Source organism: Pseudonaja textilis, chromosome 1, assembly GCF_049901715.1.
Source record: "Pseudonaja textilis isolate UNSWEBS1 chromosome 1, rPseTex1.2, whole genome shotgun sequence".
Taxonomy (NCBI): domain Eukaryota; kingdom Metazoa; phylum Chordata; class Lepidosauria; order Squamata; family Elapidae; genus Pseudonaja; species Pseudonaja textilis.
The window spans coordinates 260,166,247-260,299,875 of NC_141990.1; the positions used below are offsets into that span (position 1 = coordinate 260,166,247).

The 133,629-nt window shown below is 36.3% G+C and overlaps 1 long non-coding RNA gene across 1 annotated transcript; it reads left to right on the forward strand.

Annotated features, from left to right (window-relative positions):
* Window positions 1-7,685: 7,685 nt before the first annotated feature.
* On the forward strand, window positions 7,686-114,425 carry LOC148128169 (uncharacterized). Its single transcript, XR_015740946.1, has 11 exons — window positions 7,686-7,952; window positions 15,145-15,243; window positions 88,033-88,101; window positions 89,728-89,838; window positions 90,450-90,558; window positions 99,011-99,077; window positions 104,774-104,914; window positions 106,957-107,046; window positions 107,946-108,004; window positions 109,850-109,987; window positions 111,426-114,425. It is a non-coding gene; the product is annotated as an uncharacterized LOC148128169 (long non-coding RNA).
* Window positions 114,426-133,629: the final 19,204 nt, after the last annotated feature.

Here is a 133,629-nt window from a genome sequence, read left to right on the forward strand (position 1 = left end):
AATAATGGACAACAAACATAGTAACTGTATAAACCACAAAATTATTACCATAATAAAATGTAAGCAGATGTACTGAGAGGCAACCGTGGAGCAAAAAGAAGAAAAAAAAATAACCCCAAAAACCCCCCACCTTGTGTAGGCCATGGTAGTTGAATTGTTCCTTTCTTGTGAGTTTTCAATCTCATTTCATTTTTCCTCTGTTTGCCCTTTGTTTCAAATATTTTTGTAATATGGTCAATTTCCAAGAAATACTATTTTGCAAATGCATCACTTGCAGCTTAAATGTCAGTACGTAAGAACAGAGTCTTATCTGGCCACCATCCCATTTTCATAGTAGCCAGTCAGCTACAGAGGGCAAAAGAACAATAGCTTTTGTTTCCCAAATCACCTTTTTCTTTTGATGAACAGAAATGCACTCTTAACATTGACCCTCGCTTTTATTTGCTAAGTAAAACAAAAATTCATTATGTATCTTAAGTCCCACTCTGAAACGTTGGAAGAAAAATATTTGTATTATTGGTCTGGCTGAACTATGTTCTGCTGAGCGTGCTTATAATGAAGGTGCTAAATAAACAATCTGCCAGTAAGGAAAATTCACAGATATTTTGTCTACAACTGAGACGGGGTCTTTCTGTTTTGTGAGGAACAAAGGGGCCTTAATGTTGTAGTGTTCCCATGCATAGGATATTGCTACTGCTGAATAAATCATATACAGGTAGTTCTCAACTTACAACAGTTCATTTAGTGACCGAAAACCATTTTTCACACTGATGACTGTCATCCCCATGATCACTTGATTAAAATTCTGGCTTTTGGCAACTGATTCATATTTATGAAGGTTGCAATGTCCCGAGGTCAGGTGATAACCTTTTGCGACCTTCTGATAAGCAAAGTCTATGGGGAAGCCAGATTTACTTTACAACCTTGTTACTAACCTAGCAACTGCAGTGATTCACTTAACAACTGTGGCAACCATGATTGTACAATGGAACAAAACTCACTTTACTATGCTACTTAGCAGCATAAAATATGGGCTCAATTGTGGTCGTACGTCAGTAAGTAAGGACTATCCGTATATCAGCAGTTAATATTTAGAATCCAATGGGCTCTAAACATTTTAAATTGTCTTTCCGTCATTTACTGACAAAAGAAATAACACCCCAGGTTTTAATCAACTAACTGAACTCAATTAGGTTTGATGTTATGTGTTTATTTCTACAAATTTTCTGGTTAATAATTAGAAATATTTGCCTATGTTGGAAGTATCGACTCACATCTTATTCTAAGAACTATGAAAAAAATGAATTGCAACACAAGCATTTCTAAGGTGGTTAAGCCAGATGCGTTCTCACAGTCCTTTTTTCACTCTTCAGAACTTCCTTTAATGAACTTCTATCCTTCTTTCATTCTTGCCTTCTTGTCATTTCTTTTTCTTTTTTTTTCTGATTACTATAATGTTCTTTAATTTGGCAGAGTGATGAGAGTTCAAATCCAAAATACCCGAAAGACCAGTAAGTTGGGGAAGGAGACAAAATTATATCGATCCTTAAGTATAACTTCATTATTTCTGATCTTAAATATTTTGTGCAGCCTATTTGATTGCTTATTTAATTATTGTTCTCTTTCAGTGATATTTACATATTTCTTTAGTCAGAGTCAATGGATGTTTTCAGTTAACTATTGCCTTTTTTTTTTTTTGCTCCAAAGAATCTACAAGTCTACAATCCTTTTCTTTTATATATATTTTTATACTGACATCATTTATTATTTTCTCAAAAATGACCTGAAATTCTTAAACAGAACTTTTTATCTGTCAATTATCACTGATAATTATTATGCCTTATATAAATTAAAAAGCAAAATGAATTTTCTAATAAAATGTTAGAAATATAAGGATGTTTTAGTAAAAGTGGTGCGACCTTATGAAAGAATATACTCTCTTTGTAATTTCATTATGTTGATAATATCTAAATCACTCTTTATTTCCATGCAACTTCATTAAAGGCTTAGACTTAGATAAATTGAGCCTCAGTTTACTGTAGATCAGTCTGAACTGGTTGATCTAAATGCCTGGACTCATGTCAGAAAAATGTCTTAATGAAACAAAGACACAATTAATCTATATAAAATGTCTCTCAATACTGATTGAAAATTATAATTCTTCTATACTGGAATTAAAGATCAATTTCCCTTGTAATCAGTAGTTGGATTGTTTGTCCTCTTTCTTTATTGTTTTCTCTGTCCAGCAGTGGCTCTCCAAAATCTTAGTTTCATCTAGTAAAGTTAGTCAGAATTGGATTTTGTATTGTGCACATTCAAAACATGTGTTGAACCAATGAGATCTGAGCCTTATGAACCAAAGATATGCTACAAACATCTCTTGTCACATATTTTTAACATAAGAATAATAAAATTGATACGGATACAGCATATTAGAAGTGGCGTGACGAGTTTGCATTCACAATTTAAATTAATGATAACATTTTTATGAAATACAAGCCCTCTTTATATGTGCAATGTGTAACATGCAAAGACATTTATGTCAATGACATAATCTTGGACAGAAGGCTTCAAGTTGCAGAACCAACTAATATCTATATGCACTGATGATAACTATATATCATTAGGCTAGTTGGCCTATGGATGTTGTCCACACAGTTTTAACACGTCTAAATTCTTTCAAATTCAAAGACCAGATGATTCTCTAATATCTTTAATGGCAAAAACTGGGGTTTTTTTTTTTTAGTGATAGATATTTATACTTGAAGTAATCACTTCTCAGCTGGGATTGCTAATGGTAACTTCTTTTTACCAAAGTAAATATAAGTAACAGAAGGACATAATACAAACTCTTGGTGATCCATACCTGTAAGCTACATTATATCAAAGCTAGCTTCTTAAAATTACAAACAACAAATCAATAGTTGATGTTTAAATTAAATGGTGGAAAATAAATAGTGACAACTTTGGAATCATTCAAATGAAAAATGATTTGGAATTATTTTAAACAAACATTTCAGTGTTAAATATTGCTGGATGAAAAACAAACATTCAGAAAGGGCTAAATATGCTACTACCAGTACCAGTGGGGGGAAAAAGACACATGTATTGTGATAGTATGAATCTGAAATATTATTGATCTGTTTGCTTATTTGTAAGATGAGTAAATTATATCACTCCAGAGGCTCTGGGAGGTATTCAAAGTCAAAGTGCAATCTGAAACCACAGATATTAGGGATAGCAAATGCGGTGCTTCTCCATCATATAGTAGCACTTCTGTTAACTGACAGCAATAGATGCATAACCACTATGTGTGAAATATATCAAGAAGACCTCTTTGATCTGAGGTGAATCTTTGAAATTTGTTTGATTGTAATAAGTTTCTTTCCTCTTTTCCTTTATTTTGGAATGCTTTATTTTTCATAATTTTTCCCAACACTGAAAATGTTCTGAGCCTATATATTTTACTTAAGCATGTCTTAAATGCATTATAAAATTAGCATTGATATGGAATGCCCTTCCTTCCTTCCTTCCTTCCTTCCTTCCTTCCTTCCTTCCTTCCTTCCTTCCTTCCTTCCTTCCTTCCTTCCTTCCTTCCTAACAATAGGGACAATAGAAAGGTTTGTGCCCTACTTCAGATATTCTGGATAGTTTTACAATAAACTTATCTACTTGCGTTGGAGGAATAACTGAGAATCTCTTGGTTTGCTATTTCCTTGCCATCATAGAAATTGTTTTATTTATTTTATTTTTTGCTTTTTTAATTCTTTGGAAAGCAAAGAATCTTGATAAACATAACATCCTGAGCTGCAAATAAAATTCATTTTGCTGTTGAAACAAGTTATTCTTTACACATTGTATTTTCAAAGGTGAGGTCCAAATACAATAGAGAGAATGTTATTATTTAGAAGTCCCTCAGATGTTTATAATAAAACATAAACTCAAAATTAACATCGGACATATTACAAAACATGTAAAAATCCAATAAAGTCAATGAAATAATTTTGAAAAAGATGCACTTCACTGGCTTTTTAAAAGCCAATAAAGATGTGAGGTCTTTCAATTCAATAAGGACAGTATTAGAAAAAAAAAATTGAGGCAGTTACTGAAAAGACTCTAATATGAGTCATCACGAGATAAGCCCCCAGAAGCTAAATGCACCTCGCCAAAGATCTCAGTGAGTGGGATGGAGGTTCTCTCAAGTAGCTTCTGCTTCTAACACCTTCCACTTTACTAACCTTATGTTGTTGCTGGTAAGAAAGCATGAACCCATTCCAGGGTTCTAATCTCCCGAAGAGCATTAAAATGTATAAGAGTGGTGTTATGCTTGATAGCAGATATGTTTCTTAAATTGTGTAGAAGTTTACGCTCCGGTCAGATCAGATCAGTTTAAAACTGGATCACCTGAACTGCAATTTATCTTTCACTCTACAGTTTGATTTGTAACAGGTATAATATTAATGATAATGTTTGTAATCCTATATGTATTGGTGCCTTTTTTAATCTAATAGAATCAGTATAAATCAAAATTTAACGTAGGATGTACTTTCATCAACGTTACACGATATTGCCTGGATGGTTTCTTCATGAACTGGAATAATAGAAGGATGAATTAGTAACCTGGATGCTAAACATTGTGTTAGAAGGAAGAAGGCCTAGCTGTAATATTCCTATACATGTGATGACCTTAGTAACTCTTTTAATCCAAGAAAGTCGTATGAAATCTTACAGTCCCTTTTAAACTGTTTGCTTGAGTCAAAAAGTCTGAGAAAAAAATGATTGTTTTGCATTTTACCTAAGAGAGGGGGGGGGAGGGGGGGACAGAGAGGGAGGGACAGAGAGGGGGGGAGGGAGGGAGGAAGGGAAGGAGAGGGAGGGAGGGAAGGAGAGAGAGAGAGAGAGATCTGACTTTCTGAAGTAGTCTGCCCAAACAAGATAATTTTGGTGAACTTGTTTTAGATTTATGGATTTTGGGGGGGGGAAGCTTGCATTAGTTTAATTGGTGTGTGCTACTTTCACAGCGAGAAGGCTTCTCTATATGAGAGAGATGGAGAAATGAGAGAGGTTCTGAATGAGGAGATGCTATGTCACTGCATCTCATCACAGCTGCATAAACATAAAGACTGTAGCTGGATTATGTTTTTAAAGTCAAATAAAAGCCCTTCTTGTAATATTTATCTAGGTGCATATGGATATCCTAATGTTTCTGTGGCATCATTGATAATGTTAGTCCTCTTCTTATTTCAATCATCATATGCCTAGCAAGAAAAAATAGTATTGCAAAAAGTTAATAATAACTGGCATCATTAATAAACTGTGTTTGCCCATGCAATTTAGATTACAGATAGCTTTCTACGTCTTGTCTGCACATTTAGTTACTTTCATTCATCTAGACAAGGCGTGAAGTGAGTTCTTGGAAAAGAAAGCCCTTTGGTGCATCAATCACAATATATATTTTTCATTTTGATCCACAGATCTTCTTTCTCTTGAGTGCATGTGTGTTTTTTCTAGTCATATATCCTACATTTTTTCCTTTTTACCTGGATCCTTTTACCACCCCTTTGCCAAGATCCTTAAAAATAGCGTCAACTAAATCTTTGCACACTTCCTTATCACTTGTTTATCATTTTTGGAGAAGGATGGAGGAAAGACGAAGGAGAAAGAAACCTATTTTGCAGTAAAGATTCTGATTAATACCCATGAGGATATATAGAGTGTTTTCTCTCTACCACCCACACCTATCTTTCAACCTCAGTGTTTGTTTTTCCTGTCAGTGTTTGTAATCTGGGTCTTTGCAGGTATATTTCTTTTAATTGAGTTGAGGGGAAGGAGTTTGTAGGTGGAGGAAATATCCAGTTTGCCAAATAAACTATTTTTTCCATCATTTTTTTTTGGGGGGGGGGGAGTTATTGATGTTGAAGTGATAGGTAAACATTGGTTCTCTGGATTTGTGTGCTGTGTACCATTGAAACATCAGATTTCACCTTGTGGGTACAGAGATACAGCTGTTAGTTATAATTTTTAATTGCAACCTCTCTCTCCCCCCTCTCTGTGTGCCTCTCCATCTCCTCCCCCTCCTCTCTAATCTGGATCATTGCTCTCTGTAGCTGATTCCGTGGGAGACCAAGCAGAGTGCGTGGGCGCAGAATATAGAAAGCCAGAGCCACAGAATTTGTTCTTTGCGTCACTCTAGGAGACAGGGCTGGTTGCCTGCAAATATACAGAATTAATCTCTGCTTTATCAATATATGGGTTTTGCTACTGTAGAGAGATAAAAAAATATGAAGTGTGTGTGCAGTATAAGTGGCTCTGTGGGTAAAAGAGGAGACATGTTGAACACACTTTTTCTCCAGATTTGTCAATGTGTGGGTGAGAATAAGGGAGGTAAATTAAAATGCATCCACCACACCCTCTGGTTTGTTTGATAAGTATGTACTACCTCAAATGTTATATCACACACCCCCTCCCTTTCTTCATCTTACAGCACATGGGAATTAAAAAAAAGGTGGGAACACATGAAATTCCTGCTGAGTGCATGTATAGGGTGAATAATAATCATTATATCCTCATCAAGTCATTTCTACCAGGAGTATGTTTTTAAATAAATCCAGTCCCTCCCACCATAGCTTTTCAACAACACCTTTGTCTCTCCATTGCTTCCAATGCCGTCCCTCCCATTGTGCATTATGTTGATGTCCTTTTTTAAACAAAACAACAAAAAAAACCCAGCGATTTAATTGCAGGAACGATGCAAATGTAGAAGTAGATGCAACCCTTAAAAACGTGGCTCTTGCTAATTAACTCTTTTTTCCCCCTCAATCTCAATTGCTTCTCTGCAAGCACAAAGCTCAGAGCATACACCTCTTTTATGATGAACTGGAGCCTCTGAAGAGGAGAATCTGAACGTGACGTCAATAGCTGATAACTGACGCAGCCTTGGAAAGGAGTCTCAGGCTGCCTTCTTGCAGCCTGAAAGCCTTAATGATTCTATTTTTCCCCTCATCTCTCTTCCTAGTGATTTACTAGAACGCAATCATGTATATACACACATTCACGTTTTTAAAAGTGTTTGTGTGTGAGCGTGTGTATTTATAGAGGCTTTATTCGCAGACAAAGGATTTTTAAAAAATGGGGTGGGGAATGAAGAATGTTAAAAACAACCTTTCTTTGTGCTGAATATAATTCCTTCTGTGCGAGGTCTCTCTTTTTTTTCTTCCTCAGACAAGCAAGCAAGCTTGCTTAAAAAGCCACATCTGTGCATGCTGGTAAAGTAGTGCATGGCTGTTATGTGCGTGTTGCTATTGTTGCTATTGTTAGTGCTATTATTACTGTTAGAATTTACTTTATAAAGACAATGCAAGAGAGACCCAGCAATACTCGCAAGGCAACAGGCAGAATGACTCTCAATAGAACCGTGAAAAGGGGTGGGTAGGAGGTTGAGCAGTAGGATAATATGGAAAGCGATCAATATCGCCCCTCTAAATTCTCTGCAATGTTGCACTTAAAACAACTCTTAAGGGTGAAAGAGAAAGAAACTGAATTGGGGAGGGGGGAGCAGGTGAAAGACTTAATGCACATTTGATATTTTGGACAAAACGTTCGAGCGAAATGCCTTTGTGTGGATTTTTTTTTCTCCCCAGCACTTGCTAAAAATAGCACCAGGGTTTTGATCGCGTTCCAGAAATAGACAGAGAGTTGCACTTGTATATAAACGCCAGCGCGGGTGGAAGAAAACCTGGACATCACCGCAGTATATTTTGCCTAACAACAGTCTGGAAATTAATTGTTGGATTTTTTCCCCCTCCTCTCTCTTGTCTGTATGTTTTCTCTCCCCCACCCAGGCCCCCCTACTCCCCCACCCCCCAATCACCACCACGACTTTTCCTCCACTCCCCTGTATCTTCCAACTCTCTTCCCCTCCCCATCTCCCTATCAAAGGAGTTCCCGTTTTGGTAAGTAGTAATATTTCTTGTGCATGCGGCAGAGAATGTGTCTGTGAATCTTGACTATACTGTGTGCATGCTTGGATTTATTTCGTGCCTCTATTTTTATACCGGAGCAGGGTGGAGGAAGAGGGAGGGAAGATCGCACTTGTCTGTTTAACGAATTTGGTGCATGCATGCACGGAGCCCCAGACACAGGGAATTCTTGCAGAAAGGGGAATCACCCTGTCGGTAAATCTCTGAATCAATACCAAACTGCAACTCGCTCGATCCCTCTCTGTCGGCGCTATAGAGTCCCTCTTTCGAGCTCTACTCGCCTCCCTCCCCTCCCCATTTTCAGAAAGATGGCTAGATGCAATCTAACGGTAGGGTTTCTCTTAGCCTGGGAGAGAATTAGGAAGATAGAGGAAAAAGGACAAGCGGACAAGAGAATTTTCGCGGTAAACTGCGGTAAGTTGAAAGGGTTAGTTTGCGGCTTCCCATTCTCAGAAAGCCACCCGAGCAATTCTCTGCCTGGGAGCTGTCCACGGCTCCGAGTACTGAAAGAGCGAGCAGCCTGCTTTAACTTTCGCTCCCCAGGAGATTGACCTCTTCGCCGCACAAACGCTAGCAGACCCTTTTTGCTGGCCGGCTTATCCAATGGCGGTGGGGCCAAGGAGCAGAAAGTGCCAGCACTCTCCCAGATTGTGACTTACATTGAGAACCTACCCTTTTTTAATCCCGGGTTTTCTATCAGGTGCGTAAAAGCACCGTTCTGATTTGACGTGCCTATCCTTTTCCCGCCTGTGCATTTGAAAAGAGCCGACACCTGATGATGGTGCTTCTCAAAGAAGAGTCTATAGGTTGTTTCATTTGGACTCACTCCTTCTCCTCCCACCTCGTTTCACCCCTCCGAAATGCCCACATCTTCTGCCTATCCTTGTGTGTGTGCCTTTGTTATTCTTGCCCTTCCTTCACCCCTCTTAGATGCTTCCTCACCAAATGAGTTGGTGGAAGAATGGGAAGTGGAGGCAAAGCAATGCTGAGAATTTACCGTAATGTGTACATTCAGCAGATACAAAGCCCAGTCATCCCCCCCCCCCATCTTCTTCAAGCCAAGGTTGTTATTTTTAGGTCGTGATCATGCTATCACAGAAGCCTTTCTGGTTAGCAAGAGCCCCACCGTCAGAAGAATCTTCCACATAGATTCACCCCAGGGTCCACCTTTATAGTTCCATTTAGCCAATTTAGCTCAATATTTGACAAGAAAGGGAGGGAGGAGGTGTGTGTGTGTGTGTGTGTGTGTGGACACTTTAGGAAGGAGCCTGAAATCAGCCCCAAAATGAAGAAATTGAGCACCTACCCCATGCAAAGTTCAGCAACACCTAATGGTTCTGCAGACAGTGAAAGAGGCAGACAGGACTGTAAGGTGATACAATAGATAACAGATAAATAGGGTTTGTTAAAACAGCCTAGGCTCACGTTGCCTGAAATAGCTTGGACAGTTTTTGCTAGAGAAACAACGCAGACGTGAGTCAAGTGTTAAGAGCACAGCAACGCTGTCCTAAAAATATCGAAGGGGGCGTCCATTCCGGGGGCTTGTTTGGTCCCATCACAAAAGAGCTGGGTGGTCCCGAGGATAGTCCCTTTAGGTGCTTACTATTCTATATCTAAAGTCTCTGCAAACTAAGAAGCCTTTCGTTCCGTACCAATTCCCATCCTCCCACCCTCTTGCCATAGATTCCCCCAACCTGCCTGCACTTTTGCCAGATCACACTCGGGCATCTCCCAGGTCAATATATAAGATTACCCTTAACTGGACCTTATTAAATAATTCAATGGCGGTGGTGTAATTTCGCTTGCAAACTGCACGGATTTCCAAGTCGTGACTGTAAAAGTGAGTAATGTGTGCTGGCTGCGTCATGGCTCCAGTCACAGATGGTTCCAAACTGAGGAGAAATCGTGACTTCGACTTGAGACGTCCCCTCTACATGAAAAGACCATCCAATCAAAACAGCGTCGGGGGAAGGGACTTCTCTGAGCCTCTGCCTTTTTTGCTCCCCCATCCTTGTGTGTGTGTGTGTGTGTGTATCAGATTTTACACATTCTCTCTGTGTGTGTGCGCGCGTGTGCGTGTATGCGCGTGTGCTCAGAGATTTGTCTCAACAAGTTGCAGAAAGAACTGAGGCGGCGAGGGAAGGGTTAATCTCTAGGAAATCTTCTGCACTTGGCAAGATCGTGACCCTCCCACACACTACAGTAGTTTATACATACTTGGTGGAAGGGATGCTTGCCACGAGTTTCCTTTTAAAAAATAAAAATAAAACAACAACAAACACACGCACACGCGCGCGCGCGCGCACACACAGACATTGTACAGGCATTGATGCCCGTACCTCCAAGCAAGGATTATCCCTATCATAATTCTCACCAGAGGCCGCTAAAGCGCCTGGCGAAAGAGGTAAGTGAAAGGGACCCTCAACTTTGTGGTCCTCTCTTCGGTCCTCGCTTCCCCAGTCCAGAAGGTCTCGAAAACAAAGCAAGCTGAGGGGTGAAGCCGCAGCAGCAGCAGCAGCAGCAGCAGCAGCAAGCAATAAGAGCACTACTAGAAGGGAAAGAGGAAGCAGGTATCGCTCAGTAGGACTTTGCCTCTTGACGGGGCTGCGCTGTTGCTGCTGCTGCTGCTGCGTTCCTGCTGCAGCTGCTGGAGAGCTGTTGCTTGTCAAGGTGGATTTGCCGAGGAAAAGGCAGCGAAGGTAGGAGCTTTCGGGTCTCCTAGAAGGAAGAATCTTGGAGGTGGGGACGGGAAAGTCGCTGGGCGGAGATAGTCAGGAAGGGGTCTACCAAGTTTCTTGGGTTCCCGGAGGAGAATTTTGTCTTATTTAACTTGGCGATGAACTTCGTGGGAAAGTATCCGCTGCCATTCACTGCTGTAGACCTGGCACCTTTGCGAGGGTTCAGTGCCCAGCGGGGGTGTGTGGGGTGTGTGTGTGTGAAATCAGTTCGATGCCATCTCCGGCAACTTTTCGCTTGGAAGGCGTTTATTCCGCCCACTCCTTTGCCCCATCTTTGGGTGGGGGGGGTGGCGAGGGGGTTGGGCAGACGCACAAAATCTATTGATGGGCGAATGAAACGCACATCCCTTCGAACTAGGTACGCTCCCCATGCTGAGGGACCTCATCTCCAAGAGCCAGTCTTATGGATCAGCTACGGCCATTGGTTGACCTCCGCCAGTGGGCTTTTCTCGGGTGGAAAGATTCGGTGCAAAGGAATCAGGTGAACCTTCGCGGATCTGAACTTTTTGACTTCTGGTTCTCTTCTCCTTCATCATCCTCACCATCCTCATCGCCCTCATGCCAATTTGGCTCACATGTTGGTCCTCCGGGTGCGTTTTGTTGTGTTGTGCTTATCTTTAAATCTTGCACAGCCATAGGTCGTTATTAGCACCTATGGCTGTTTCATCTGGAACCCTAGTCTATCCTAACCCCCACACCCCACCCGACCCCCATCTTCAACCCCGGGACAAGCAGAAGGAAGAAGTCTAACATACATAACAACACTCGGGTCTTATCTAGGGTTTATTGAATAATTAGACATGGAAATGTTTCTTCTCTTTCTCTTCTCCCCTCCCCTCCCCTTTGGGGAAAAAAGAGGGAGAGAAAGGGAGGAAAAAAAAAAGTAAGGCGCCACCTCATTGGCGAGTGACGATTTTAGCTCGCACCAATGAGCGGCGGGCCTCGTCTCTATTTATTTAGTGCTCAGGGGGAGAGTTTTCTCTTTACGCAGCGTCTGTGCACAGCGCTAGACCCTCTGCTCGGGAGCAGAGCGATGGAGGGGTGTGGGGGGAGCGCTTTCGGAACTGCCTTGCTCAACAGAGCCCCTTGCTTCTGCAACCCAGTGCTCTCGGCCCCTTCAAGGGGACAGCGAAGGAGGGGGATGGGTGTGAAGGGCTGGACCAAGAAAAAAACAAAAACAAAAAAAACCGCCGCCACTCCACCCCTCCTTTCTTTCCTTCCCCTCCTTTTACTCTCCTGAGTTGGTATCTTGGCTTGAGCTCGCCGAGGTACTCGGTGGGGATGGAGCGTGTGTGAGTGAATGGACGGTGAGGAGGAAGGTGTTTCCTAATGCTTGAGAAATCAGCAATCCGCCGTCTTGGATCTATGCACACATTTTTTTTTTCCCTCTTTGGTGGCAGCCGGATGGATGAATGTAGAAGCCACAGGAGACTTTGTCCTTCGCGAATCTTTTTGCGGTCTGGGCTTGCTGTATATAAGTACCTAGCCGGGAAGCCCTTACCCCAAAAAGCATTCGCGGAGGGCGCTTTCGCCGAAGGAGCAGCAGCTGCGCGACCGCCGAGACTTGGACTTACCTAGATTCTGGGCTTTCCCTTTGCTTTCCCTTTGTAACCCTACGGACCTCTCCGTCCTGTGTGTGTGCGCGTGTGTGTGTGCGTGTGTGTGTGTGTGTGCGCGCGTGTATCGTGAGGATTAAACGGCTTGTCCCAGTCCCTACCATCCCTTCCTAGCTTAACTTTCTGAATCGACTACTGCTCGCTTTTTGTTTTCTCTCCCGTGGATGATTTGGTGGTGCCTTTTTATTTTTATTTTTTTTAAATCGCCGAATAAAATGCAATAAAAACTTTCGCAAAGTTTGGAGGACGCCCCCTGCCCCCCGCTTGAAGGGTGGGATGTGTTTCAGCCCCTTCCACCCCATCAGGATTGGAATTGATGTGCATTTGACCTCTCCCGTAGAAGAAGGCAAGGAGCGTCGTCTGGGTTTAAAATGGGGGAGTTCTCCAAAGGAGAGTGGGTGGCAGATTTGGGGAATCACCCCCTAAATAATAGGGTGGGGGAAGGTCGAGAAGCAGCCGCTGTCGAGGGGCGCCTCAGGTAGCAGGCGATGCTTTTCCTTCCTCCGCCTCACTTCCAACCTCCTTTTAGACAACTTGTAATCCTCTGATCTCCCGGGTCGCCCTTTTTCCAACTCGAAGCGATCCTGGGCTTGGTAAAAATAAAATAAAATAAAAAAAATAAAGGCCAGGTCCCGCGAAGAACTCGACCGGGGCGGCTGGGACCGAAAGAAGCCGCCTCAGCCTCCGCTGTCTAGCGCCGGGGAAAGTGCCTCTCGTCTTCCCTTGGTCAGACCTAGCGCGGCGAGGAGTTGGAAGCAGCTTGCATAGCTTTCCTTTTCCCCTTGTCGTAGCCACCCGAAAGAAGGGCGCGGGAGGTTTCCCCTTAATGGTTGCCCCCACCGCCTGAGAAAACAAACGGGGAAGAGCTCCGGCCTGGAGACCGGACCAGTGAGAGGGAAGGGGGCGAACGGCAAGGTGCCAGTGGAATGCCCGGTTGTCGCAATCGAAGGGGCCTATTGGTTGCAAAAGCCTTCCTGGGAGGGAAGGTAGGAGGGAAGGAGGGGGAACCCAGATATTCCAAAGACTCTTTCTCTAACTATTGACAAGTCTCAGGATCCCCCTTCTTCCAGCCAATAGAGAGGGGAAAGTGCTCAGCTCGAGGCAGGAGTTTCCTTCTGGCTCAGGAGAGAAAGCTGCAGTGGCATCAGGGCGATGGGCAGCCCAGGCTTCAGGGCTGCTCCTTCTCCAGAGATAAAAGGCCATTTGACAACCTGAGGTGGTTTCAGAAAAGAGTAAAAGGCCGACTAAAGGGTGAGCAGATAAGCCCGGGAAAAGCAAAAAGAAAAAAGGGGGGGAAAGCAGGTCAGCTTCCTTTCCCATCCTCACTTCCCAACCTTAGCCAAGATTCGTGACTCTTGAGCGAAGTAGATAGAGAAAGGTTACATCACGAGGACCACTCCATTCTGCAACCAAGCCTGCCTTTGCCCACAGTGGTTGCCAGTGCATCACTGCCTTCCTACACTAACCTCCCGCTCCATCATCCTTGCCTTCCTTCTCATCAGCAGCAGGTCCTCTCTGCAAGGGGGCAAAGCGTTCTTAAGAGAAAAGTGTACTAAAAGAAGAAGGGAGAAAGAGAGGGATTCAGAGATCAGGTCTCTATTTGTGAGGCATATCCTGGGCGAGAGAAGAATCCCACCTGGGAGTCGAGAGGTGTCTGTAGAGATGCTTTTAGAAAAGCCCAACTTATTCAAGGTTAGCTTCTTGCCTTGGCTTCTCACTTTTCACATTGGCAGCCAACTGTTGCTACCAGTCTGGAGAAACTACTGCAGTTGCGGGGGGCGGGGTGTGTCTGAATGCCCCCTTTTCAGCTCCAAATGCCGAAGGGCAAAAACAGATTCTGAATTCTTGCTTTATTTATGCCCACTCCCCCCCACCCTGGTTTTTCCTCTTCATCTGTATGCTTTTAGCATCTGGAAGGGGATTGCTCTTTCCACTCTCTCTGCTCAACAAACAGCAGCTGCCTAAGAGGCTTGAGGTGATGGGCAACTAAAACATCCACCTTGCCCCTTCAAAGTTTCCCCACTTTGGGGGTATTTCACCAGATTGCCTAGTTTCATGCCTTTCTCCTTTAATGAATAAACTGGGACGTAAGCCCCACTCATCTGGATTACAGAGAAGGCCTCAGCTTCTCTTAGCTTTTCCCCCAATTAAAAAGTCTCATGTTTTGCAGACAGAGGCTGAGGGAAAAGCTGGGGATGCATGTCAGGGACTGCTGGATTCCTCCCCCTGCCCCCACATTTCTAGGAAAGAGGTGAGGGAATGGCTAATGGTTAATCATTCTGTGAAGCTCACTTTTGTGCTGTTCTCGCTTACTTGTGGGGAATGTTTGTTTTTCAAGGGGAAAAGTGACATTAGGGGGGAAATCCTCTTCTATTCCCCCACCACCACACACACACCTCAGGACCTTCTCCATCTAAAACCATAGAGTACTACTTTCCCTTTTCAAATGCTTGCCACCCATAGCCAAACGCTATGACAAACTGTCTGAAGGTTTGGCTAAGCTGAGTCTGAATGAAAGAAGTCAACTATTCTCAGAAAACCTGAAGATATCTTGGAAGAAATGGACAAAAATAGACACTGAATTTTTCAATACTCTTTATGTACTTCGTCTCTTGTTACTCCCTCCTCCCTTGCCCAATGTATCATGAAAGAAGTTTCTCATCTGATGTCTGCCTTAATACTCCCCACCTTTTGTCTATACCTTTTTGTGATGCCTGCAACACAATTTCTTCTTTCCCCCACCCATCTACTCTGTATGGCAGCAGCAAAAGCTATAAGCATTAACGTAGAGTACTTTTTGCTTCCTTGCAGGTGGTCCCTACGTTTGGCCTGAGAGAGAGGCCTTTCACAGAAATCCTATCTCCAAGGAAAGAAAGCCGAAGAGGACTTGTCTTAGTTGGGACAAAGCAGGTGAGAACATATGCCTATGTTCCCACAAAATCCCTAACAGACTGAGCTGAGCTAGCACCAAAGGCCACTGAATAACACCTTTCCTCTTCTAATCAACCCCATTATTCCTGGAGCAGAGCACAGGGAATCATCCTGAGATTCACTAGGTAGGCCCAGCGTGTGCCATTTTTGGTTGTTCTTAAGGTAGATCATCAGTAGGATTTAAGCCTTTAAAGAAAAGGAGTATATGCTTCCCATAGATTTTGGGAGAAGAAGAGAAAACCCACAATGAGCACATTTACTGATGAGACTTATTTTTTTTCAACCATCTTGAGGATGGAAATGTGGAGGGAAAGGATACTGATATAATTTCAATTTTGTTCTTTCCAGAACATAGAAAAAAAAAATTACCCATCAGCAGGAAATAGAATCCATATCATATTTTCCCTTTGCCTTACAAACCTGAAGCTGGTCACTAAAGTTCAGCTGAGAATTGTCAGCATTCTTTTTTTTTTAAATTCCCTAGAAATGTAACTCACTTTTGAAGTTAAAACTCTCAGAAAAAATGTCTGCCTTTCCTGCCCATCTCTTCCCTCTAAAGGAAGGCTTTCCAATCCCAGCTTTTTCAAAAGGCCTTCTTTAAATATGCTGGGATGTTAGGCTAAAGATATTCCCCTTAATCCTCAAATATCACTTATTCACTTATTCAGCAGATGGAATAGATAGATAGATAAACTAGATTATCTAGATTTACTAGATAAAAATCAAGCAGAAAGAGGGGGTTACTCTTCATTTGGCCTTCTGCAAATGGAAATAAAATGAGCAGTTTAATTAGCTAGGAAAGTCTGTCCTTCTGAAAAAAACATTTTTAAGGCTTTCTCAATTTCTTGGTTTGGCATGCACGTGTAAAGCATGCTTTTCAGCAGAAATAACTTGTTCGGTGTCAGGGTTAAGCCCAACTTTCTATCTTTGTTTAAGAACGATAGGGCAGATAAAGGTGTTTGTGGATTAGCTAATCCCATTGAACTGTGGTCCAAAATGAAAGCTCTGGAACCTCCTACTTTGAAATCCTTTTGGCTGCATCACCATTTGAATGGTCCCTCTCCCCAGGGATTAAGAGTATACCTGAGATGCAACCTTAAGGGAAGAGAGTTATCTAGAGACTGAACTGACTAAGATTAACATAGAAATGGATAGGCAGAGGGGAAGGAGAAATCCAAACTATTAATGTACATCATGATTTCCATTTATAGAAGCTCCTATCACCAGACTGGTTGTTGGTTTATAGCAAAAGGTCTAATCCAGGAGTAAAATAATTGATTGTTCAATTGCAATTTAAATAGGTTTCCTGATTCTGCGAGCAAACTTATCACAGAGAAAGAAAATTAGGCCAAAACACGTTTATTTTCCATAAAACAAAAATGTTTATCAACAAGATGCAATCTTGCTTACAGATATATTATTAGAATATATGAACTGTAGCCCAGCTCAGCTCCAATTGCAACTGGACAAGATTGCAGCCATGAACATAGTTATACCATGGAAGGGACTCTGCTGTTTTCTGCTGACCTCTATGTAGCTTCAAGACCATGGTTAAGCAGTGGTTAGAAGATTTCACCTGAGACAAAGAACATTTAGGAAGACTTATTTTTACCTGAGTCTCACTTAGAAGCAAATTGTAGTTATCTTGGGTCAATATCTTCAGAAATGTCACAGTTTCTCTTAAAATCTAGAGAGGTTTGGAATGTTATTTATATAGCAAACCAAATTTAATTCATCTATTAAATATTGACCTGATTTCATATTCAATCTTTCTTTTTTTTTAAAAAAGAGGAAGATATCACTTTGTTTTGTTGGTCAGTTAAAAATAAATAGAATGAGAAATGATCAATTATGGGTTTATAAGTACCTTTAATTGAATATTTAATCCTAAATTATATTGAAGATGGCTACATTTGGGATTCTCAGACTTAAAGTAAATGTTTTTCAGGATCTTTTATATTAGAGACCATTACTGTCATTGCATCTTGGCCCTTGATTGTATAGGAAGGTATTATCTTATAATACACAATTTCTGATAATACAGCAGAATGTTTTTTAATGCTATTATAGTCCGATATCATTGCAAGTTTGTAGCTATTTACTGCATTGTCTTGGGCCATACTTCTTTTTTTACAGTGTGAAAGGCTTAGACATGTCAATATTTAACATCATCTGCTATTGTGATAAAAATATTGTTCATATATTTATATATAGAAATACAATGTTACACAATACCAATTCTATTCACAGTTTCTTGGAAATAAGTCAATTTGAGAGTTATTCTCAAGTACATCTCATAGGACTGCAACTTTGATTTAAGACGGGAGGGCAGAATACCAGCCATCCAGATTAATTTTGGTAGAAAAATGTGGAATATATTGCATTGAATAAATATCTTTAGAGTATTCTTTTACCTTAGCTTCACATTAGTGAACAATGTGAAGGTTTTTTTGCACGAGAAATAACATAGAACTTTGCAGGCCCCTTAGAAACTTGCATTGAGCGTGCTATAAATCACCTTTGTTTTGATAATTCATTTTTATATTGGTACTATGAGGGAATTTGATAACAGAGGTAAGGGCTTAATCTCAGTAAAATTAAAGTGACATTTCTTACTTGGGAAAAAGGCCCATTACCCACAGTGAAACCTATTTCAGGATAAAGCTTCAAATAATATTAGGAAATATAATTTCTTTCTTTGTTTTAGCATGAAGTAAAGTACTAACAGATATATCTGAAAATATATGTTGTTGTTTTGCCATCAGTTGTAAGTTTGCTTCTTAACCACCATTTCTTTAATGGCATATATAATCAAATGCCATTTCTGTCTTCTCTCTATTGCATTACTTTGCTCATTTTGGGCTGTTTTTCCCTTCAAACACTTTGACTTTTATATCTGACAAAATACCACTTTATTTATTTCTAAATGTTCCAAGAACAGATAGGTACAATTTGACAATGAGCATTCAGTATGCCAGAAGATTTCCCTTGCATTTGATACAGATTGAAGCAGGATTATAAATCTATCCAACTATGATGAATATGTTTCTTAGCAAATCTTCTGACCAAAAGATGCATATTTATTTCACCTTGGTTGAGGTTTATAACCTTATCAGTGCTGACAAATTCTTGTATCCTAATTTCTATCACTCCCCTAATTCCATCCTTGTTCATTTCTCATTTCATTCATTCAATAATTTCTGTAGGGCATTCCTAATTCATCCTTTGCTTTAAAGCTACGTCAAGAAGCTGATTTTGCCATATTGTATTATAGTAGCTTCTGGTTTACATCGAAAGAAACTGAATTGACTCGTGATAAACTTCAATGTATTAAATGTATTATTCTTGAAAATCTAGGAATTAGCTCAAAAATCATTGTTGGTTGGTTCTTTTTAAAAAAAAGATTTTCAGCATCTCTACATCCCCACTGAATGATTTATAATTCAAAAGTTCAGATTTCTTATATCTAGTTCTTTTTTAAATGACAGTGAGTACGTCCCATGAAACTATAATTTGGATTTCTAATTTCTGTTCCCCTTTATCCAATAAGAAAACTAACTGGTGTACATGAGTGTCCAAAGCACTCTATAAAAATGTACAGTATATTCTATGTTTCACATTTTTTAACATCTCACACAATCTACACAATTAAATCAGAAACAGTTGAATTCCCATATATAGGTAATTTCCTTTTTATTTATCAGAACTGTAAACTCATTGGAGTGAAGAGAGATCTTATATTCCTTCTTACAGTTAATATCTCTTATTTAGGGAGGCCAGGTTGCCAGTTTGCAAACTGTGCATCCCTATTTCCTAACTAGAGGTTCCCATCGTAAAAAATGTCACACACTTTTCTGCTGACTCACTAGGGAAGAGATAAGTGTAAGATAAAACATCAACAAAAAGCTTTAACTATCTCTAGTAGTTGTCTCTAGTATCATCTAAGTGGTTATGATTAGTTTGGTTAAATCGAGACTTCTGTTTTTGTTGTTTCTGCAAACCATTATTTTTAAAATGCTGCATTAGTAGTATTGCTAGAGACAAAGATTAGGCCCCATTAGTGGTAGCAAAATAGGACATTTAAAGTTTCATATGTTAGTAGAGATTGTACTTTATTTGGATGCAGAGGACTGAAAAATAGACTAAGAAAATTTTGGTTAAGAAAAGTTAAGACTTTTTAAAGAAAAAAATACCTTTGATATTTCAAATACGATTTCTTTCAAAATTAGAAATACATCCAAAAAAGGTTTATGTGTTATATAAACTTAGGAAGTATGTGTATTATTATTGATTTTTATTAATCTATACAATATGTATATCAACAGGTGTGGGCAATACATAAATATAAGAGATTGTCTCAATTAAATGTAGTTGAGGCCTTTTAAGTAACTTGTTTTTAATTTTATCAAATCAGAGTCACATAAATAACTCTGAGGCCAGATTTTATATTTTAAAGTATAGAATTATAAAGAAATATAGAAAACATAGAACGGGAACCTTGTTCTTAATTTATAATGCAACAAACTATTTCTGCAGCATAGCAAAACAATGGTCCTTTCATATAATTTCATGAAGTTCCAGCTTGGTTTGTATAAATTAAAGCTGGAACTACACTAGTTCTTTAAAATGGCCATCAGTGTTATCTTAATCAGTTCATAAAAATCAGGTTGTTAAATTCCAGGATTTTTTTAAAATTAAGTAATAAACCTCTTTTCTTTATTAGTTATACTTCCATGGTATAATTGTAAACTGTTTCAGTAGAACATGTTTAATAAGCATCCATTTCCCCAATCTTTTTGGATTTTATTTATTTTTATTTAGTGTAGGGCATCTACCAAGATAGATCATTAGTATATAAACACACACATACAGTATTGGACAATGCAATATGTCAGAAAATCTCTTGGCACATGTTATTGCATACATCAAATTTACAGTATACCCTTTTCCTTCATAGGGAGCTCTTCCTTGGCATTTTGCTAGTTTTGAATAAGTTTGCATTAGATTATTGCTAGTGTATCCTTCAGGAAGAGAATTTTTCTTCCCTGAAGAGGGTAGGTTTTTTTTCCCTCCAGAAATCAATTTAATTGTTCCTTGTTTTATGTCCTTCAACATAGCATGGCAATAGATCTGACATGATGTTTTCTAGTGACATAGGTGGAGAAAATCATTCCAGGGGTGCTCCCTCAAGTAAAATTCACCACAAATTTCCTCTCTGAACAGCCACACAATTAGCTTTTGTCAAGAATTAAATTAGAGTCAGCAAATTGAAATTGGTCCATTCATTTAATATATACAATACTGGGAGCAACATTAAAACAGTTGGGAAGGGGGAAACTCTTATTTAGCCATCACAGTATACATTCTGTTTTGGAATTTATATGGCTGATAAAAGGGTGGGGGAGAGAAAAACTAATTCCCCTTATTTATTTATTTTTCTAGTTCATTAGACCATTAATAGGCGCACAATTGAATAATGAGAAGGGAAACTGTTTCCCTTAGTAGAAAAAAAATGTAGTTGAATCTTTTGAAATATATCATCAAGTGACTGGTTCTGGTTAGTCTGTTCAGAGGTGAAAAGACAGTGTTATTCTCTTGAACATCTGTTGATCAGTAGTATGGAAAATGGAGGCAGAATGCACCTCTGTGAGTACTGACTAATAAGGCTGTGGGAGAATAAAAGAATGAAGAGATGCTACTTGTCAGTATAGGTAAAAACTACCTTGAAGGGCTAGTGGTCTGACAGTCTAAGGAAGTGATCAGTACATTCATTCCATTCCTCCATTCCTGAGCATTCTCTCTCCATTTTATTGCCATAATAACAACCTGGCATAGTGGGCATGTCAATGATCCAAATTCATGAAATGACTGTTTATGTCCAAAGGAAAATATCTCACTGTTCCCAATCTGGCTCAGCCACTTACTGTTATAGGGTATTCATTCTCACCATAAAGCCTTCAATGAGCTTCTCTGTTTACAATAGCAATGCCTTTGAAAACTGTCTCCTTACCTGGATATTTTTTTCATGGTAGAAACAAAAGACTATAATTTAGTTTGTAACACAAAATATCAGGGCCATGAACAGATATGAAAAGCAAATGCCCTCCCTCCCCCAGGGTTTAAAACTTCAAATATACCTTTGTATCTTTTTAATTTGTAAAAAGTCTAATTTGGCTTAATGGCTGACATTCTCAGAAGTTAAACTCAGTAACACATACCATTTTCTAAAAATATTCTTAATGGTAACAACATTGTCCTATAACATTGCTATTGTCCCTTTCCCATGTAATTTATTCCCATGTAACTTATTTCCCTCAGTGTTTGTCGCATTAAAAATAAATAGAAAGAAAGTGCCTTGACCTTAGTTGCGCTGGATGTTTGTAGTACCTTAGCTTTTTGTCTGTTGAGTAGTCCTTTCTTCATCAACTTTTCTGACCTAACCATAGTAAGACTGATGGTTGTATTAGACTAGCAAATGCTTGTCTAAGTACAGCTTAGAATATATATAGAAAAACATATATGTGCTGCACAAATTCCTGAATCTCTCTGTGTTTTCTATGAAACCCTGTTGTTTCATAAAGACATAAAGATAGAGGTTAGCCTTTACCTATGATACAAATGGCGCAGTGGTGGGATTTAATTCTTTTTACTACCAGTTCTGTGGGCGTGGCTTGGTGGGCGTGGCAGGGGAAGGATACTGTAAAATCTCCAGTCAGAGGTGGGATTTGCCAGTTCTCCGAACTACTCAAAATTTCCACTACCAGTTCTCCAGAACTGGTCAGAACCTGCTGAATACCACCTCTGAAATGGTGGCTGTAGCATATTACTGTTGTCCACTGGAATTATGGGAAGCCATTCAGAGAGAGGAGAGAAGGCAAAAAGAATTCAGCTGGTAAGACAGCTGTAATGTTGCTAAGTAAACCACTTCCTTTATTTTTTGTCTGTTGGACTGGAAATGAATGGGACAACAATCCTCTTTCCTTGCACACAATATTATTTGATCACATAGCATTTTTTGCTGAATTGTACTCTGCCTATAGCCTCATTCTATGTTGTATTTTAGTTGAATGCAATGGAATCATGAGAAAGAAAGAAAGAAAGAAAGAAAGAAAGAAAGAAAGAAAGAAAGAAAGAAAGAAAGAGAGATAATTTAAAATATCTGAGTAGTAACTATAACAAAGTAGACGTTCAGAGATGGCCCAGACAAGAGTATTTAAAGTAGTAGTAGAAGTAATCCAGTGCGTGTTCTATTGACATGATTTAGAGACATATAAATCATCTTATGCAATGTATTAGATAACTTTCTCTGAACCATGTCCCATCTGAAAGCGTGATGAAGCCTACCATTTGTTTTGACCTTCATCTTTGGGGAGGGGGGAGTGTTGGGTTAATCCAGGGAACACCAGTGTGGTTGGAGAAAAGATAAGGAGTAGTGGAAAACACATTGGACAATGTATGTTCTTCTTAAGAAAATGCATGGTTTGCCAAATACAAACTTTTGAGTCAAAATAAACTACAGGAAATAAAGTTTTTCAACATGTTAGCATTTATCATCTAACTAGCTGAATGATACAGGATAATGGGGATACAAATTTTTGCATCCTAGTTTTTATGTACCATATCCTGTCAGGCAATCATTTCATGGATTTGTGTAACACAGATCCAAGAAAGACAGTGATATTGGAAACTCTCTCAACAGTTAATAGACTTAAACTTTGGCTTGGTATGTTTATTTCTTTTTCTTCCCCCTCCCTTTGCTTTTTCTCTTAATTTTATTTTGTCTCTTCTTGTCCATGATTCAAAAATTATCTTATGTTCCTCCTGTCCTTAAAAAAGAAAAAGTCTATCTATCAGTCAGCTCTGTGCCACCCAGTTTCTATACTATGGTTTCTAAGTGTTCCATTCTTCAAATGATGAAGCAGGATTCAGAATCAAAATGTCTGACTAGTGGATTAAGAGGAGGGTATAAGCCACTTAGTACCAATTTCAGAAAAGCACAAGGTATCACTTATACTTCTGCTTGAGGTATATGAGGGAGCAGAATGCAGGATTAATTGCCCCCTAGGTCCAATCCAACACGAATTCCCTTATTTCTCATGAGAATAGCCAAGGCAGATAAATTATCTTGCCCTGAGTGTTGTTTATTAGAGATTGGGACTTAAAAAGTTAATACAAATATGGTTGCCTCGTTGGTTAGAGAAGATGTCAGTTTTACATTAAGATAAATAATTTTTTTACATTTTTACCAATGCCAGAGGGGAAAAAAGTGTTGGGCAAATCATTGTTAGGTAAAACAGTTGTTATAGCCTTTGAGTAGTATTTAGGGCAGATGAAATACCATATATTATTTCACGAAACTAATATCTGCTAACTAATTGCTGATAACCCCTAAAATATTTAGCACCCAAGAAGAGCCAGATTTTTTTCTTCTCCCAATTTTTTTGTATTTTTCAAAGGCTGTGAAACATATAGACACTAATGACTCATCTCAAATATTATTCATACATGTGCGGTATTAGTAGCCACAGTCTATGTAATAAATTTATACATAATATAATATATAACAGAAAAATCTTGAGGGCCAATAATATAGTACTGAAGTGTCCTGAAGTGCCTGGAAGAAGAATATTCATATCCTAATGGAATTATATATTTATTGAATAAAGTTGTCCCTGCTCTGTTTAGTCTTAGCACAATCTCTCTCTCTCTTCAGTTAATTTGGAACCTATCAGCATTATTGTAAGAGTGTACATTATAATGAACCAATTGTCATATTAGTGATCCATCAATTTAGGGAGTGATTTAAACTTAATTTCTCAAGATATGAAACTTCCCCACCTCACTTCAATACAAATAGGGTGTTTCATATGATCAAACAATTTTTTTTTCTACATTCCATTTTGGAAGAGGTTGGTGAACTTTAGGCTTAGAAATGGATTTATGTGGGAAAATTGAAATTGAAATTGAAATCAATGGCAATCAGTGGCAATGTTACTTGACTGAATTGCTACTTAACATTGTTGGAAACATGCTTAATAACACCTGCAAAAATATGCATGTGGAGATTTATGTACCGTATAGAAACATTATTTTGATACACTCAGAACTACAGTGCTTCAAATTAAATTGCAGATGAGTGAATTAGAAAATGTTAAAATATTGCTCCACTTTTACAAATATTTTCCTGATTCCCCTCATATTAAAATCCCTTAACCAACTTTAGTGATTAGAAATGGTGGAAAGAATTTCTATGACACTGGATGACATATCTTGATTTGGACCTCAGCAAACATCTACCTAGTATTTAGTCTAGAACCTCTGTACTTAAAATGGTATGTAGAAAAAGTAGAGAATATTATATGGAGGAAAAGAAATGTACCACTGAGCTGTTTCTATCTTCTTTCTAAATAGCAATTTTCTCATTTGTGTTAATGAAATTAGAAAAAAAAAGTAAAAAGCAAAAGTGAAAAGACTAGTTTGAAAATAAGAAAAAGAACTGACATGAGATGTGTTTTCTGTTTACCAAATATAGATATAAAGTACAATTAGCCAGGTATCCTCTACCTTAAACAAACCCTTTTACATTATACTTCTAGTTATAAAAACAACTAGAATTTACACATTCATTTCCAACTATTTATTTAAGTAAGACAATGTCTTACTTCTATTTCAACTCCATTGAACTGTATATAATTCATAAAAATCTCTTATAATCCCATTTCATGACAGACAACGGATATGATGATGGGTCTTTGATAAAGTAGACTAGATTAAGCAAGAGTCTAAATTTATTCAATAAATTCTCCTTTGCAATCAACAGTGAAAGATAAAAGATTGGCAGAAGTTTGTGTGTTACAAATAGGGGGCATTATATATGAATAATATCATCATTAATTACAAGCATTTCAGATAGAAAATTTTCCTATTCTGGAAGGTGTGCTGGATGTGTGTTAAGAGATTTCTGACTATTAGATTTCAATGATGTTTGATAAATGTTTATATATAAGCATATATAAACTTGGTGTGCATAAGTGCTGTTTTAGAAAAAAAGACAATGAATATGTAAATCCAGGAACCAGACTTGTCCTGGTAAGTATCATATCATTTGTTGATTGCAGTCATGTTTACATCTCCCAAGAGATAGATGCCCAGTTTTAATCATGATAATTTTGTACTTGAAAAGAAGAAACTGAATTGCCACTATGCCTAAGTCCCATCTTTGGAATTGGAGACTGAGGAAAAGTAGACTCTTCCAGTCTACAATGCGTGTTTAGAAATATAAACATGCATTTCTTAGTGCAATAGGCCATCAAAGAAATAAACCAGGATAAGAGTCTCTTATATAATAATCTCACAGGGTTTGTTACAATCTTTAATAGTATGATCAATGTGAAATGAGGTTCAGACTTACTGTAGATTTGTACATACACAAACACATATATACATACATACCATACATACATACATATATACATACATATATTCCTAAGTAATAATTCTGCATGCTCTGTGCAAAATATATTACAGGCTACTTTTACAATCCCAGATCTAGTACAATTGGGTCAGAGGAAAAAAGGAATGCACATTAATTCAGGTATAATTATATCATTAACATGATTTAAAGCAATATTATTCATTCTAAACATGTATTTACATGCAGGCACATACAACTAATTGATTAGAAACACATATATAGTACAATTTATCAATGCAAAACAGTAATTGGGTGGCCATATTAAAAGAAGAATCCCCAGTAGGGCAAAATTAAGCTAACAATAAAAGTGTCAAAAGTGGGCTAAAAGTTAGGTGTTGCAGGGTTTTTTTAATGAGGAAAGATGGAAAAGAACAAAATATTAGCTGAATTTCAAGTCATGTAAACATGATCTGAAATATAGAAGCACATTGCAAAATTTGATGTATGAAATATTTCCTTTTATGATTCACATTTGTTTTGGGGGCAGTGTAATACAAAACAGGGTTAAAGTAAACATGTTCAAAATCCATCAATACTTGTGTAGATATTTTTTTAAATGCTTTTATTTCGATTTCACTGTGCACAGCCAGCCTCAGTTTATGGTTAGGAAACATAATGCATCCTTCACTACTTGATGCCCAATGTAGGAACTGACCACAGTTTCATTCCCAGACAAAAAGCGATAGTTTGGGATGAAAAGGGGAAGGGAAAAAAGTATGTATTTCTGCTTACTTTTTATCACATCTCAAGCAACAGGAAGTGGCCTGGTACATTTGCTGACTCTATCCCACAGATAACTAAAAGGACACAAATTAATCAGAAATTACTACTTTAGGACTGACTAAAAAAGCAATATTATGTATGTTTACTTGAAGGCAAGCCTCAATTTTTCAGTTGATTTATTCTAGGTAAGAAAATTACTGCAGTTTTATATAAATTATGATTTGCATATATATATTTTCGTCCAGTATACAACTACTCTTAATATTCTATTACATATTGTATAATGCTACAAACATATTGTAGCTTTTCAAATCTAGATCAGTTTTGGGAAGCAGAAGTAGTAGACAAAGCAAATTCTAATCCACAAAATGTATTGCTCTTTAAGGAGTCCCAGGATTCTTTTTGTTTTTACCTCAGGACAAATTAGTAGCATTCTAGAAATTATTATCTATAATTAGCAATTAGAGCATACAAAATCAATAGTTATATATAATTATTTGCAGAACTAAATTATAAATCATATCCATTCTGAATCAGGCATGTTATAACTGGATCCAGTCATGTTTATTCAGAATTATTAGCCCCTGCTGGTTTGAATTCAGAATAATTCAGGAAAAAAGCCATAAAATTGTAGACTGTGATAGGAAAGTGTACAGATATTTTAAGCATAGTTACTTTATTTTTGTTTTAATTATTCCTTCCTTTGAAGAGAAGGCCTCATATCATCTTGCAACGTTCTTTGAAGAGCTTTCAAATTTGCTTCACAACATTTACAAGGGGACTCATGAGAACCTCAGAAGTAATGAACAACTTGTGTTGTTCCTTGGATGCTGATCTTGAAGGGGAGGGATTCTCTCCATTGCCTTCTATGCACAAGCTATTTACTAATATTCTAGTGGGACAAAGAAATCCTTATTTACTTATGTAACAAAACGCTTCCTCATTCTCATAACTGCTTATCACCTGCAAAGAGCAAACCAGCACTACTATAAAGTCAACAATGTATTATGGATATTTTCCCTTTTATGAAGAGGAATTGGCCTGAAATTCTTCTAGATTAAACATGTTGTCCCCATTGTTAATCCCTACTCTGATTTTATTAGCATTGAAGTTAAAGATGTCAAACCTAACAGATTTTATATACTTTAGATCAGGGGTCGCCAACCTTTTGGACCTCAGGGACCACCAAACTCATAATTTTAGATCCCAGGCACCACTAACCAGTTCTGTGGGCGTGGGCTAATTTGTGGGTGTGGCTTGGTGGTCATGTGACTGGCTGGCCATGGCTTGTATGTAAATATTATAAATATTTATATAAATATTGATTTTTTTTACAAAAAAAAAGAGCAACTTTTACCCAAAATCAGGCAAAACAGGAAGGCAGATTGAGTTGCTCACAGAATCACAGATTCATTCAGAGATCTATCTATCTGCCAATGGCTAGCTCAGTCCATCACATAAAATTTGCTTGCAAGCAAACTCCTAAAATGTATTTATTTTTATTTTTATTTATTCATTTATTTTTGTCAATTGCTTACAAAATAATAGGTCTAAGTAAAAACATAGTTATGAATACAAGGATACATATAAGAAAAATAAAAATAAAAGAAACAATAGGACAGGGACGGTAGGTATGTTGGTGCGCTTATGTACGCCCCCTTCAGACCTCTTAGGAAAGGGGTGAGGTCAATAGTAGACAGTCTAAGGTTAAAGTTTTGGGGGTTTGGGGAAGAAACCACAGAGTCAGGTAGAGTATTCCAGACATTGACCACTCTGTTGCTGAAGTCGTATTTCCTGGAATCAAGTTTGTTGCAATTAACCTTAAGTTTGTATCTATTGTTTGCTCTTGTATTGTTATGGTTGAAGCTGAAGAATTCATTGACAGGTAGGACATTGCAATATCTGATTTTATATGCTATACTTAGATCGGACCGAAGACGGTGTAGTTCTAGGTTTACTAGGTCTAGAATTTTGAGTCTGGTGGCATAAGGTATTCTGCAACAAGTAGAGGAGTGGAGAACTCTTCTTGTGAAATTTTTCTGGACTTTCTCAACTGTGTTAATATCAGATACGTAATGTGGGTTCCAAACTGATGAGCTGTATTCGAGTATTGGTCTAGCAAATGTTTTGTATGCTCTAGTTATTAGTGTAATATTACCACAGAAAAAGCTACGTAAGATTAGATTAACAATTCTTAGTGCCTTTTTGGCTATGTAGTTAAAGGGGGTTCTAGCACTTAGGTCATTATAGATGAGTACTCCAAGATCCTTGACAGAGTTTGGATCATCAACAAGGTCTTAACTATTCAGCCTGTATTTTATTTTCTGATTTTTTTTGCCAATATGTAGGATAGAGCGTTTATTTGTTGAGAATTCAAGTTGCCAATTGTTTGACCATTCTGATACATAGTCAAGGTCTTTTTGAAGGGTAGCAGTATTGTCTGTGGTGTTGAATAGCTTTACATCATCAGCAAAGAGAATGCAGTTGCTCTTGATATGATCACAGAGGTCATTTATGTAGAGTATGAAGAGAGTTGGTCCTAAAACACTACCTTGAGGGACACCACTGTTGACAGGTACAGAATTTGATAGGACACTCCCAATTTTGACCATTTGTTGTCTGTTTGACAGGAATGCTTCTAACATTCCTGTCAAACAGGAATTTACTATTTTAAAATTTGTCAAATTTACTAGCAAGCAAACTCACAAAATTAACTCACAACACACCATGAATTGTAAATGTTGATTTTTTTTTCAATAAAAAAAGCAATTTTTACCCAAAATCAGGCAAAGCAGGCAGATTTAGTTGCTCACAGAATCCATTCAGTGATCTATCTATCTGCCATTGGCTAGCTCAGTCTCTCAAATTTGCTTGCCGTGAGTCTGCACTGAATTTGCTTGCAAGCAAACCTTCAGTCCTAAGGGAAGCAGAGCCGAAGATCTAAAGACTAGCTAGAAAGCAAGAAATCCAACCATTTCTTGCTTCCTAGCTAATCTAAATCTCCCAGCACAGCAAAACAGATGATGGTCAGAAAAAGGAAAATAGCAATTTTAGCAGGCAAGTTTGCCCAGTAAGGAGTGAGTGGGCGGGGAGCGTTCCTGTGGGCCATGTGGGCAGTGCAGCCTTGTGTTTCTGTGCAGCTTGGATTAATTGCTTTGGGGGTGCTCTGGGGTGAGATTTCTCTGCGGCCCACCAAAATTTTCTCAAGGCCCACCAGTGGGCCGCGGCCCACCGGTTGGCAACCACTGCTTTAGATGATGTCAGAATAAAGTGGAAACATTAATGTAATATCAGTGCAGTTAAGATATTACATTGTCTTGTAATATCTTAGCTGCACTAAGGGCTGTCAAACTCACATCGTCATGGCATCGTATCATGACTTTTTCCCCCTTCGCTAAACTGGGTGTGGGCATGGCCAGCACATGATGCAATTGGCCCGCAGGCCGTGAGTTTAACAGCCCTGACTTATACCTTCTCATTCATGAGTTGGGGTGGGTAGGATGATGTCAATGTCATGGGAATAAGACCTAAGTTCTGTTTAGATTCTACAATCACCTAAGAAACAAACAAAACTTTAAGGGATATAGCATTTTTAAATGGTAGCTCTATCCTTATTCTGTAAAATATTTTATCTTCTCACACTCTTGAGCACAAGTTTTTCCAGAGGCTATTTAGCAACTGGGAATAAATAAAAAAAATATTTTATAGATTAAACAATTTCATGCACTTAAAACTTTTATTATATTTTATTAAATCTGGCAGTATGAGTGTGGCAACAGTTTGATTTGCAATATTGCATTATTTACCCTTAGCTCTTGTAAAAAAGAACAGTTTGTTTTATCAGGTATTTTTACCATATAGGACACAGTTATGGACTTAGCCAAGAAAGCTGAACCACTATTTTGGCCTCTCTAATATAAGTTGTTTGATAACATCTATATTCTTTTAAAAAAATGAAATTAATGTGGTTGTGTATGTATAGATTTGTAAACACCCCCACACCAACCTGTACCATACTTCTTTGAAAAGGTATTGTCTTAATATAGATTTTGGACTATCAACATTACTTGTTTTCCGTTTCTGTTTATATTAATTCATCAAATAAATAGTAATTAAAATGTTGTGCAATATAGTAACAGTAAAATACAAGAAGCAATATATTTAGAATAATTATTCCCCAAAGGAAAAAAAGAAACTTACTTGTTTCTTAATGTGTCTGAAAACGACATGCGTATGACTTGTAGCCATGATCATTAGCCATGTCTTCCCTTTTGGTATCCATTATTTGCTATGTTACTTACAATATACCGGTAGCATTATAAAACTGCATAGAGTAAATAAATTCTGCTGCTATAATTCCATCCATTACTTTAGTAGATAAAGGAGGGTGGAAAAAGCAAACTAAGACTATATATTAAATTAAAGACATGATTTGGGATATTTCTGTTTCCTTGATTGGTAACTGCTCTAGATCTTCAATCAATGTTTTTTTTTTAAATTACATATTTAAAAAGAAGTTAAAAGAATATTTTAATAAAATATGTCTGGTGCAATTATTTTATTTTATTGAAATAAAATGAAATTTAAATAAGGAAACAAACACATATGCTGTAAAACACTAAAAGAAATAATAGTTAACACAAATATTTATTTTTTTCGTTGTAGCTACTATGAAGGCAAATCTGCTTGCTTTCTAATTTATCACTGGACAAAAGCATTTCCCTGATCTTTACATAGTCTGTTAAAATTTCACCATTCCTCAGTATTTAGTATTAGGGATCTCCAACTTTTCTATTTCTAATTAATAAAACAATTTCTGATTAATGAAAAAGATTTACTCGAAATGCAGTCTGAATATACTAGGCTTAATAAATTTATTCTTTAACCTGAATTTTTTTTCTGGCACATTTTAATTAATAGAATTACCTACTTTATGATCATGTCCAAACAGAGCTAGATGGAATGATTATGAACAAATCTTCCCCCCAGCGGATTTGGCATAATTGAGATTTAGCTCTCTTGCCTAGAAAGATTGGACTCTAAAGTTCTGCAATAGGAAGCTATTAAGTGTTGTTGTTGTTGTTGCAGTATTGGCTAAGTCAAAAAATAGTGAGAAGACATACAGAAATGGTAGCACTGGAAAAGTGATGTCTCTGTGTTTACTAAAACCTAAGTATTTTACTTATTATCCAAAGGTATGAGAAGGGGAATTGAAGCAACAAACACCTGGCAGAGTCAGGGTCAAATTTAACTTCTTGTCTGAAAAATATATAACCTTTCCTTCCTTCCATCCTTTTAAAAGCCCCAAGGAAGGTGTGTGTGTGTGTGAGTGTTGGGGAAACCTAGGAATGATAGTGATAGACATTGAAATTGTTTCCATTTCAAGATTGACTCACCTAGGAAAAGAAGTTGAACTTGGTATAATGTCAACCTTGTCACTTTTGGTGCCATTGTGGTTTATTTACCAGAACAAACACTAGCATCAGACAAATAATTTTCACTGAACTGTAGAGCTCAATAAAACTCTTTTTCCTGTGCCACCTTCTATACCTGAGTTGCTTCTTTGGGATTGTTTTTTATATAAAACAATATGTTAAATATTTAGGTGCATCGAACACAGTTGTATCCAACTTGATGCCATCCAAAGCTATGGGAAGGTTGACTGAATGTATTATTTATATTTCTATTCTTACTTTCTCTGATTTTCTATATTTCATCCTCATTTGTTTGGCTTGATTACCTCTTCCTCCATATCTTCACTCGTCCTGGTTCTATAATTTTAAAAATGCTGAAGCTTAAAAAAGTATGTTGACTCTTGTACAGTTCATTGGAAGATCTCACCAAATAGTAAATATATGCACTGATTGTATAGGACACTGTGGTGACTGTTTTCCACAACAATACACTTTTATTTTAATGCCTGAAAAGAAGCTTTAGATGTAGGACTCTGCACCACAAGTGCATCAACTCTACGTGAATATAACATAAGAAAAGAGCTTGGTAGAAAGCAAAAATCAGAGAGTTGCTGGATTCATTTTTTATTTTTTCCCCTCATTTATATATTGTACTGCACTTTCTTTTATGTGAAATCTTTGCTAAATAACATTCAAGGCTAGACCTGAGTTTTACCATACTTGAGTCTTACAAGTTTTCAGTGTTAATTGTCAAAGTAAAAACATCAACACAGCACAAAAGGATCTTTAGTAGTATTGCTTGTGTATTAAAAAGATAGTATGGGCTGGCTTTCCCAACTCCTATATACTACTCACAAATACAAGACAAAGCTAAAGAATCCATATGCAGATTCATAGAACCATAGTGAGAAATTTAGTTGTTTCACTGCTGTTTTTCTTCTAAATTTTCTTTTGGATAATATATTCTGCATTTTTATTGTTTGTTTTAGTGTTTGTATCCCATAGACATTGGGCAGCTTGTAAATTTAATGAATAAATATGTTAAGGCTTATATTTCAAAGAATATATTATTTGCCTGCAACATTCAGCCAGTGAACAGAATCTAATGCAAATGAGATAATATCATATTTATGAAACAAGTTACTGAATTTTTATATCAGTTGAAAATATATATATTTAAAATCATGAATTGGTTGATACCCTCCATTTTGTTGGTTTTTAACATTAATGGTAAAACTAATATTAAGAATGGGTTTACTTATTTTAAGAAAAGATTTTAAGTTTCAATATTCAGGAAAATTATATAGCTGAACTGCAATAATATGTAAACCAGAGTTTGTTACATATAGTCTAATAGATGTGTATCTTAAAATCCTTGCAACAAGTTACAGTCCATTATATGCATAAAACATTGATTTTGAAGCTCACTATTATGGATCTTAAATTCAGGCTTTTTATTTTTAAGTTTTGAGAAGGTTTTGTATTCCTCTATAGGGGCAATTGTGATTAATTGTCACAAATAATTTAATTATTTTGATTTCTGATATTTTCCTTGCTGCCTGGTTGAAATGTTGATATGTCCTTCCCCACATCTTAGTTTTCTGCATAAATAAGTTGGAATATAGAGCAAGTTGATAATGCTTGAAAAAGAACACCCTACTTTCTTTTTCCTGGGCATTAAGTCTAGTTTAAATTCATGAAAACAATAACATCAGGGACGTAAAAATAGCACTAAGAATATTTTTGTTTAGTCATGTTTAATTTCTATAGTAGCTGTAGTAACTACTATATTGAATAAGCCAACAGTGCAGCAGTACTCTGGATAAAGTAAATACCTTGGTTTGTATCAACATTAGAGAGATGTTGGGTTAGATCACTTGTTTTGTACCTTAACAGAACAGTTGGATAATATGTTTTCTTATAAGTAAGTTCTACTGTGTTAGTGTTAATGTTCACTTCTGGATAAATGTGATAAGACTGCAGCATAAGTGACTGAACAATCAATGGGTCTATGTACATGGGTTCTGCTTAATAGAGGTACAAATTCTATGGCTAATTGAATTTTTGCCATTGTTCTTGATGCATATTGCTTTTAAAAATTTTAATTTTCCTAGTGCTAAGAAAAACATTTCACATTGTTTGAAGACATCCATTTAATTCATAATAATGTTCCATGAAACTTGTAGTTTTCTATTCCCAGATCTGCAGATATTTTAATTATCACTTCCTCAAAAATATGCAATCCCAGTGACATATGTTATGATATTGTATATAGAGTTCTTTTCAATGTTCAAGTACATTTTGCAAGTTAAGCATAAAAACAAACAAAAATATTAATTATTGAGTAACTTGCTTTGCCCTACAATTAATAAAGGCCAGTATATACCTGATATGATCATTTAAAATGCATCAGTATCAGGACTGGTTATGTATTAACTTTATATCAATTCCTTTTTCCAAGAAGCGTTCAAAGTTTTTCCTGCCACCATTTTGTCCTCTCAAGTAGATGAGGCCCAATGTAGTAGCTGAACCTGCCAGGGAATTTCATAACTGTGATGACTACAGCATGCTTCAGACAGAGCATATAGTATTTAGAGAGTAACTCAACCAAACCAGCTGAATATGTTGTTCAGCAGCCAAGCCATTAAAAATATAGCTGCATGTTTTAAATGAATCCCATAATATTTTTAATTCTGCATTTCAATTCTGGTTGGGGCACCAACTTTTTAAAATGACTTCGTAACAGGTTCAATTGGTTTACGGTAAGTGATGCACTTATCAGGAAATAAACGATCATAAATAGTCTGTAGATTTGAAGTTAAATTTCCTAAATTAAACTGGCATAAAAACAATCATCTCCAAATTCTGTTTCTGCCCTCACATGGAATAACAATGACAAATATAGTGCATGCCTATCTATAAATTTAACCATTGTTTCCTGTTTTACAATGAAGACATTCTACATCATGTCTTTTAAGCACGGGTAGAAATTCAGTTTCCTTGGCTAGTATAGTAGAGGTAATATCCATTGCAATATCATTGTTGCAGATTCAAAATGCCAGTATAAAACTTTTGTACTGAATATAAAGTGCTAAGTAAAATTCTGTTTATTTTGGTTTGAAAGGGAAACTGCAGATCTTACAAAGCTATAGAGTAAACCAGCAAAATAGATTACTAAACAATTAAAACCCCTTCCCTAGAAAAAAGATTAGACATTTTTAAATTTAGAAAATCAACATATATAATTTCTTCTTCTTTCAGAAGACCTAGGAGCATCTTTATGCCTAGTTTTTGGATTGGTCCTTTTGTGCTTTCACAATATTGATTGTTGGACAACTGAGTTAATTTATTTTGGCTTAGTTGGAGCACATTCAGAGTCAAAGGAGATTCATAGAGTTCATGGATAACCACTTTACAACAGTAGAAAATTCTGGGCTGTGCCATTCTGCAGAAGCTCACTAGCAGTGACACACTTCCGACTTACTACTGTTGCAGCATTTATTATTATTATTATTATTATTATTATTATTATTATTATTATTATTATTATTATTATTAATTCAGGGGTGCTGCTGTGATACTATTCCATCAGTTTAGCAATTATAGCAATTCTTACCAGTCCCCTAAAAACTGAATACAATGTATGTATGTGGATGCTCTTTGGTAGCTACTTTTCTGGTTTTCCATTGGTCACTTAGAAGGAGCATTGTTGGTCCATGTGGCCTCTCGGTGTTACAAGATTAGCTACATTAAGGACAAGGACACATTGGTTTGGATTTGTTTCTGAATTTGAGTTATGAAAATTGTGACAAGATGAAAAAGATCTAGAGCTGAGCTATCTATAAAGACATGGGAAAAGTAAATAAAGATAACAATGCTGGTTACAGAGAAAAAAATATTTAAGAAAAGACCTCTATATCTGTTTTCACAATTCTGAAATAATCCTGTTCAGAAGAGGCCTCAGTCTAGCCTTCACCTTCTTCAGGGGACAGGATCAGGACTAAAGAGTGAAATTTGGCAAGAGTTATGTTCAATCAATGGTTGTGGGCTCTTCCAAAAATGTATTTTAAAAGAGCTTGAACATCATCCTTTCAGAATGTTATAGATCAGTATTTTTTTTCTTCCCACTTTTAAAATGTATGAAGGATTCCAAAGGAATCTTTGTTTATATGGGTTATATTTATCACTATTTGCCCTATTAAAATTTAAAATAAATGAATTAATTGCCACTACCATTACCACTCGTCACAGTAGTTTGGTGGGGTTTTGATATTACATTATTTTCCAACATAGGTTGGCAAATAATTTTGATTTTACTGACCCCTGAGAGATTCTTGGGGATTTCCAGGGGTCCTTGGACCACGTTTTGAGAAACACGGTTATAGATGCTCTTGCAAAATGGCGGCTGCTGGAAAGCTTTCAAAATAGCTGCCAGAATAACTAGTCACAAAGCATCAATCTTACTATCTTACTATCTGCTATCTGCTCTCCCCTCTAACCCTTTCACATGGTCATGAACCTTTGATTTTTAGCATACCTATAAACAAAATACTGAAACCTGATGGCAAGCATTCTCTTTGGGATCTCCTCTCCTATGAAGCAGGTCACCTCACCCCAGACAAAGATAGCCCATAATCTCATGGCCTTCCGGAAGCTGATAAAAACTTGGCTGTTCCTGAAGGGCTTTGGAAATTGATTCAAGAGGAATTACCCAAGTCAATATTATTTTAACCATGTATAGTAACGCTGGAGGATACTGATATTGTTTTGCTTTGAGACATAACAGCCTTCCATTGATAGCAAATAAAATATTAGTTGTAATGTCAAAATCCAGATAGAGAAAGGAGCCCGGCAAGTATTTAAAATGAAACATCCTCAGGAATACTGGTGACCAGAAAACCATGTGGGGACTTCAGCTGTAATTGAATCCTGCAATGAATGTAGAGTTGACATGCAAGGTCTCTTCCATGAGGTTATGATTCCTAAGTTGATCTATTCTTTATTTGACTGGTTGATATTGATTGATTTCTAATACAGTGACCCTGGGCAGTTTACAGAATAATAACAACAGACAACAGCATGACAAAATAGCAACAACAATGCATTGGAAAATCTGCAAGAAATACCATTTGTCTGTAAGAACTGGTGAGACCATAACATAAACCAAGTAATAGAAAATGAAGAAGCTGAAGTGCTCTGGGACTTTAGAATTGAGACAGACAGGTACCTGCCACATAATACCCCAGGCTTAACAATTGTTGATAAGAAAGACAAAAAAAAAGAATGTATAGTGAATGTGGGTGTACCTGGAGGCAGCAAAATAAAAGAGAATAAACTGGGGAAGATAACAAAACAGAAAGACCTGCAAATAGAAATAGTGCTACAAAAGATGGTAAAGATACTGGAACACCACTTGAACACCATGAGCATTGACAAAAATCACCATCAGTCAATGCAAAAGACAACTTGACTCAGAACAGCTTATATCCTACAATGATACCTTTAACACCATCAAACATCAGCATCTACCTATCCCAAGTCACTAGGAAGGACTCAATAGGTGGAGAAAAATGCCAAATCCAGTTTGAACATCTGGCTGACTGTGCAGTGAACCACAATAATAATAGGCCCAGACTTTTGAACTACAAATGAACTACATCTTGCACAAAACATCATGAACTTATAGTTCAATTATTAAAATTGTAGCCACTGGTTTAAGTAGCTTTAAGTAAAGAGTCATTACATTCAGGGAAAAGTGGTCTATTTGTTGAACTTCCATACTTAACTGCAGCAGATCTTCAAGAAGCAGATTTTATTTTTTATTTTATTTTTGGTTTGTGAATTGCTTACAAGATAATAGGTAAAGTAAAAACATAGTTGTGAATACATGGATACATATAAGAAAAATAAAAGAAACAATAGGACAGGGATGGTAGGTGCATACTTATGCATGCCCCCTACAGACCTCTTAGGAGGTCCTTAGGTGAGGTCAATAGTAGAAAGTCTAAGGTTAAAGTTTTTGGGGTTTGGGGAACAAACCACAGAGTCAGGTAGAGTATTCCAGACATTGACCACTCTGTTGCTGAAGTTATATTTCCTGCAATCAAGTTTGGTGCGATTAACCTTGAGTTTGTATCTATTGTTTGCTCTTGTATTGTTATGGTTGAAGCTGAAGTATTCATGGACAGGTAGGACATTGCAATGTATGATTTTATATACTATATTAGATCGGACCGAAGGCAGCATAGTTCTAGGTTTTCTAGGTCTAGAATTTCAAGTCTGCATGCCCCCTATAGACCTCTTAGGAAAGGGGTGAGGTCAATAGTAGAAAGTCTAAGGTTAAAGGTTTGGGGGTTTGGGGAAGAAACCACAGAGTCAGGTAGAGTATTCCAGACATTGACCACTCTGTTGCTGAAGTTATATTGCTTGCAATCAAGTTTGGTGCGATTAACCTTGAGTTTGTATCTATTGTTTGCTCTTGTATTGTTATGGTTGAAGCTGAAGAATTCATTGACAGGTAGGACATTGCAATATCTGATTTTATATGCTATACTTAGATCGGACCGAAGGTGGCATAGTTCTAGGTTTTCTAGGTCTAGAATTTTGAGTCTGGTGGCATAAGGTATTCTGCAACAAGTAGATGAGTGGAGAACTCTTCTTGTGAAATATTTCTGGACTTTCTCAACTGTGTTAATGTCAGATACGTAATGTGGATTCCAGACTGATGAGCCGTATTCAAGTATTGGTCTAGCAAATGTTTTGTATGCTCTAGTTATTAGTGTAATATTACCAGAGAAAAAGCTACGTAGGATTAGGTTAACAACTCTTAATGCCTTTTTGGCTATGTAGTTACAGTGGGCTCTAGCACTTATATCATTAGAGATGAGTACTCCAAGATCCTTGACAGAGTTTGGATCATCAACAAGGTCTTGACTATTCAGCCTATATATTTTTTTCTGATTTTTTGCCAATATGTAAGACAGAGCACTTATTTGTTAAGATTTGAAGTTGCCATTTGTTGGACCAATCTGATACATAGTCAAGGATGCCAGGAATAGGAAATAGTCATTTTAATGTTTTGCTTATGAGTTTTGAGTGGCATCTTACCACAATTAGAAATTGAAAAGTGAACTATGTGCATAATTAGTTATATTTGGCAGAAACAGTTAATTTGGTCTTCCCACTGATTCAACCCCATCAGCAAAATACCAGGAGGATCTACACTGGAGTCTGTTTCATTTCTGAAGTGCCATTATGCTGACATTCTGAAGTGCAATTGCTTGGTCTGGAATCACAAGTATTAACGTACTACAAATGTAATATAAGAACATAATATAAATACCACCTATTAGTACAAATACTTGTGTGCCATCAAATCACATGACCCTAATAAATGGATGCTTCACAGAGTCATACTGTAAGGTTTAGTTCATAATTGCAGAAGTAGTAATCAGATGTTGAAAAGTTGCCTTTTACTTTGGTTTATACCGTGAGCACATACCATAAGAGCCCTATTACACCGTGCTGATCTAGGAGACAAATGCTCTTATTTCATTTTTCAAAAAAGAATGGAAGTTTCATGTGAATCTCCATAGGTGAACAGGAGTGCAGATTTGTTTATCTGGACAATATAGTTTTTAATGTAATCCAGTGGATCTAGTTTGGCTTTCTTCTTTATGGTAAAGTTTGGTTAATTCAGACTTTGTTACCACTCCATTCATTCCGCTACCATTTCAGGCTTCTCTCATTCTCTTTTTTTCTTTCTTTCCTCCTTTTTTGCATTTAGCAGATACATGCACAAAGAGCCCTGAATGGTATAAAAAAGAGATCACCGCATCTTTTTGGCTTGAAGTCAAGGAATAGGAGGGTTTACACACATAGTGTATTCTATAGCTTTTAAACCACTTCTAGCGGGACAAGTAAAAATAATGCTAAATTAGAACACATGCAATACAAAGAGATTCCAGTAATTTCAATAGCTTTTTTAAAAGTAGATTGGGGAAAATGGGATGACCGAGGAATGATCTCATGCAGGAAAATGGGTTAGTAAGCAGACTAGTCAAACTTGAGTGAATAAGACAGTATTAGATACTGAAATTGTGGTTGAATCTCTCCATGTGTTGTGATATTTCATCATGTCTTCTGATGAAGTGCTCTGCTAGTCTTTTGCCTGCCTATTCTACATTGTGGCTTTTATCAGTCCTTGCCCTGTATGTGATATGATGACTCAACCATAGTTTCAACTGGGATACTATTAGCATCTTATACCAAGCCAAATTAAAAAATACTAGGGAGTGGAGATGCACAACTGAGTATTATCTACTTTTTGATGATACTTCACCCCAAACCAGAAGAAGATTTTTCCCAGAGACTTCAGGTGGAACAGGTTAGAGAAAAGGTCTGAACCCTGAAGAGCATCATAACATGTACCTATCAGTTTGAGCTCTCTGTCCCAGCAATCACCTTCTCAATCCACCCACTCTGGCAGGACTGGAATCACAACTTTGTCTCCAACCCCCTTTGTCTCCAACTTTTGCAGACTGTCCAGAATGGTATGATGGTTGACAGTCTTGAAGGTTGTTGAGAGATCTAAGAGGATAAGAATGGTCATGCCACTTCCATCTAAGGTAGTTCACCATAGTTCACTCATGAGAGTGGCAATGTGATTTTCATGTCATGCCCAAGTCTGAATCCAGATTCCTATGGGTCCAGATATAGGTCTCATCATATTAGAAGTTATCTAGGTTGCTACATCAAGCAAGGATTGTGCTCCCTTAAACCTCACATACTGAATTTGCATGAAATGAGGCACGGAACCAGTGGAAAAGAAGGAGACTGCTGAGTACTATGTGAAATTTTGAAATCCAAATGCACTGAAATCTGCTCACCAATTTCTGAATTAATGTCTTGTCTTACTTATCTCCATATACAGTCAGGCTATATTCATTTTAGAATATTTATCATACACAAAGGTGACTAATATGAGAAATTGTCAGGAAAGACAAGGAAATTTCTTGGAAGTTATTTTTCATAGCCTATATTTATGGATTTGTTTCCACAGAGTGCAACAACACTCAGAATCTTAAATTAATTAATTAAATTAATCTTAAGGGGCATGCATAAGCACACCAACGTGCCTACCATCCCTATCCTATGGTTTCTTTTATTTTTCTTATATGTATCCATTTAATGTATTCATAACTATGTCTATACTTATACCTATTATCTTGTAAGCGATTGACAAATCAAATAAATCAAATCAAATCAAATGGTCTTAACTCATTCAGTAGCATCAGTCACCACTATGACTTCCAAGTTCACTTTGAACAAATCTCTCATCACATCTTTAACCTTTTCTTTTTATTAAAGATTATTGAGCAAATGGTGGGGCTGTAGTGGCAAAAGTTCTGAGGAACACAATTTTGCAAAAGATTCTGAGGAACATAAATTATTTTTGGCTCTCCCTATTCCCTCTATACCTTTGGATTGTACACAGATTTATTTCAAATGTTCCTTCACCATTTCCCGCCCGGCCCCCCTTTATTTTCTATGCTGTGAGTTATTTAGTTGAATGTAATTATTTAAGTTTAGGATTAGTATATCAGGGTTGCAAAAGTATAGATGACCACTCAGTGGCAGTAAAGAGATATAGAAACCTCCAGGTCTCCTTTTGGGCTAATCACATAGCCAATCCTAAAAACCTATGCATATCTAAAGATGGAGTTTAATTCAAGGACCTGTCAACATATCTTCATACTGCACCATCTTTGCTTATTATTGCCCATTGCCCCATCTTTGCTTATTATTCCTCTGTGCCCCATTTTGAGTTGCACAGATATACCAGATGTTTTGTTGTCACATTTATGGATTCATTTATAGGTGTGTTCTTGAAATAGGATTGAGTTGGCCTTTGTCATATGGTTAGAAAGAGGGGATCCAAGTGGGACTGCATTTTTAATATGGGAAGTGTATGTATTGAGGCTATTCTGGGAAGTCTGAAATCTTGCAGGTTCAGCTTCTTATGCCCTAAAATCAAGCTTGCTTCCAGAAATGACAATGACAAAGTTGTCTGTTGGATTCTTCACAAGATTCATATTCACTTTATATTCATCTATTGAATGAATGCCCTCTACGAATAGCATTGCCAGTCAAAGCAGTCCATTTTGAGTCCAGTAGTAGAAACTTCACAGTGAAAAACTAGAGACTTCCTCTTGCTACCTTTTCTTATTTCTCCATATATGAGTTAATTTTCCCCAAGAGATAAGGACAGGAGGAGCAGAAATCCTAATTTTCAACTGGGGGGAGAGAGTAGGGTAGAAGTTTTAATATGGTAGAGTTGGGGGAAGCATTTTCTTTCAGGCCTCCCACATGGAAGGCCCCACAGAAGCCAAAGATAGGCCTGAAAGGCAACCGAGACTCACCATGTGTCCCCCCGACTGAGGCAGCCCTTCGGCTGAGTGCAGCAAACCCGGTGTGGGTCTTCCTTTCCTGCCATCAATATTAATATTAGGGGTCAATATTAGGGGTCTTTCACACTATTCTCACAGCGGCCACCCGCACTCGCCCAACGTGTGAGGGTTGGTGGGTGGGAGAAGGAAGGGGTGGCAGGCAAAGGGGCATTGTGCTCCCTGGTTGCCCCCCATGCTCCTGCAGCTGTGGAGAATCCAGGTGAGAGGTAAGATGCAGGCTGGTGGGGACCCAAGTGGTGACGAGTCAGTCCTAGCTCACCTTCCTCTCTGCCATCAGCAAACCAGGCAAGCTGGAGGCCAGGGACAGTGTGGGGGCGGCAGCTAGCTAGGACGTGGGCTCTGAGGACAGTGGTGGCAGCCTAGTCCAGCCTGGGACTTGGGACTCAACTGCGGCTTGTGGCGGTGGTGGTGGCAAGGGTGAGGGCGGCAACCGTGTTGCAGCGGTGGCAGCCTAGGTCGGCCCAGGACTGGAATCAGGAGTCAACTGGGGCTTGTGGCAGTGGTGGTGGTGAGGGCAATGGCAGTGGTGGCCTAGGCCAGCCTGGGAGTTGGGACACAACCGGAGCTTGTGGCAGCAGCAGCAGGTAGGTGACTGGGGCTTGCAGAGCCTCACTCACCCAGGGAGATCAGATCAGGCAGGGCAATGGCGGAAGGCAGACAGTGATGGCTGGTGGGCAGATGGGCAGGGGAAGACACACTGCAGGCAACAGTGGTACATGGGTGAGGTAAGGAGGAGCAGGGCAGGTGGGAAGGAGCAGGGCCAGTCAGTGGTGAGATTTGCTAGCTTATTTATTTTATTTTATTTATTTATTTGATTTGTCAATTGCTTATAAGATAATAGATATAAGTATATACATAGTTATGAATACATGAAATAGGTACATATAAGAAAAATAAAAGAAACAATAGGACAGGGACGGTAGGCACGTCGGTGCACTTATGCACGCCCCCTACAGACCTCTTAGGAAAGGGGTGAGGTCAATAGTAGACAGTCTTAGGTTAAAGTTTTTGGGGTTTGGGGAAGAAACTACAGAGTCAGGTAGAGTATTCCAGACATTGACCACTCTGTTGCTGAAGTCGTATTTCCTGCAAGCAAGTGGTGCGGTTAACCTTGAGTTTGTACCTATTGTGTGCTCTTGTGTTGTTATGGTTGAAGCTGAAGTATTCATTGACAGGTAGGACATTGCAATGTATGATTTTATATACCATACTTAGATCAGACCGAAGACGGTGTAATTCAAGGTTTTCTAGGTCTAGAATTTCAAGTCTGGTGGTATAAGGTATTCTACGACGAGTAGAGGAGTGGAGAACTCTTTACAAAATTGTACAAAGTGCGGGTGGAATTGGTGCATAGAAGGTTTTTCTCTTGTTTAATGTGATAATTGGTGCATTCAGTCTTTATCTGGTGGCATAAATTTTTGTATCGGCTTTTGAAATTGGCAACATGACCAGATTTGTTTTTCCGCCAAAGTGATCTCTTTTTGGATTGAAGTTTCCTTATTGTTATGGGTAATCTGTCTTTTTTGTTTTGGGAGTTGTTGTTGGTACATATAGTTTGATGACACTTTTGACTTCAAGTAAAAATATGTTGTAATGGTCTTCAACAGTATTGCATCCAGTGAATAGAGATTGCCAATCAAGGGACGAGAGATTGTTGTCTATAAGATCATAGTTGCCTTTTTTGAAGTTATAATTGGGGATTGCGTCATTGTGATGATTTTTGTGTGGGTGTATGTTGAAACAAAAGTCAATCATATTGTGGTCACTGCTGGAAAAGGGTTCTTTAGTTTGTAATCCTTAAATTAAATTCAAACTATTGCAGAAGATGAGATCAAGGCAGTTGTTTAGTGTTGTTGGTTACTAGTTTTTCCAGTCCCAGATTTGTAACATCATTGTAAAAGGTTGCATGTATGGGTTCAGTTGTACATTCATTTAGGGTCCAGTCAATATGAGGTAAATTGAAGTCACCAAGAAAGATACAAGCGTGTGGGCAGGATGCTGGCCATGTTAGTAGTGTATTTAGCTTGTTTACATGTTCGATGTCATAATCAGGTGCTCTGTAACATAGTAAGAATCGAAATGTGATATTTAAGGATAGTTCACAGATGATGGTCTCAGGAAGAGCAAGCTCCTGGGTAACTTGGATGTTTTTTTATTTAAAAAAAAACAAATTTTATTAATTTTCAAAGACAATACACAAACAAAACATAAAACATAAGAACCTAAAACATCTTTTCTAAGAACTGCTTAACAAAACAAATAAAACATCTTATTTAAGTACAACATAATTCTAAATTATCACAGTTCCATACAAACACAATTTAATATGCATCTTATGTATTCAACTTCATATCTTATTACTCTTTTTCCAACTTCTCACTGTTTCTTCCTTTACTTCTGTTCAATTTTATTCATTAAACTTATACTTTCATCTATTTTATATTACTATATTTCATATTATTACTGTTTCATATGTTCTTATCCAACATTATTAATTCTCAATAAACAAACATAAACAAACAAAATACATAACATAAAAACATAAAACTTCTTTTTAGAAAGCGGCTTAACCCCGGGTTACAACTTTTTGTACAGACATAAATCAAATTAATGCTCACCTTGTATACTATTTCATATCTTATTTAACATTCTATATTTTCCATATGTCTTCTCCCTTCTTTTCACTCTCTTAATTCTATTTTATTTATTTAATCTCAATTTAAATCATTATACTTGTATCTTTTGTCCGTTCTTTTTCAATTATCTATTTATCTTTTCTCTTTAATACAAACTTTTTCCTGTAATCACTGGTTGAAGTATGACACCTTTCTATCTTTCCCCCAAATTTAACACTTAAAATAATACATACTTTCCATTCTGATTCTGCTTAGTACATTCTACATAACATTTTAAAATAAAAAACATAATGAGCTTATAGTATGGTAAGAACAATGTTCCATAACAAATTAATTAATTAAACTCTATTAGTTAAATCTTAAACATTTTACACATTCCCTACAATGTTCTATTAACACATATATTATTCCAATTTTCTAACTCTGTTTCAAATACAAATACTACAATACAATCTTATGTACTTTTGCAGAATCTCTTTTTAGATTATATTTTACCCTTTGTCTCTGAAAAAAAACCTGTTTTTAACATCTTGTTTTAAGCCTTTATAACTTCTCTTCACTTTTTCCCTTCCTTCCTTGTCAAATCTAGCCTTTTTACACCCCCCTCTCTCAATCTCCAGCCTTTTAGTCTCCCCTCTCTGTTGTATTCCTCTTTTCTGTTGCTTTCTGACATTATATCGATTTTTCACCTTATTTTTCCCTTTCTTGGTTGTTTTTTTAGGACTTGAATTCTCCATTTTCTTTTCCTTTTTACCCTTTTTTTTCCTCAATTAAAATTATATGTCCATTAAAGATGGCTTCTTCTTCTTCATCCCAACCTTCTTGTTGTTGCATTTCCTGGTAAGTAGAAATCACCATTTCTAAGAAGCGAAAAATAGATCCAAAAGAGCCCTTGCCTTCTTCTTCCTCTTCTTTTAACTTTTCAAATTCCATTTTCAATTCTTCAACAGATACCATTGTGATTTTTTTTAAACAATCCAAATGTTTTTTTAGTCTTTCAAAAGATAGTTTACAAAAGTCCCAAAGTCATCAAGCAATCAAAATCAGCACAAACTGTTTCATTTAGCACTTTCTTCTTTTAATACTTTCTCTTCCTGGGGTAGAATTTAATTACACAATTCCAAGGTAATTTTTGGAAGTTTTATTGCAATTTAATCTCTGATCTTATAAGGTCCAAGCAGTCTACTTCAACAAATCTTGGTATAAATCATTTACCTCTCTTCCTTCACAGTTAACTTGGATGTTTTTTAGATGTAAGGACTTTTTATAGAAGATAGCAACACCACCTCCTCTACGAATTTCACGATCTGATCGGTAAACATGATAGTCTTTTACCGTGGTAATGGAGTCAGGGAGAGATGCATTGAGCCATGTTTCACAGACAAATATGATGTCGAATTTAGCCATATTTAGCAAGAGGAGAAATTCAGGTATTTTATTCGCAAGGCTTCTTGCATTGAGTAGCTTGCATTTAAGGCCAGCAGTAGTTGGAATTAAGGTAGTTAGGGGCATGCGTGCCTAGTCTTGGGTGATGGTGGATTGGTTGAGGTAGGGTTGTGGTTGAAGGTTAAAGCTGAGTTGCGGGTTGTATGACTTACTTTTTTTTTTTTTGGAAAACAATTTTATTGGTTTTTAAAGACAAACAAAACAAACAACACATAAAAACATCCAGCTTTCTTTCATAAATATACAAGCAGTGTGTCGGTTGGTTTACCAGTTTTTTGTGCATCCATTTCATAGTCTCAATTACAGTTACATTACATAATAACTCATATTATCAATCAGAGATTAAATACCCTAGTATCACTATTAAACAATCATTTGACTATAATATTATTCATTCATACTTTGCGAGATAACTATAATTTACTTAATTTATTTTATAACAAATCATATAATCATACCAAATCTATCCTAAAAACATTATTATAGATATGATATCAAAAAAAGAAATATATTTTTATATATTCATTATTTCCTAGAATTCTAGATATTCTATTATTGTATTTTATTATCTAACCATTGGTAGAAAAGGTCCCAAATTTTATAAAATGGTTTATCCTCTTGTTTTCTAATTTCAAATGTCAATCTACTCATTTCAGCACATTCCAATATTTTCTTAATAATTTCTTCCTGCGATGGTATTTTCTCATTTTTCCAGTATTTAGCAAATACAATCCTAGCCGCTGTTAATACATTTACAATCAGGTATTTCAAATCTTTACTATATGTATCAGGTAAGATTCCCAATAAAAAGATCTCTGGTTTCAAGTCTATGTGTTTCTTTGTCATTTTTTCCAACCACATGCGAATTTTAATCCAATATTTTCTAGCGTCCTTACAAGTCCACCACTTCCAGCATTTTTCGGATTTGTTCTTGAACATTCTTGCTATTCTTGTCGGGGGAAAGTGCCACCTGTAAAACATCTTATACAAATTTTCTTTATATGCTGTAGACATTGTCATTTTATAATTTTGAGACCACAATTTTTGCCATTTCTCTAAATCAATCCCATATCCAAAATTCTTCCCCCAAGCAATCATAGTTTCTTTAACTTGTTCTTTCTCTAGCTTAATTTCCAATAAATAACCATATAAATATTATTTTTTTGAAAAGAATTTTATTGGTTTTTTTAAAAAACAAACAAAACAAAGCATAAAAACATCAGCTCTCTTCCATACATATATACAAGCACTGTGTCGGTTGGTTCATCAGTTTTGTGCATTCATTTCGTAGTCTCGATTACAGTTATGTTACATAATAACTCGTATTATTAATCCAAACTTATATGTCCTCATATCATTATTAAAAAATCATTTGACTATGATTTTATTCATTCATACTTTATGAGATAACTATAATTTAGGTAGTTTATTCTATAACAAATCATATAATCATACCAAATCTATCCTAAAAACACTTTATAGGTATGATGTCAAATAACAAAAGAAAAAGAAAAAACAAAGATATTCCTTATTATCTAACATTCTAAATATTCTATTGTATTTTATCATCCAACCATTGATAGAAAAGGTCCCAAATTTTATAAAATTGTTTATCCTCTTGCTCTCTAATTTCAACTGTCAATCTACTCATCTCAGCACATTCCAATATTTTCTTAATAATTTCTTCCTGCAATGGAATTTTCTCATTTTTCCAATTTTTAGCAAATACAATCCTAGCTGCAGTTAATACATTTACAATCAGATATTTAAAGTCTTTACTGTATGCATCTGGTAAGATTCCCAATAAAAAAAACTCCGGTTTCAAATCTATGTGTTTCTTTGTCATTTTTTCCAACCACATGCGGATTTTAGTCCAATATTTTCTAGCATCCTCACAGGTCCACCACATATGGTAATATGAGCCAAGTATCTGATGACATTTCCAGCATTTTTCGGATTTATTCTTGAACATTCTTGCTATCCTTGTCAGGGGAAAGTGCCACCTGTAAAACATCTTATACAGATTTTCTTTATAAACTGTTGACATTGTCATTTTATAATTTTGCGACCATAGTTTTTGCCATTTCTCTAAATCAATCCCATATCCAAAATTCCTCCCCCAAGTAATCATAGTTTCTTTAACTTGTTCTTCCTCTAGCTTAATTCCCAGTAAATAACCATATAGTTTTTTAATCATCTTTTCATCAGTACCTGTCAAAATCTTGTCTAAATCAGTCTGTTTATCATAAAATCCCTCTGTTTTAGAATCTTCATCATACCTTGAGTGTATTTGCACATATGAAAACCAATTCATCTTTATACCTTGTTCCTCTAGATTTTGTATCGATTTAAGTTCACCCTTTTCATCCAATAATTCCCCATCTCTGTTTGTTCCTTCTTATAGATTATAGGATAGGAAAATGCTTCAATAGTCGATAACCAAACTGGAATTTTCAGATAACTTTGTTTTTTTTATCTTCTCCCAGTTTAACCACAAAGACTCCCGTATATAATGTCTTCTAAAGTAATCCTGTGTTTTAGTTCCCTTATACCATAAAAAAGCATGCCTACCCAACAGCAAATCATGACCTTCTAGTGTCAACAATCTAGTCTTTCTTAGTGTTATCCATTCCCTAACCCACATCAAATTTGCAGCTTGGTAGTACAACTCCCAATTAGGCAGGCCAAAACCTCCTCTAATTCTAGCATCTTGCAAAGCTTTAGCTTTATCCTCGCTTTCTTACCTTGTCATATATACTTCAAAACAATTTTATTTAAGTCCTCAAAATAGTCTTTTCCGAGCCTAATTGGTATTGTTTGAAACAAAAATAAGATTCTGGGTAAAATATTCATCTTGATTGTTGAAATTCTCCCTATTAATGACAATTGTAAGTTTTCCCATTTCTTCAGATCTAAGGCTTTCTGTTGTTTAAGTTTAATATAATTATTCTCTTTTAATGTACTATATATTGATGTCAAGTATATCCCCAAATACTTGACCTTGTTTGTAACTTGGATTTTCAACAGGCCTGCCAGTTCTTCTCTTTGTCTTAGTAGCATGTTCTTTGACAAGATCTTTGTTTTATCTTTATTTATTTTCAGACCAGCCACCTCACCATATGTCTCTATCTTTTCCAATAGCTTTGGAGCTGTATCTAAGGAGTCTTCCAAAATAAAGGCCAAATCATCCGCAAAGGCTTGCAATTTAAATTCTTCCTTTTTAATTTTCATTCCTTTTATACTTTTATCATCTCTAATATTTCTGTTCAACACTTCCAAAGTTAATACAAATAGCAAAGGTGATAGTGGGCATCCTTGTCTTGTACCTTTTCTTATAATGATAGAATCTGTAAATTCTCCCTCTATCATTACCGTTTGCTTATAGTATATGACTTCTATTGCTTGAATAAATTTTCTAGCGAAACCCATCTGTTCCAGTAATAATAACATAAATCTCCAATTCACATTATCAAATGCCTTTTGAGCATCTAAGAATATCAAAGCCATTTGCTTTTCAGGATGTGCCTCATAATATTCCAAAGTGTCCAGAATTACTCTCAGATTGTCTTTGATTTGTCTCTTGGCAGAAATCCATTTTGGTCTGGATGAATAAAGTTATTTAAGTATTTTTTAAGTCTTTCTGCCAAAATTGAAGCAAAGATTTTATAGTCTGCATTTAATAGAGAGATAGGTCTATAATTCTTAATTTGCAATGGATCAGCCTCTTCTTTTGGAATAAGTGTAATATAAGCTTCTGACCATGTTTTAGGTATCATCTTCTTTGACATAACTTCATTCATGACTTCTAGCAATGGAAGACTCAGCGATTCTTGTAGTGTTTTATAAAATTCTGCCGGTAGCCCTTCTGGACCTGGTGCTTTTCCATTATTTTGCTTCTTAAGTGCTTCAGTTAATTCCATCATTATTATATTACTTTCTAACATTTCTTCAGTCTCTTTAGGTAGATTAGGTAGATTAGCATTCTGTAAGCACTATTTGACTCTTTCCTCATCAATATTCTCTTGCTTGTATAGTTGCCAATAGAAGTCTTGAATAATTTCCTTTTTCTCTTTATTGCCATAACAAACTTGGCCTTGATCATCTATTAACTGCAGTATTTTCCTTGATTCCTTCTCCTTTCTCAATTTGTATGCTAACCATCTACCTGGTTTATTTACATCTTCAAAATAGTTCTGTTTAGCGCTTCTAATTTTCTGAGCCAATTCTTCTTTCTCTATTTGACCCATTTTATGTTTGATTATGTCCATTTTTAGTTTAATGTCTGTTTTCTGTGGCATTTTCTGTAGTTCTTTTTCATCTTTTATGCTCATCTTCTAAAACTTTAGTAGCTTGCCTTTTCCTAATGTTCTTTTTCCTTATATAGTCTATTATCAAGCCGCTAGCATATGCCTTCACTGTGTCCCAGACATTCTGAATTGAAGTATGTTCATTTTTTATTTTCTCTAAAGAAAAAGGCCAATTCTTTCTCCATCCATTGTGTAAAGTCTTTTTCCTTTAAAATAGCATTATTTAACGTCCATCTTGATCTTCTTTTTTGTCCTTTCCATTTAATTGTCATTGGACTGTGGTCTGCCCAAGTACTTGTTTTAATGTTTGTTTCTTGTATGTTAGATATTAGTTCTGTTGAGATCCAAATCATATCTATTCTGGACCATGATGAATGTCTATTTGAGTAAAAAGTATATTGTTTGGTTTTAGCATTTCTTTCTCTCCATATATCTTTTAAATTTAAGTCATCTATCATTTTAAAAAAAGATTTAGGGAGAGTCTTTCTGTTTTGCTTTGTTGTTGTTGCTGTATAGTCCAGTTTATTGACTACAATTCCATTGAAATCTCCCATCATAACTATATTAACATAGTCCAGTCCAATTATTTTCATGTGCAATTTTTTGTAAAATTCTTCTTGTTTATCATTCGGAGCAAAGATATCGGCTGCAGTCTCAGAGCCCTGAGATTGCAACCGTATCATCGCGATATCAGCTCCGCCCTCTCCAGGGTTGTGTGACTTACTTTTGATACAGTCAGCATGGTAGTCAATGTACAGGTCCTTCTCTCCATTATCTAGACATTTTTTGAGTTCAGTGCGGAGTACACGGGAGCGGGCACATTGCTGTATGGTTAGGTCAGGGTGACAACGGAGGTTCTTATGGTTGGTGTTGGTTTTGGCAAGTGAATTTATAGTGTAAATGAATTTACGTTTGCTTGATTCATTTTTGTAAATGACCCTGCAGAAGCATGGGGCCACAGAGCCATCTCTGTTTTTGAGCTCTCGGCCAATATGGGAAATGTCAAGTATTTCATCAGGGGAGAAGGTTGATGCTTGATAATCACTGATGATGTTTCGGACAGTTGTGATGTCATCATTATCATTGATGTCCTCTAGATCAAATAAGATGGCATTTGGACATTTCCATTCATGCTCAACAGCTTCTCTGATGAGGATTGGGATATCATTATTTGTCTGGTTTATGTTTTTTTTGTGGATTGGGTTGTGGGTTGGGTTGTGGTTGTTGGGTAGAGATGTGGTTTGTAGCTATTGGATGTTCAGGTTTTTGCTTTGTGTCTTTTTTTTTCAAGGTTGGATAATCTTTCTTTTAAGGCATCCAGGGATGCTACTATGGTGTCAAGGGATGTTATTCGTGTTTCATTGGTATCAACCCTTTCCATTAGATACAGTTTGGGTCTGCATGATTTGCAGAGAAATGGAAACTCATTGGATGATTCTAGGTATTGAATCATTTGCTCGGGTAATCCCAAGCAGTCATGATGAGCGTATTTGTTACATAGAGAACATTTGATGGAGTTTTCATTATCCTTTAGAGTTTTGTAGCATTTAAGGCATGTGCAGGAGTCTTGTGGTTCATTGGTGGGGATTACTTTCTCTTTAGGTTGTGGTTTGGCATTGGATTTTTTTCTTGGCATGGTAGGTTTGTTAAGATGGTACATTGATTAAATTAATTAATGGAACAATTTTGGGTAATCAATATAGCCAATATCACACCAATCAATCAATTGCAATAATCTCTCTAGTCAAATGATTTTCCTAAGCAACAATCAGCCTAATCAATTAATTACACTAATCATTAATCACACTGTTCAATTAAATTCACTAAATCACTGATTTTACTAATCAATTAAATTACATGAATCTTGATCTTTTAAACTAATCAGTAATCACACTATTTGCACTAAACACTCTAATCACACTAATCAATTAAAACAATAAATCAATTAAACCATTAATGAAATATTTTATAGAAATTATCTAATCATTGATATAGGTGATGAGGTAGAAAAGTTGTAAGTTTTGAGGTAATGAATTAATCAGTGTTTGATTAAAGTAATGAGGTAGGATTGAGAGTCTGCAAGGAAAGGGTTAATTGTTTTACTAGCAGCTATGATTTACTGGGTGGCAGGAATTTATTGCTCTGATTGCTGCTGCTATTACTCTGTAAACAATAGGCTGTAACAAGATGTTCAAAGCACGCTGGATTTTTGAAAGAGAACAAAACTTGCTGAATTAAAACACTTTAACTACAAACAATATGTCTCTGAATAAGAATGTTTTCCAATAGTTTCCTAAAGTAGTAAAAATACAGTCCAGAAATTTTGGTTAACCAATCCAATCTGTCCTTTACTTTTAAAGTTACTTCTAGTTGCAATATCTTTTTTTTTAACTAAATCTGACAGTCACTCCAGATTGTTAATCGCAGCTATTTTCCTCCTTTGAGTCCCACTTTCCAAGGAAAATTCCACTGCAGAAATTGGAGTGATTCTTACCAAGGCTAAGCACACTGTTACAAGATCTTTCCTTTCTTTTTCAGTTCTGTCTCAGCTGCCTTCCTGGCTTCGATTTAGCCATGCTAGCAGTTCTCTTTTTAGTTCTGATGGAGGGGTTTTCTTCGGGTCAGTTGAGGAGACTCTCCTCTCCTCGCAACCACCAAAGCATTCCTCTGCCTTTACCACCCATCCAGGGTGACTTTTGGCTCCTAAGAGCCTCAGGGCTTTCTCCTCCCTCCTTGTTTCTCCCTGCCAGCTGTCTGATGTGGCTCCGGGGAAACTGTGTGGGGGATATTAATGGAAACACGTTGTTTGGCGTGGAAGATACTTCTATCAGCTGTGTGAGGGATTTAAATGAAGGTACGTTGTCTGCACTCTGCTGGCTCCAAGTGATCCAGTTCAAGAGCTCCACCAGTGTGGTTAATAGGGCTTGATGGAAAGAGGTTCACTTCTCTGGGGAAGGAGAGGAGGGCTCCGGATCAGTTAGCAGGAACTCCGCCAGTATTATTAGGGTTCCACAGCTTCAGAATCTAGCTTTTTTGGGCTTGTTTTTTGGGCTCTGGTTTACTCACAGTTACTGGTGCAGGCGGCAGCTTTAAAAGTGATTTCTGGTGCAGGTGGTGGCTTTATAGGGAGATAGTGCTCCAGGAGCGAGAGCCTCACCTTCCTAGTTGGGCGCCGCCATTTCTCTGAACTGTGCAGAGTCGTAATAACCGGTTCTATAGAACCAGTCTGAACCAGTAGAATCCCACCCCTGGGTAGGCTGTTCTCCTGTAATGAGTGTAATGAGTAGCCAAGATTATCCTTCCTGGAGATAATTAAAAATTCCATACATAGGCTAGATAGGTCTTGGAGATAAGTGATCCTTAGGTTTAGATACTTAAGTACTTACCTTTTCTGAATGGGATAGAATTCATTCTATTCCTGAATATTCCCCCCTTTCTCTCCTGGCTGAACTGGCCAAAAGCACCTACTACTGGGTTTCACCAATACAGAAGTCCTCAGGTTCTGCAACTTTTTCACTTACAAGGATACCAGTTATACTTCTCAACCTTCAAGTTGACCAAGTGATGCTATCAAAGTTCTGTCACAGTATCTGAAGGTTGTTGGGATCTTATTTAGATCATCCTTAGTAAAACCAAGTGACACTGGGTGTATGAGCCATTTACTGCCAGAGAGCTTCCCTCTGCAGCTCTGGATGGGATAGCATTTACCCGAACAAAATTGATATGCAATTTCATGGCACCCTTAGATTCACAGTTGATGTTTGAAGAGCAGATGCTAGCCAAAGAGCAGATGGTAGTCTATGGTAAGGGTCTTTCCATATATTTAGTGCACCAGCTGTAACTATTCTTGAAGCAGGATATCCATCTCACTGTCACTCATACCTTTTACAGTACAACTGGATTAATGCAATGTGACTATTAAGTCACATAGGACTATTAAGAAACTACAACTGGCCCATAATGTTGCAATGGTTAAAATAGTTAGGTTTTAAAATAGTTATGGTTAAAAGGCTTAACGGTTTCCCCTGTCTAGTTGTGATCAATTCAAGGGCAGTGTTCATCTCTGATTCTCAACTGCGGGAGCCTACATTGTCTGAGAGACATTTCTGTCATCATGTGGCCAGCATAAAAATACAGAATGCTATACCTTTTCCCCCAAAGTACCTATTTCTCTACTTACATTTGCATGCTTTCAAACTGATAGATTGGCAGGAGCCAGGGTGAGTAATGGGAGCTCACCCCATCGCACAGCATTTAAGTCTCAAACCCAGGCTTTTCAGCTGACAAGCCCAGATTTTAACCACTGAGCCATCTTCCTGCCCCTGTGTAAATAGTATACTCATGCAACCATAACTTTGTTAGTTGTCATGATCACAGTAGGAGTTTTGGTACAATTCAAGGTGCTAGCGGTCAACTACCCTTCACAGCACAGATCCTAGATATTTATGGCAGGCTCGCTGCCTATAAAATCTGACCAGGTTGGTAGGCACTGAGCTTGTCAATTAAACAATGCTACTTTGAAATCAAGGAGTCACACCTTGTCTGTTGTGGAATATTATTTCCACTGAGATCCATATAGCTCTGACCTAGGTGGCCTTCAGGAAGGATCTTGACTTAATTGTTCCAGCAGGCTTTGAGTTATACATGGGCCCATTGCACCAGAAATAATGTAAAACATTTGTTTTGATACTCCCAGCAAATGGTTGGTATTTTTTTTATTGTGTTAACCCTCTGTAAGTGGCTCAGATATGGGTGAGCAGGTGACCATAAAATGGATTAAATGAATGAATAAATAATAAATAAATGGATTAAATAAATAAGCAATATTTTTTTAGAAAAATATAAGTTTTGAGGCTTTAAAGCATTTATGGTAACTAAATTTGTTCAGGTGGGAAAAACATAAATTAAACAAAGTATTGTAAGCTGTAAAAGAAAGAAGAGGATTGGATGATTACCTGATTTGAAATTAACTTGCTATTTAGTTTGGATGAAAGAGTGGATGTTGCTGACAAACAATAGGCATTTGGAATTAGAAGGATATGAATTGACATTTGGATGGCAAAGATATTTATGGTATGATAAAGCTAAGGTTACCGTAGATTTAAAAAAATATTTTGTTAGACATGCCATATTAAAAATATGGATATAAATTCAGCTTGTGCCTGAAAATACTGTAGTGGCTGTCAGCACAAGAAGCATTTTATAGAAAGAAATAATAAGTAAACACAAATGGCTAACTTACTGTGACATATGAAAATTTGCAAGAGCGATGCAAAATAAAATCAAGAGAAGATCTGGCGACAGAAGAATATACTTGTGAATGGCTTTCTTATATGTAATTACTATAAAAGTTTAATAGGTAAAATAATTTTTGGTTTTGAGCATTACAAGAGTGAGTTTCAAATAAAACTTTGTACAAATGATGAACATGTTATTGATAAAATGTATAAATGTATAATGAAATTCAAAAGAAATGAAAGAGTGATAAAATGGGCTAAAAAGCTGATTACAATCAATAAACGGATCAACCGAGAGAATATGTAGTTGAAGGGATGGAACTTTAGATTATGTTATATTCTTAAAGATAATTTTTTAATAAAATGATGTATCTTTGGTATATGTTGCCAGATAAATAAAGTCAATTTGATTTGACATGTATAGCTGATCTTGGACCTCTTTCAGCCTTATTTTATAGGGTTGTTGAGGATTGGAGAGTAAATAATACCCACGGTCAATATTCTGAGCTTAGCTGCAAAAAAGTGGAATATTGGTTAATGTAAAAACAAAAACTAACAACAATCAAATGCAGTGGGTAGGCGGAAGGTCCTGTTACTCTCTCATTGTATCTCTCTGTCCAGTAAGGAGGCAGGATGGAGAGTGATTGTATACCAGTTGTGGTTGGGATATGATGAGCAGTATAATTTCTCTTTATATATTTATTTTGTTTAGGCATTACAGAATAGGTGCATAAGAGCCACTTTGGCCTAGTAGTAGAGACTGAGTTCTAGTCCCTCCATGGGCATAAAGCCATTTGGGTGACCTTAGGCCAGGGGTGGGATTCTACCATTCGTCCCAGTTCTATAGAACCGGTAGCTCTGAGAAGCAGCTGACACTAAACCAGTTTGCTGCAACGATCTTCTGGTCTTCTGTTTGGCCCACCCACCCACCCACCCGGGCTGTAGGCTGTGCTTTATCCCGTTTTTATCCTCCTCAGCTGCTTTGCGTGGAACAGCTGAGTGCCGCAGATCATTGCCAGAGCCAGTAATTTGTAAATAGTGCGCACTCTTGCAAAGCGTGTGCTCACCAAACTGGTTGTTGTCAGTAAGATCCCATCCTGCCTTAGGCCAGTCTCCTTGTTTGAGTTCCAGGAAGGAGGCAATGGGAAACCATTTCTGAAAACAAAACTTGCCATGAGACATATCCAGGAAGTTTCTGAGAATGAGACATGATAGAATAGAAGAAAAATAAAAATAGGTGCAAAAAAAAAAAAAAGACAGTGTTATCAAAAGCCATAAAGGCCTATAATTAAGCACTAAGACTCAGAGGTAATAAATCAGCATAAGAATTGCTATGCATCTGGAAATTTAAAAAGCAGATCTGAAAGTAAATTTAAATATTAATTTCATCTTCAATTGGTATTAATTCAGAAGTGCGTGGAGTTAGGAAAAGAGCACTTCTATATATTAAATCTCTTCTTTGTTGTGGTTTTACACAATAGATAGTTCTACTGTAACATCTATTCTGCCTATATATTGGAAAAATAAAATAATACATTGAAATTCTTTCATTTCAAAATTTTAAAGCTGCTCATTTTCCCCCCACAAAATGGACTTGAAAATATTTCACTTAATATTTTTTTTCTGTAGCCCAGTTTTATAGATCCAGAATCACAATAGAATTTGCAGACTTCTCTCAAAAAATAATTGATGGAAAACTAGACAAAAAGCTTTTATATAAAGTCCTTGGACTTCTATAACAGCCATTTGGAAAGAAAATACCTACTATATAGCTAAATGTCAGAGCTAATACGAATATAAACTAAAAGAAAAAAAATATTCATTTGATTTCTGTTGTCATTGGTAAGATAAAATTAGATTCACATTTGAGAAAATGCTTGTTTAAATTATTTGGGTTTCTTTTCATATTTTGATAATCTATAGCTACAAGATCTCATTATCCATTAATTTAGAACAACACAATCAATACACAATCAATGGACAAAGCTAGCTATGGAATATGCCTTTAATTTACCTGCTGAAGTTCCAAATGTTTGAAAGCCTTGAGGAGTACAAAAGATGAGGGTGCTTTTAAAACTAAGAACGTATTTCCATTATTTGTTTAGTCTTCTAAATTCCTAAGCAGAATTCTGCCAAGATAATCTATTGTGTTATGGAATGTCATTCTGAGCTCTTCAAAATGAATTTTATTGTACAGTATGACAAACTGTGTAAATGACATGGCCACCTTACTACTACCAAAATCTGAAATAAGACAATTCAGAAAGACTGGATGTTTCACACATATTGTGCTGTCCCAGCCAGTCTATGGGAATTGGATAGTTACTTAGGAATTATGAGCTGTCCCCTTAAGGGAAGGCATCATGGTAAATGTAGTTAAAGGTATCCTGGGAAATGTAGTCCAGATCACGTGGCCACATCTGTAATCCCAATTGGTCACTAAATTTACCCTTGATGGGTTGGAGGAGTTCTCACTTTTGCCTGAACTCCCTAACTCATGGCAGCTTCTTTCTATCACTACAAGATGGGTTAGGAGATAACCATCTTTTACTACAAGGCAGATATACAAAGGATTGGTCGTTAAAGAAGAACTTCATCACAAACGTGAGTTATGAGGATACCTGATGAACCAATAAATGTAATTTGTTATGGATGTCTTGTTGAGTTATCTATCTGCATCTGTACCTCTTCAAATCCACCTCTGTGCAGTAGGCAGAAAACGTATAACCTAGTTAGGTCAAATCCACGCATCCATCAATTGCAAGAATGTAAGGAGTGCCTTGGAATCCACATAGCGCAGCATTCAGTATCACACAATGGTTTTCCAAAGGATTCTGGGAATTGAAAAACACAACACATGCACAAAAGTTCTCTTCTGCTCTGGCTCCCCAACAGCTGACAATATTTAAGGCCTTCTTCCTATGACTCAAGATGTAGTTGCAACCATCAAAACTAATAGCCACTTGTTGATACGCCCTACTCAATTTCTATAATAGTCTTGTAAAACATTCCACTATATATACTATATATAGCTATATATACATTTTATCAATCAGAAATCTCCATGTTTTCATCTTCAGTGGATCATTTTGAAGTTTAACATGGTAAAATTGGAGGGAGGATGAAGAAGAACAAGGGAGGAACACATTTCTTTGCTTGGATTCAGGGGTGGGATTCTACCAGTTCTGTTCAGTTCTATAGAACCAGTTGTTATGATTCTGCGCAGTTCAGAGAACCGGCAAATGACACCACTGGCTAGCCCTATCCCTCCCCGCCCACTCAGTCCTTGTTGCTCAAGCACAGCATTGTCTGCAGCCTGCTTTTGCCCATCCACCAGGCCAGCTATTGCTGCCTGCCTTCCACTGTAGCCCTGCCTGATCTCTCTGAGTGAGTGAGGCTCTGCACGCTCCAGGGACCTGCCAGTGCTGGTTGCCTTCCCCCCCACTTACCTTTTGCCACCACCACCCACCACCCTAACCTGGGTGACCACTTTGCCACCTGGATGCCCCTTTGCCTGCCTGCAGCCCCTTTGTTGGACCCAGAACAATTGCCCCTGGTTGGCCCCACCATGCCCACCTGGTCGCACCTGTGTCAGCAACAGGTGTCATCATTTCAAAGTTCAGGGAAAAGTTGGGGAAGGAGGTGGAGGGTCCTGCAGTGGCCGGCACAGGAGCACCACTGAGAAGTGGGGAAGTGGCCTTCTAGTGGTCTGACCCAGCATTCAGGGTGGTCAGAGCACCGGGGGAAAGGGGGATTGCCAGGGAGAGCCACCCTCTCTGTGCCGAATTGGGACTATTTGGGGTAGTCCTAGGAATTGGGTGAGCCGAGCTGCAGCTCCTTGCCTTCTTAGTTCAGGGAATGGCCGTTTTCTTCAGGAGGACTGCAGAGGGGGAAGGTCTACCTGAGCGACTCCTCTGGTGTCTTCGCCAGATTATTTGGACACTTACAAGTGAGCGCAGCTAAAGGCGTTGCTGTCGCACATCAGCCCAGGCCTCATCCCGTAAAGCCAACACCAAAGAAGTGGGCATTCAGGTGAACCCACGTTGCAATGCTCACTTGGATCTCAGCTGCCCCAGGCCATCCGACCACAAAGCCCCTCAGGCCAGTAGAGCTGGGAGCCGCCATTCCCAGGCTTCTACTCACCTTTGCTTGGTTACCACCTCTTCACCTTGCCTGAAGCGGCTGGTTCTGCCCCTCACCCTCCCCTCCTTCACCTGGCCTGAGAAGTAAGGGCAATGGCGGGGGATAGGGAAGTGGACCCTATCCTCCCTTCTCTCTCCACCTCTCTCCCCCCTCTCTCTGAGAGGCACACAGAAAGAAATACAGTGAGTGGGAGAGAAAGAGCCAGAGAGAGAGAAAGAGAGAGGCAGAGAGAGAGGGAAAGAGAGAGAGAGAAGAAAGAAAAGAAAGAGAAAAGAGAAAGAAAGAAAAAAGAGAAAGGAAGTGAAATGAAGAAAAGGGATAGTCAAAAAAAGGGAGAGATGGAAGGAAGGGACAAAGAACGAAAAAGAAAGAGACAGAGGAAGGGAGGAGAAAGTGAATGAGATATATGGATGGATAGATACATGGATGGATGGAGAAAACATGGATGGGTGGAGATACATGGAGAGAGGGAAAAAGAAAAAAAAGGAGAGGAAGGAAGGATACAAACCCTGGCTTCAGAAGACTCTGAAACACCATAGCACTCTATGGAAGGGATCTTGGAGGTCATCTTCTAATCCAACCCTCTGCACCAGCAGGAGATCCTTACAGAATCATAGAATAGCAGGGTTAGAAGGGAGTGTGTGTGTGTGTGTGTGTGTGTGTGTGTGTGAGTGAGAGAGAGAGAGAGAGAGAGAGAGAGAGAGAGAGAAACAAAGAAAGGAAGAAAGGAAGGAAGGAAGGAAGGAAGGAAGGAAGGAAGGAAGGGGAAGAGAGAGAGCAAGAAAGAGCAAGAAAGAAAGAAGGAGAGAAAGAAAGAGAGAAAGAAGGAGGAAGGGAGAGAAAGAAAGAAAAAGAAAGAAAAAGGGAGAGCAATAAAGAGAGAGAGAAAGAGAGAGAGAGAGAAAAGAAGAGAAAGGAAGAAGAAAGGAAAGGAAGGAAGGGAGAGAAAGAGAAAGAAAGAAAGAAAGAAAGAAAGAAAGAAAGAAAGAAAGAAAGAAAGAAAGAAAGAAAGAAAGAAAAGAAATAGGAAGAAAGATAGAAAAAAAGAAATAGAAAGGAAGAGGGGAGAAAGAAAAGTCTGTGCTATTATTTTTAATTGTTCCATTATTTATCATACATTAATATTTTACACTGTCCCTACAGCTAGAGTGATTTTTCTGCCTTTCTTTTGCCCAGGTGTCTTTCAGGGTTTACATGTCAATAGTCCAGAGCATAAATACAGGTGCATTTAACAGAGTTGAAAGGGACGATGGAAGTCTTCTAATCCAACCCCCTGCTCAGGCAGGAAAACTGAGGATTTATGTTCTGGACTATAGACATGTAAACCCTGAAACCCTGAGGAAACTCTGAATAGAGGTCCTGGGAAAGGTGTCAGAATAACAGAATAACACTTAGAAGGGACCTTGGGGGGGACCCTATACCATTTCAGAGAAATGGCTGTCCAGTCTTTTCTTAAAAACCTCCAGTGTTGGATCACCCAGAACTTCTGGTGGCAAGCAGTTCCAATGGTTAATTGTTCTCACTGTCAGGAAGTTTCTCCTTAGTCTTAGTTTGCTTCTCTCTTTGGTTCAGTTTCCATCTATTGCTTCTTGTTTGCCTTCTGGTGCTTTGGAAAATGCATCCCCCCCGCCCGCTCTTTCTGGCAGCTCCTTAAAAGCCTGTTGCCTATCACACTCTTGAGCAAAGCATGTGAGCCATTTCCTCCTTTCAGTGGCCCATGAAAGTACATCTATAGTATGCAGATAATAAAGTCAAAAAATGGTGAACAACATTTTTACAGAACTATAAAGTTGAGGCTGGGTGTGACAAGGAATGGTAGGGAGGGGAGGGGTCAGGCGAGGCACCCCTTGACGTGAGTGACATTGCGTTGGTCATGCCCACACAGTCACATGACCACCAAGCCACGCCTAGCCAGCAAGCCACACCCACAAATTAAGCCATGCCCACAGAACCGGTTGTTAAAAAATTTGAATCCTACCCCTGCTTGGATTTTCATGCCAATGTTTTATATTCCTTAGCTCTCCTGTGACTTCTAATATATATTTTCACCCTATGCTCAGTCTAACTATCTGGTCATAATTTTTCCATAGGAGAACTTATTTAGCTCCCTATTAATTTGTCCTATTTGGGAAAGTTATTTTTTGTTATCCATCCCTGCTGACAACTGTTCCAGTTTTATCTTTATCTTTGATCTTTTTGAGGATGCTTGTTAAACCTTGGTTAGTAAGAGTTGCTTGAACTGAAATTCTTCTAGGTTTCATTCAAAACATTAACAGACATTAACAGACTGATAGCACAATCTGTACTCCTGTTTGCTTGTTTCTTTTTTTCAACATTTAGTCACATTATTTCTGGCATATATGCATATAAACATGTGTGAATAACTGTGAGAGATATCTATTCTACTAACAGCAATTGCTGGTAAAACAATTGTAGTTCATTGAGCTATATTATGTCAAATTATGACGTAAACCCTAATCTAACATCATGCTCTATGTCAGAGGTCCCCAAACTTGGCAACTTTAAGACTTGTGGACTTCAACTCCCAGAATTCTCCAGCCAGCTATGTTATACTGACTGGAGAATTCTGGAAGTTGAAGTCCACAAGTCTTAAAGTTGCCAAGTTTAGAGACCTCTGCTGTATGTCTTTCTGGGTGGGTGGTCGTATATGAAATGCACTTTTCAATGGCAACCCTCTAATTGAAGAATGTCTTCCTTTAGAAATCTTTGTGGTGTCTGATTTAATGTCTTTTTGAAGCAGGCAAAAACTTCTTAAGGTTTCAAGTTTCTAATTTACATGGTAGTTTAGTACTATTTTAGTTTTCTGAATTCTTATTTGTCTGCCTTATATTTTATAATGTTGTAGCATGGTGCTGTGTTTTCAGCATTTTCTGCTAAATGGAACCCCAACCTCCACCCTTTACAGTGTTAGATTGGTGTAGGAGAGTTTATTGCAATATATACCAATAATATACCACATGATGATGAGTTTTCAGCCAAGTATAGAACGGGTGGGTAAACTATTAGTGATTCATTATCAGATGTCACGTTTTGTAGGAATTGTCAGGTTTAAAAGTATTTGCAGTTCTTTAACAGTTTGATCATGTATTTCACCAAATAATTCTGTCCAGAAGTCTGTACTTTCCCCTTTAACTAATTGTGTTCCCTACTGTAAAGTTGTGATTGAATTCTCCAATCATATATTAAGGTTTCAATTCCAATGCATGTCAGCATGCTGCTTCATACCTTATCTTGCTGGATGGTACATTAAAAAGACAACCTCAGAGCTTAAAAATAGTTACATTAATACATGTATATCCCACTGTTCCCTTTTAGTGTATAGTAAACAAGCAAAAAGGGAGTTGTTGATAGATTTTAGACTCCATTGCCTGTGTGACTTTGATCAATTAAAGTTTTCACATAATGCTTTCTAATGAAATAAAAGTTGTTTTGATTATCAACTTTGCTTATACCTGTATCAGCTAGAGCAGGGGTGTCAAACTCAGACTAGATCCAGCCGCAGGGTACTTAGATCTGGCCTGCAGGGTCGCCCTGGAAACAGCAAAAGGCCAGCTCATAAGTGAGCTGAGCTCCATTTTTGCTGGCAGAGGGTTGCAGGAGGCCTTCCAGGCAGAAAATGGGGCCTGAAGGGGCCACATGCGCCCAACCAGACTCCATTTTCACTGGCAGAGGGCTAGCAAAACAACCTAAAAGAAAACAAAACAAAAGGAGAAATGTTTCTCCTTTTGCATTTGAGGATCCAAGAAGGACCAGGAAAGGGGAAAGGGAAAGAGGAAAGACAAAGAAAAAGGAGGAAAGATGGGAAGAGAGCAAGTAAGGAGAAAGAAGGAAGGAGGGGAAGGAAGTAGAAAGGAGAATGAAGAGGGAAGAAAAAAGAAGAAAAGGAAGGAAGGAAGGAAGGAAGGAAGGAAGCAGAACAAGGGTTTGGTGCTCTCCCTGGTCTTGCTTTCCTCTGCTGCAGACAACGGATCCCCACAGCCCCTCCTGAGCCACCACAGGTGCCCCCGACATGAGTGATGTTGAGCTGGCCACACCAACCCCACCCACGCCCAGACAGCCACCCATGATCAAACATAACCCTGATGCATCCCTCAATGAAATCAAGTTAAATTGACACCCCTGAGCTAGAGCATTTCTTACTAGTGATAATGGTGTATTTTCCTACTAGTGATTATGGGGTGTTACAAGCAACTGATCCTTAGTTTTATCCCAGTTTCATTCTATTCCATGCATGAGAGACTCTTTAATCCCGAAACTGTCTTGCACATCTTGCCTACATGCAATTGCTATCAGCCAAGGAGCATGTGCACTATTCTGACAAATGAAATAGAATTCAGGATTGTATACAAAAGTGATCTTTGCTGGAGTGGATTTGCAATTATTTATTTATTTATTTATTTATTTATTTATTTATTTATGAAGTTAATCTACTGTCTCAATCCAGATGGACTATATAGCTGGCATACAAATATTGTGAGTACAAAGTTCTATAATGAAAAATAATACAGTGACCACACAACAACACTAAAACTACTATTGATACTATTGAGTTGGCCACACCCAGCCAATAACATGACCACCAAGCCATGTCCACCCAGTCATATGACCACCAAGCCACACCCACCACCTAAGTCATGCCCACAGAACCAGTTGTGAAAATTTTTGAATCCCACCCCTGCCAGAATCCTTCCAATAAAGCCAATTTTTTACTAGTTTCTGGGAAAAAAATAAAACTTTTGAGAGAAATGTCTATGGGGAATGGTCTATTTGAAACAACTGCCTATGGGGGCAGAGATAACATTACAAGAGAAGTTCCATCACAAAACTCAATTCTAGTAATGATCAGGGATTTGGTGTTTTTTTTTTTTTTGCAAAGAACCAAGAAAAGAAAAAAAAGTTTTTTTCTTAGTACCTGACATTATAGATAAGGTTTATATGTATTGCTATCCACAGAATATATTCCTCAGTGAGTCTTTGACCATTCTTGACCATATTAAAATCCAAACCTATCTCTTTGTCAAAGCAAGATCTATTGGTTGAAATTTACTACAACCATATGAATACATTGTGAGCAACAGTGGTGGAATTCAAATTTTTTTACTACTGGTTCTGTGGGTAGGGCTTGGTGGGCGGGGCAGGGAAAGGATACTGTAAAATCTCCAGTCAGAGGGGGTATTTGCCGGTTCTCTGAACTACTCAAAATGTCTGCTACCAGTTCTCCAGAACTGGTCAGAACCTGCTGAATACCACCTCTGGTGAGCAATCCTTTAGAGAAGAAAGATACTACAAGATGGAACATATTTTAATGCCTATTACATGTTAAGAGATGAAACAATCCATTTGATAACTAAGATCGTTCTATCCAAAAAGGTATCTACTTTCAATATCATTCTTCAATGACTTTATACAAAATAGAGGAGAAAAACTCAAGTCAGCTCAGCAGAATGTCACTCAAATGTCTCCTGATAATCCCTGATAATCCTTTTTATATCAAGAACTCTAGATTCTTCTGGAAAGACTGGAAACAAATAGTCTAGCATACTTTAAGAGTTTCATCTGGGCATAAAAGAGGAATTTATATTTAATTTGGTGTATATTTATACTATATATTCTCTATAAATAAACTTTAGATTAGTTCATCAAAGTGCACATTCAAAATAATTATGTGGGGAAAATATGAAATATTACACTTGGGATACAACAATTTGTCACCTATAACACCTATGAGACAAATTATTGACGGATCCCCAAGGAGACAAGATATCAGTAACTAAGATTCTTTTCCATATATTTTCCATATAATATTTTAAATATAAGTGTGAACGTGTGTGTGTATGTAACAGCTATCTGTATACACATGCTAGCTGAATATAAAGTAGCAGAATGTGGTGATTATCAAGTAGCAGATTAGTTTCTTGCTAGAATGATTAGAACTTCTGTTTGTTTCCTAACATTGTTCTGGGATCCCACCTTTTTCCACCCGATGCAGCTCACTTTAAATCCATGATTTCTTTCAGAGTCAAAGACTATTATAAATTAACTTTCAATCAAACATAGAAAAGAAATAATTATTGGGACAGTTTTGTGACAGTGAAGGCAAGTAAAGAAATATTTCAGAGGTTTTTTTTAACAGGGCTTTCATCAAAAAGATGTAGTATTTCAGAAGAAAAGGAGACAAGAAATTCTATACTTATCTATAGATATATTCCGAGCATTATCTTATCTTATTTTACTGAATGAACATTTGATTTGGCCAAAATCCTGAGACAGATAAGTGATACATACCATGGATAACATTGAGCAGAATAGGATTGTTTGGCTCCAGAACATATAGAATAGGTAAAGAAAAGAAAAGATGGATGTGAAAAGTACTCCTTAACAATCCTGCCTTCATTCAAGAAGTCCATAACAATTTTCAGTAGATTGCTAATATCTTCTTTCTGGGATGTTGTTACTGCTGTATTATTACATGTAGTTTTAGAGGCAACATCTATAGACCTCATTTTAGTCTATTTTCAGAGCTAATTTTAACATAGGAAACTGGGACAAGTATCCTGATGAATAAGAAATGTGGAAAAAAAAATAGAGGGAAACTGTTCTTTCTGCTGAACCTCTTGGTAACCTTCAGTAGCATTGGCCATAATTTTCAGTGGTGTTGATGGCATGGTGTTGCTCAAGATTCTATCTTACTTCACATTCTTAAACAAAGCTCTTGAGTAAAAATAATATGGAGAAGATGCAGTGTAATCAAAGTGGTGCTAAAAGTGATACTACTTGTGGCCCTAGGAAGGGAGGAGAAGGGGAATTAATAGGAGCACTGATAAAACATAGTAGTTGGTGGATGGTTTGCTTGCCAGTGGAGGCGATAAGTGGAATTATTAGGGAATGTAGTGATTATTCACACTGCTTGTTTTTCACCCTATGGTAGTGGTTGCTTAAATCTTCTCAAATCTTCTTACAAATTGATGTCACATGTCATAAACTATTTTTAAGCTCTAAGGAGAGTAATAACTAGAACACAAATAGTTCTATGATAAAGAAGTCCATGAAGTCAAGTCAAATTCTTCCATTTTAATGGCTCACACAAAAATACCCTTGTATTTATTATTCTCTTTGAAGTGTCTTAAGTGCTCGATAGATTATTAAGAATAAATTAACGAGGACATAACAAAAAGAATAAATTGGATTTTTTTTTTAAAAAAAATCAAATCTTCAACGGAAAACTGCAATGACCAACCTGCTTTCTCCAATGTTCTAATTACTTATATTTTTGTAGTGATTATTATGATAAACAATAGCCCAGTCTCAAATCAGATAAGGCAAAATGTGTTCAACTCAGTTCACTTGCATTAGAATGACTATTAGTGAGTAAAATATGAACAGATTACATCCAAATCTTCAACTTCAGCTATTTTGTGGAATATAATCAGTTTCTCATAGAAATTAGTTTCCTATTCTTACAGCCATTCTCTTCTGCGTTTGTTGTTTGCGAACAACAAAAGCTATAAGAAGCCAGGATACTCATGAAGAATATCAGAAATGATATAAACGATGAGATACACTTTGATCTAAATTATGGCATAAGGAATCATGCCTGCAATGGAATGAAAGGCATTGAATGAGATGCAGGGGTCCCCAAATTTGGCAACTTTAAGACTTGTGGACTTCAACTCCCAGAATTCTCCAGCCAGCATAGCTTAAAGTTGCCAAGTTTGGAGACCTCTGAATTAGACGCTTACATTTCTTGAGAGCAAGGTTTTCCATCATTCTTAGAGTATTTTTTATGTTCCTACTTTATCACAAATTCATTGGATAAGAAAGAAAAATGAATTCAAAGGCAAAATATAAATTGAGAACAAAAAGTATAGAAGGAAAAAAAAGAAAAAAACAGGTATTCATATGGGAAAAATTGTAATAGCACTGTCATGGCTAAACCAGCTTAAGATCAAATATTTTCAAGTTCACAACAGCTTTCCCAAGAATAGTGGCTAAAGAACAGACTTCTCATGTGAGGCTAAACTGACATTATGCTTTTTTCATAAAGTAGTATTGTTTCCCAATCCGTTTAAATTAATATTTAATATTAATTACATGTTTCACAATACCACATTGTGAGTCTTCTGTTCACATTCTACATTATTTGTGCATTATATTGTCTTGAAACAAGACTATGACTAAATATGATGGAAAGAGATCTTGACACTGGATTGCCATTTCCTGCAAAAGCCCTGAGTCAAGAATTACCTGATTTTGCCTCTTGAAAGCTTTATGAGATATAATGTCTCATAAGTGAATATTATGGATGGACTGTCAGAAGGAAAAGTATCTGAGGGTCCATTGTTTCTGGCATTCATTAATGCAGTCAACTTAGTTGTTATATTTGAATTACAAACACATGAGGAATTAAAAGACAATAACAAGCTAACAGTACTTGCTATAATACTTTTTACAATAGTCTTAAAGTTATGTCTACAATACAAGAAGAAACAGTAACCCTTGTCTTTAAGAGTACATTAATTATCTTTGTTAGAAATACATTCCGAAAACGCATAGTTTTAAAGGATATTTAATGAAAAACATACTTCTATGATTGTTTAATATAACCCTTTTAAGTACAGTATTTGGAAAATGTATGTGCAAATGTAATGTCAGGAATCTGTATTATTTCTAATAGAAATTTAGGAAGGGAAAGCTCCATCAGTATTTGGCCACCTTATAACAAATACTTGCAATGGGTAATTGCTAGAAAATCCATATAAGCCAGTCCAAAAGAGGAATGGAATAGAAACAACAAAAAACAAATAGCATTTCTCTTATGTAATGGTAAGCATGACTAAAACGAGGTTTTAAAGAATAAAAAAGCTGACTCTGCATTATTTTAGCTCTCCACAAAGGAGTCTTATCCATTAATCTTAATTTTAAGATATTTCTACAAGCCTGAGATCAAAAGGAACAAAAGCTGGTCAAACAGAAGCAGGGGAAAACTCATGGAGAAATGTTTTTTTTAAGTATGGTAATGACAGTGAGGTTATTATTATACTGTATGCACAAAGATGGAAGAATACAGAAATAGCAATAATGGAAGAGTGGGCTGTGAAGATGGTAGAACTTTCAGGAATGGGTAAATTGATTTGTTTGATTTAGAAAGGAACAACATCAACTTTTTTTTAAAAAAAACTGGAACCCCCTTATGGACATTTTGCTGAAAATGGATAAAAGTGAATAGATGATTTCTGTATCTACTGACTAAAAAGAGCTGTATATGGAAAAAAGGGAACTATGTTATGTAACTGCGAAGGAGGGAAGCGGTATCAAGTATGCACATAGCTGCTGTAAAGGAGATCAGAAATCTTTAGGTACTTTAAGTCTCTTTGCCTTTTTTATTTGCTTTTGATTATTTTCAACACTTTTTAAATAATTTTTCTTTCTTAATTTTCTTCTATGTCATTTCATGTTTATCATTTAACTTTGTAAAAAAAATTTAATAAATTGTTTTATATAACTACAAAAGGTATACAAGCATGCCCTTTTCTTAAAATTCACCTACTTAAGTATAAATGTCCCAAAGATGATTTTTCAAGAAGCAACTGGACTTTTTGGTTTTTCTTTGAAGATGTTTTGCTTCTCATCCAAGAAACTTCTTCATCTCTTTTTTGAAATATTTTCAAAACATTTCAACATCCATGACCTGGATGACTGAGAATCTCCATAAAAATTAACTGTGAATGATTTTAAAAATACATAGTTTGGGCAGGGTTATATTTTTCTCTGGGGTATTACTAAATTAAACAGATTCCCTATAATAAATTCAAATTCAAAATCTAGATTCCCCTTTATTCTCATAAGATGTTATATTATTTTACTACTTAATAATTCATAATTAATAATAAATCTGGGTGCAGCAGCAGCCAAAAAAGTCAATCTTAAGTTGCATTAACAGAGAGATTCAATCAAAATCATGTGAGGTACCAATACCGCTGTATAAAGCCTTAGTAAGACCACACCTAGAATACTACATCCAGTTTGGGTCACCATACTATAAAACAGATGTTGAGACTCTAGGAAGAGTGCAGAGAAGAGCAACAAAGATGATTAAGGGATTGGAAATTAAAACATGTGAAAAACGGTTGCAAGAACTAGTCTAGTGAAGAGAAGGACCACCAGTCTTCCAATATTTGACAGGCTGCCACAGAGAGGAAGGGGTCAAGCTATTTTCCAAGGCACCCAAAAGCCAGACAAGGAATAATGGGTGGAAACTGATCAAGGAGAAATTCAACCTAGAAATAAGGACAAATTTTCTGACAGTGAGAATCATCAACCAATGGAAGAGCTTGCCTTTGTGGGAGCTTTCAAGAACAGACTGGACAGCCATCTGTCATAAATAGTACAGGGTCTCCTGCTGAGCAGGGAGTTGGACTAGATGTCCTACAAGGTCCCTTCCAATGCTTTCTATTCTATTCTATTCTATTCTATTCTATTCCATTCTATTCTATTCCATTCCATTCCATTCTATTCCTTTTCCTTAATATAGACTGAATAATTATTTAAAGTTATGAGTTTATATTACTTTGATTTCAGTGATAGAACATAATACAGTAATTTCATGTTTTTAGGAGATAAGGAATAGTACAATTTTTGTGTGATGAATGAAGTGGGCTTGTCTATCTGAGTAGCCCTCTGCATGATAAAATTAGTCTATTTTTTAATTGGCACAATTTCTAAATACGGGTAGAATTAATTCATTTTAAATCCTGCTCTCTCTCTCTCTCTCTCTCTCTCTCTCCACACACACACATACACACTATATATATATATAATGTTTTTGAGCCCTTATACTTACCTTATGAATTATAGACATATTTCTTATTTTTTTGTATAAATAAGCAATGTCTTTTGTTTACAAAAGTGGGGCATATATTTTCTTTCATTTGGATCAATCTGGGAAAATGAGAGATAAAACATTTTTATATAAAACTGTATTTTGAATAGACAGCATTAATGTTAAACTGTTATCTTTTAACAAATTCACGTGGTTCTCATTTCTGCTCTTATATCTGTGCTATTCAAATTTGAGAAACTCTTTTTAACTGATACTCTGATTTGTTCAAATGAGCCATGATCAAATCATGATTTATATTTCTAGTTTGTTTTCAAATCAAACTTTCAACCAATCAGATTTCTGCCAGTTCATATGTAGGACTGAACATGAATTAGTTAAAAACAGAAGCAGTTGTATGGATGTTAATTTTATACCTTATATCTCTGCCTGAGATTCAGAAACTAACAAGCATCACAGCAAATACTGAGTAGAGATAGCAAATAGTTCAAATAGGCACAAACCTGCTTTTTGTCTTAGAGTACACAAGCTAGGAAAATAGACATTTTTCTTGAAAGCAGGAGCAAAACACATGAACTCTATCCCAACCCAGATTAAGCAATTTATGTGATAGTGAATAAATGTTGTGATTCTTTAATTGATAATGTGCTATCAGGTTATCATCAACTTTTAGGAAGAACTTCTAAGATAGATTTTTTTTTCCATGAATGTACCACCTATTTACTTTCTATATTATTTTATTACTGTATATAAAAACCACATACTGAAATTATTTGGAGAAAATGAAAGGTGAATATAAACTGTTGGTAATTCACTTTGAATTCTGTAGATATCTGTTTAGATGAGCAAAGAATATATTTGTATATTAATACATTCTATCATTATTTCCCAATTAGACAAATATTTAATCAGACTTTGTATCTTTTGCATTTATATCTTAGCTTTTTTTCTAAAAGCTGAAGGGTGTGAGCTAATCTTATGCCCACAATAATTGTGTCATAGTTTTAGCTAAGTAAACTGGGCAAAATTTATCCAATAGCTTTCTAGACAGGTGAGAATGAGAAGTAATTTTCAGGTTAAGTCCTTCATTTTAACCACTGCATTTTACTAGTTTTCTGGTTTGGATCAACCCTGCATATTTTAATCCATTGAATAATTTCTATCCAAGGATATTTGAACATTTGAAAGATGCATGCTGTTTGGCTTTCCACTTTACATAAAATTCTTCGTTGAATATTTAACAGATTCAATACCTTTCAGAAGTTGAGATATCCAAGCTCAGATTTGGGGGTGGGGGTGAGGACAACGACGACAACAACCCAGAAGTTACAAATTTCTATATTACAGGTTTAAGCACTTGCTTCTCCATCCAAAAAGTTTTCTCTGTGCTACAGGCCACTACTGTGCATTCATGTTAATACCTGATCTATTCCCAGAAGTGGCTAAGGGACTGGAATGTGACTGGAATATAAGACAAAAGGAAAACTTTAAAAACAATGTGGGTGGGAAGTAGACAACATATTGATCATTGCAATCTCAAATAGTACTGCTCCATTTTTCTCCCTTTCAAGCCCTGGAAAATTGTGGGTTTGGTAATTTAATAATAAAACAGACTATGGTTAAAAAACAAGGCAAAGAAACCAAACTCAGAGTGGAACAAAGAAAAGGAAGAAAGGGAGCATCAGTTATCCTTTCCAAAGGCCCATGTGAAGAGCCAAGTCTAGAGGGTGCTTCAAAATACTAATAGGGTGGAGATCATTTCAGTCTTGGGAGGAACCTCAAGCCAGAGGACAGGTCCTCCTCAGTGGTGGGATTCAAACTTTTTTACTACCAGTTCTGTGGGCGTGGCTTGATGGGTGTGGTAGGGAAAGGATACTGTAAAATCTCCAGTCGGAGATGCTGTTTGCCAGTTCTCTGAACTACTCAAAATTTCTGCTACCGGTTCTCCAGAACTGGTCAGAACCTGCTGAATACCACTTCTGGTCCTGCGGTAGAGAAGGTGTGCTTCCAGGCTCTGATAGTATCATTGTTTAATTGATGGAATCCAAACCCAGCCAACCCTGCCCAATCAAATTGATCTGTCAGTTATGATGGAAGATGGTTCTCCCTTAAGTACCAATCCCTATGCTATGTAGGGCTTCATAGGTAATGACCCTGAATCCTACATGGAAGCAAACTAGCAACCTGTTGTTGTTACATGGACACGCTAAAGCATGCCCTGTATTCTGGACCAACTGAAGATTCCTGTAGTTTTCAAAGGCAGTCTCATGTTAAGTGCATTGCAGAAGTCAAGTCAATTTCTTCCCCAATGGAATGAGGAGTTTTCAAATTGCTTTATATTAATATATGCAATGTTTATATCATTTGAAACAATTATTTTGAATTTCCAAATGAAATAGCATGATTTTCTGATCAAATCCATAATCTAATAATAGCTACCAATTGTCATTCATCTCAGTGCAAATATACCACATTTTTGCTCATTTTTTCCTTCTTAAATAGAAAGTCAGTTCTTTGGGGAATGCAATTTTTGGAACCAATTTTTATTTTCAGCCTGTTGCATCCATATGTTAATTATTCCAAGAGAGTTTCCTACAGATATATAAATTAATGTATTTTGTAACAAATGACTCCAAAAATATTGGTAACTTTTCTTCTAAATAAAAATCACAGAGGATCTTTAAAAAAATTATACAGCAGAAGCCTGTTTATTTTTATTCCATTCCCTCTCCTTTTTTTATTATTCCTAAATTCTTCTGTGAACTAAAGCATACAAGGATTTTAGCGCTGAAATTGTCAAGTGCAGGGGAAATCAGGAGATTTAAGCAGTTCAAATGAGCATAAAGATTTATTGTAAGCTTAAACTCTCTACAAGAATCTGCATTACTAAAGGTCAATAGAAATTAGAAGGAATTAAGAAAGGCATTCAAGGTGGACTTAGATCTCTTAGGGGCGTGCAGTTACTCATGACTTATGATGCATTTGACCCCTACCTCAGGCTCAGCCTTGCCATCTCCTACAAAAATTCAATGGAAAAAAATATGGCACTGACTAAAAGGACTGCATGGAGTAGGAAACCTAAGTTTGGTTTCTAGAATGACCAGAAATTCCAAGCTGGTACATTTTGTCTTTGTGGCATATACAGGCGAAACTCAAAAAATTAGAATATCATGCAAAAGTTCATTTATTTCAGTAATGCAACTTAAAAGGTGAAACTGATATATGAGATAGACTCATTACAAGATAGTTCAAGCTGTGATGTGTCATAATTGAGGTGATTATGGCTTACAGCTCATGAAAACCCCAAATCCACAATCTCAGAAAATTAGAATATTGTGAAAAGGCTCAATATTCTAGGCTCAAAGTGTCCCACTCTAATTAAGCCATAACACCTGCAAAGGTTCCTGAGCCTTTAAATCATCTCTCAGTCTGGTTCAGTAGGAATCACAATCATGGGAAAGACAGCTGACCTGACAGTTGTGCAGAAAACCATCATTGACACCCTCCATAAGGAGGGAAAGCCTCAAAAGGTGCTGTATCAAAGCACATTAATAGAAAATTATGTGGAAGGGAAAAGTGTGGACGAAAAAGGTGCACAAGCAGCAGGTATGACCACAGCCTGGAGAGGATTGTCAGGAAAAGGCCATTCAAAAATGTTGGGGACTTTCACAAGGAGTGGACTGAGGCTGGAGTCAGTGTATCAAGAGCCCCCGCACACAGACGGATCCTGGATATGGGCTTCAAATGTTGTATTCCTCTTGTCAAGCCGCTCCTGAACAACAAACAATGTCAGAAGCGTCTTACCTGGGCTAAAGAAAAACAGACCTAGTCTGTTGCTCAGTGGTCCTAAGTCCTCTTTTCTGATGAGAGCAACTTTTGCATCTCATTTGGAAACCAAGGACCCAGAGTCTGGAGGAAGAATGGAGAGGCACACACTGCAAGATGCTTGAAGTCCAGTGTGAAGTTTCCACAGTCTGTGTTGATTTGGGGAGCCATGTCATCTGCTGGTATTGGTCCACTGTGCTTCATTAAGTCCACGGTCAACACAGCTGTCTACCAGGAGATTTTGGAGCACTTCATGCTTCCTTCCACAGATGAGCTTTATGGGGATGCTGACTTCATTTTCCAGCAGGACTTGGCACCTGCCCACACTGCCAAAAGCACCAAAACCTGGTTCAATGACCATGAGATTACTGTGCTTGATTGGCCAGCAAACACGCCTGACCTGAACCCCATAGAGAATCTATGGGGCATTGCCAAGAGAAAGATGAGAGACATGAGACCAAACAATGCAGAAGAGCTGAAGGCCACAATTGAAGCATCCTGGTCTTCCATAACACCTCAGCAGTACCACAGGCTGATAGCTTCCATGCCATGCCGCACTGAGGCAGTAATTGCTGCAAAAGGAGGCCAGACCAAGTACTGAGTACATATGCATGCTTCTACTTTTCAGAGGTCCGATATTGTTCTATGTACAATCCTTGTTTTATTGATTGCATGTAATATTCTAATTTTCTGAGATTGTGGATTTGGGGTTTTCATGAGCTGTAAGCCATAATCATCACAATTATGACAAATAATGGCTTGAACTATCTTGTTCTGCATGTAATGAATCTATCTCAAATATTAGTTTCACCTTTTAAATTGCATTACTGAAATAAATGAACTTTTGCACGATTTTCTAATTTTTTGAGTTTCACCTGTATATATTAAAATGCATAGTCCAAGGAAGTAAATGTGTGTGTGATGATTCTAAAATAGCAACCACAAAGCAACTAAGTCATTTTGTGTAATTAAACATTTACATGACACCTTAACTCTATATCACCCTGTATCAATATTTCTCAACTCTGTAAGTTCCAAAATTTTTCAGTCAACAAGCTAATTGGGGAATTCTAGAAGTGAATGTGTAGACATCTTAAAGCTACCAAGGTTGAGAAACTCATTTTATGATTATATAGTTAGCTTGTTATAATGTTTTATACATCTGTTGGAAACAATTTAGGCATTTATGAAAATCACTTATGAAAATTTAGGGCTAACAATGGTGGTAAAGTTGAAACATTTCATGCTCTCTTGTTTGAGAATAAATTGCAATTAAATCAGTTGGACTTATTTCTAAGACACATATAGCTGCCTGAAATACCTAAATGCATAAATATATCTTTAAAAATTATTGTTGCTGTATAATAAGTATTTTTAATAAGACTATGTTCAATATTATCAAATAAATGTTAAACAAATGAGAACCCCTCCCAAATAATTGTCATCTATTTGTACAATTTAACCACTTTAAATCTTTTTTCTTTTTACTAAAAATCCTTTACATAGTTATTCTTCCAATTCATGGATTTGGAAAAAGGAAGTTCTTGAATCCTTCTCTGAAAGCAGAAGAAGCAGGAGGCAAGCTTAACTGCTTAGGGATTGCATTTCACAGTTAGGAACAAAACTCTTTTTGAAAGCTGCTTTCTTTATACTATTGTTTTGTTTTTGTTTTACTTTAAAACCATGTTTCTCTGTTCCAGGATGTTTTTTAAAAACCTTTAGTAGTAATTATAGAAAGAGTGTCTTAGCATCATGACATTACCTAGCATTTGACTAGGCTTGATCATCACAAGGCCAATCCTGAGTGAGATCTGTTGCTCTCATTTCAAATTGGTGACCCTGAGCAAATCAGCTTTAGTTCAAAAACAATAACATTAAGCAATTTGAGAGGTACTTAGGAGCTCCTTTTTCATAAGCCCTTTCCTAAAGCAATTGTGGGAAGAAATATTCATCTGGTTCTGTTCCAATCTAGGGGAAAGACATTGGAGACAAAATGGAGGCTAATAGAGGCTGATTGGAAAGAGGGTCCATTTATTGAAGAACATGGTTCTGGTACAGCTGACCACATGGAGTTGAGTGTGGGGAGGTTACACCTTCTCTTGGGCTTTGCACTTGAGCTTCCGGTTCCTGTACACGAACATATATTCTATTGGCTGTTGTCAGACTCCCATGGAGCCATGTAGAGGTCATAGATGGCTCTACAAGCAAATTACAAATCCTAGGTGTTTTTCTGTTTTTTTTTTAAGTTTCTGAGAGTGAGGCAATGAAGGGGCTTGTGTTCTGAAAGGGTGTTGGGTAATTCCTATTGTGGCTTAATGGCTTTTTCCTGTGTTGGATCTTGGGTGAGGGTATTTGCTTATGAATAGAGCGATCTTTATATCTTAAGTGCTGACATCTGCTATAGACTATTAAGAAAAGGTGGGGGCTGTTTTCTCCTTCTAAATCATGCTTCTCCATTTCTCATCCAGGGGAATATAATATTCTGGCTTTTTAATATTTCTCAAAATGTTTCATTCTTCTAGGAGAGGGGTGGGTGCTAACTTTCTACAGAATGAATGGGAATGCTTTGGTTGCTGGTGTAAAGTTTACTTAGAAGCCCTTTTGCTTTCAGTGACAGTATGTTGGGTTTTTTTTGTTATGTAATGGCTGCAACTCTAATTTGACACTGAAATGTTTTCTCTAACATAAAAACTATAATCACTAAATATAGTTCCCTTCAAAAGGAGCCAAATACCTTAGCTGCATGTGTTAATGACCTAGAGCAAACAAATATGAATTTTTGGAATAGATTTGACATCTTAGAAGGAGACAACATCTAGTTTTGAAATGTTATGGTACAAACCAGCCATAAGGTCTATTACCCAGACTGGCTGTATTAGCCTAGTAGCAGAGGAGAATCTATAGCCTATGTCTATTTTAATGCTAAACTGTAACAACAGTAAAAACCTGTCTGTCTGTTTGCCCCACAATATTAGACAAGAATATAGTGGGAAAAACATTTAGTGAATTTCTGTGAGTTTGGTTCTTGCATTGAGAAGTCATGATTGAACTCATATGGTTTCTTGGTTAAAGAAGTAATCTTGATCTGCTTTCTGCTTTTAAAAAATGATAGATGCCACAGGTTTGAGATGTGCCTCATCTAGATATAAAAACAACTCCTTTCTAAAAATTCAGGATGTAGCTATATTAATAAATGTGCATTTATTAAGTTTAGAATGAAATATCAAAAACTTTAAATATTAAACCTTCAAATTCAATGAGAAATTTGAACTGGGAATGTTCTATGCACATGGAACAGAAAGAAAGAAGACAATGTAATATAGTATAAAATGAAGAAAACCTCATTTTCTCCATTATATTCATATAGTGCCTAATTTTAAAATCTCCCTTTAAGTTGTCTTAGGTCTTCCCCCATTTTTTTAAAAAAATTAAAATACAATAATGTTATTTTGTGAAAACAAAAACGTTGCTTCAATTTCCTATTTTTTATTTATTTTTATTTTGGGTTGCTTTGTTTGTTTCTATTTCCAGGCCATTTAGATCCTTTTTTGGATCTCAGTAATCAGAAATGTAGAGGGTATGTCAAATAGGTCTGCACCATTTAAGCATATAAAGACAATATTCCTCTATCTTTTTTTCAAACCCTAAAATAGGATTGGCTTTTTTTACTATTTCCTTAATGTTTAACCAATGTTTTCATCATCTAGGAAAATCAAAATTTGAAGAGAATTTACCACAATTTACTTCAGTTTTTCTTCTAAATACTTTATTATGGTCTATGACTGGTTGATTGGTTCTTTTAAATACCTTGATATCTTCTGCAAATATGACCACATAGTATATTGTACTGTTCATAAATAAAAAACATAAAGAGGAAGGAAGGAAGGAAGGAAGGAAGGAAGGAAGGAAGGAAGGAAGGAAGGAAGGAAGGAAGGAAGGAAGGAAGGAAGGAAGGAGAAAAAAGAAGGAAGAAAGGAAAATTTAAAAGAGAGGAAAAAGCAACAAAATACATATGTTAAATATGTTAAATAACTGCTTTTAAACAAAAGATTAAACATTGAATACATGAAATAATATTGATCTGTGTTTTCATTATGTTGATAAACAATCTGTTCATCAGCCAACTGAAGACAGGTCTCAGTATTTCAAGAATGTAAACCTGGTGTGAATTTTCTTTTCATTATGAAAGAATAGTCTACAATTCAAAATTACGTTTACATCTTTAAACCACATTACTCTGATTTCCCAAAACCAAATAACTGTTAAAAGCAAAATGTGATGAAGGTGAGACATAACCATGTCTCCTCCACAATTTCAAGGATTGATAGCTGATTATTAAAAACATGTTCTGAGATGTCTAATAAATATTTTTTTAAAAAATGAATTAATTTAATATTAAGAACATAAGGGCATACTTAACATTGTAAAGCATCAATAATAATAGATTTATTAATTCAGCTATTCCAGCTATTTATTGTATATAACTGATATTTTTTCAGCAAATAACCAATATCCCAAGTTATGAATAATCTGTAATTGTCTATAAAAATACCATAGATTTAAAATAATTCAAAACACATTTCAATGTTTTTAGTCATTCAGAAATTTTAGAAGTCAATGCTTAAGCACCAAAATGCAAAACAACAAAAGTCATTTTAGTTGGATAAGCTGCAATTTTCTGTTTTAGACAATCCATATTCCTTTTGCAGATACTTTTAACCCAAGTATTTAAAAAAAAATGACTGGCAACGATCTTATCTAAAGTATTAATATCCTGATTAGTCTATGATTTCCAAAATAAATAAATCAAATCAACTAACCTTCTCTTCTTATACTCAGGGGTGGGATTCAAATTTTTTAACAACTGGTTCTATGGGCGTGGCTTAGTTGGTGGGCATGGCTTAGTGGTCATGTTACTAGCTGGGCATGGCCAACTCAACATCACTCACATCGAGGCACACATCTCACCTGGCCTCTGTGGGGATGCTTCAACAGTCGTAAGAGTGAAAAATGGCCATAAGTCACTTTTTTCAGTGCCATTGTAACTTTGAAAGGTTACTCCACACAAGCAAAGTACCAGCAAAGGAGGGGAAAAAAAACTCCAGAGAAGTTCCAGAGACAGGAAGTCTAGTCCTGCCAAGAATGTAATAAGGGTTAATGGAAAGGCAGTTTCTGTAAGCAGAATGTTTCCTTCCTGCCTTCCTTACAGGATTAGGCCAGTAATTTCTTCTAACAACTGGTTCTCCGAACTGCTTAGAATGTTAACAACCGGTTCTAGTGAATGGGTGCCAACTGGTAGAATCCCACCCCTGCTGATACTGGTCTAATCCCAAAGTGTAAAGCTATTGTTTGTGTAAGGATCAAAAGTATATTTCCATCCCCAAATCTTCTAAATATGCCAAAAAACATTTAATGTTAAAATAATTAGCAATTATGACTAAGAGGGCACCACAACCCTACTATGACAAAGTGACCATATAATAGCTTTGTAATCATACCCATCATGGTTTAATCACTTGGATTCCATAGAGAAAAGGAAATTAAAATATATGCCCAGTGGTAAAGCATAAAGAGAGGAAAGTTAAAAGTTTTTATTATAACTTTAATTTAAATAAAGAAGACTAAAGAGTTCATTCTTCCCTCCTCCCACCCTGCAAAAAAAAATCACTTTTACTTTGAGTCTCCTAAAAGTATTAACTTAGGAATTTTACTAAATACATATATTAACTTTGGAATAATAACTTTTCCAACATTTACCTTTCTCAGTGAGCTGCCTAGGACTTTTAACCATCTCAAAGCAACATTACTCTGAGACAAACAATTTGAAATATTTGCACCTACAACTCTTTTTTTTTCTAAGAATAACTATGCCAAAGTATCTCAAGTATTCAAATACCCAAGTAAAGCTCCAATTTTTAGAGATTTCCACCAACATATCAAAACTCTCAGAAATACTCAACGGTGGTATTCAGCAGGTTCTGACCAGTTCTGGAGAACCTTTAGCAGAAATTTTGAGTAGTTCAAAGAACCAGCAAATACCACCTCTGATTGGAGATTTTACAGTACCCTTCCCTTGCTGTGCCCATCAAGCCAAGCCCACAGAACCGGTAGTAAAAAATATTGAATCCCACCACTGGAAATAATGTATATGAAACTTGCCCAAACTGAATTGCCTCAGTTATTCTATATCGATAGATTTTAATATAGAACATTATAATTATTTAACATCAGCATATATGAAAAAATTATTATTCTAACTGTTTTTATGGCAGAATATCCTTTCCATGGCTGGAAAGATAGCCCAGTTTTTCCAATGTCAAATGAAATACAGTGGAGCCTTGGGTTGTGACCGTAATCTGTTCCCGGACTCTGGTCGTGACCTGATTTGGTCATGTCTGGAAGCACAACCAACCGTGTATGTGCGCAGTAAAAAAAATGGCGCCGAAGGGATAATTGGCACGGAAAGGGAATCGTTGAATCATGACCCAATTCAAAAATCTTTTGTTCACCACCTGATTTGGTTGTGGACAGATAAAGAGCACTGATGACAAATTCCATGAGATATCTTGATACATAATAATTCCATTCTAATAACAAAAATGAGAATACATTGTCATCCATTTAACAAAAAAATCATGTTATTACCATACTTGACCACAAAAGTTGAATTGCATCATATCGATGGTCTTATCTGCATTCATTGAAATCATCAGTGCTGATTAACATTACAAATTAGTAGTCTGACATTATATATAAACTAGATTCCATAAAACTAGATTGCACAACGTAGATAATATAAGATAATCTAGATTGTATACTACTTTCCAGGGTTACTGTTAAAATTTGTGTATTAACATTTAGGAGATTGAGTGATAATTTGCAGAATCTGTAGATTCTTTACTAGCCTTTAAGATTACAGTTCCATTAAAGGAAACTGCAAAATATTCATTAAAAATATTCTGTAAGAAATTTCAAATAGGACTGAAAAAAGATCAGTGTATGACTTCTGCTTCTCAATAGGATAGGCATCACTTATAATAGTAACAATTAGATAGATGTGCAGATGTACAGACCTTGTAGGTCATTTAGTCCAACCCCCCCACCAAAGCAGGAGACCCTACACCATTTCTGACAAATGGCAATCCAATCTCTTCTTGAAAGCCTCCAGTGATGAAGCTCCCACAACTTCAATTACTTCTTGGGAAAGTAGGTAGATAAAAAGCTTTTCCATAATCTATGGAAAAGCAACATTATTTAAAAATGGTTAATTTCATCCTTAGTAACTGGATTCACTATTGTAAAGTCACGTGAAATCAGAGTAATTAATGTACTCTTTTCTCTTCAATAGCATAAACATTACTTTTATTTTGTTGACTATACCAAACCTGTTCCTGCTCATCTGTGTTTCCACTATTAGTTCTTATTTCTACCACTATGAAAGCTCCCTACATACCGGATTTCTGTTTTTTGTTCTTTGGCTGGTTACCAACTTAAATTAGTCATAAAAGGGATAGTAGTCATGTTAGTCATGGGAAAGAAATCCCAAAGCTGTGGTAGTATTACTTGACTTAGGCCAATAGTTGTTAAGGTTTGTTTGCAATGCTCACTCAAGGGACACTATTAAAAAGGCTTTTATGAAATCTGAGTATAAGTCTACCAAATTATCTGTATGTACATAAATCCTGGAAAAATATTTTTAGATGCAGATCTTTCCTTTTCAGAAATCAACATTACTGTTCCTCAATACTTTGTGACCTTCTAGTTACTTAAATAATTCTACTGATAATGATGGGTCCTGCTACTAAATTGGAATCTAACCTAGCTGACTTATGATCCTCTGTATTTTCTTTTTTAAAACCACTGTTTTATTCAAAAATTTCTGAGGTGAGTACTTTCTCCTCAGAAGGTTTGAAAGACACAGAATTTGAGTTCTTAAGTAAATACATCTTGGAGGAACATCATTCAAAACCAATTCTAGTGCACTTTTAATTTGTTGGTATACCCTACATTTTTAATTTTATTCTATTTCATTTAATAGCATCACTGATTTAACACTATTGGAAGTGTGGGGATAGTGCAAGATAAATATTTATTTACTTATTTGTTCACACCTTTATTATTTTACAAATATGCACCTTCGTCCTCCTATTTTCCCCACAACAACAACCCTGTGAGGTATGTTGGACTGAGAGAGAGTGAAGGTTATCCAGCTGGCTTTATTGGTGAAGATGGGACTAGAACTCATGGTCTCCTACTTCCTAACGTAGTGCAATAACCATTAGAACAAACTGGCTATAGGCTCTTAAAATGTGTTCAGTGTCTGTGCAGTCTTCCTTATGTATTATTTTAACTTTTATGCCAACTTATAATTTTTCTACCTCCTTTTTGAACTAACAAACTAAATTCTTACAATGAGTATTCATTATTTTTAGCAAAATGTTTGAATCATCACCGCCACTGCTGATGTTCATTTAGTTACTATATTTTGCACATTTTATCTCCTTCAATAAATTAAAAATTGATTGACCCACTTATTTGTCTCATTAAGTATAATTTTCTTATTTTTTTGCATTTACTGCAGGGGTCCCCAAACTTTTTTATTTTTTTTATTTATTTTTTATTTGTCAATTGCTTACAAGATAATAGGTATAAGTAAAAACATAGTTATGAATACATAGATACATATAAGAAATATATATAGGAACAGTAGGCACGTTGGTGCGCTACAGACTTCTTAGGAAAGGGGTGAGGTCAATAGTAGACAGTCTCAGGTTAAATTTTTTGGGGTTTGGGAAGAAACCACAGATTCAGGTAGAGTATTCCAGACATTGACCACTCTGTTGCTGAAGTCGTATTTCCCGCAAACAAGTTTTGTGTGATTAACCTTGAGTTTGTATCTATTGTTTGCTCTTGTGTTGTTATGGTTGAAGCTGAAGTATTCATTGACTGGTAGGACTTTGCAATGTATGATTTTATATACTATACTTAGATTGGACCGAAGGCGGCGTAGTTCTAAGTTTTCTAGATCTAGAATTTCAAGTCTGGTGGCATAAGGTATTCTGCAACAAGTAGAGGAGTGGAGAACTCTTCTTGTGAAATATTTCTGGACTTTCTCAACTGTGTTAATATCAGATACGTAATGTGGGTTCCAGACTGATGAGCTGTATTCAAGTATTGGTCCAACAAATGTTTTGTATGCTCTAGTTAGTAGTGTGATATTACCAGAGAAAAGGCTATGTAAGATTATGTTAAAAACTCTTAATGCCTTTTTGGCTATGTAGTTACAATGGGCTCTAGCATTTAGATCATTAGCGATGAGTATTCCAAGGTCCTTGACAGAGTTTGGATCATCAACAAGGTCTTGACTATTTAGCCTGTATTTTATTTTCTGATTTTTTTTGCCAATATGTAGGATAGAGCATTTATTTGTTGAGATTTGAAGTTGCCATTTGCTTGACCATCCTGCTACATAGTCAAGGTCTTTTTGAAGGGTAGCAGTATTGTCTGTGGTATTGAATAGCTTTACATCATCAGCGAAGAGAACACAGTTGCTCTTGATATGATCACAGAGGTCATTTATGTAGATTATGAAAAGGGTTGGTCCTAGAACAGTGCCTTGAGGGACACCACTGTTGACAGGTACAGAATTTGACAGGATGCTCCCAATTTTGACCATTTGTTGTCTGTTTGACAGGAATGCTTCTATCCAGTTATGCAGGTGTCCAGAGATACCGTAAGATTTTAGTTTTAGGAGTAGTTTGTCATGTACCACTTAATCAAAAACTTTACAGAAGTCTATGTAGATTAAAACTTGACAGCTTTAAGACTTGTGGGCTTCAAATCCCAGAATTCCTCCTCCAGCCATGTTAGCTCAGGAATTCTGGGAGTTGAAGTCCACAAGTTGCCAAGTTTGAAGACCCTTGATTTACTGCATTGCTAGCTCTATTTCTTTCCTTCCCTACTGTTTTCTTCAAGGGTCATATGTTTGGCAAAGATATTGGCTTGAAAGAAAGCTGAGAAGGCCTAACATTCAACCATCAATTACCAAGTGAAGGGAAGCTTATTAACATCTCAAGCATCAGTTTTATATCCTAGGTTTCAAGCATAAATCAGTGGATTCCAGTGACTTAGTTCAGATTGTTACCTTAGTAAGGAACAACAATAGCTCCCAAAAAGGTAATTACTCCAGAGTAATGACAGTAAGTCTTTCCTGTCTCATGCACAGAGGTGGATTTGTAGCTATGCAGATGCAAATAGATAAATCCCACAAAACATCCATAACAAAGTACATTTATTGGTACATCAGGTATCTTCATAACTCACATTTGTGATGAAGTTCTTCTATAATGACCAATCCTTTGTATATCAGCCTTACAGGTAAATGATGGTTATCTCCTAACCCAGTGGTTCCCAACCTGTTTTTTGCCCTGCACCCCTAAAGAAATTTCACTCGAACCTCAGACCCCTTGAAATAAATAATAAATAAAAATGCCAACATATAGCCAATATCCTATTATTTACCTGGACTTTTCTCGCACCACCTGGAATATCATCTCGCACCCCCAGGGGGTGCGAGCACCCAGGTTGGGAACCCCTGTCCCAACCCATCTCATAGCAGTAGAAAAAGCTACTATCAGTTCATGGGTCCAGGCAAGAATGGAGGGAAACCTCCCCTAACCCCTCGAGGGTCAATTTAGTGACCAATCAGGATTACAGGTGTGGCCACGTGACATGAACTACATTTCCCAGGATACCTTTAACTACATTTACCATGATGCATTCCCTTAAGGGGACAGCTCATAATTCCTAAGTAACTATCCAATTCCCATAGACTGGCTGGGACAGCACAAAGTCACTGGCATGACTTGCTATGGCCATCAGTCTTGTGGACGAGGAAGTTGAGTCCTGATCTGGACCTGAGATGTCAGTTCTTTCCTCATCTGGTTCCTGGGCCCATTAGTCTCCATAATGGGCCATGCACATGTTCTGTAGCTGCATAATAAATTCGCAGAAATAAATAATAACATAGATTTTTGCTAAAAAAAAAAAACCTTAATATCAATTTAGCCACTTGAAATGAAAATAGTAAAACCCACCCATTAATACAACGTAGGATTTATTTATTTATTTTGCTTTGTTCTGCTTGCCTGATTTCTTTATCTAATGATCACTATAACATTTTGGTTTAACACTAATATTTTATTCAGTGTATAAAAAAAATCTGGTCTTGTTATTGGAAGCCTTGTGGAACAGTTTGCTCCTTTTATATTTTCTAAATAATTGTATTTATTGTTCATTTGTTGTTCATATATCCTTGAATATATATGTTCTTCTTTTACACAGTTTATATCTAGAGATAGCTGTCAATTCTGTCTAGTCTATCAATTTTCTCATAAGTGTGCCATCTTATTCTCATTTCTTATAGAAACGAGAACTTCAGTTTTAATGTCAAGATTGAAACTCTTTAGCTTTATCACATAAAATACTTAAACATTATTAAAGAAGCAGTTTGCCTTTCTATAGTATAGTACAATTGTAGAATCACAAGACAACTTATTAATATGATTTTATTAGGAAAACATATAAGAAAACAAATTGATTTTCAGGTTGGAGTACAACTCAGAATCTAATAGATTTTTAAAATCTATTCATATCTCTGTGGCTTGGTTGTCTGTAGACGTACTTCAGTAATGTTAATGTCATTTACAATCTAGAAGATTCTTTTCTTCTTTTGTTTCTTTGTACCATATGTACCTTTAAAGGCTATTACTAGATTTGCTCCTTCTATAATTGATGTTCTGATGTTTGGAAATTTTATCCATTTTGTTATCCATAATAGGCAACTTATTCTATAATACACTCTGAGATAGGGAATGTACCACTTTCTTTTAAGTTTTGCAAGATTTTGCAAGAGTTGTTTTGAAGCAAAACAGGTGGCAAACAAATCAAATAACCAAGTAAATAAACTTTTGGTTGTTTTTCCCGTGCTCCATATGCACACTCATTGTTCTTTGCCAGTCAGAAAAGGATTTATGTAAGCTGGCTAACAGATAGCCAGCATCTGTCCATGACCCTAGAGTTACTCAGTGTTTTCACTAATGCAACTAACTCTTAAAAGTCATCTCAGGCACTAGTTATATTTTTAAAACAAAAGAATATTTCTTGCAGAATTCAGATTCACACTGATTCTATGTTTAGCTTCTATAATATCTGTTACATCATGATTATTGTATTATGTAGTTCAAGATGCTTTCCTTAGCAGATATTAGATTAAACATTGTCTTTTGGAACAAATAAAAATTAAGCCAGGAAAATATGGTCAACTATCACTATTATGGCTTATTTTAGTTGCTTTGGTTTTTCAGCTTTGCCTTTGCCTTCCTAAGCTTTTCCAAATAAATAAATCTTTAACCATCTGATTCTAAGTGCCATTGTAAATAAGATTCCCCATTGCTATGGAATAATCAAATTACATCTGATTGTGAATATTATACAAAATTTTCCCAATAGCTTAACTGAGGAGTCAACAGATGTTTTCTAGAAGCTACTTTAAGAAAACATGATTCCACATTCTTTCCATGTACATGGTTTGGGTGAACATGTGCCCCATTTTCTGTTTATTGCCTTTTGTTTTCAGACATTCAATCTAATGAAGGGATTGATTTCAAACTGATCTCTTAAGGATAAGCCAATTGGTGTCACCTTAGTATTCAGAAAATTGTTTGTTTTTACTTCTCTGAAGAGTAGTCAAGCCTCCTGTCAGCTTTTAAAGTCCAATCTAAATGTTTATCATTTCCCCAGTTTAATGAATAAGTCAGAATTTACCTAATATGAGTATTTTTTTTTTCTTATAATCATGTAATCTATATACTTTTTATAACTTATAACAGTTGGGGAAATTCCAGGGCTTTGAGCTAAATTAAGAAATATGACAAAATAAGGAAGTGGTAAATTACTTGGATATTGTTGTCCGAGAAAACTGCATGGCTGTACGAAGTTCAAATCAAGGCAATCTTTACTTCATGCCTAATAATAAACAGTTGTATTGGTTATACAGTACTAGATCCTGGAATCAATTAGCTAAATTATAAATATTTTAATAAAATAAATAGCCCTACCACATTTCATCTTTTTATGTAAATCCATATATGTAAATCCATATAAAAAAGGAAATTGACACATCGATAAAGGCAAAGCTATTTAACATATTTATGTTTTGTTACTTTTCTTCTGCAGTTATCTTCTGCATTTTCTCCTGTCCTTTGAGGAAAAGTATCTCTTCTGAAAGGTAGAAATCCACTTTAGGTATGTATTTGAATAAGGTACATATGCATTATACGCAAGTGTTCTTTTAATGAATGTGCTTGTCATAGGAAAAAATAACCTTATGATTTCATTCAGAAAAACTAAAATAGAAAAACAAGAAAATGGGTAGATACTGAAGTTTGAGTTTGTGGGAATTCTATATTGAGTTAATGGTGCTTTTGGGCCAGTGATTCCCAAACTATGATATGTAAAAAACAGAAGCATGTCTAGAAAAAAAAACCTTTCTTTTCTGTATTCCAATGTTGTTGGTATGTTATAAGAAGCATTGCTTTCTCTTGTTTTGGTCCTCATATGGGCAATTACATCACTTTAACAAATAAAGATGAGTTTGTCCTGAAGTTAACTGAAAAGTAGGAATTACATAGCATTAAATAGCGTATCTTGTACATATCTTAGTGAGCATTTTCAAATAGTGTATCTTGTACATATTTTAGTGAGCATAGTGCCAACATATTTGACACTATTTTTGTCTAAAACCACCTTTTAATCTTATGTAGAAAAAGAATAGTACCCAAATATCATTTTGGAAACCCCTAAGCACAAAGAACTATTCTGACAACTTTTTAAATGTTACAGCATAGTAAATATTATATTATTATTAGTAGCAGTGGTAGCATTGTTAAATTTTTAATCTGCCTTCAGATTATACTCCAGTCAGAATATAGAAAATGTTTTCCATATACAAGACATTTGTGAATCACTGTGTGTATATGTGTGTGTATTTGCCATTATAACTAAGATATGTTATGGATGAAAAAGCAGTAGGCATTGGAAATATCTAATGTGACAGGTACTTTTGCATGTTAAAAAAGAATTTGTAGGTTTTATTAGACCTTCATTATTTTGTTTAATGTATCTGTGTTTTCTTAAATAAGTATATCCAAAGCAGTTTTCATATAAAAATTGCACATTTTTTTCAGTAAGGAAAAAAGGTAATCTGAAGCCTTTATAACTAATTTCCTATTTGTAATAACATGTGAACTTAATGAGTTAGGGACTTGAACTATTAAATCTACAGTAGAAGTGTTTATAATTATGACACACACCAACACACCATTATTTTAATGTATGTTTTGCTAGATCACTTTTCTTCAAATGGGTCATTTAGTTTAGCAATCACTGATAAGTTTTTTTCAGCTCACTGAGTTAATTCTGGAAATACAATAACATAATCAAATAATTTATTATTTGATTTTTTTAAAAAAGTAATAAAAATAAATCTATTTTGAATAAAAATGCAGTCACCATAAACAGTCAGCAATTTGTTAATACCCAGCCATAAGTTTGTCAAAATTGTTCTTTCTAAGTATAATCAGAAAGGGGGGAAGTAGGAGGAAATCCTATTGCAAGAAGTTTTCTTTTCTTTTGTTTTTCTTAGTGTAATTTGTTTTGTAAGGTAAGATCTTTTATATGAAACTGAGTAATAGGGAAAAAAGAATTAAATAGTGTGGTCGAGTCCTATGTGCTATGATTCTGCGTCAAAATAGACTGGTTATCTTTATTGGTATATTTCTTTTTTAATCCACAAAGTGCTATTGCTTTGAATGTTACATTTGTTATGTCCATCATTGGGCTGATACAATTCAATTTTCAATTTTGATACAGTATAAAACATTGAGTTTACGGCTGGATCCCATATGCATGCAAGCTCTTGATAGATGATGACTCACTACTGAACATATAAACTGACTGCTGAAAAGGAACAGATTTGAGATGGTTTGTCATTTGCCACTGGTTGGCTTTTTTTCCTTACATAACTATTTGTGATTATATCTAAGAACATATATTTGCCAACCTCTGGAGGAATGTTAAAAATTAAAGTTGATGATCTAATACTGTCCAATCATGCATAGCTGGAGGTATTTTTGAAAAATAAAGATCTCTGGCATTGAGTTCTGCAAAATGTACTTGGCCATTCAGGAGCTATGCAACTCTCTCTTGCAGTTTGAGCATCTTATAACAACATTGGGTCTCCTCACTTTGTTGATGTGGCTCTCAATGACACTGGACAGTGATTACATTGAGCCTCCAGCTGTCTCTGTGGCCATTTTAAAAGGAAAAGAGCCTCTAATTTACTTGGCTTACAATTCTAAGCACTACGTCATGGAATAAGCCTTTTTTCCATTTGAGATTTTATTTTGCAGAAACAAGTCCTGCTTCTAGTTATTAAACAGGGTACTGCAAAATTATCTTCTTAAAACTTTTCCTTGAAGAATTTAGACTGTCAAAAATCACAGCAGAAGTAACCCTTATCTGTTAATTTTGTTGCATTGTGGGAACAAAGACTCGAGACCCAGTTGATCTTTTATTCTCTTTATTCTCTCTAGAACTGAACATCGGCGAAACCGTGGCAGCCATTTTTATAGCGGGCTGCTCGCGGCTCGTGGCCAATGACGGCTCTTCAAATTTCCCACTGTCTGGACCGACCTATCCAAGGTGAGTATGTAAATATATAACAAATTTAGTAGTATGTTTTTGTAAAAAAAAAAAAAATTAAAGTATCAATGTTGCTCCAGATTTGCTATATAAAATCTTTGGAGAAGCTTTCGTGGCAGTTTGCTGTCAAGAACTATGGGTGGATTCAAATCATTTGTCATTTTCCCCATTCATAATGGCATTAGCAGTCATCCGATAATGAGAATAGTTAATAGTGTAGCTAGTAGTATAGCTAATATAATAGTGTAACTAGTATATTGGAAGAAAAGACAGCAGAATGTGCAAATTGATGCAAGTCACAAATTATCCCAGTAATACTAGAAAACAGTGATATAAATTCTTACAGAGGATTTCCATCTTAGAACCCTGAGCCAATTTGAAACTAGTGCAGTGCTTCTGTGAACACACAAGCATGGCTATGTTTGAGAGCTGAGCTAATGCCCAACACAATTGCAACATATTTGAAACTGCAGTAAAATCAGATTTTTTAAAATACTGAAGGTTTTTGAGACTTGTTGGCAGTTTAAAAATATTTTCTCACCATCCCTTCTAACTCTGACTTTGGATTTTTCAAGAGGAATAGTAAATATCTGGCTTCCCTTCAGTTCCTTTTTATATGACTGATTCTTTAAAAAGAATCAAACTCAAATGCAATTCCTAGTAGTTTACATCATAATGATGTTGGAAGGGTTTGGATGTTGGGGCAATAGCAAACAATTTATTTCTCTTTTACTTGGATAAATATATTTTTCTTCCCTGAAGGACCTGAGTGTCAAGCCTGTAATTTTTGTGAAGTTGGTAGGTTGAAAATACCATGCACAATCTGTCAAGCCCAAAATTGATATATGTGTAACCAGCTTAGTTAGGCTCAGTATATATTCTTTTTCTTACTTTCCCTGTGGCAGTCCTGCGGTTTCGGGCTTGCCACATTCCTAAGGGGAGAGGAGTGGAAATAGAGAGAGTTGTTTAGGCTAGGTATTCTTCTTCCCATGGGAAAACGAGCTGTCCGTGCTTAGGCCCCTTGAGGTGGAGATTTATGACATCAAGAAATGTTGAATTACTTCTATTGGAGAATGTGACTTTTGGGGGTTGTTTCTAACTTCTAATATTGTGGGGTAATTCCAGGTTGCATCAGGTCTGGAATTATCACGGACTTTGCCAATTTGATGCTTTCCTAAATAAAAGAAATTGTCTTGGAAGACTTTGTTTTATTCTTTTTTAAATGGATTTCATTACTTGGAAACCTGACACAATCTTCAAATAATTTTTGAAAGACTGGGGAGAAGTAGAGATGGAGTCAAGGAAACCACCCCTCCTAGAAGAATGAAATATTTTTAAAAATATTTTTAAAATGCAGGATATTATATTTCCCTAAAGGAAAAACATGTTTCTAAAGACAGAAAGCAGCTCCCTATCCCCCAAAAATATTTGGTGCCTATTAAGAAAGACTGGGCCATCCTATCTACAAGACAAAAGACCTTCAGCTGCAGGGTGATGGGATTAAGACATGGCCCTTCAGGACATAATAGGACCATTTAGCAGAAGACACAGAGCCCACTGCATTGCAAAATCTCAAGCCCAAGAGAAGGTATAAAAGCTTCTCCCACTCAACTCCATGTGTTCAGCTGCACCAGGACCATCTGCTTGGTGGTTCTATTTACCATTAAACCCTCTTTCCAATCAGCCTCCATGTTTCCAATGTCTTTATCCTGGCTTGAAACTGAACCAGGTGGATATTTCTTCCAACAGATGTGTTCAGAGGGTGAGGGTTCTTTGCTCTCCAAGGTCTTGACTTACCATAGTATAGAAAATCCTAAGAAAATACTTCATTGCAACACACACCTTCTCCAAATATTAGGCTATTGCTCCAGAATTGCATCATCTCCACCCTTGCAGGCGGATATTGCCATGTAAATGTGTCCTTGATATTTAACTCATTATCTCAATTTGTTAACATTCAGCTTACACTATCTGGTCATAACAATTGCTTTTGTAATCTCAAAAGGCTGGTTGGGTGAAGTGGATATCCTTAAGGAGAGAGAGAGAGAGAGAGAGAGAGAGAGAGACCCAGTAACCAAAGCACCAGAGTGGTTTGTAATGGAAAAATCCATTTTTGTTTTAATTCTGAATGTAATTTTTCTCCCATTACCATCTGACCCACTCTGCCTTCAATATTCTAACTGAGGATGGGACTAATTTATAGTCAATAAATTTGAAGCAGTGTCTAAAATCTTCAGTCCTTGATATCAATGTGATGGTTTGTATAAATAAATTTTAATAAATTAAAATAATAGTAGCAATATTGGCTTGATTATAGTCTGCATCAATAGCACATAACACAAGTGTTATTATCCTAGACTTGCAAATTAAGTTGTTCTGAATTGAAAGAATTTGACTTTTTTCAAGTAAATGGCTAGAATTAGAACTCATTGATTGACTTTCAGAAATCTGAAGTGTTAATACTTCGGATTTCTGAAAGTCAATCAATGAGTTCTAATTCTAATCATTTACTTGAAAAAATTCCTATTCTTTCAAAAGTCCTATTCTGTCTTATAGAAACATGAGCCTTATAGACTTACAAAATTATTTACAATTTTAATCAAATTGAATCTAATCACTCAAGCAACTACTTCTAGATCAGCAGCAATGTTTAAAGATGGTCTGTTTTCCTGACTACTCCTGATTTTTTTAAGATGAGGAGTGTATTTTTCAGTGCTAATGCTGGTATCATGCATATCATATTCTAAGCCACTTGTAAGCACTGCATGAAAAATCTAGCTTAAGAGGAGGGGAATATCACATCTTTGGGAAGCATTCAAAGCTAAGACCATCATCTTCTGTGCCTTTAAGCAGCATAAAACCCAATTGTGAACAATTGCAGAAGAACCAGAATGGCTTAAGTGATGAAACATATCATGCTACAAAGATTGGACCGACTTACCTGTGTGGAAATTGAGATTCAAGTCCTAAGGCTAAGATTTGTCTCTTGATGCCACTGTGTGTATTACCAACTTTGCACCATTTGGTTTTGCAATCACTAGAAGAACTAGTCATACTAGAACTAGTTATACTCATGGCCCGAATGTTTTAGTTTCATAGTTAATAGAGGCCTAATGTAAAGCTTCATTGTGAGATTTCATAGTTAATAGAGGCCTAATGTAAAGCTTCATTGTGAGATTTTAACATTTTCTATATTGCACTAGATTTCTGTATACAGTATATGCTAATATTTACCATGTTTCCATGTTGTTCAGCTTATTCCTTTAGCAGGGATATTTCAATATTGATATATACTTGGTCAGTTTCTAAGCTACAAATAGATGATGTACTTCCAGAAGTATATGAATAGACATAGCACCTATGTGAAAAATATATTAATGATATTAAGGTGTTTTTCTCAATATCTATCTTTTAATATTACATTTTCAAAATGCTAATTAAATTGTTAAGCAATTTACACTTAACAATTAACCTTAAATTTAAATTGTCCAATAAAAATCTCAAAATAAAAATATTAAGATGTGGATCAATTTAGAGTTTTCATTTTATATTGTTTCTTGAAATTTTAGAATTTGGATTAATAGTGAAGGCAAAATACTGTGAGGAATACCATACATCAAAATCAACTTTTAGAAGTGACATTAATAAAGGAACTCACTGATTTATTTATTTTCACATAAGCTTTTCTTCTATTTTCCAGGTTCCAGAAAAACAAAACTAGATTAAAGATTAGAAGAGATATACTGATATATTCTAGCTGCTTTGACAAAAAATATTTATTTCAAGGTGTTGTAAAAGTTTATGTATTTATTAATACAAAAAACTGACACAATTTGTTGTGTTTTTTTTCTCATTTTTACAGAGAATCTACATGAGAAAAACAAAGAGTATCATATCAAAATATTAAAATAAAACTTCAAGGAAAAAGTGTAAGAAATCATATTGTTCAACAGCTAAAAATTTATTCTGAAACACGTTTCTGGAGATATAGATGAACAATTCTCACTCATAGTATAAATTACCCTAAACCTATACTCATTTAAGTGGGTTTATCTGGGTATTATCAAGTGCACAACTTTGTATTGGATGGTGGAAAATGAAGACCAGGGAAGCTAGTGAAGTTCATGAAGGGCAGCAAGTAACAACTGCCAACACAAACAGGAGGAATGGTTGTATTTTTGTGGTTGTCAACCAATAGCCAAAGGGATTTGGATCTTCAGCTTCCTTTCCACTGAATAAAAAGATGGTACAAAAATGTAGGACACAAAGCACACCAATGTTCCTACCGTCCCTGTCCTAATGTCCCCTTTTATTCGTACCCACTTCATGTAATCATAATCATGTTCTAATCATATCTGTTATCTAATATATGCTTGACAAATAAATGAAAAAGATAAAAATAAATACATCCAATTTATTTACTTTATTTATTTGTAAAATGCATTGGCCATCCATTTTATCACAGGGTAACTTAGTTCCCACTGAGCCCAACAGCAACTCCCTTGTTGTCTTATAACTTTATGTACAATTATAATATGGAATATTCAAATGTGCATTGTTTAATTTTGTAGAAATCAATGTAGTATGTTGTCCTAAATACAATTATGTTGAGCCTAATAGGCTGTGATCACACTTTTGTTTTCTTCCTAGCATTTTCCTACAAATGTAGGGTTTGCTTTTTTTCAGATCAATTGAATGTTGATCCATTGCTTGTGACCTGAATTGGTTTGTCACCCAAATCTAAATTGTGGGCAGAAAGAGGGTGACTAGCCCAAAGCCACCTAGCCAGGTTTCATGTCTAAGATGGGACTAAAACTCATGGTTATTAGCCTGGTGCTTTATCCACCAGACCAAACTAGCTCTCGGGCTGTTATCACACTATTATATCTAGCTATCTTATAATTATATGACAATTTACAATATTATAATATAACATTGTATAATATATAATTAGAATATCATATATTATAAGCTACCTTATAGGTTATGATTCTGATGTTCTTCAGTCTGAATTTACACACATTTCATGGTTTTTAGCAGTGCAAGAATATCACTTTTAAAGATTTTTTTTTTTAATGGAAAGAAATAACAATCAAAGAAATAATAATAGCAGTGCAAGAATATCACTTTTAAAGAAAGAAATAACAATCTCTACATTTTGAAAATATATTTAGATAGCATAAAAAAAGTAAAAAGTTTCTATCAGTTCCATTTCAGAATTTGAAATTCTACTTCACCTTCAGATCTAACTCACAAACCAGCTGCACTGGAACAGTATGACTGAAAAGACCTGAAGACACAAGCATATTATTTCAATTGATTGACAAAAATAATGTCTATGTGTACAGGTAGTCCTCAACTTACAACAGTTCATTTAGTGACCACACTTACAACCGTTGTGGCATATCCATGGTCATATGATCAAAATTCAGAGACTTGGCAACTGCCTCACATTTATGACAGTGCAGTGTCCCAGGGTCATGTGATCACATTTTGTGGCCTTCAATGGGGAAGCCAGATTCACTTAATAACCATTAACAACCACTTAACAATTTAACAAATGCAGTGATTCACTTAAGTCTTGTCACATTTTCTTGTGACAAGAAAAGTCATTAGTCACATTTTCTTGTGACAAGACAAAAAATGAGACATTAACAAATGTCTCATTTAGCAACATAAATTTGGGGTTCAATTGCGGTCATAAGTTGAGGACTACCTGTATTTACCCATGTAGTATGGCTGTAATATTATTATTTATCCTTCTGGTCTTCTTTTTGTAAATATTTTTTTTATTTTTACTCTATAAAGAAAGAACAACAATTTAAATTTCTACACAAAGAGGGTGTTGTCTGGTTACAGTTAAGTTGAGCAATATTCATCACATCATAATGTTCATTGATAGTAATCATATAATAACAATATTTTCTCCACCTAGTATTTATACTTAATTGCTATTAATAATAAACATCATAATGGGGCATGGTAAAATTAATCCTTCTCTTATAATTTTAAATGGAATAGAAATAGAAATAGAAATAGAAATAGAAATAGAATAGAATAGAATAGAATAGAATAGAATAGAATAGAATAGAATAGAATAGAATAGAATACTTTATTGGCCAAGTGTGATTGGACACACAAGGAATTTGTCTTGGTGTAAATACTCTCAGTATACATAAAAGAAAAGATACATTCGTTAAGAATCAGGAATCATAACATACAACACTTAATGATAGTCATAGGGTACAATCAGCAATCAAATCATACTAGGAAACAGTCAATATAAATTGTAAGGATACACGCGACAAAGTTACAGTCCGACAATCACAAGTGGGAGGGGATGAGTGATAAGGAGTGATGAGAAGATTTAAATGTTCTAACTTCTGTTAGTTAACCATTAGTAAAACAAATTCTATGTTTCAAAATATTAAGAGAATATCCCCCTTATCTTCCTTACCCCTCCCTTCCCTTATTGGTATTATTATCACTATTATTATTCTGGCTTTGCATGTACACAGAGAGTTTCTGCACAGTTTCCTTGTGTGCCTTATTACACATGGCCAAATAAAGTGTTCAATTCAATTTAAAAAATATGCTAGCATTAAATTGCCTGCTTGATAGCCAAACCTTATCCTATTTGACCAACAAAGTTGACAAAGGATAATGTCCCTAAAGCCTTAATCAGGAAAGCAACTGGTGGATTCCTCCATTTTCCCCTCCTAACAAGTATTATTTGACAATAGGAAAAGCCATCAACAGCTTTTCTGATCCTGAGGAATATCAAGAGACTTTCACCCTACTTCACCCTGCATCTCTATTCCAAGTCTGTGAGGTGCCATTTGGGCTAATGGGCACTTAGATGACATGGGCCGAATTAACTAACAAGTAATTAACATTGCCAAACTCTGTCCTTGACTAATGTTATGAGAAAATGGTCCAGCAAGCTCCTAGAATGAACAAATTCCATCAAAATAATATAAAATAAAAACGCTACCAAAGTAATAAAAAGTAAGAGCAAAGCCATGCATAACTTCATATTGGTATCAGCAGTGGAGAACTCAGCAGCAAGATCAGCAACATACAATTGTCAAAACTCTCCTCTGTTTACTGATTTGAATCAACTTTCTCCGTACCACAAATCTACTCCTGTTTTTAAAGCATAGGCCTAGTGCTTTATCTATATAAGAAGTCTGCAAAGTACTTGACGTGTGTTTCAAAAACACGTTTCAAAAACACATGTTACTCTTGCATTTCATAAGCAGATGCCTCTATGGAAGCCAGATGTTCATCCTCTCTCTATAGCCATGCCAAAATGGAACAATGCCCAGCAGCAAGAAGTGAAAGCTTAATGCAATTAATAGGCACTGGATAGATCCAAACTCTTGATACATCAGCAGTCATTATCATTGATGAAGCCTGCTAGATCATATACATGGCAAAATTTCTATTGGGAGAAGAAGAAAATCCCTCTAACTTAAAAGTAGAGTCACCAAAAATAATGTTAAGCTGCTTCAGCTCTGGGCTGGAATGAAGATAACATCACGATTGTTGTCCCCAATTCGGGTCTGAGCCTGGTGCCAAAGCCAATGATAGATGCCAAACACGAGGTGCAGGTTTTCTGATTGCTTTTTATTGGAGTATTCCAAGGAAAAGGGCTCCTGGTCAAAATGCCAAGAACAAAGGATTGAGTAAGTTTTATACATTTTCACTAAAGGAGAAGGTGGGACAAAGTGAGGTAATAAGAAATATCATCTAATAAACATTTTAGTAATAATTCTACAATTTGTTCTATTGGTCTCTAGCTGTCCCTATTCCCAAGTCTTGGCTAATGAAATCCCTAGGAGTTATCTAATATACTGTACATTTGATTTCTGGCAGGGCATTCTCAATTTCTAACTTTCAGCTAAGGTTATGCAAGTTGGCTAACTCATATTACTTTTATCAGCTTTTAGCCAGGATTGTTACAAGATTTACATCTGCATATCTTCCATGAATAAGGATTCTTTGTTCTTGCCAGGAAGACTCCGCAATTACAGGATTCCTGATTTACTCTGAAGTGTGTGCCATGACCTGGCTTTATTTATTTTAGGCCCATCACTACAACATGTCATATAAAAATAGTACCAGGGTATGATTGGGTACAGGTAGAGAGCAGCGAAAAGGAACTCTGAGATAACTTGCACCATATAATTATTAAAGGAAACCAAAATTTTCAGGTATTATGTCTGTTTCTTTTAATGCCTCATTACACTTGTAGTACAATGTTATTTCAAAAAACTTTGCTCTTTCAGACAAAATGGCCTTGTTTCCACATTGCATATACAAGTAGCAGCTGGACGAGTAGTTGAGTTTACATCAATACTGTTGACAGAACAGCCTTAACTGAAGTAACAGGTTAGATTAAGGGTCTCAGGAAAAGTTGTATGGTATACCTAATTCTACCTTCCCACAGAGGAACCAGCTGGAGAGGAACACTCTAAGAAGACATCAGCACTGCTCCTAAGCATCTGCCTTTTGAGGTAACCCTTGCTTTCTCTAATAATATGGGTGATTCAAAAAATAATCAGTTTTAAGCAGATTAAAAATCAAGAGGAACTATACCTGTAATTCTGAGGCACAAAGTTAATATGATGACAAAATAAATTAAAAGGAGACAAATACTTTTTTTTCAAACTTTATGTAACAAATGTATATTATTATAACAAGACTGGAAAGCTTGTGTTTTTAACTTAGTATTCATGTATAGATTATCAAGAAATCTACTTCTTGAAGTTATTGAAAGAATATAGCAATCATATTGTAATTGCTTGAGTTCTTGAGAAGCAAATTCTCTGAATTTGAAAAAAATGCACGAGCATTTAAAATATATAAGTGTAATTTGCCCCAAAATAAACTTATGGAAACCTTTTTTTTAATGCACATAATCAACTTCTAGGATGATCTGAGTGGAAATGAAATTCAATAATGGTCTCTCTAAAGCAAGTCACTCTGGACCTTGATTGCTTTATAGCTAAAATGTAGAGTTTATTATATGATACAAAAAAGAGAACTAACCTCAGCATTAACAGATACTTTCCATTTAATAGTACCACAGTACATAACCATGCAAAGGTACATTCTGTTTATTTTGAAAACTAAAAATAGAATTCAACTGCATTGTTTGAAATGAAGACATTTTAAGGAGAAAATCATGTGCGAGCTTTCTTGAGGAGAAATTACTTCCTTTGGATAGTCACGAAAGTGATGGCAATGTAAAATACCCCAAAGCAAATATCCAGTTTATATAAACCAATGGAGCATTGGTAAGGTTTGACTCCTGCATCCAATTATTTGGCAGGATTCAGTGGGGATTGTGTCCTGGTACACATAAACAAGATTGCATTCAAATGAACTTATTTCTGAACAGATATGGATTAAATTTCCTGGGAAGACTGCAATTTATCTGCAGGTTTTCCTGAGACTGAACTGAATGCATTTCAGAGTAAGCATGCATAGGAATATAGCAATATAAGTGCTAACAATAGCACTTAGATGTATATACTACTTCATATTGCTTTACAGTTCTCTCTAAGTAGTTTACCGAGTCAGCATATTGCCCCCAACGATCTGAATCCTCATTTTACTGACTTCAGAAGGATGGGAGGCTGAGTCAACCTTGGGCTGTTCAGAATCGAACTCCTGGAATGAGCAGTGAGTTAGCCTGCAGTACTGCATTCTAACCACTGTGCCATGATTCTGTTAACATCTTGTTAAATAGCTTTTGTTCTGAGTAACATTGTAAATATTTCTAAATATAGTATTTTCTGGCATGAGAATTAATTGCCCAAATTCCATACAGTTAAATATGTATGAAGAATGAAATATTTTTTCTTAAAAAATTAACTAAATAATAATTTTTAAAGGATGAGGAGAGCTTCCCTTTAACAAAATGGTTCTTATTCTAAAATCTTTTTATCTTCAAAAATTCCACGGGTTGTTATTATAATGCTTACGAAGTAATTTGTCTCTAAAGAGATCAAAAATATTTTTTTCCAAAATACTACATATGTAAGAGTATTATTTGATTCCCTGGAATGAAGTGAAAGGACAATCCATACATTGTTCCTTAAACTTAAAATGTAATCAATGTTTATATCAATTTGCTTAACTTCTTTCTTCTAGTATGCATTTGAAAAAAGGGTTTAACTAAATATTACTATGAAGATTTCAATTGCAAAGCACATTTTGAAATAATATTTGATTTTTTTTCATTAAATATCATTAGCATTTTATATTACATATGAAGGATTTTAAAGGAAAAAACTAAAACCAATGTATGACTTAATATGAATGTCTTTTGTTTCATAAACTGGAATGAAGCAAATAATGTTTTTCCTGTTTTCAGATATTTCCTGGGTTTGAAATTATTTTTGTGTGATTTTTCAGATTTATTTTTTGTAGCAAGAAAATGAAATATTGTATATCCACATCATGTTGCAGTCTAAGGAACAAATAAACATAGCTGTTAAACCGATCAATGTTTAGATTTTAGAAGCTTAATCATAAGATAATCTATCTATCTATCTATCTATAGTATATGATTAGAACAATATTTTCCTACTGGAGATAATTTAAACTATAACTTATCATCCATTTAAAAGTTGGCTTCCATGATAGATAGATAGGTAGATAGATAGATAGATAGATAGATAGATAGATAGATAGATAGATAGATAGATAGATAGATAGACAGACAGACGGAAATTCTTACCATTTAAACCAAAAGCACAAGCCCCCCCCCAAAAAAAAAACATATAAACTCCATTTTCTTGTCTAGTTCTTCCAAACAATATGCTTTTCAATCAACACTGTAAATCTCAGAATATAGGGAAATGTTGTTTTAATCACTTCATTTGAATCTACAGTGTTACAGCTGCATCAATAATCTATTATTGCATTTTACCTGAGCCTTAATTGTAATTAAAGTCATGTTAAAATAATTGCCTATCCATGTAAGAAGTACTGCTAGGTATATGCTATGATGGAAACATTTGTTAACATATCTAAGAAGAACTGCCTGTGTCTTTTCCAAATTAAAGATCTTACAGTTTTCCAAATTAAATGGAGCAATATAAAAACAGAACAATACTAGTATTTTAGATAGAGATCAAAATTATTAATCAAAGTGTAATCTACATATTGCATGCTTGCAAATTTTACAAAAAGAATGCCTGGTCTATTTAAATTGAGTGCAGTAATTAAGATTAGATATACTGAACGTATTTGTTCAAATGATTGTGATCATTTCACCAAATGTGAAATATATGGCTTTGAATCAACCAAACTCATGCTTCAGATTATATGATATATAAGATGGTAACACCATCAGATCCTGATTATGGAAATAACATTGTTTATGGTGCAAAGAAAAAAGAATAAATTTAAGAATAGATTTTTTTTCTGATTTTTATGAAATCTACTTCTTTTCCATCCATAAACTAGGATTCTAAGAATAACAGTGAGTTTTTTTCCTTCATAAACATATCACTTTATATTGCAGTTTGCTTATATATTTTAATAAAAATTCCATTCATTTCAGTAATGATTACTTGTGGTTCAAAAAAGTATTTCTGAAAATAGTAAATTTTTCTAAACCAATAAATCCTAATGCAGAGGAAATACTTAATTTTCATTGGAATCAAATGAATTTAGATATGAGCAATGTATTTATACCAACAAATCTAATATTTTTGACTGCATTTAGAACCATTATTACCTTTAGCTTGCTGGACATTTCAAATAGACCATTTTTTTAAAAAATGTAGTGGCATCTTAATAGTAGAACTAGCAAAATAATAAAGGACCCTGTTCATGAATGAGGCAGGCAAGTTCCATCTTATCAATTAAATCTTCTACTTGGGAAAATACTACAAAATTATCTGGAATCACTGAACTAATTCACATCACATGCCTTCTAATACTTCACATACTTCACAATGTAAATGCAACTATTTTGTATATTTTTGCTCTGATTTATAAACCATAATTTATTGCTTGGCATATCTGCAATCCCATCTAAAATGCAGTACATTATGAGTTAAAGTAAAGATACAGGACAGCCTGCAGTGTATGGTATAAATGGAACTCAATTTCTTAAATAACATATCGTGGTTTAAGGATATTAGATTCATGAGGTAATTTGTACTTAATGTTAAGCTACTGTTATAGAGATTCTCAGTAATCCAGATCAAAAGTGAAAAAGCACCTTTGAGATTACTGTGGCTTGATACATGCATTGTGATTAATCACATATAAGCAAATTATATTATGAATCAGATATTATATTATGAATCAGAATCCAATCAATCATTTCACTGAATGTGATTTGTTTGGTTTCTTATAATATGAAGTAGGAATCCAACTATACTATTACATGAGAATCAGGCCCCTACAGTGTATTGATTAAGTTATGATTGGAATATATAGTTTAATATTATATGTTATGCCAGATCCTTTTACAAACTTTGGCAGGAGTAACTCTACCAAAAACAATTTAATTAGTTTTTTGGGTATCACATTTAAGACATTGACATAAAATGGAATAACTGATCTAAAGTTAAATTTAATACTATAGCCCAGTAGATGGTTTCTTTATACATACATTGAAGTTTTCTTAATTTTGGCTTAGATTTTTTTTATCATAGCTCCAATAACGTAGTCTATTATGTTTATTCAATAAACAAAGTTAAATAAACTATTATTTTATTTGAAGTGAATCTTTCAATGAAGGATCAGTTTGACAATAGTTAAGCCACCAAGATTAGAAACCAGAAAACTCTGAAATCTAGTCCTGCCTTAGTCTCAAAATCATAAGCCTGCCCATACCCGTTGTTTAATTCGTCACTTATTCAGGAAACTACTGTTTCTAATACCAGTCTATCCTTCAGAGATGTTCAGAGTACAAATTCAAAATAAAATATTGTACCAATATAAGATGTTTTATTATCTTTCATATTTATGGAACCTGCCTTACTAGCACTCTGTGGTTCTCAGGCTAACTGGACAGTAAATGTATGGATGGCCATTAAATAACAGAAGAATGTTAGCATTTTACATATCTTTATTTTTTCATCTAAGGATGTTTTAATTTTTTTGTAACAAGGACAAAAGAGGCAGCCAACCAAATGCATGCAGTTATCTAGCTAGACAATACTATATGCCATTCTACTTTTTAAGTTTTTAAAACAGTATTTGTTTGTTTACAAGATTTAAATGACCATCCATATTGTGCCAGGTAGCTCTGGACAGGTAACAACAGTAGTAAAAATGCAAACAATGAAAACAATGCAAAATAAAAATCAAGAATATGTTGATTTTAAAATAACTGAATTTTAAATAAGTTTGCAGCACAAAGCCTCTAGAGTAAGCTTGGCAATTTAAGATGTGTGGACTTCAAATCCTGGATTTCCCCAGCCAGCGTTCTGGGTGTTGAAGTCCACACAAAATTGCCCAGTTTGAAAAACATTGCACAGACAAAAACAAAGCCAATGAACTGTATATTATGGTTTCATATGAGTTATTTAAGCTACGGGTTATGACATAAGATTTCATAGACAAAAATGTATGTTTTGTAATTTAGTTTACTGTATCAGATAACTAAAAAACAACAACCCACAACTGATTTTGTTAGATTTTAAGTTGCAATAGGACTCTTGTTTTTTTCCAGAGAAAAAAATTGAAGTTCCATATCCCAGTAAATTTTCTCAACATACAGGACAATCCAAAGACTATTTACATAGATATATAGATATTATAGAATTCAGTGCAATAGATCTCATTATACTTCCACTATCCCCTAATTATTAATTTTGCCCTACCCAAATCTGATAACTCCTCCATTTAATGATTATCCCTTTTAAAGAGGTTAAAGCAGTATTTGAATCTTGCAAACATGTGATAAATAAATTAGGTTGGGAGGTAGGTGAGTTCATTACTGCAGCAAAGTTTGTTTTAATTTTGTTTTGAAGAATAAAATTACTAAGCTGATAAGAGTTGCAGTCCAGAACAATTTGACAGATCTTGTATTAAGAAATGCTGATGCAGTTGGTAATACAAACTGGTTCTGATACACAAACTTTTTTAACCAGACATAGGCAGGGCTACAATAAAATGTTTTTTCACTGATTTTTTTCAGTAGACTTTAGATTATTTTTTTTCCTGCTCTTTTTACTATTAGAATAACAGAGTTGAAAGGGACCTTGGAGGTCTTCTAGTCCAACCGCCTGCCTAGGCAGGAAACCATACACCACTTCAGACAAATGGTTATCCAACATCTTTTTAAAAATTTCTAGTTTTGGAGCATTCATAACTTCTAGAGGTAAGTTGTTCCAAAGTTATTAAGTGATTAAAAATTATTTCCAGTTACTGACTTACATTTTAAGTTGTTATTGTTTAAGTCATTATTATCTGCATGCATATTTATTTGTTTATTTGTTTGTTTGTTTATATGACTGCCCATCTTAAACAAATAACTTGAATGGGTAACAAACCAAAATACAGGGAGGGAACGTGAAATCAATAAAAATAAGGTAACTGGACTTTCTGGTTTTTCTTTGAAGATGTTTTACTTGTCATCCAAGAAGCTTCTTCAGAGCTGAAGATATTTCTTGGATGAGAAGCAAAACTTCTTCAAAGAAAAACCAGAAAATCCAGTTGCCTCTTGAAAAAAAAGCACCTTTGGGACAACCACGACCTGGATGACCGAGCATCTCCATAGACAATGAATTCAAAACTTTGGCTATCATAACCCTGGAATAGCTCATCTGGGACTTTCTCCTATCCCCCCGCCCACATTGCCAAGAAAGCTTTTGGCACTAGTTTTACACTCTTGGAATTAATTGTGGAAAGAGATTTCTCTGGAATCCTGATTCTCTGTGGTCTGTGATCTAGAATTAGAGCTACTCCTCATTGCATCTTTATTTAGTGACTTAATCAGCATTTTTGAAACTAGAACTATTGGGTTTGTTTGCTTGTTTCCAAATTTTAAAAATAAAAATAAAATGAGCTCAAGCATAAAACAGGTATGAGAAGAACAAACTCGAGGCTCCTGAAAATGTCACAAGTTTATTTAAATCTGGTAATGATCTATGGCATGTTTTGCCTTTGTGACTTGTCACTAGCCTAAAATCATGCCTTTTAAACTGCTGTGCTTCTTATATAATGCATGCACACGGCATGAGAGAGAAACAATAAAACCAAAATAGCAATCCTCACTCTGATTTTATTAATTAAGCTCACAATTGGGATTGATTTTGTGCAAGAGGAAGTTTAAATACATTTTTAAAATGGGTTCAGCTATAGGGTTTCAAAAGAAAACTTACCTCACCTTAATTCTAGTGTTTTAAATAAAGTTAGAGAAAAGGGAATTTGAAATAACCAATTTTGATACATACTCAAAGCAAGTCTGTTTTTTAATAAAGAGTCAGATGTGTATTAGGATAAAATTTGGGTTCTAGAAATCCATCACACACAATGCTGTGTGGTAACTGATTTATTGAGACAAGAATATTTCCATGTGTATAAATGAAGATGTCTTCTTAATAATAGCAATAGTAAAAAAAATATAGCAAGCATATATGTAATAGTTAAGTTTTAGGAATATATCAATAGCAATTTAAAAGTAAACAATTAAGATGGCCAAAGTTGCTATGGAGCAGCAGTAGCAAAAACAAATGGTTTAGAAATAGAATATTTCTACCTTAAATAGCAAACTCCCTAGCAAATAACATTCAAATGTAAATCTGATTTTCAATATCTTCTTTAATATTAGAAAATTAAGAAAATGTTTCCAGGAGCCCAAGTTAAGTGGGAGAATCAAAACTGTACCTTAAAACTTCAGGACTTTTGTCAATTATATTTACTCTAAATTGCAAAAGTCTGAGCTTGCTTCCTCTTGGGGATAGGTACCCTCAAACTAGCTCTGCTATACTGTTGCAACCTATAATAGCTTTCTTTGTATGCAGATTTTAATAAGCCAACACGACGGGAGAAGTTGTTTTGGTTTGTTGTGGCTTTTTAAGTTAGGGAATACTTATTAATTCAGTTCCTGGGGGGCATATTTCTTGTCCAAACAAAACAAAACACAAAGGTACTATATGAAAACAAAGAGTGTTACTCATTCAGCTCATTCTTCACAGATTCAGGTAAATTTAATAAGAAACTAAACTAGAAAGAAAAATTTAGTGACCAATAAATTATGCAACAAAAGTTAAGAGAAAGAACTGAGAAAAATATCTGAGACAATTTTATTTTTAATTAATTTTTAAAAACAGAGAGAAATGGGCTTTATCTCAGGGAAATATAACTGAATTTCTATCATAAGGGTAAATATAAAACAACAGATCAACATACTTTTATCAGGATTAAAATCTGGTGGGGAAAAATTGTTATTTCAAATATGATTTTGTTCTTGTACTGAAATCCTAAATGTTCCCTTTGAAAAAAAGAAAGGTACTGATTATTTGTTATAAATTGATAGTCTTTAAATGGCCTTATATAGGCCTTTATCCTTGGAATAGTGTGCATTTATTGCCTAAGTAATATGATATTAAATGGAAAAGGGGAAAAAAGAATTATGAAAAAAGTAGATATACAGTGATGTTGAAAAAATGCCTTTATAGTGAAAAATTAAGCTGAAAGATTTGAAAATGTTTGCAAATAAATATTCATTCAGCATTCATTCAGTAGTATTCATTCAGCATTATTTAAAATGTTATGAGCTGTGTTTGGAAATGAATGAGCATTTCTTTGGAAGGACAATTAGCAATAGGATACTCCATTGTATTTTTTTTTAAGGAAAAAAAGAGGATATTTTCCAGTTCCATAAATTTTTATTTCCACATATATTTCAGTGATAACTTTTTTTAAAATGGAGAAAGTTAAAATCTGCATAATTTAAACAAAAAGCTTGTATTGGTTGTGTTGATGAACACATCTTCGCATGGCCTTGCATAGATACACAGATTCAACCGAGTCATTGAACTTATTTTTTTAAAAAAATATGTTCTTCAAATATTTTCTAAACCGCAATCTGATGGTTTCATTTCCCTCCCTTCCTGGAAGTAGCATTTTTAAACCTTTTGAAGTCCTGATCATTATGTATGTATATGTATGTATGTGTGTATGTATGTATGGTATTCAGCTTTGTTCGGGTATTTTCCCACGTCATTGTAGTTGTGCTTTTAAAGTTGTAGCAACGTTTAGGCAGAATCTCATCTGCCATCATCAGCTGAACCTACATGTAAGTACCCGCGAAAACTTAAGAATATATATATCTACATACATGTAGGTTTTCTGTATTATATCTGATTACCTGGCAAATTTATTTTTATATCTCTTTCAATTTACAGAAGATATCTGAGACAATCATTTTACAGTATGTGATGGAAAAAATGTAGGCAGATTACAGGTAAACTCTGTATTGCTATTATTTAAATATTTTCTTGATTTGAAAAAAAAAAAGTTGTACGATAACTCTTTAATTTTAAATTTTCTGCTTTTATGATAGTAAGCCATGAAAATCTGTTTCATTTTTTGTAAAATATTCCAGCATTTTTCAAACTAGTTAAAGATGATAAAATTGTTAAATATGGATCACAAGTAAGTGAAACAGTCTAATATAAGTTAAAAAGAGCTTAGCACCCTGAAACTGTTTTTATGTAAGTCAAATTTATTTCAAAATGCAAACATTTAACTGTAAAGTAGCTTCAGATTGTAGAAAAAGGAATTGTAAACATAATTCTTAACAGTAAAGATGTGTTACAATTTTTCAACAGATTACTTCAAGAAGCAATACTATCAGTCATATTCCCTATGTAACTTTTAATGAAATGAATATATGCAATGTCTCTTTTGCTATTTTAATTAATTTATGTTGGATCTGTGAATAGAAAATTCCCAGCAAGTTGAATAAACATTGTTTTAAAACAGATTCATTGAAAATTGGTTATGATTTAATGATTTTGATTTTCTGTTTTTGATGGCAGTACTATTCCATAAAAGTAAACTTTACAATACAAAAGGTACACAATTTAGCTTATATAAAAGATGGCTGTATTACAAACTTAGCATTCTTGATTTGTTTAATATTACAGATTATTTTGTGCCCTATTTAATAATCTGGGATAAGAAGTAGTTGAGAATAGAATGCTTTGTTGCACCCGAGTAGCTTAGCTAATTATATACTGTATGTTATTTCTTCAATTCTGATTATAAAACATTCTGATTACTAGAATTTGAAGTTTATGGATAGTTATATTAGGAAAATAAATCTCAAATAGAAGGCCATATATATTGTTCATATTGTTCCAATACAAAAAAAATCAAAACCAAAGCATTTTTAAAACATAATGAATGCACTGTTTAAAAATAATACATTTTTTTACTTTAGTTTCTGTAAATATATATTCTAAAATATATTAGAAAGTGTAATTCGTGGTCTCCGTTACATTATTGAAGAAACAAAAAGAATTATAGCTGAAAATAGATTGTCAGGAAATTCTATTTATATACCTTACCAAAATACTTGTACTTTATAGTGCATGATATGTTTCCTCCCCTTTTATTTACATGTAAAAATCATATGAAATCTTTGCTCTCTTATTTGTGAAACTTTGGAAAAATATAGGACTGTACAGCTGTGTTAAAGCCTTTAATTTTAAACTATTATATTGGTAAGAATAAAATTAACTGAAATACTAATATTAATATATTTTAGTAAGTAGTTTTAAAAACTCATACTCGTACATGAGAAGTCCATCCATACATTGGGCAGATGTATGTCCCAAGAGAGAGAGAGATTTTATGGATATATATTGAATATGGTATAACTAAGCCTCTATGTTTTTGGTTCATCTGCATTTCTTGTGTTCTGTGGCCCTGTTCATCACTTTAAACCATGTATTAAAATGAAAAAATGTCCATTCCTCCGTTTAAAAGTAAAAAACAAAAAATATATATCTCTAGTTGTTGAAAGGGTTTTTTAATAGAAATACTGAAATCTTTCCTGTTGAAATTGGGTGTTTCTATGGGAAGTTTTGAGTAAAATATAACCAAAGAACTACTGCTCAAAAAATTATGATAAATAAACGTGCCGCTGTTATTTGACCAAAAACATGCATTGGCTTTGGAGATTATATTACATATTAACTATGATAAAACAAGGAATTTGGATTTTTTGTGGATTACATATTAGTTTGAAAAAAACAACTGCTTTAAAATTGTAAGCATAATACAAATGTTTTATTTTACTCAGATGTGTGGCAGCACTTTGTAAGAGAAAGAAAGGGAGGGAGGAAGGGAGGGAGGGAGGAGAGAAAGAAAGAAAGAACTATTCAGCTTTGCTTTCGTGGACTAAAATAAATGATAAAGGGAAGAAAAAGCTACATGGACAGTAAGTGAATATGTTTCAACTACTTCTACAAAATTAAGAATTGTGTAAGGAATAGATTGATTTGAGATGTTTGGATTTGTTTTAGAAAGCATTGACCAATCACTTCTTATGTAACTATATTATTAGGCAACTAAGTCAAGAAAATCTCTAACCCTATAATAGTGAATATTGCAGCACAAACTATAATAGCTGGAATGGCTCTTTTGGGAGGGGCAATGATATTTTATTGATACTTAATAAAAATAAGAAATATATTTTTCAAAAAAGTAAGTTACAATTAAGACCACTCTATAAAGATGTGTTTCATGACCTATTTTGTTTCATAGTTTCAGGTTGCACTTCTTTGTTTGTTGTTTATAAAACTAATTTGTTGACTTATCTAATTTAAAAGTCTTTGAAAAACAATAGAAAAGCCTACTAATATTTGGAATATATAATCTCTGCTGTATAGAGAAATAATTTGAGGTCATTGTTTTTTTCTAAATCTTTATTTTTGCTACATTGGAGGATAAAAATATCCTGAATCAGAAAAAGAAAGTTGGCTATTTTAAGAATTGCTAGGGTGAGCAGGTTTAATTAAGAACTATAAATTTCTTCTCTTTTTCCAAGGTGCACGCACAAGATTATGTATAAAAATTTTCCAAGATTTTCAGAAAAAAATAGCAAAAATACAAACCATTCAGATTAAACTTCTGATGATTGCGGTTGCAGATCTATTATTATTTTCTAATATTTATTGCTAATATTCTTATTTGTGAGCAATGATATATATTTTTTGCTTAAAATTCTCAGGGATTTCTTTAGAAGTCCTGTTCGGGGTGTGTATGTGTGAGAGAGAAAGAGAGAGATCCATGGGTGCGCGTTCGATTCCGGCAGGTGAATGTTTTTAAGGTATTTTTCCGTGCCAGCTGCTAGCACCAAGAGGAAAAGACAAAGTACGGTAGATAAAATGGACCGTGGAGTTTGGTGGCAGAAAGTTAAGCTGAGGGTAATAAAAGGGTTAAGCAGGGCGGTGAGCAGATGCAATATGGGAGTTGTAGGCTATCAGGGTGCTGGGAGATGTCGTAAAATCCTGTCGCTTCCTCTTGCAATGGCCGCCTGCAGAGGGGAAACAGAGGGTTATTCTAATAAAAGCTCATTTTTCTGAAATCCCAGGGCAGCAAAGTGTGCACAACTAAAGGTCTCAGGATAGATCGCAATGAATTAAGTAGCAGAGTGGGTTGTAAGAAAGAGAAGAATTGATTTAGGTGGCTCTCGGTGCCGTTGCAGATGTGATCCTGCCTGCTTTGCTGGCTGGGGGTCGTTAACAGAAACTTGGTATATTTGTTTCGTTTTTTAGATTTTCATCCTTGTGAATTTTTTTCCCGTGTTGGCTTTTCGCGTTATTTATCGGTCTATAAAATATATCGATTAGTCGTGCTTCCCTTTTCTTTTCCAGTCTGCGTTGCTTGGAATTTCACGATTGGAGCAAATCAGTTGGGTGGAATTATTAATGTGTCCTCTGTATCTTTCCAATGTGGGTTCATTGCGGTGGTTTTGGATGCTGCATCGTGCTAATTTGGATTTACAATTTGTTGGTATTCTAAATGGGCATTCTCTGTACCGCAGCAATCTTTGGAGCCTGATTTAAGATTTAGGAAAGACATGATCGGCTATGCAGCATTACACAGACATGAATGATGAACGCTTAAAAGTGATTAGTTTTTAGATATGAAGCCCAGGACCTAGAAAAAGTTAATAAGAAATATTTCCTTGAGGAGGCTTTCCCCCCCTTTTTACGTTCTTCTTGTTTTACATCATTTGTAAAATGTTTTAAGAGGTAAAGAAAATTAGCCTTAAGTTTTAAAATGCTCAAATCAAACATTAAATGTAAAAGCGTGGAGATTCTTAGTGCAGGAATACCTATTTTCAAATAAAAAGCAGTCAAATTTAAAATGATTTTTTTAAAAGAAACAAGTACTAGAAGCTGTTTATAGGGTTTAGATTTAGAAAATAAAGCTACCTAGACAAATCTCTTAAGATATACCAGTTGGAGTTTACAAATGTCTTCCTGGTTTCTATAAAGTAGGAAAATGTCTTTGTATCAGTAAGAAGAATTAAAATTGTAACACATCCTTTTCAATTTCCCTGCAAATTTCCCATTTTTTGAAAAATAAAGATCCAGAAATTCAAAGTCCCTTATTTCAGATGAAGTTCCATTCAAACATAGCATCAAAAGAGTGGTTCGTGGCCTAGGGTGCCTCCTCAAACCCTCTCTGTGTTCTGCAAGATCAAAATTATTTTCTAGATTCTTGAAAAATAATACAATATTAAAGTGCCATCAAACAATTATGAGAAGCAAAATGGCGGCAAATACATCAATTTTAATTTTCACATGATAAATATCAGTAACTATAACCCATACAAACGAAAGCTCTTTTGGGTTCCTCCATAATTTTTAAAGAGTTGTTGTGAGAGAGAAACGATTAAGATACTCTAATTTAGTGACACCTGTTGTGATGCAAGTAGCTGTATAAATAAAAGGAGTTTCTCTCTTTTACATTTCCAGTTGTTCCAGTGAGGCCAGTATATCTAATTAGTGGATGTAGAAAGAAACCAGAAGCTGAATTGCAAATAGTCCATTCTGCTGGGAGGCACTTAAAATTCAGTATAACTCAATAGCACTAAATTCAGGACATGCTTACTGACTTGCTTACTTACATTTTTACTAAGGCATGATGGTTACGCTAGCTCAGGGGTTGCCAACCTTTTGGACCTCAGGGATCACCAAACTCATAATTTTATATCCCAGGGACCACAAACTGGTTCTGTGGGTGTGGCCTAATTTGTGGGTGTGGCTTGGTGGTCATGTGACTGGCTGGGCATGGCTTGTATGTAAATACTATAAATATTTATATAAATATTGAATTTTTTATTAAAAAAAGAACAACTTTTGCTCAAAACCAGGGAAAGCAGGCAGGCAGATTGAGTTGCTCACAGAATCACAGATTCATTCAGAAATCTATCTGCCATTGACTAGCTCAGTCTGTCACATAAAATTTGCTTGCAAGCAAACTTACAAAATTAACTCACAACACACCATGTATGTAAATATTGATTTTTTTTATATAAAAAAAGCAACTTTTATCCAAAATCAGGCAAAGCAGGCAGATTGAGTTGCTCACAGAATCATTCAGTGATCTATCTATCTGCCATCGGCTAGCTCAGTCTCTCAAATTTGCTTGCCGTGAGTCTGCACTGAATTCGCTTGCAAGCAAACCTTCAATCCTAAGGGAGGTCTGGTTGTGCTTAGCTAGAAAGCAAGAAATCCAACCATTTCCTGCTTCCTAGCTAATCTAAATCTCCCAGCACAGCAGAACAGATGATGGTCGGAAAAAGGAAAAATAGCAACTTAGCAGACAAGTTTGCCGGGTAAGGAGTGAGTGGGCAGGGAGGGTTACCGTGGGCCATGTGGGCTGAGCAACCTTGAGTTTCTGTGCAGCCTGAATTAATTGCTTTGGGGGTGTTCTCTGGGGTCAAGATTTCTCTGCTGTCCACCAAAATTTTCTCGCGGCCCACCAGTGGCCCACTGGTTAGCGACCCCTACTCTAGCTTATATAGGAAGTGTAAGCTAGAACACTATAATGATAAAAGCTAAAAGGCCAAAATATTCAGATGCAAAGCAACTTCACTGGCCTCCCAAAGAAGAAAGCTAAATATTTTGGCAATGATCATGTTCTTAATGTAGGGCCTAAAAATGTTTTCCATAACTTTTTTAAAAAAATAGGATAAAACTATTCGAATCAGAACATGATAAAATGAAGCGGCACCAGATGAGTTTCTTTTGGAAAGATATTCCATACACTTAAAAACATTCACTAAAAAAAAGAATCCTATGAAGCTATTGTCATGTATCTCCCCTCTGCTGGCAAACATTGTTATGTTTGCTTAAATTTATAGCAACAGGCAAAGCTCCAACTACTAAATGCCAAGTCACAAGTATAGATAGTCCTCAACTTACAACAGTTCATTTAGTGACTGAAGTTACAGCAGCACTGAAAAAAGTAACTTATGACCATTTTTCACATTTTATGACCATTGCAGCATCCTCATGATCATGTGATTTATATTCGAATGCTTGGAAACGTTCCTATTTATGACGGTTGCAGGGTCACGTGATCCCCTTTTGCAAGCTTCTGACAAGCAAAGTCAATGGGGAAGCCAGATGCACTTAAAAACCATGTTACTAATTTAAAACTGTGCACTGGTTCCCTTAACAACCATGGCAAGAAAAGTCATAAAATGGGGCAAAACTCACTCAACCAACTTTTCACTTAGCAACATAAATTTTGGGCTCAATTTGTGGTCGTAAGTTGAGGAATACCTGTAGAGTCATACCTGTACTTCCGGTATCCCTGCAGTAGGTAAATGCCATGCGTAGTTTGCAGTTATATATATATATATAAAAGAAACATTCTCATTTTTTACGAGAGAAAAATTATTGTCCTGATATAAGTGTCAATTCCGCCAATTAGAGAAATCACTCGGCTTTATTTCTAACAAGGAGAGAAAGGTCAGCACAATTTACTTGGGCTGTGAGTCTGATATTGCTTTCTATCAGCATAAACCAATCCTAAACTCACATCAATGTGGGTATTTTCTCCTGTTGTACAAGGATGCCCGACTTCAGTTGCAGGAATTGAAACTGCTGCTTTACTTCCTAAGGAAGCCAATTTCTTCAGTGAAATATGAGTTCATCGCAGAATAAAACTCTTCTCATTTGTCTACATCACAGATGTCCTGTTCATTCTTTTCCATTCCCCTAGTTGGCAGACTTAAAAATCATAAAGCCATGTAGTATCTCAGGATTTGATCTTGTTTCCTGGCACTAGTTAATTCATTGATGCTTTTAAGTGGTGACAAATCTTTCTGAGGTAATGAGCAGCTTTACATATTCCTGATGAAAGAAAAACAGAGTCATCATGATACGCTCTAAATCCATTGTGAATCAATATCATCTAGTTATTGAAAGAAGGGAGAAGCCAGGTAAATTCTTATAGGAACGTATAGTACAATATCCAAAGGTGTATCTTTACTGCTACTTAATGAAACTGGTTCCTCATATACAGATAATATATACTGTAATTATCTAAGTTCTTAAGTCAGAGACATTTTGCTCAAGACATTTGCTCAAGACATTGTGGAGTATTGGCACATTTTCTTTTGTGCAAGGTATTCACTTCAAATAACCCTGCATTATTTTCAGTTATTACATCCATATATTTTTTTATGATCAGCTGTTTCTGAAAGAAATAATCTCCAGAATTGGTGAAATGTACTAGATTATCATCAGTAAGGACAGGCCAAATGTTTTAGCCTCAAAAATGGTTAAAAGTCTTCTGCTAAAAGAAACAATGTGCATTTCAAGAGTTTTGATGAACAGTTGGAGCAAATACTTGTTCTAAGAAATGAAACAAAAGTTGACTGTTTCAAGCAGCTTTGTTCCAAATCCACTTAGGCTATAACAGTGGTGGGATTCAAAAAATTTTTACTACTGTTTCTGTGGGTGTGGCTTGGGGTGTGTGCATGGCTTGGTGGGTATGGCTTGGTGGGCTGGCAGGGGAAGGATACTGCAAAATCCCACTCCTTCCCCACCCAACTAACCAGCTTTCCAGCTCACCTCAAAAGCGAGCAAAGAAATGATTCAGTTCCTCTGCCAATGAAGCATCCCCTTCAGCAGGCATGACATTGGTCGGTTAATGGTTGGTAATTTATTGAATTCACCATACCTGCCTCATGTTATTGCTATAATAATAATCCTCAGTCTTCCTCTTACAATCAATCTTGGCCTTCCAAATACCTTTCTTCAGATTAGTTCTGGCAACACTGTATCTTGCCCCGTCACCAAACATAAAGGCCTTGATCCTGTCACACAAGAGGCACTGGACTTCCTTGGTCATCCAGGGTTTCTGATTGGGATAGATCCTAATACGTTTATCCACAGTATGATATAGCACAGAACAGTTGCAGTGTGCTCCTCTAGGTCAGGTTGGTAAAAGACGTCCCAATTTGTGTTCTCACAACAATCCTGAAGTTGTTGGGAAGCATCTTCTGGCCAATATTTCACTGTCTTTATAATAGGCAAAGCCCGTCTCCTAAGAGGGATGTATGCTGGTGCTAAAAGTAGTGACATATGGTCTGATTGTCCCAAATGTGGTAATTGTATAACCTTATAGCCATGTTTGATGTTGGTATATACTTTGTCCAATAAGTTTGCTCCTCTAGTAGCACACTTAACATGCTGATAGAATTTAGGGAGCTCTCCTTTTAAATCAGCTTGATTAAAGTCCCCCACTATGATATGTACAGCATCAGGATACTTATTCTGCTGATTACTAACAATGTTATACAAGAATCCCAAAGCTATGGTAGTATTGGCACCAGGTGGGATATAGACTGCAGTAATCAAAACTATGCTGAATTCCTGTGGAAGATATATGGGTCTGCATTTAAGAGTTATATACTCCAGATCCATGGAGCAGTGGCTCTCTACAGTCTTTGTGATACACCAGCTTTTGTTCACACTATAGGCTTAAACCTCCGCCTTTGCTCTTGCCAGAATCTCTATTGCTGTCCTGCCGGTGAGCTATGTAGCCTTCCAGCTGAACAGGTGCATCTGGAATGAGTGAATGAAGCCAAGTTTCTGTGATTAGCAAAACACAGTTCTTGATGAATTCAGTCTTTGAAATCTGTAGCCTTAATTCATCAATTTTGTTAGAGATCTTGCATTGGTAAGAAATATACTTGGAATTGAAGGCTTGTGTGGAAAGTTACTCAGCCTAAAGAAAACCCCAACATGGCATCCTCTCTTCCTCTTTCTCTGCCTCTTCCTCCTTCCTACAAGGATAGTGATCCATGGCTCCCCCAGGGTCCTAACTGCCTCCTTCAGTATGTTATAAGAATGTATAAAATCATCCATAATAGCCTTTTCACATTTCAGTCCAATTTGTAGCAAGGCTTGCCAACTATAGATGACCCTTGCCCCACAGGATTCAATCAAGGAAAGAATCCAAAACACACAGAGAATCATATACACCATACACTGAAAGAAGGAGCAGCCAGCCGCAGCATCCATGCGTGCAGCCATCTTGGGGGAGGGGGGGTACCAACTCTACTTGATCTTGCTAAGTAGTAAGTGATGGGTCAGTGAGCACAGAAAAATTGGTCAAAGAAACTTTTTAAAAGCTTAATCTTTTAAATCTTATAAAGAATGTCTGTGGAGTCTCAGTCTCCAGGTCATAGCTGTCTCAAAGGTGCTTTTTCAAAAGGTAACTGGACTGTTTATTTCCTTGAGAAAGAAGAGGTTTTGCTTTTCATCCAAGTAGTTGCATTAATTCTAGCAGGATGGTGGTGGTGATTGGAAGGATCCAATGGTATGTTAACCATTAAGCAGACTAAGCACGTGCTTAGGGCACCAGGCTCAAAGGGGGCACCATAAAAACTTCTTTGTAATCTAAGCTTGGCTTCATTTGTACAGTACCAAGATTTGTCAGTGGTTAGGGCACCATGAGCCTTAATCCGCCACTGGAAGGATCATATTTCTTTTCAATCATCTGGTCATTAGCACTCTTCCTGAGAACTCTTGAGGCCATTTGGGTGCTCTCAGGGTCACTTGGATCAGAATGCAAATGGGTGTGGATCCTTTTTGGAATCACTGAATGGACTGTGTTGTAGGCAGGTAGTGTCTTATCCCTCCTCCTCTGTTGAGAGAGGGCTGCTCAATGTTAACATAAACATTACTTTCTCTGTCTTTTAATTGCTGGCTGAATATAAAGACAGAACAGCAAGGAATAAGGCATCATCTGTCTATGACAGTCTTTTCAGCGGTTCCAAAAAGGTTCCACACCCATTTGCATTCTGATACAAATGACCTGAGAGCACAGATAAACCCCCAAGTGACCTCAAGAGCATATGAAAAGTTTTGGACCAGACTTTCTGACATGGGTACGGGCAAGTGTTGGAAACAAAGCATGGAAATATCTCAAGTTTATTGTTCCTCTCTTAGTTTGGCATCCTTCCCATTGTGTGTTGTGATATCTGTGGATGTCTTCAACCCCTTATCTTGCCTGGTTTGTGTTGTTTTTTTACTCTTTATAGTTTAAACAGCATTTCCTCCTTCTTGTAACTGTTTGTGTGGGAATTTTTGGCTACAGTCAAGGATATTTGGAGCTTGGAAGCAAAGTGAAGGAATAAAAGGGGCTTCACCTGTTTTTTGTGACTGTGTTTATTTTGTATCCCATCCTGGGTCATCGTAATTCTGCAGTCATGTGATAGTTTTGCGAATGCTTTGCTGTTTTCCAGTCAAAATTCTCACCCATTAGATAAGCAGGCTTTAGACTTATGACCATGTGATTCACTTAACAATAATGTGTTTCTGTTGCTGAAGTTATACTTTCTGCAATTGAGTTTGAAGCAGTTTACATTGAGTTTGTATCTGTTGTGTGTTCTTGTATTGTTGTGGTTGAAGCTGAAGTTATGGTAGGACTGTTAGGAATATGGGTCACCTAACAGCTATTTGGGTTAGAAATATATATAAACCAGGATAAACATTTTAAAACTGTATCTTTAAGAAAATGCAAAACTGTAATTAAGTGTGGTTTCTCAAACAGCCATAAGATGGAGCCAGAAACCTGGATTGTTTTAGTCTTAATCTCAGAAGAGAGTGTGTATCAGTCTCTGTTTCCTTCTGTTGGAAAGTATTGCCGTTGCTCCATTTCTTCTAATTGACTGATATTACTGGATTTAATGTACGTCTGATACTGAACTGTTTTTGACACTGGAATTTGATATTTGGATTATCCCTGGATTGAAAACTGACTGATTTAACTTGTGAATGACTTTGGATTGCTTATTTTGGACTTTGCTTAAACTTTCTGGAAGTAAAAACCTACATTTACTGTACAGTGTATCTGTGTACTTTGTGTGTATTATTCAAACACTTCTCTCAAATACATCTCCCTGTATGCGCTCATTCTCCTAACGGGGAATTACCTCAACAAGGACATTGTAGCAGATAATTTTGTGTGCTATGCTTAAGTTTAACCTTAGGCGGAGTAGTTCAAGGTTGTCCAAGCCCAAAATCTCAAGCCTGGTGATATAGGGTATTCTGTTGCGAGCAGAGAAATGCAGTACTCTTCTAATGAAATACTTCTGGACTCGCTCAATTGTATTAATGTCTGATATGCAGTCCAGATTCCAGACTGAAAAGCTGTATTTGAGTATTGGTCTAGCAAAAATTTTGTGTGCTCTAGTTAGTAATTCAATATTTCCGGAGGAGAAGCTTTGTAAGAATTACAACTCTTAATGCCTTTTTGGCAATACTGTTACAGTGAGCTCTGGTGCTTAGGTCATTTGATATGAGAACGCTAAGGTCCTTGACAGAGTGAGGATCATCAACAAGGTCATATCCGCCTAGTTTGTATTTGGTGTACTGATTTTTTTTTACCAATGTGTAAAACAGAGCATTTGTTTGTCAAGATTTGCAGTTGCCAATTGTTTGACCATTTAGATACATAATCAAGGTCACTTTGAAGCACAGTAGCATTGTCGGTGGTGTTGAATAGTTTTATGTCACCCGCAAAGAGGACGCAGTTGCTTGCAAGGTGATCGCAAAGGTCATTTATATAGAGTATAAAGAGTGTGGCCTTGGGGGACACCGCTGTTAACTGGAGCAGGGTTTCATATAGCACTCCCTATTTTTTACTATTTGTTGCCTGTTTGACAGGAACACAGTAATCCACTTATGAAAGGATCCGGAAATGCCGTAAGAGTTTAGTTTTAACAGTAGTTTGTCATGTACCACTAAATCAAAGGCTTTGCAGAAGTCTATATAAATTGCATTTATAGCTTTACCCTGGTCAAGTAGAGTAGCCCATATGTTTTTGCAGTGTAGGAGTTGAAGATTGCAGGACAATTTTTTCCTGAAACCAAATTGTTTTTGGGAAGAGTAGGTTCTTTGACTCTAAGTGCGGTGATGAATTGATTAATGATTGATTCCATGACTTTGCATGTGACACAACACGTTGAGATTGGTCTGTAGTTTTCAACCAGGCTGGGGTCACCTTTTTTGAAGATAGGTATGTGTTGTGGCTCGGAGGTTTGAGCCTGCTTTGTCAGAGGTTGAGGACTTGGTAAATGAGGAAGAGGAGGATTTGGCTCTGAGGTTTGAGCCTCCTTTGCTAGAGGACACAGACTTGGATGGTGAGGAAGGGGAGGATTTGGCTCTGAGGTTTGAGCCTGCTTTGTTGGAGGATTTGGAATTGCCTTCCTCCCCAGGACTGTCCTCGGCAGGATCTTCCCCCCTGATTGTGCCTCAGGTGTCGGCAGATAATCAGGAGAACGTATCAGAGGCTCTGACTGAGGATCAAGCTGAGGAATGCTGGTTTGATGCAAGGCAAAGACGCAGGCAAAAGCGTGAAATGCAATGTAAAAAGAAAGGACAAATCAGAGACTGAGATGAGAGACTGACATGCCCCACAGGGAATAAAAGTGGGCGTGTTAGCTCTGGTTTCTTGTCGGGACAACGTTTTGTGAGAGAAACTTCTGCATTTTTCCTGTGTGTGGCGTCAGCTTGTGATTTATGCTTCCTTATCGGACTTGGCAGACAGCTGGCGTGAGACTGCCAAGAATGTTTTCAGATTAAGGAAGTTAACCCTGTAATTACCAGACTTGCCTGCTTATTTGTGTTTCAGTTGGAAATTTGGACTTATTACTTTGTTTGTCCAGGTGAGACATAACAGGTATGACTGTAACTAAGGACCATAGGTTTGGTAAGGAGCTGGTTCTGAATGATATCTCATATATAATACTTTTAAGAAGTATGCACATAATCCATCAGGGCCAATAGATAGGGATAGTTTTAGGCTACGTAATGCCTTTTCCACGTAGTCTTCTGTAAAGTCAATATATAGTAGGTCATTAGTTAGTTATGGTACGACTAGGAAATGTGGAGCATGAACTATTGCTGTTTACAAAGACTGAACTGAAGAATGTGTTAAAGAGATTGGCCTTAAGGGCTTCATCGTTGCAGTCTTTCCCATTGGTCCTTTTAGGGGTGGGATGATTCTTGAGACTTTAAGTTTGGTGTTTACAAAATTGTAGAAGGGGCGGTTGGATTTTGTATGTAGGAGGTTTTCCTCTTGCTTACAGTGGTAATTTGTGCATTCTGCCTTTATCTGTCGGCATCAGGTGTTGTATTAGTTTTTAAAGTTTGCTACATAGCTAGTTTTGTTTTTATGCCATAGTGATTTTTTTTTAAATTGAAGTTTCCTTATTGTTATGGGTAATTTGTTTTTTTGGTTTGTTTTGGGGGGTTACTAATGGTACATATAGTTTAATGATTCTTTCAAGTTCAAACAAGAATGCATTATAATGGTCTTCTGTAGTATTACAACTAGAGAACAGAATGTGCCAATCAAGGGATGATAGGTCAGCATCTATGAGATCATAGTTGGCTTTTTTGAAGTTGTATTTTGGGGATCCATTATTATGATCCTCTTTGTGAGGGCATAAATTGAGACAAAAGTCTATCATACTGTGGTCACTGTTTGAAAAGTGTTCTTGTATTTGTAGGCCATATATTGAGTTTGAGCTGTTGCAGAAGATAAGGTCGAGGCAGTTATTGAGTCTAGTGTTATTAGTTACTAATTGATCCAGTCCCAGTGTAGTAATGGCATTGTACGGGATTGCATGTATGGGTTCAGATGTACAGCACATTCATTTAGGGTCGAATTTATAAGAGGTAGATTGAGGTCACCCAGGAAAATAAGAGGGTGTGGGCAAGAGGCAGCCCACATCAGCAGTGAAGTTAGCTTGTTTGCATGAACAGGGGCTCTGTAGCATAGTAAGAAACGGATTGTGGTATTTGAGGACAGTACCAGGCCCAGATAAGATTCCCTTGCTGGCAAGTAGACCCATTGAGTCTGTGGGTGAGTTTTCCTGGACCTTGGCCATTTGGAAAAAAGGTTTTAAAGGGGTTTTGAGTGTTGAGCTCAAAGGCTGCCTGGAAAGAAGGTGAGTACCTATACATTTTAATTTTAAAGCATGGAAAAGCATGGGAAATATGTGTATACCTGCATGTTTGTGTGAGAGAGGGTCCTTCTCCCAAATACAACCAGATCTTGCTTCCTCTGTGCATTTCCTAACTGCAGAAAGATCAACAGTCTGGAGAGCATGGGGGGGTTTGCCAGAGCACAGGATCTTTTGGTAGGGAAGGAAGAAGAGAGAGTGTATGTGAATGGCTTCATCCTTGGACAGCAGCTGGATCTCATTTTTTTGTTTGACCTCTAGCCACCCTCTTGCCTGTTGCTAGCTCCACAGAGCCATGACTGACAGGACAGGAAAAGCAAGGGGGGCCATCGGAGTGTGGGACCTACTGTATACAAGAGGGAAAGCCTAGTGGGCTGTGATTGAAGGGGGTGGGAAATTTTGTTGTTTTAATTTTGTCCTGTGCCCAAAAGCAAAGCCTGATCCTGAAAGCATGGGTGGGGGGGAGCAGAAGGAAGTGCCAGTACTACTGAGGAAGGTGTGGGTCCTCCTGGATCAAAAAGGGATCCAAAAACCATGGCAGCTGAAGGGGTGTCCGTACTCCATAAGGGAAGAGGAGTCCCCTCAGACACTTTTTTGTCTGAAAACCATTGGAGGCTGAAGGGTTTTTTTTGTCGAATCTGACTGAGCCAAAGTGAGTCCCACATCTGAGAGGGAGCACGGGAAGCAACAGTTCAAAGCGACAGGAAGAAACATGGTGGGATTCAGCCAGTTTGGGAGAACCGGTTGTTAAATTATTTGAATCCCACCACTGGGCAGAACCCCCTTAGGAGATTTGCTCGAAGCATGGAACGAGTGGCAGATGCCAATCCTGACTGGCATGAACTGGAAAAAAGGTGAAAAAATTGTAGGAAATGGGCTTTGCTGAGGGATAACACAGGAAGACAAACTTGGATAAATAAAAGTTATACTTAAAAGGGCAATATATATAAAACAGGATCACATGGGCTTTTATTTGTTTGTTTGTTTGTCTCTTTCTCTGTCTTCTATGTAACCATGTGGTTTGTTCCTTAAGATTTGTGCCTTCCCTAATTTAACTGAGATTTATGGTGGGAATGATCAGTGTGTGTGTAAACCTCTGTTTTCCTTTTCTGTTTTGTTTTCTTGACTTTGCATGTATATGTGTATGTAAGTCTTTGTGCTTACACAAAGGTACACAAGGTAATTGTAACTGTAAAATATCTCCAACTGAGAAAAAAAAAAGGAAAAAATTAAATCGCTATAAATTATTAAAAGCCCTGAGAGAAAACGTATTCTCCTGGTCTAGCCTGGCTAGCTGGACAGAGTGAAGAACACAGAGTTCAGTTTTCTTTCCTCTCTGAGCTTTTAAGAAAAGCCCAAGGTTATTAGCAAATGTTTTAAGTTCATTTACAAGAAAAGTTTCATCCTTGCATTTACTGTGTGTTTAAATGATTTTACCTGTTCACTTTTTCCCCTAAAGCATGTGAATCTATTTTTTTCCTTTCTCATCTATTTTGTCTCCATTTTGTTGAAACTAATTTATCTGTTTAGTAACTGCAACAATGTGTTGTTTTCCCCCCTCAAACCTGCCTGCAAGCTATCTACCACCCACCCACCCCCAACCAACTCTTATCCTGCAAACAAGGCCTTTCCTGGTAAGATTACCTAGCAAAGCGGGGAGGAGACCTTGTTCTTCTGTTTTTCAGCCCTGCAACATGTGGAAACAGATACTGCCCCCAGAGGAGATATTCCATTCATTGGAGCCAAAGAATTGGGTTTGGATCCAGTCCTCCACTGAAAGTTATTACAGCAACCAGAGTGGAGCAGATCTTCCCAAGCCTGACTGACCACCCATACCACCAGGCCAAGCCAAAGACATGAAAGAGAGGACCCTGAGATGGACCAGTAAATACCAAAAGACTCTTTTCAATCCCCAGAAGACAGAAAGATTATGGGGGGAGGGTGGAAATTCACTGTAATGTTTTCTTTCTTGTATCATTTATATTGTAATCAGTCTAATGTACTCATGTAAGGATTGTATTTTGGAGTGGCTGGCTTAGAAAGTTCTGAACACCTTGGACTTCTGTCTGGTGGGAGGGAAAATTGACCATGTTTGTATTACTTGTATTGTAAAAATAGCTGCATACACAAGCACACACAGAGAGACACCCCATTCAGAATTAGACAGAGGTTAAAAGCACCCATCAAGTCTTCCTGATCTAATCACCTTTTAATCTTTTGTCAAAATATGTGTATCCCACTCATGTGTTTTGAAAAAAAAAATGACGGATTGTAGGAAGTTAGCACCCACCCCTCTCCTAGAAAAATGAAATATTAAAAAGGCAGAATATTTCCCCTAAAAAGAATAGAAACTCAGAAGCAGAAACTCACCTCAGAAGCAGCTCACCCCCATTTTTGTTAATGTGCGGGCCATTAAAGCCTGGGCCAGAATATTCTACATAACAAAGCCCTCTGCCCATCTCACCACCTGGCCTGGGAAGATTGCATCAGCCAGCAATCAGGTGAAGCCATGTAGTCCAGACAAAGCCTACAAAGTTAGCTGAGACCCCTGCCCCTGGGAGTCTGACAGCCAATGGCATACATTTTTTGCACAGGAACAGGAAACACTAAGGTGGGGCCCAACAGAGGGTATATAACTAAGGGACTCAGCATTTCAGCCCTTTTCCCTTCTTTCAAGGCATGTGATCCTGTCCACCATTAAACCATCTTTCCAAGCAGTCACCATGTTTCCAATGTCTTTCTTTGCCACTTAGAACTGAACCCAGAAGGATATTTCTTCCAACAACTCCATAAAGGTTGTGAGAGCAATAGAAGTAATGAAGCAGCAGCTAAGCAAACTACTAGTCTGAATTGTGCTTTGGAAATTGTGTAATGTATGCTCTGAAATTGAACAAATGAATGAGACCTAGGTGTTCTCTACAAAATCCACTCTGAACTTACCACACTAAGCCTGGAATGAAAAGGCAGAGTAACTTATTTGTTTCGAAGAGGAGGATATGGAATAAAGAAAGAAGATTGGCTCCAACAGTTTTAGGAGACTACATAGTTTTGTTTACACAGAACATAGGGGCATGCATAAGCGCACAATCGTACCTACCATCCCTGTCCTATTGTCCCCAATTATTAGTTCCTATTTCTTGTATTTAAACTTATGTTTATTCTTGTTTGTTATATTGTAAGCTTTTGACAAATACATAAACAATAAAAATAAAACATTCCCAAGGCAGTAATCAATACTGTATTAGCTCCAAATATTATTTGGGCTAAACACTGAATCCAGGCATACTAGATGACTGGTATGCTCCCAGGAGGCTGCAGGGAAGCCTCCTAGGCCCAGAACGGGGCCTAGCAAACCTCCCTGGAGCCTCCTAGGAGCAAAAGTAGGGTGTGGTGGGGGGGGGTGTTTTTGGCCTAGCAAGTCTCCCTGGAGAGCAAAAACGGGGTGCGGGAGTGGTGCCAGGCCCCCCCTGCGCCCCGATTTTGGCTTAGCAAGCCTTCCTGGAACCTTTTGGGAGCAAAAATGGGGTGGGGGTGGCACCGGACTCACCCAACACCCCATTTTTGCTCCCAGGAGGTTACCCTACATTTACCTGGGAGCCAGATGGGCCTTGTGGGGACTCCTGGGAGGGGAGGGTTGGGGTGGATGGGGCCAGCTGTTCTTCAGAACTATTGGTTTGCTGAACTGGATGTAAAATTAAGATCTGATTTGCATGAACTGGCCCAAACCGGTAGAATCCCACCCCTGGTCTGTCTCTTGTAAATGAAGGTTTCTCTCCTGGGATTGCTTCTTAGCAAGAATCGTTTTAGGGCTGCTTCTGCGAGGTTAGTCAACAGGTTGTTACATTCAATCAAATAAGTCCCAATTAAGGGCATTTCAACAATTCCAGGTCTTGGTCACATTATTAATGTTTTCAGTATGTTACAAATCAGAAATAAGTTGGATTGTAATAGTGACTAGTGGGAAGTAGTACTAAATCATTCTCAGTGGAGTTGGTTCAGTTGTTATTGGCTTCCAGGACATTATTTGATAAAATGTTGGGCACTTCAAAGGCATGAAAGTTATCACAAGTTCACCAAAATTCAGGACCAAAAAATTCAACTAAGCTTAGAGGCTAAGCAGGTAGTTATCTCTGGTTCTGTGAAAGAGAAACACAGAAGCCTATTGCCCATTCTTCTGGAATGGTAGTCCCAAATATTTCATTGTATGAAGCTAAAATTGGGCTAGTTGTTCTTTGAGAAAAACAAGTGTATTGTAAGTGGCTAGCTCAGGTGTTTACCATAGAAGGTGACTTCTATGTACACAAGTCTGAAAAAAAATCTTTTTAATGCTGTCCCTTTGGTTATATAAAGTAGAAAGCAATAACAATGCATTTGCTTTCAATTACTAAATCATTTTTCCTGGTTTACTTATTGAAAGTGTTAAGTCTTTTTATGGTGTTTTCCCTTGTGTTACACATCAGGTACATAACTGTTGTACTTGCAAGATAATGTAATCACATATTTACTGTGATTGCATCCTTGGTGTGATTGCATGCTTCCTGTTATTCCATCATTGCATTCTGAGGCCACTGCAGTTTGTTACAGATGCCACATCTTGGCTTCTTTAGTGTTTCTTCTCTAATTAATTGCAATTTTTAAAATCATTGGACTTACTGGACAATCTTTTTAAAAAATAAATGCATAACACTGCAACATAAGTTTAAAGCCTTTTAAAAAAATAAATGAATCCCATTTTTTTCATGGTTTTAGGAGGAAAATACTGTCAAACTTCCAGGCTGAAACGCAATCTAGCAAAGTCCACCCATATGCTCAACTACATATGGCTACATAAGAATCCTTACTGCATTTTTTAAAAAAAACCATTTTGAGCAGATGATTGCTTTTTGACAATGTACATTTCTCTCATATACCCACTTGTGATGTCTCCCTTGGTTGACTCCCCAGATTCCTCCTCTGATGTCAGCTCAGGGGAGGATGAGTCCATTCCTGACACGTCAGAAACAGAGTTGATTGTCTCTGAAAAGCCATTCGGAAGAGACTTTAGCTGGAGAAAGCTTGCAGTGGCAGATTGTCAACAAAGAGGAAAAAAAAGTGCCTTTCCCACCTGATCCAAAAACATGTAGGACAGAGAAAAGGCAGGAGCAGCGGAAGTCAGCCAGACGGGTTCACAGGAGTTCGGGGGAGTCCCTACCTAAGATTCTGTGCAGTTCAAAGAACTCCTAAATCCCATTCCTGGCCGGCCCACGCCCATGCATAATAATGCAAACAACTAATTTGTTTGCTGTTTCCTCAGCACAACATAAATCCTTGCTTTATTCTTAAGCAACTGAATTCCTGCTTGCAAGTAAACAGAGGAAAATGAAGTTGGTTGTGAAATCTGTCAAACTTGCTGCTCCATTTTATTATATATAAATCTACGGGTTAACTGTAAAAAAAAGTATATGAAGGGAGGTGCATCTATTTAGAGTAAGATTTTTAAAATATATAGTCAGGAACAATTGTACAGGAGAAGAGCCATGGTATAGCAGTGATTAGAATGCAGTATTGCAGGCTAACTCTGTCCACAGCCAGGAGTTCGATCCTGACTGAACTGAAGGTTGATTCAGCCTTCCATCAAGTCAGTAAAATAAGGACCCAGATTGTTGGGAGAAATATGATGACATTGCAAACCATGTAGAGAATTGCTATCATAAACACAGGAATTTCAACTGCATTTACATATAATGGGTAGTTCATGTGAAAGAAATCCACATTTCTAGATCCAAAATGATTTTGCTCAGAAAACTTTAATGGGAGAAAGTTTTGAATTTCATTCTAAATGCTGATCATGAATTGATGTGAGAGATAAGAGGTATCAATTGGACATAGAAATGCAATTACAGCTAGCATACAAGGAAGTGGGGTCTAATATAGTCACAATGGAAAAAGGACAAGTTTATTAAAAATCAGGGGAATGCTGAAAAAAACTGAAAGGAAGAGAACCAAATCTCATCTTAATGCCATAATTATTTAAAAGCACAATAACCAGTTCTTTTCTTAACAGGCAAGTATTATCAGTAGCTCTATTACTAAAGACAGGTAATTGCTACACATGAGGTTGAGAAAGAATTTTATTTACTTACCTATTCAAGTGTTACAGAATATACTACTTAAAAGATAAGGATATTAGTAATAGGCGTAGACAAATTAAACCTTGCAACTAATATGTTAAAGGGTAATGGTAAATATAATGACAATGGCTCTGCAACTTTGTTGCATATCAACTCTTTCCAAATTTAAAACTTTGTAGGAGGAGAAATGCTAAAACCAAAAAATAAAAGTGATTATGAAAACAGAGATGCCAAAACTTCAGTCATCTCTTCAGGCCAAATCAGGAAATAGACACTGCCAGCTGGTCTTCCACTTTATTGAAGATATGATTCTAGGCTCCTTCTATTTTCTTGGAATCTTGAAAGTTTGTTATGTTTCCATTTGCCTCCTCTTATACCCGATAGCAATGGTTCTCAACCTTTTCTTCACCACAGACCCCCTTTAAATACCTTTTGTGGCCATGGACCATGGCCACGGACCACCAAGACTTAAGATTTACATCATATCTTCAAGCCTTTGCTGACCCTCTATAATGACACTGAGCGCTTCCCCCCCACCCCAAGTTCCGCAGACCACAGGCTGAGAACCACTGCCCTACAGAATTAAGATGGGATTAGCTTGAATCTCTTTATCTTTCCTTTGTCAGGGTTAAGAGATTCTTTTTGTCTTCTGGTTCTTTCATTTATTAATCAAATTTCTATGTCAATCCCACTTTTCCAAATAAATTCACAAAACAAATCCCAATGCATTAAAAATGAAATATAAAATCCAATTTGAGGCCCCTATAAAAATATCATTTTTATCCTACAACTTACATATGCAGCCAGATCTCTGCTGAATTAACATCCTAGCCCCAGTGCCTAAGGAATAGCCAGACCTTCACAGGTTTCTTCTGTAAGACCAATAGAGTGAGACTGTTTGCATTTCTGGAAATAAACTGTTTCACAGGGCAGATGCTGTTACAGAAAGGACAGGGATGGGCTTCAAAATTTTTAGCAAAGGATTCTCTGCCCAGTTGCTGGATTGGCATGGCCATGGTGGGTGTGGCCTAGTCGGTCTCCTGCACCATGGCGGGGGGGTGTTTTTGCCCTCCCCGGGCTCCAGAGGCTTTCCTTGATCCTCTGGGAGGGCGAAAATGGCCTCCCCAGGCTACCGCGGCTCTCTGGAAGCCAGAAATGGACCCATTTCCAGCCTTCCCAAAGTTCTGGGAGGCCCATTTTTCACTCATCCCGAGCCTCCCTGTATAAGATATACTAGTTGAAAAAAGTATCCAGGCCACAGCTGTCAACAGCATGAGCATGAGATTCAAGTCCAGGAGAATCCCCAGATTGTCCATGGAGTGTAACCTCATGCAGAGTGAACAGTAGAAGTTCAGTAGATGCAGGGAATCTTAAAACCCACAGCCATTCACCCTTGTCAGGGTTGAACTGAAATAATCTTTTCCACATGAAGACTTGTACAACTCCCACGCATTGGTGGAGCACCTTTTACCTTTGCCAACTCTACTTCTGTTCTCCTCTACACCCCCTCCTTTCAGAACCAGTATCTTTTCCTATGGGTGAAGCATGTCTCAGGCATGTCATCATGGGAAATGAGGACAGATTCATTCCTATCTCCACTTTTGCTTGTCAGTTTCTTAAGGCTAAAGCCAAATCTCGCCCTTCCCTAGTAACTAGTACTGGAGAGGCTATTGTGGTATGCAGCACTGAATCTTCTTTGTCCTGTGGTTCCCTATCTGTTGACAATAGTGGTAGGTGACAAGGACAGGGTTTGTGTCTATGGAGATTCTCAATCATTCAAATCAGAGTTGTCCCCAAAGGTGCTTTTCAAAAAGGCAACTGGAGATTTTTCTTGAAAACATTTCACTTCTCATCCAAGGAACTTTTTCAGGTCTGTAGATGTTCTGCTAATTAACCACCAATGGATTATACCTTCAGCGAGGAACACAGACAGTCAAAACTGCAAGTCAACCTGAACCAAATTTCTACCGACTGGCCTGCCCTAAACGATTTGCACTAAATAATAAGTCAGAAATTAATCTTGGGCTCCTCAAACTTCTCTGGCAAGCTTCCATGAGAACAAAGTAATATTCATCAGACTGTAGGCTGTTGAGCTCCTCCTGTCATAGGCAAGCCTCATCTCAAATGTGTTAATTCCATCTTAGCATTGTACAAGTTTGTTATTATACAGTATATAATTTACTATTGATGTTGTAACAGTAAGTTCAGCAAGTTGTTCTTCTGTGTTGCATACTGAGTGTCTTGATGGTGAAGCTTTCATAATTAATGTCAGGCTTTCAGGCAAGTCTGGTCAAGAAAGATGCTACAAGGATTACTAAATTTCCACCTAATAAGGTGCTCTAGAGTATAACACAATCTTGAAAACCTGCCAGTTTCACAGATTCTTATACAGAATCAAGGTGGATTATCTTGAGTCTCTTTCTCACAGTCCCTCCTTTTCTGGGACAGATGTCATTATTGTCTCTTTTTTTCTACTAATGGCTCTTGCATGATTTTGCTAATTTTACTGATTGCCTGCTATAAGTTCATCCATTTAACAGAAAGCAAAACTTCAATTTTGTAGAAAATAAATTATTTTCCCATGTCAATGTCAATTAATTCACATGTTCCAAATTACTTTTTGCCTGAAGTTAGTTTGAATCTAATTAACTTAAATTAGTTAAACTTCTCTTTCTCTCTGTCATTTACATATTCCTCTACTTTCCCTTTTTCCTCTCTCCCCCATTGATGCAATATTTTACCTCATGCATCCCTCTTCATACCATACCATACCATACCCATGTCATCCTGGACTTTTTTTTATTCCCCAGATCAAATTCACTCACCTTCCACTAACATTTCTTTTAGTCCATAGTACAACTACCCTTAGAGTTTTGTTTCATTTTTAATTCTTTCCCATCACATCTGACCAACATTTAATCAACATCAATAGTTCAATAAGGACATGCTTGGCCTAATGAAATTAAATGGTCAGCACCGTAAGATTTGAAGTCTTACTCTTTGACAAGAATTTCTGAACTTTTAAAGATGATTTTGGCACAATATGGAAAACATCCTTGAATTATTTTTAAATAGTACATTTAATTCCCAACACATTTTAGAAAAATATCCTTTATCAAAAAATATTGAAAATAAACAAATGTTTATAATATACGTTAAATACACAGTTAACCGTTAATTACACTGCAGTGCATAACTAAAACAACTCCACACATTAACACATACCACCATATACAGAGTTGATGAAATGAACCAAAGCAGCCATATATGTAATTTATAATAGTACACAATAGGCATATATATAATTAATTCATGATCATCTAGAAATGAACAATTTTAACTCTATTAGACTGAGACATCCTATTCTTAACTTGCTAAATGAAAGTATAAATGCAGAAACTGAATACATGCAATATCATCTGGACAGATAAAGTATCCATGAATAATATATTGCCAACCCCAACAACAAATGGCTTCTTAAATATAGAAATCTTGATTTTTTATCTCACTTTTCCTGTGAAGATTTATACTCTATGTTTATTCCTATGGGAGGAATTCTGGAAATAACATGCCCGAGCTCATAAACATCTCAATTACTTCCACATTTGTGTTGTTAAATCTAATCAAATTAATATTATATACCTTTAAAAACATTTTAAACTACCAAATAAAACCCACATCAGATTTATTTATAAAAAATCAGATATGCTAAAAAACATTTATATTATTTTCAACTCTTCATACTTTTGTTTAAAGAGATAAGCCTAGGAAGATTCTGAAAAGACTATGGAAATACGTTGATCATTAGATCTGATGTATTTTTGATTTAAGCAGGAAAACTCATATAACCAGTTGCAGGGATGAAACAATTTGGGTGAGCCACTGAAAAAAATATAATATATAATTAGCCTGTACAGGTACAAACAGGTTCCCCCCCCCCCAGCAACCATACAATTCTCTGAGAAGTTGCTGTCTTTATTAAATACCTTCTCTTGCTACTATAGTTATTAAACATATCACATGTTCATTAAACAAACCATATAATTGTTACGTGAATCCAGCATAACCAAAGGATTAGGGTTTTCTATTGGAAAATGGAAAAATGATTGCAAATTCCGGTCATTTGACTGCAGGACTCTATAGGATCATATAACCCATGAGGTAAGACAATAATAAATTTGAAGGGAGGCTGTAAATACCTTTTTTGAAGTTGGTAACTTCAAGGTTTAATGAAAAGTTTATTAAACATCAAATCTCAACAAATAAATGCTTTGTCTTACATATTGGCAAAAAAAAATCAAATTAAAATACAAGCTGAATAGTCAAGTCCTTGTTGATGATCCAAACTCTGTCAAAGATCTTGGAGTACTCATCTCTAATGATCTAAGTGCTAGAGCCCACTGCAACTACATAGCCAAAAAGGCATTAAGAGTTGTTAACCTAATCTTACATAGCTTTTTCTCTAGTAATATTATGCTACTAACTAGAGCATAGAAAACATTTGCTAGACCAATACTCACATACAGCTCATCAGTCTGGAACCCACATTACTGACATTAACACAGTTGAGAAAGTCCAGAAATATTTCACAAGAAGAGTTCTCCACTTCTCTACTCATTGCAGAATACCTTATGCCACCAGACTCAAAATCTAGACCTAGAAAACCTAGAACTACGCCGCCTTCGGTCCGATCTAAGTATAGCATATAAAATCAGATATTGCAATGTCCTACCTGTCAATGAATTCTTCAGCTTCAACCATAACAATACAAGAGCAAACAATAGATACAAACTCAAGGTTAATCACACCAAACTTTATTGCAAGAAATATAACTTCAGCAACAGAGTGGTCAATGTCTGGAATACTCTACCTGACTCTGTGGTTTGTTCCCCAAAGCCCCAAAACTTTAACCTTAGACTTTCTACTATTGACCTCACCCCTTTCCTAAGAGGTCTGTAGGGGGCATGCAGACTTGAAATTCTAGACCTAGAAAACATAGAACTATGCCACCTTCGGTCCAATGTCCTACCTGTCAATGAATACTTCAGCTTCAACCATAACAATACAAGAGCAAACAATAGATACAAACTCAAGGTTAATCACACCAAACTTGATTGCACGAAATACGACTTCAGCAACAGAGTGGTCAATGTCTGGAAGACTCTACCTGACTCTGTGGTTTCTTCCCCAAACCCCAAAAACGTTAACCTTAGACTGTCTACTATTGACCTCACCCCTTTCCTAAGAGGTCTGTAGGGGGCGTGCATAAACACACCAATGTGCCTACCGTCCCTGTCCTGTTTTTTTTATTTTTCTTCTATGTATCCGTCTCATGTATTCATAACTATGTTTATACTTATACCTGTTATTATAATTGCTTGACAAATAAAATAATCAGCCTTTGAAAGGGCTTTTTGGCAGCAAGTCTGCAACATATAGCTCTACATTCAGATTCATTGTTCTAAA